The following is a 144,179-nucleotide window of genomic DNA, read 5'->3' as shown; positions in this document are numbered from 1 at the left end:
CAGTTCGGATGTCGTGTTCTTGTTCATTTGGTTAAAGAGATTGCCTGGTTGTGATATAGTTCCTCCCAAATCTAGCCATCCATGTACATTCGTCCGTGCATCTCTTTTTTCATTTTTTATTTGAGAAAACAATACAGAACACGGGCATCGTCCCCGCCCCGGTGTCGTGGCTCCGGCGTGAGCGCTCTCGGGTGGCACTCCCGCTCGATTATGGGTTTAGGGTCTTGCTGGAGATTCGTACCCGAGTAGAAACACGGGTATCACCGAACCCGAGAGGTTCGAACACGGGAAACTCAAGATCACGTCGTCGCCTTATCGACGCTGGCACTACAGAGAGAGACACGGCAGTTACCCAGGTTCAGGGCCCTCGGAGAGGTAAAACTCCTACGTCTTGCTTTGGTAGATGTATTGCAGGTCACAACGGAGAAAATGATCATACACATGTGTAGGGTTTGTGACCGCTCTGGATCATCCCCTCCTAAGCTAGCAAGGCTAGTCCTTATATAGGGGAGCCACTCCTCTTCCCCCGAAATATCTTGAGGGGGGAGGGCTGCCACATCTCCCAAACGAGGGCGGGAAGTGATGGGGATATGCCTTAAGGGGGGTGTGTTGCCAGTCCCACTCGCCATGAAGACGAAGGCCCAAGAAGGCTGCCAGTCGCCCAAGCGACTGGGTGACTGGGCCATGCAGCGACCGGGTGATTGGGCCCTGAAGCGAGTGGGCCGCAATCCCTAGAGGAAGATCTGTGCGATTGGAGAAGGGGATTACTTGCAAGAGGGGTGGAAAATCCCGGATTAGTAGCAACCGATATGATTCGGAGTTATCCTCATGTAACCCTAGATCGGCAGTGCCTATATAAACCCCCGAGCTAAACCCTAGAAATCACATCATCTGAGATCCAATCACCCCCTTGTAGCTCTTGGCGTAGCCGCCGACTAAGCCCCCCCATTGTAATTCTCCACTGAGTAATAGATCTAGCATGACGTAGGCCTTTTACTCTCCGGAGGGGCTGAACCTGGGTAAAACCTTGCGTCTTGTGCACCTCGTTCCGCAGATGGCTGAGTTCCCTTGCCCCCGCATCAACGAAGTGCTGCCCCCCGTAGCACCTGCCGTGGTCATATCCACGATAGTGGCGCCCAACGTGGGACATGGGACATCTGGCCTCCGAGCTGCGGCGAGGCCCTACTCGCCAATCCTCCGGCCAGTCGCCTCCGGCAGGATGATCGCCACGGGCAGCTTCTTCCACATCCAGCCGAGCTCCTATCGGCTGGCCTTGTCACCCCTCGCCCACGCGTGGATGGTGCCGGTCGGCACGGTCAACCTCTTCGTCGGGCTCGCCAGCGTCAGCGACCCCAACGAGGCTCGCCCCGGTCCGTCACACGACCCCTTCGCGCCTGGGCAACTCCTCACCGCCACTCTCCCCCTCTCCAACAACACACACGCCGAGGGAGAGTCGGCTTTGGAGGATGACGCCGATTCGGCGGCAGCGGTGTCCGTCGCTGGATCCATCACTGCTACGTCGGTGGAAGATTCCATCGGCCCGGTCTCCCACACGAGCGATTTCGAGGATGGCTCCGTCCCCTCCCTCTTCGACTCCGAGTTGGAGACCGACTCCACCGACGCCCCGCGCTACCAATACCCAATCGCCGTCTTCATGGCGGGAGGCGAAGAAGCACCTCCAAACGACGCCTTCTCCACGCCCCTCCCCGCAACCGCCAACGCGACCGAGATCGAGGCGCATCGGGCGGCCCTCGAAGAGCAGAGGAAAAAGGAGCTCGCCGAGCGGCAGATGTTCCGCCTTGAACAAGATGAGGTGAGAGCCGTGTCTCACTACCGTCAAGAGCGCAACCGCCTGCGCATGGAGCGCGCTCGAGCCCAGGGCTTCCCCAGCGCCTGCCTCAACTTCGACGATCCGGACGGTGAAGTCCGGGTCGCCCAGGTCCAGAATCACGGCGCCCCCGAGTCGAGTCGGGCCGCCGCCGGCAGAGTGGCGCACGGCGCGCCGCCACCTCCACCACCACCAACACCTCCTCCGCCCGAAGCTCCCCGCGCGGAGGTCGACGCTAACGGCCAACCTCTACACTCGTCGCCAGCTGACAACGTCGCGGCTGCACATGCCGTTCTTGCTAAACTCCCTGAAACGGGAGCCGACGCGATCCTCGTCCAGCACGCCAAGGCCCTAGTCGCCAAGGACCTGGAGCAGCAGCACGCCGCCGCCGATTCACAGGGGCGACTCTACTCACGATCGTCAGCCAGACGCGCCGCTTCATCAGCGGCGGTGAATCGCGCGGTCACTAATGTTAACACCTGCCCGCCACCGGCGCCACGCGCCGCTCATTCGACCAACCACCGAGTCGAGCCACACCCTCCGCGAGCGAATGTCGCTGCCAATGGGCAGCCAATTGACGCGCAACTCACATCATCAACGACAAAGAGTGGCGGGCGCGCAACCGCCTGAACGACCGCTACGCCGACTAACTCCCGCGCCAGAGCGCGTTCAACCGAGTCGGCCCAACACTTTGGCCCCATGATCAGAGGCGAGCCCTAACCTGTGGGGTTCAAGGGCCCACGCGACATGGAGAAGTACGACACCCATATCGACTCTATGGTATGGATTGACTCATACACAATGGCGATGGGCATCCAGGGTTATTCCGAGCTGCTCGCTGCACGCTACCTGCCGCTCATGATGGATGGGGTGAATCGTCACTGGTTCAACACCCTCACCCCGAACATCATCGACTCATGGGAGGAAGCTCGCACTGCCTTCATCCAGCACTTCGCCAACGCGTACACACGCGCCACTACCATCGAGGACATGGATCGTTGCGTCCAGGGACCACGCGAATGGACTCGCCGATGGGTGCAACGTTGGCAGGACATGTGGACAACCTCCAGCGGCATCAGCACGGACACATCGATCTACTGCTTTCGGTGATGTTGCCGATATGAGCCACTCGGCGCCAAGCTGCGTCGCCTCAGCAGAGACAACATCTCCATCGCCGAGCTATTCGACATCGCCCAGCGTTACGCTGATGAGGACCCTACGATCGAATCGGACGAAGAGTACGGGCAGCGGCGCAATCGCCACCTTACCCACACCGACACTCGCCGTAGCGACTACCGCTTCAACGCCCGGCCAAGCAACGGGAAGCGCCGCGCTGATGGCGGCAACACCGATTTCGTCTCCAATGCCGATTACGAGTAGCGCGACCCGAAGTCCTTCCACCGAGACAACCGCGCACCAAGGGAAGATCGCCCCCAGGGCAAGCGGTTTGACGCGCGAAGCCTGCTGGATGCACCATGCATCTACCATAGCAGAGAGGGCAAGCCCTCCAACCACACGACTGGTAACTGCTTCTCCATGAAGCAGATAGAGAAGGCCCGCCACGCCAAGGAAGGCAACGACGGCAACCAGAACAAGGATCACAGCAAGGACCAGGACCAGCACAAGGAAGATGGGTTCTGTCGCAGCGCCGGCTCGCTATACACCTTCACTGAGGTCGGCGATCTCCGCGACAAGAAAGTCCTCGCGCGGGCGGTGGTTGTGAACGCCGTCGTCATGGACGTCCCCTGCTGGCTCAACTGGTCCGAGCATAGCATCACGTGGAGCCGCGATGACCACGCACCGCGCATCGCGTATCCAGGGCGAGTGGCGCTAATCATCCGACCCAAGGTTGCTGACTACTGGCTACCCAAGACGCTGATGGACGGAGGAAGCTCCATCAACATCATGTATTACGACACCTTCCGGCGACTCGGATTACCCGACTCACGCCTCGAGCACACAAGCGTCACCTTCAATGGCATCGTCCCGGGACGGAAGGCCTTCCCAATCGGCAAGGTCACGCTACCGGTAACCTTCGGCACACCTGTGAACTACCGCACCGAGCGGATATCCTTCGAGGTGGTCAACTTCCGCAACCCATACCACTGCGTCCTCGGCCTCCAGACGTTCGCCAGGTTCATGGCCACGCCTCACTACGCCTACAACATGATGAAGATGCCCGGGCTGCGCGGCGTCATCACCATCCACGGCGACCCGGACCTAGCCGTGTAGTGCGAGGACAATGTCGCTAAGCTCTCCGACGCTGTCATCGCCGATGAACGCGACAACACCGTCGAGCTCGCTAAATACCCAGTCGACCGCAACGACCCCGCCATCTTCGAAAATCCGACTGAGCTCGACTCGTCCGCAGCAAATTTCAAGCCTACAACAGATACTCGACAAGTAGATCTAGTAGAAAATGACTCCAGTAGGCAGGTTACCATTGGGACGGGCCTGTCCGCCCAATAGGAAAGCACGCTCATCAAGTTCCTCCGTGAGAATCGAGATGTCTTTGCATGGAATCCTTCTGACGTGCCAGGTGTCCCGAGAGAACTTGCTGAGCACAAACTACACGTCGACCCCACCGCACGTCCTGTTAGGCAGGCGATGCGACCCATGGGGGAAGAGCGTCGGCGTGCAATCGCCGAAGAGGTGAACCGGCTATTCGCTGCCGGGTTCATCATCGAAATCAAGCACCCAAAATGGCTGGCAAACCCAGTCTTGGTGCTGAAGAAAAACAAGACGTGGCGAATGTGTATCGATTACACCAGCCTCAATCGCGCATGCCCCAAGGACCCATTCGTCCCACCGCGAATCGACCAGATCATCGATGCGGTAGCGGGGTCGGAGTCGCTGTGCTTCCTCGACGCATACTACGGGTACAATCAAATAAAGATGGCAGTAGAAGACCAGGAGAAAACAACATTCATCACGCCACTCGGCGCCTATTGCTACACAGCCATGACCTTCGGCCTCAGAAACGCCGGAGCCACCTACCAGCGGTGCATGAACAGCTGCCTGGAGAGCCAGATCGGTCGCAACGTCCATGTCTACATCGACGACATGGTGGTGAAGTCGACTCGGCAGGAAGACCTGGTCGCCGACCTCGCCAAAACATTTGCAAACCTGCGGCGCTACCAGATCAAACTCAACCCCCTGAAGTGCACCTTCGGGGTCCCGCACGGACAACTCCTCGGCTATGTCGTTTCCAAACGCGGCATCGAGCCCAACCCGGAAAACACTTCGGCGGTCATGCGAACCAAAATACCAACCTGCCTGCTCGACGCACAGAAACTCGCCGGGCGAGTCGCGGCACTCAGTCGCTTCATCCCCCGACTCGGCGACAAGGCCACGCCACTCTACCGTATATTGAAGAAATCGGACTCGTTCGAGTGGACGGACGAAGCACATAAGGCCCTGGAAGAACTCCAGAACGCCCTGAGAAACGCTCCTGTCCTCGCAGCCCCGCTCCCGCAAGAAACCATGCTGATGTACGTTGCCGCGTCAAATCGCGCAATAAGTGCGGTCATGGTCATCGAGCGCAAGGAAGAAGGAAAAGAGCAGCTCACTCAACGACCAGTCTACTACATCAGCGAGGCCCTGATCGAGTCGAAGCAGCGATACCCGCACTACCAAAAACTGGTATACGTAGTACTCAGGGCCCAGCGGCGACTGGCCCCCTACTTCCATGAGCATCCTATCAAGGTGGCCGCCTCAACGCCACTCGATGATATCATCCGCAACCGCGACGCAACCGGTCGGATCGCCAAGTGGGACGTTGAACTCGGCGTCCAGAACATCACGTACGAGTCACGCCATGCGGTCAAGTCTCAAGCGCTAGCCGACTTCCTCGCCGACTGAGAAGAAGCCCAGCAGCCGAGCTCCCCGACAGACCTCAAGCATTGGACTCTGCACTTCGACGGCTCCAAGAACTTCGAAGGAGAAGGGGCAGGGGTCGTTCTCACCTCGCCAAAAGGCGACGTCGTGAGATACGTCCTGCAGCTCCGATTCGAACCTTGCACCAATAACATGGCCGAGTACAAGGCACTGCTGCATGGCATGCACATCGCAATGGAAATGGGCGCAACACGCTTACGTTGCCTCGGCGACTCCGACCTCGTCGCCAGCCAAACATCCGGCACCTGCGACGCCACCGACGCCAATATGATAGCTTACAAGCGCGCGGTCGACAAGGACGGCGCCAGCTTCGCCGGCCACGTTGTCGAGTGGGTCGACAGGCGCAAGAACGAGGAGGCAGACGCTTTGGCCAGACTAGGGTCCAAGCGACTGCCACCTCCTCCAGGCGTCTTCCTCGACATCCTCACCCACTCGTCGGTACACGCGCCCCGAGAAATTGACATCGCCGAGCCGCCCGCACTCGACTCCACGCTAGTCGTCGTTGTCTCCGATGCTGCAGGATGGACAGAACCATATATGAACTTCCTCGAGCAGCAAGTCTTGCCGATGGATGAAGCTAAAGCGCGCATGGTCGTGCGCCGCTGCAAGTCCTTCACTATCATCAACAACGAGCTCTACAAGCGCAACATCTCCGGCGTGTTCGAGCGATGCGTAACCCCAGAGGAAGGTCACAAAATCCTGCGCGACATCCACGCAGGGGACTGCGGACATCACGCGGGCGCTCGCTCAATCGTGGCCAAAGCCCTTCGACACGGCTTCTATTGGCCTACGGCTCACGCCGACGCAGCCGACCTCGTTCACGCATGCGTCGGGTGCCAGAAAGTATGCGAGTCAATCGCACATGCCGGGCTCGGCACTAAAAACCATACCCCTCACTTGGCCATTCGCCGTCTAGGGCATGGACATGGTGGGGAAGTTCAAGACAGCCCCCGACAGGTACACTCACCTCCTCGCCGCCGCGGACAAGTTCACCAAATGGGTGGAAGCAAAGCCCATCAAAAAGTGCGACGGCAAAACGACCACCAAATTCCTACGGGAGTTGATCTACCGCTACGGATACCCTCATAGCATCATCACCGACAACGGCACGAATTTCGCCAAAGGGGGAATGGCCGATTTCTGCGAAGAAAACGGCATCCGACTCGACCTTGCTTCAGTCGCACACCCTGAGTCGAACGGGCAGGCAGAAAGGGCGAACCAGAGCATCCTCCACGGAAACAAACCACGACTGGTGGTACCCCTGGAACGAGCAGCCGGATGCTAGGCGGAAGAAAAACCTTCTGTACTTTGGGGCATCCGCACAACACCGAACAGATCGACCGGCTACACGCCCTTCTTCCTGGTGTATGGCGCTGAAGCTGTCATGCCCACTGACATCGCCCACGACTCACCACGAGTCGTCAACTACGCCGCAGAAGAAAACGAGCGTGCAAGGCAAGACGATGTCGGCCTCCTCGATGAGGCGCGAGATCTCGCACTCTCCAGGATGGCCATCTACCAGCAAGGCCTCTGACGCTACCACAGTCGCCGCGTCCGCAGTCGCTCCTTTCAAGAAGGCGACCTCGTCCTTCGGCTAATCTAGGACAAGAAAGGCATGCACAAGTTATCTCCCCCATGGGAAGGGCCATTCGCTATCAGCCGAGGCCTTGGCAACGACGCCTATTACCTCATCGATGCCCGCAAGGACGATGATGGCGAGCCTCTCACCAGGGAGGTTGAACGCCCTTGGAACATCAACCTCCTCCGGCGATTGTACACCTAATGGCATGTATGCGAAACATGAATATCAATAAAGTTTCCAGTCTCATAATTTCGCACTCGCCGCCCGCCCCTCGTGCAATGCACGAACATATCTCCCAAGTCGCGCAACAAGCAAAGTGCCAAAACTGGGAGACGTTCGCTTGTTGCTTCTTGTAGCGCAGTCCATATCAGCCAAGTAGCTCGGCTAAGAAGGATGTGGCGTGCTAGCCGATCGTGATACCAGAGTCGGACCAACCCACACTCCTTACGCCGTCAAGTGAAAACGGCGAATGGACCCTATGGCAGGGTCGCATGCTCGACCAGCCTCCCGGGCCTTAGCAACCGTCAATGCTACATTATACAACATACAATCGCCCTCCTCTACCTTAGGCAGGTGACCTGAACGGCTAAGTACTTCGACCAGGGACCCCGCAAAACGGACCCGCGGCTTGCCAAGGAAAGCACGCCAAATTAGGAACCCCTTTGGAGTCGCCACACGATTGGTCCCACGGGCCACGACGAGAGGCACGCTAAAAGATACAACGTCCAAATACACACCCATGAGGCTGCTACTCGCGCTATATGACTACGTACTACGACTGGGGACGCCCAGCTCGGCAAGGAAAACAGTCAAGCGGTAGCCTTCATCGGGGTTGCTTAAGCGACTGGCCCCTTCTGGTCATGTCGAATTGGCTAACAAAGCCAACACAACAAAACCCGCAAGATAATAGCATTGTCATTACAAAATACCCTAACCAAAAGTATATTCGAGCAATGTCTTATTAGAAGTTTCAGGAGGGCGCTCCCCCAACCGGACCGGAGCTACTTCGAAGAGCCAGCTTCATCCCCAACCACCGGCTCGGGGCCATCATCTCTGTACACGAACTTCGGCGTGTACTTGACGACGGGATACATCGACAAAGCACTGTTGGCAGCCACATGGAACAAGCGCTTGGCGGGGAAGTCCTTCGGCTTCCCTTCCACGTCAACGTCTCCCGGCGCCGTCTGGCTGGTGATGTGCGTCTCCAAGTCCGCAATCGCCAGCACGCGGTCGGCGAAGGGGCGGACCACATCCATCAGGAGAAGCACCTCTGCGACATCAAACTCGCCGATTTCGGATGGGAAGCCCGCCGTCACCTCATCCACGTCGAAGCCCTTGGAGTAGTGAGCAAGAACCAAGCTCAGAGCCATGGTGACGTCCACGCGACACAACGAGCGGCGCAGCCAGTCAACCACCATCGGCACATCGGCAATGGCACGGAAGACCGATTGCGCGTCTCGCGGGATCCGCTCACTTGGGCTGATATACAGGAGCACCGCCAATATATCCCCCGCGCATTTGATGATACGCGTGGTCGCCGTTTCCAGGCAGTCGCGAGGGGTCGCCGTCTCCACAAAGTCGCATGTGCGTTCACGAAAGAAAGAAGTCAGCACCCGCTTCACGTCCGCCGGCTCGCCACGCTCGGGGACTGGCCCCCAAGAGGGACTTGCCACGCTCGGGGACTGGCCCCCAAGATGGACTCGCCACGCTCGGGGACTGCCCCCCAAGAGGGACTCGCCACGCTCGGGGACTGGCCGCAAGATGGACTCGCCACGCTCGGGGACTAGCCCCCAAGATGGACTCGCCACTCTCGGGGACTGGCCCCCAAGATGGACCCGCCACGCTCGGGGACTGACCCTGTCAGGATCTCGATTGATCCATGACTTGCTCGATCGAAGAAGAGGAAGGAAGGGAGCACGCGGGGCTCTAAAGAAGAAAACAACAGTAGACAAAATAGGGTTTTGATTATTGCTTCATCCTCCCATCCACCCACTCACACCTTTATATCCAAGGCATGAGCTCAAGCATTGACGGTTTTACCCTTACAAGCGACAGGGATACAGATTTTAAAGCTAGGACAGAAAGGTAAACAACTGCGGAGTTAGTCTCGCCGTAGGATCTTTAGTTTAAATCTGGGCTTCATCCTGACCGTCGGTTCTTGTCGCTGAAACAGAACAGTTAACTGAAGAACCTTGGTGTTCGTCAGGTAAGAATCCTGACACCGCCCCCCTTAAGACAAGGCTTCAGGGCTTGAATCCTGGGAACGTGGCTTGGATGAAAGCTGCGTCTTCCCAGGTGGCTTCGTCTTCGGATAGGTTCTCCCAAAGTATGAGCCATTGCGGAACAGCAACGTCGTAGCCGCCCGCACTGCGTGGGACTTGCCGGCGTTCGAGAACAGCTTGCGGAGCAACCTTGATTTTTCCTGAAGCAGTATGACTGTCTACAACTGGCGCGTGGTTGACGAGGGAGGAAATCTCCGTGTGTAGCTTTTCGTTCCCCGGCAACGGCGCCAGAAAATAGCTAGATGTCTACTCACGCTTCTTTTCCTGTAGACAGTGTTGGGCCTCCAAGAGCAGAGGTTTGTAGAACAGCAGCAAGTTTTCCCTTAAGTGGATCACCCAAGGTTTATCGAACTCAGGGAGGAAGAGGTCAAAGATATCCCTCTCAAGCAACCCTGCAATCACGATACAAGAAGTCTCTTGTGTCCCCAACACACCCAATACACTTGTCAGGTTTATAGGTGCACTAGTTCGGCGAAGAGATAGTAAAATGCAAGTGGTATGAATGTATATGAGTATTAATAGCAATCTGAATAAAATATGGCAGCGAGTAAACATGCAGTAGAACAGTAAATAAACGGAGACTCGATGTTTGGAAACAAGGCCTAGGGATCATACTTTCACTAGTGGACACTCTCAACATTGATCACATAATAAAACCACTCTACATTCTCTTGTTGGATGATGAACACCACTAATTGTGTAGGGCTACAAGAGCACCTCAATGCCGGAGTTAACAAGCTCCACAACATTCGATGTTCATATTTAAATAACCTTAGAGTGCATGATAGACCAACGCAATTATACCAAGTACTAACATAGCATGCACACTGTCACCATCAAGCTATGAAAGGAGGAATATATCACATCAATACCATCATAGTAATAGTTAACTTCATAATCTACAAGAGATCACAATCATAAACTACGCCAAGTACTACATGATCCACACACTGTCACCATTACATCATGAAGGAGGAATAGAGTACTTTAATAACATCACTAGAGTAGCACATAGAATAGTGATACAAAGCTCATATGAATCTCAATCATGCAAGGCAGCTCATGAGATCATTGTATTGAAGTACATGGAGAGAGAGATTAACCACATAGCTACCGGTACAGCCCTTAGCCTCGAGGGAGAACTACTACCTCCTCATGGGAGACAGCAGCGGTGATGAAGATGGCGGTGGTGTCGATGGAGATGCCTTCCGGGGGCACTTCCCCGTCCCGGCGGCGTGCCGGACGGAGACTCATGTCCCCCAGATCTTGGCTTCGCGATGGCGGCGGCTGTGGAAGGTTTCTCGTACCGTGGCTTTTCCGTATCGAAGATTTAGGTCAGGGAGGCTTATATAGGCGAAGAGTCGGAGTCGGAGGGGCTACGGGGCAGCCACACAATAGGGGGGCGCGGCCCCCCTCTTGGCCGCGCCGCCACCACGTGTGGTGGCCCTGGGCCTCTCCTCTGGCCCCTCTTCGGTGCTCTGGAAGCTTCCTGAAATATAAGATCGTGGGCGTTGATTTCGTCCAATTCCGAGAATATTTCCTTACTAGGATTTCTGAAACAAAAAACAACAGAAAACAGGAACTGGCACTTTGGCATCTTGTCAATAGGTTAGTTCCAGAAAACGCATAAAATCATCATAAAGTGTGAACAAAACATGTAGGTATTGTCATAAAACAAGCATGGAACATCAGAAATTATAGATACGTTGGAGACGTATCAGCATCCCCAAGCTTAGTTCCTACTCGTCCTCGAGTAGGTAAACGATAACAAAGATAATTTCTGAAGTGACATGCTACCAACATAATCTTGATCATACTATTGTAAAGCATATGAGATGAATGCTGCGATTCAAGACAATTGTAAAGACAATGATTAAACAACTGAATCATATAACAAAGACTTTTCATGAATAGTACTTTCAAGACAAGCATCAATAAGTCTTGCATAAGAGTTAACTCATAAAGCAATAAATTCAAAGTAAAGGCATTGAAACAACACAAAGGAAGATTTAAGTTTCAGCGGTTGCTTTCAACTTTCAACATGCATATCTCATGGATAATTGTCAACATAAAGTAAAATAATAAGTGCAATAAGCAAGCATGTAAGAATCAATGCACAGTTGACACAAGTGTTTGCTTCTAAGATGGAAGGAAATAGGTAAACTGACTCAACATAAAGTAAAAGAAAGGCCCTTCGCAGAGGGAAGCATGGATTACTATTTTTGTGCTAGAGCTTTTATTTTGAAAACATAGAGAGAGCATAAAAGTAAAGTTTTGAGAGGTGTTTGTTGTTGTCAACGAATGGTAGTGGGCACTCTAACCCCCTTGCCAGACAGACTTTCAAAGAGCGGCTCCCATGAATTTTTTTATTTTTGAGTGGTACTCCTTCCAACCTTGCTTTCACAAACCATGGCTAACCGAATCCTCGGGTTCCTGCCAACAATCTCATACCATGAAGGAGTGCCTTTTATTTTAGTTTTATTTAGATGACATTCCTCCCCACCTTTGCTTTCTCAAGCCATGGCTAACCGAATCCTCGGGTGCCGTCCAACAATCACATACCATGGAGGAGTGTCTATTTGTAAAATTATGAAAGTTAATTAACTCGGGGCTGGGAACCCCATTGCCAGCTCTTTTTGCAAAATTATTGGATAAGCGGATGAAGCCACTAGTCCATTGGTGAAAGTTGCCCAACAAGATTGAAAGATAAACACCACATACTTCCTCATGAGCTATAAAACATTGACACAAATAAGAGGTAGTAACTTTTGAAGTGTTTAAAGATAGCACTCAAGCAATTTACTTTGGAATGGTGGAGAAATACCATGTAGTAGGTAGGTATGGTGGACACAAGTGGCATAGTGTTTGGCTCAAGGATTTGGATGCACGAGAAGTATTCCCTCTCAATACAAGGCTTAGGCTAGCAATGCTATTTGAAACAAACACAAGTATGAACCGGTACAGCAAAACTCACATAAAAGACATATTGCAAGCATTATAAGACTCTACACCGTCTTCCTTGTTGTTCGACCCTTACTAGAAAATATCTAGACCTTAGAGAGACCAATCATGCAAACCAAATTTTAGCAAGCTCTATGTATTTCTTCACTAATAGGTGCAAAGTATATGATGCAAGAGCTTAAACATGAGCACAACAATTGCCAAGTATCACATTATTCAAGATATTATACCAATTACCACATGTAGTATTTCCCGTTTCCAACCATATAACAGTTAACGAAGCAGTTTCAACCTTCGCCATGAACACTGTGAGTAAAGCTAAGGACATATTTGTCCATATGCAACAGCGGAGCGTGTCTCTCTCCCACACAAGCATTTATTCAGAGAATGAAAATAACAAAACGAAAATAAAAGCACACAGACGCTCCAAGTAAAGTACATAAGATGTGACCGAATAAAAATATAGTTTCAAGAGAAGAAACCTGATAAATTGTTGATGAAGAAGGGGATGCCTTGGGCATCCCCAAGCTTAGATGCTTGAGTCTTCTTGAAATATGCAGGGATGAACCACGGGGGCATCCCCAAGCTTAGAGCTTTCACTCTCCTTGATCATATTGTATCATCCTCCTCTCTTGACCCTTGAAAACTTCCTCCACACCAAACTCAAAACAAACTCATTAGAGGGTTAGTGCATAATCAAAAATTCACATGTTCAGAGGTGACACAATCATTCTTAACACTTCGGACATTGCACAAAGCTACTGGAAGTTAATGGAACAAAGAAATCCATCCAACACAGCAAAAGAGGCAATGCGAAATAAAAGGCAGAATCTGTCAAAACAGAACAGTCCGTAAAGACGAATTTTTTAGGTGCACCAGAATTGCTCGAATGAAAATGCTCAAATTGAATGAAAGTTGCGTACATATCTTAGGATCACACACGTAAATTGGCAGATTTTTCTGAGTTACCTACAGAGAACACTGCTCAAATTCGTGACAGCAAGAAATCTGTTTCTGCGCAGTAATCCAAATCTAGTATCAACCTTGCTATCAAAGACTTTACTTGGCACAACAATGAAATAAAATAAAGATAAGGAGAGGTTTCTACAGTAGTAACAACTTCCAAGACTCAAATATAAAACAAAATTTCTGTAGTAAAATAAACATATGGGTTATCTCCCAAGAAGTGCTTTCTTTATAGCCATTAAGATGGGCTCAGCAATTTCAATGATGCACTCGCAAGAAATAGTAGTTGAAGCAAAAGAGAGCATCAAAAAGCAAATTCAAAACAAATTTAAGCCTGACCCACTTCCTATGAAAAGGAATCTTGTAAATAAACAAATTCATGAAGCATAATGCAACAAGCATAGAAAGATAAAACAAGTGTAACTTCAAAAATTTCAGCATATAGAGAGGTGTTTTAGTAACATGAAAATTTCTACAACCATATTGTCCTCTCTCATAAAGATATTCAGTAGCATCATGAACAAACTCAACAATATAACTATCACATAAAGCATTCTTATCATGAGTCTCATGCATAAAATTATTACTACTCCCAACATAAGCATAGTCATTCTTATTAATTGTAGTGGGAGCAAATTCAACTAAGTAGCTATCATCAAATATAGGAGGCATAGTATCATCAAAGAAAATTTTCTCCTCAATGCTTGGGGGACTAAAAATATCATGCTCATCAAAACCAGCTTCCCCAAGCTTAGAATTTTCCATATCATTAGCAACAATGGTGTTCAAAGCGTTCATACTAATATCATTGCTACTAGCATGCAAATAAGATTCCATAGGTTTTTCAATTTTTGCAACACACCATTTATGTCTTAACTCAGGAAATAGATTAAAAAGCTCACAGTTGTTTTCCATTAAGCCTTACTAGTGTTTAACAAGAAACAAAAAGATGCAATTGCAGGATCTAAAGGAAATAGCTTCGAGCACTTACAACGGCGCCAGAAAATAACTTAGTTACCTGGGACCAGAGTGTGAGTGCCTTTTACCTTTACTCCCCGGCAACGGCGCCAGAAAATACTTGACTGTCTATAACTGGCGCGTGATTGACGAGGGAGGAAATCTCTATGTGTAGCTTTTCGTTCCCCGGCAACGGCTCCCGAAAATAGCTTGATGTCTACTCACGCTTCTTTCCTGTAGACAGTGTTGGGCCTCCAAGAGCAGAGGTTTGTAGAACATCAGCAAGTTTTCCCTTAAGTGGATCACCCAAGGTTTATCGAACTCAGGGAGGAAGAGGTCAAAGATATCCCTCTCAAGCAACCCTGCAATCACGATACAAGAAGTCTCTTGTGTCCCCAACACACCCAATACACTTGTCAGGTGTATAGGTGCACTAGTTCGGCGAAGAGATAGTAAAATGCAAGTGGTATGAATGTATATGAGTAGTATTAGAAATCTGAATAAAATATGGCAGCGAGTAAACATGCAGTAGAACAGTAAATAAACGGAGATTCGATGTTTGGAAACAAGGCCTAGGGATCATACTTTCACTAGTGGACACTCTCAACATTGATCACATAATAAAACCACTCCACACTCTCTTGTTGGATGATGAACACCACTAATTGTGTAGGGCTACAAGAGCACCTCAATGCCGGAGTTAACAAGCTCCACAACATTCGATGTTCATATTTAAATAACCTTAGAGTGCATGATAGACCAACGCAATTATACCAAGTACTAACATAGCATGCACACTTGTCACCATCAAGCTATGAAAGGAGGAATAGATCACATCAATACCATCATAGTAATAGTTAACTTCATAATCTACAAGAGATCACAATCATAAACTACGCCAAGTACTACATGATGCACACACTGTCACCATTACATCATGAAGGAAGAATAGAGTACTTTAATAACATCACTAGAGTAGCACATAGAATAGTGATACAAAGCTCATATGAATCTCAATCATGCAAGGCAGCTCATGAGATCATTGTATTGAAGTACATGGAGAGAGAGATTAACCACATAGCTACCGGTACAGCCCTTAGCCTCGAGGGAGATCTACTCCCTCCTCATGGGAGACAGCAGTGGTGATGAAGATGGCGGTGGTGTCGATGGAGATGCCTTCCGGGGGCACTTCTCCGTCCCGGCGGCGTGCCGAAACAGAGACTCCTGTCCCCCAGATCTTGGCTTCGCGATGGCGGCGGCTCTGGAAGGTTTCTCGTACCGTGGCTTATTCGTATCGAAGATTTAGGTCAGGGAGGCTTATATAGGTCAGCGAAGATTCGGAGTCGGAAGGGCCACGGGGGCTCCACACAATAGGGGGGCGCGGGCCCCCTCTTGGCCGCGCCGCCACCACGTGTGGTGGCCCTGGGCCTCCCCTCTGGTCCCTCTTCGGTGCTCTGGAAACTTCCTTGAAATATAAGATCGTGGGCGTTGATTTCGTCCAATTCCGAGAATATTTCCTTACTAGGATTTCTGAAACCAAAAACAACAGAAAACAGGAACTGGCACTTCGGCATCTTGTCAATAGGTTAGTTCCAGAAAATGCATCAAATCATCATAAAGTGTGAACAAAACATGTAGGTATTGTCATAAAACAAGCATGGAACATCAGAAATTATAGATACGTTGGAGACGTATCACAGTAACAGAGGGCAATTTGGGGTTGGGAATAGCTGACTTACCCAGGTGTTTTTTGAGCTGGTTGACATGGAAGACGTCGTGCATTTGATTTCCAGGGGGAAGGAGAAGCTTGTAAGCCACTTGACCAATCTTTTCCTGCACACGGAAGGGACCATACCACTTTGATGTCAGTTTGAGGGCATTGCGCAGTCCCAGAGCTGTTTCGCGGTATGGTTGCATTTTGAGGTAGACCATGTCACCCACTTGGAAGGTTCGTTCTGTGCGTTTCATGTCAGCATATTCCTTCATCCTGTTCTAAGCACGCAGAAGATTCTCCTGCAAGGTTTTCAGCATATGGTCCTTTTCTTGCACAGTTACTTGCATTGCTTCTGATACATTGCAAGGAAGAGCAATGTTGTGGAGCAAGGGAGGAGCATACTCATATAGCGCTTGGAAGAAAGACATTTTGATTGCTGTGTGATGGGAGCAATTGTACCACCTTTCTGCTGCTGGAAGCCACTTGCACCTTTTCTTGGGTTCTTGGAATGCCATGCAATGGAGGTACTGTTCGAGGCACTGATTGACACGTTCTGTTTGGCCATCAGTCTCTGGGTGGTGTGGTGAACTATATCTGAGTGCAATGTTGAAGGAGCCAAATATTTCTTTCCACAATGTGCTGGTAAATATGGTGTCTCTGTCACTAATTATGCTGGCCGGAGGTCCATGCAGTTTCACTATGTTATCCATGAAAATGTCAGCAATTTTCTGCACATTGTAGGGGTGTGCCAGAGGAATCAAGTGAGCGTATTTGGTGAGGCGATCCACCACTACCAGGATGACATTTTTGCCTTGTGACTTGGGCAATCCTTCAATGAAGTCCATGCTGATGTCTGTCCATTTCTGCTATGGAATAGGAAGAGGACTGAGGAGACCAGGGTATTGTACCTTTTCAGTTTATGATATTTGGCAAGTTGGGCATTCTGCTACTCTCTTAGCAACAAACTGCTTAAGTTGAGGCCAATAAAAGGGTTGTTGGATACGGTGGAGAGTAACTCGATGTCCAGAGTGACCACCATATGAAGAAGAGTGGAATGTTTGAAATATCTTGGACCTCAAGTCAGTTTTGCTGCCAATATAAATTCTACCTTTGTAGCGAATGATACCAGATTGCAGGGTGTAGTTTGGCTTGTGGTCAGCATTGATTGCAAGCTCCTGTAATAATTTGATAGCTGTGTCATCTGTAGTGTAGGAATCAGAGATTTCAGTTTGCCAAGTTGGAACAAGGACAGAGATCGCTTGGCATTGTTGCACAGGTTTTGGTACTTGCAAATCTTTGTCAGGTTCGTCAGGTTGAAACTGTCTGGAAAGGGCGTCTGCTACTGTGTTTTCCTTCCCTTTTTTGTATTCAATGGAATAATCAAAGTCCAACAATTTCAACATGAGCTTGTGCTGGATGACCTCGAGCAGCCGTTGACTTCCCAAGTATTGCAAGCTACGTTGGTCTGTTTTGATGATGACCTTGTTGCCCAAGAAATAATGTCGCCACTTGCGGAGAGCTTCCAAGATTGCTAATGCTTCTTTTTCATAGATGGACTGGGCACTGGTTCTAGGACCTAGAGATTTGCTGTAGAAGGCCAATGGTTTCTCTTGTTGCATGAGGACCGCTCCAATACCCGTGGCACATGCATCGGTCTCGAGAATGAAGGGCTTGGTAAAATCCGGTAAGCTGAGCAAGGGAGGCTTAGACATTACTGATTTTAGTGTGTCAAAAGCCTTTTGTTGATCAGTACCCCAATGGAAATTGTCCTTCTTGAGCACATTGTAGAGTGGATGGCATATGGTGGCATAACCTTGAATAAACCTTCTGTAGTAACAAGTCAGGCCCAAAAATCCTCTCAATTTTTTGATTGACTTGGGTATTTTCCATTGGACTATATCAGCAATTTTGGTGGGATCTGTGGCCACTCCTTCACCAAATATGATGTGGCCTAGGTACTCCACTTGCTTTTGTCCAAAAGAGCATTTGCTTAGCTTGACGTTGAGCTCATGATTCCTGAGGATGGTTAACACAATTGTCAAGTGCTGCCTGTGTTGCTCTTTTGTCTGACTGTATATGAGGATGTCGTCGAAGAACACTATAACAAATTTCCTGAGGTGTGGGGAGAAGATGTTGTTCATCAATTCCTGGAATGTTGCTGGGGCATTGCTCAAGCCAAAAGGCATCACTTTATACTCATAGTGGCCAAGGTGAGTTGAAAAGGCAGTCTTGTGTATGTCAGAAGGATTCATCCTAATTTGATGGTATCCTGACCGTAGGTCCAACTTGGAGAAAATTGTGCTCCATGCAATTCATCCAGTAAGTCCTCTATAACTGGTATGGGGAATTTGTTTTTGATAGTTATATCATTCAAACTCCTGTAGTCAACACAGAGGCGCAAAGATTTGTCTTTCTTCCTGACTAGAATGACAGGAGAAGAGAAAGGACTAGTGCTGGATTGAATCTCCTCATTTCGCAACATTTGCTTGATGATTGCTTCAATTGTGTCCTTTTGTCCATGGGACATTCTGTATGGCCTGATGTTGGGAGGTGTTGCACCAGCCACGAGGGGTATACTGTGGTGAACAGCTCTGTGAGGAGGCAGCCCATTTGGAGGAGAGAAAATGTCCTCAAATTCCTGAAGAATGAGAGCTAGTTCTGCTGGTAACTCTGTAGTGGAATTATCAGCATCCTTAGGAGGGAGTAAAATATACCCTGTGGCCCCCTGTTCGAATATTTTGGAGCATTCTTTAGCTCTGATCAGTAATTTCTTTTTATGTACCAAGTGATCAGAGAAGGTTTGTTGAATTCCTTTATTGCCCAGTGTCAAGGTTCTTCCAATGAAATCAAATGTCACTGGGTTGTGGATCTTGAACCAATTAACCCCCAGAATGATGTCGGCTCCTTGCAATTTCAGGATTCTGAAGTCTGCATGGAACAGTGTATTATTGATTCTGAAAGGCTGATTGATTGCCACTGCATCAGAGGTCAGGGTGCCTCCACCAGCAACTGTGACTGTTCTTTTGGGTGCAGGTCTTGTGGGAATATTGTGTTTGGGGGCAAACGAGTGATCTAGGAATGTGTTGGTGCTGCCAGTATCTGCCAAAGCAATGGCTTTTGCTCCTTTTAGTTGTAACAGCAGAGATATAGTTGATGCACTAGGGGATCCAGTATAAGCTGCAGCAGATATGTGCATCAGATATGTGCATCAGATTGTCAACAGGTTGGTGTTGAGCCTGTGGATCTGCTGCTGGAGGCTCTCTGTTGTCAGGTGGGTGGCCGTCTTCTTGTATACTTTCCCCATCACTGTCCTCCTCTGAATTCCCTTGCATCTGTAGTGCATTTAGTGCTCGTTGCATAGGTTGACACTTGTGTCCCATTGTCCAATTCTCGGGACAATACCAGCACTTCCTTGGTTCCCTTTGACGAACATTTGCTTCTCTGTTCCTGTTATACCTGTTAGGAATGTTCCTGGATGGCAGAGGTACGGCATTGTTTCCTGGCATGTATCTCCTGTTGGACGATAGGTAAGATTTTTCGTACTGTCTGGCATACCAATAAGCAGACAATAGCGAATCAGTTTTCTGGCATTGCACGGTATGTTTGATGTTGTCCTTAAGGCCACTGACGAATCTGTCGATGAAGAAGTCCTGGGGCAAGTATGATCGTCCTCTTTTCATCATTGTCATCCAGGTTTCATATGCATTGATGTAGCTGTCGACACTGGCAGTTTTTTTCAGGTGCTGGAGCTGGTCCATTGGATCCAGAGAGAGATTGTCCGGAAAACGCTCGATCAAAACTTGGCAGAGGCGTGACCACGACAGCTGCTGTAAATTAATGCCTGAACTGCTCAACCACGTCTTGGCCTGCCCTCTCACATGTTCCAGACCCCATCTTACTCGTTGATTCTCTGTAATTCCCACCAAAGAGAAGATATCTTCGCACTCCAAGATCCAAGCGCTGGGTTTTCTCCCTGAAAAGTTGGCAATTCCACATGCGGGGCTCGGATATTGGGTTCATTGTGATGGTGGTTTGTATTGTCGGTGGCTGGTTGTTGGAAGGTTTGGGTGGCTGGTGGCTGTGGTATTAGGGGTGGCATTGGGTAGAGGTAGTTGTAGGGTGGAGGAGGGGGGTAGTATGGTGGGTATGGGTAGTATGGGTTGGGTGGGTATGGATTTGGTGGGTACGGTGGCTGGGTGGATGGATAGTAGGAGTTTGGGCTGGTGTGTGGGATGGTAAATTGTGTGAGTTCGGTCTGGTGGGAAGAAGATGGAATGGAAGTGGTGATCGGAGGAGTAGTGGTAGTCACATGGGTAATTTGCCGAACATGAGATGGGCGTTGCATCTCTGGTGGATGGGGAAGCTGATCTGGTATAAATTTGCCGAAGTTTGGTGGGAAAGGTGGTGGTTTTGGGTTGGGTGGTGTGGAAACGGGAGTTGTTCCTTCGAGAATTGGGGAAAGGCTGGTATTTGGGAGAGGTGGCGGTGATGGAAAGGTGTGGTTTTGGCTTGACGATGTAGCAGCCGGCGCATGGAAGAAATTGGACTGCAGGTTAGCAACCATGGATGTGAGTTTGGCCATCTCACCTTGGAGGTTGTGGAAGGCTGCTTGGTGTCGATCGAGACGACGACCGATGGCGCGCACGTCGCGAGGAATGCGTTGGCGCTGTTGGGCGTCTTCATGCTTGTCATCCGTGGTCGTCGCTGCGCCATTGTTCCGGGCAGCACGCGCATCCCCATCCCTTGATGAGGACCGGGATCTGGTACTAGGTGGCATGGTGGATGGCGAGGGAAGGGAGGGTGGGACGAGCCGCCAGCGGGTAGGGAGGAGGGGGAGATGGACCAGATCGACGCTCTGATACCACCGTGTCAGGATCTCGATTGATCCATGACTTGCTCGATCGAAGAAGAGGAAGGAAGGGAGCACGCGAGGCTCAGATCTACTTCTACTTGCTAAAGAAGAAAACAACAGTAGATAAAATAGGGTTTTGATTATTGCTTGATCCTCCCATCCACCCCACTCACACCTTTATATCCAAGGCATGAGCTCAAGCATTGACGGTTTTACCCTTACAAGCGACAGGGATACAGATTTTAAAGCTAGGACAAAAAGGAAAACAACTGCGGAGCTAGTCTCGCCATAGGATCTTCAGTTTAAATCTGGGCTTCATCCTGACCATCGGTTCATGTCGCTGAAACTGAACAGTTAACTGAAGAACCTTGGTGTTCGTCAGGTAAGGATCCTGATAGACCCCCCAGATGGACTCGCCACACTTGGGGACTGGCCCCCAAGATGGACACGCCACGCTTGGGGACTGAGTAACAAAACCAATCCCCAGCTAAGAGGAAGAAAAACTTACCAAGCAGCTGCCGCGACATTTCCCGCACGAAGGCCTCAAAGCTGGTCTTCTCTTGCTGGATGGCGAGAATGGTGGCCGCTGACGCCTCCTTCTCCGCGGCAAGCTCCTTGGTGTGCTGCAGCTTTAGTGCTGCGAGCTCCTCCCGCACCGCTGCAGCCGCCGCTCGCGCACTGTCCCGGTCCTGTTGCGCGGCCGTACGCTTCGCCTGGTCATCGGCGATTACGTCCTCCAGCTCATGGCTCTTGCGCTCAAGAACCTTGGTCAAATCGGCGACCTCCGTCTTCACCTTCTTCGCAGTCGCCTCACCCGTCGTCGCACGAAAGTCAGCCTCCCGGTATAGAGATTCCTTGACGTACCCTTGATGAGCCTGGGCAAGTGCTTTCTCACGCACCTCTGCTACAGAAGAGGGACGACCATGAGCGTCAAAAATGCATTATTGCATCAAGAGGTTCGAGGAAATGAAACTCACTGCCTATGGCGATCAGCTGACGGTTCTTCTTCGCGGCCTCTTCCACCTGCGCCGTCAGTCGCTTCACCTCCGCCTACACACAAGCGAGACTCAGCATAATTCGCACGAATAGAAGGCCCGACTCGCCCCTACCGAACCAAGTCGACCCTCGGGGACTGGGGGGAACCGTGCTCACCGCATGGACGCCGCCAAGCGCCGCGTGCAGCTCGGCGAACGACAAGGACGCGAGCGGAAGTTCGTGAGGCTCAACCGCGCCATCCCTGCGCACCACCGCCGCCGCCGACGGCGCTTCCTCCACTGGCTCGTCACGCTCGGTGGGTCGAGCTGGGTCCCGAGCCGCTTTCGTTCGCCGCTCCTTCATCTTCGCCGGAGAGACCGTTCCTCCGGCGGCGGCTTGCTCCTCTTCCGTTGGAGAAGGGACGACCCGATGTTCGCCCCCCATGCCCTGGCCGGGCCTTCTTCGACCCGATGTCCACCCTCGCAGCTCCGGGCCCGCTCGCACCCACCGTCTCGGTGTCCGACCTCGCGGCGCCAGCGTCGCCCGCGCTTGCCGAGGCCGCGCCCCCAGCGACTGGACCCTTCGAGCTGGCGGTCGCGCCGCGGGCCTACCCGCAGTGTCGTTCTGCCCCAGAGACGACGCTATGTCCATGGTGTCAGGCGCCGCCTTCTTCATCTCGGTGGCCTTCTTCGCCTCAGCCGCCCTCGTTGCAGCCGCTCCAGTCGCAGCAGCGGGCTTCCTCAGCACCTTCGGTTTGGCCCTGTAAGGCGCCCCTATGAGCATTCCGGCGGCTTGGCAAGGAAATAAGGAGAATATGAATGGCAAAACTTACTTCACCGTCGGGAGCGTCTTCACGCCGGTGCCGACCCGCGCTCCTGTATCAAGCGCGGCCTTATGGGGTCGCCGAAGCTCGGTCGCGCCCTCCAAGATGGTTGGGCGCAGCCGCTTGGCACGAGGCGCTTCGGTCTCCCGGGCGGCCCCCTTTCCTTCCGGGGGCGAGGTCGTCTCTTCTCCCTCATCATCCTCCGGAGGACCATCCTCCGGCAGGCTTTGCGACGAGGAAGCCGCACCCCTCTTCGAACCACGAGGCATCCGGCCCTTGCCTCGGAATCCGATTCGGTGCGCTCCCCGTCGTCTTCGGCTTTGTCTTCCTTGGCCTCCTCACCCTCGGTCATCTCCGAAGGCTCCATCCCCGCAAGCGGGGGAAGGTGGTTGGCGATCTTCCGCCACCTCTAATCTCCAACCAAGAAAGCATGTCAGATAACCTTGCCGCCCTGGGCCGTCCATGGAAAAGCCACGAGAAGGACGATTTAATACCTGAGGCGACGGCTTGTCCTCGGAGAAAGGCTGCAACCCATCGTCGAGGGAAGTGAATGTGGCCGTGGTGACCTTGGTGAGTACCTTCCAGTACTCGTCCTCGCTCCAATCGACCGTCGTCGAGCGGGTGCAGTCGTTCTGCCCCCGGTACTCCCACATGTAATGGGCTCGGCTGCACAAAGGGATCATGCGACGAGCGAGCCAACGATTGTACATGTCGGCGGCCATCAGCCCATCGTCCTTCAGCCCCTGGATCGCCAGGCGCATCTCCTTCACCACCTCCTCCTGGTCGCGCGGCAGCCACCGGACGTTGAGGCGCCGAGGCGTGCTCGGCCCGGGCGAATACTGGGGAATGGGAACTTCCCCAGGCCGCGTGTGCTCCCAGGCGTAAAACCAGAAGCGGCGCCATTGCGATTGCGCCTTCTTGGGGAGCACCATGTCGATGAAGCTTTCCCCGGACTTCACCTGAAATGTGATCCCGCCATTCGGAATGAGCGAGGGATCGCTTTTGCTGACCCGGGTCACCCGCCCATGGAAGATCGATACCCACAATGGGAAATAGGGCGGGCAACCTAGGTAACACTCGCACAGCGCCACGAATAGCGCGATCTGCTAGACGCTATGCGGGCCAAGGTCGGAGATTTTGATACTGTAGAAGGCGAGGAGCTGGCGCAGGAAGTCAGAGGTAGGAAGCGCGAACCCACGATCGAGGAAGCTCATGAAGATCACGAACTCCCCTGGCCTCGGGCACGGCTCCACCTCGTTCGCCGCCGGCACTCTCCATCTCTCGTGCCTGAACTCCGGAATGATCCCTGCAGAGATGTACGGGAGGAGGGATTCTTTGGTGACCTTGGATTTGCCCCACCCTTTGGCCGCCATTGAAGAGCTCTAGCTCGGACGCGGAGAAGTGAAGGAAGGGGTGAAGTAGCTTGCGGGGAAGAAATGCAATGGAGTGATGAACCCTAGTTCCTGGAGCGGCCCTTTATATCGCTGCCCTCACCAAAATTAAGGAACAAGATCCACCCTTCAACGTCGCTCCGAAATTGCCGCCCCGAGATCAACGGCCGAGATTGGCGCCAGATTAGGCTAGGTAACTGTTAACTAGCCGTTAACGGTCACGTCAATTCCAACGGTCAACTGCATGCCAACGGCTCGCGCCTCGGTCAACGTGAAATCTAGCCGTTGGGCCCTCCACGTGTCTCCGTGGCGGACGTACGCTGACTGGCAAGCGACGACTGGCCAGCGCCGACTGTCACACGCTGACTGGCCAAATAACCTTTGGTGACTGAAGACTGGGACCAAGTCTGCGACTTCATTTCTGAGAGCCAGATGACGACTCACGTTGATCCATCACCGCGCCTCTTCAAGGCTCGTCTCGAATCCACGCTTCATCGCCATCGCGCTCGGGCACTACTGATGGGGATATGCCTTAAGGGGGGTGTGTCGCCAGTCCCACTCGCCATGAAGACGAAGGCCCAAGAAGGCTGCCAGTCGCCAAGCGACTGGGTGACTGGGCCCTGCAGCGACCAGGTGATTGGGCCCTGAAGCGACTGGGCCGCTATCCCTAGAGGAAGATCTATGCGATTGGAGAAGGAGATTACTTGCAAGAGGGGTGGCAAATCCCGGATTAGTAGCAACCGATATGATTCGGAGTTATCCTCATGTAACCCTAGATCGGGGGTGCCTATATAAACCCCCGAGCTAAACCCTAGAAGACACATCATCTGAGATCCAATCACCCCCTTGTAGCTCTTGGCGTAGCCGCCGACTGAGCCCCCCCATTGTAATTCTCCACTGAGTAATAGATCTAGCAGGACGTCGGCCTTTTACTCTCCGGAGGGGCTGAACCTGGGTAAAACCTTGCGTCTTGTGCACCTCGTTCCGCAGATGGCTGAGTTTCCTTCCCCCGCATCAACGAAGTGATGCCCCCCGTAGAACCTGCCGTGGTCATATCCACGATAGGAAGTGCCCTTGCCCTTTACAGGATGGACATAGTCCATGGTCGATTAAAGTGCCGGTCCATGCCAGGTGCTGAGGTCGTCGATGATGCCTCCGGTGGCCGTATGTGCCATCCACCCGAACTTGCACCAAAGTGGCAAGGACTGGGCCCTGGCGCTTTGGTCCTCGGCGAGCCCGCTTTAGCACCAAAGAGGCAATGGCGTCACGCCTCCTCGGGGCAGAGCTTTTGAGCTCAGCCATGTCGTGCACGGCGCCAGCCTGGTTTGTCTTGTAGTCTTCGGAGCCTGCTTTTCCTGTCCTTATTGCAGGTCCTACGAGGAGGGAATCCAATGCTCCCTTCCTTGATCTTATCGTCCCCAAAGGGGGCGCTTCCACTTGGGGAGGCTGGTGGCTAGGGGACCTCTGAGAGGGAGTTTCTCCCTGCGCATGTCTTCCGCTCCAACTTGGTGTCTCCAAGAGGGTTTTATACCTCGTGCAGCCTCACCCGGGAGTAGCCTCCGCAAGTGAATGTTTCCAAGTAGCCACTATGGGCCCAGCAACCATAGGTCCATGACACCCTAGTTGCCAGGGGTCCCATAGTAGCCCCCGGGCGCCTGTCCTGCACGTGTCCATTAGGAAGCGAAAGGGCAGGGACCCTTTCGTGGTTGGTCCCGGCCTGCGACCCGAGTCAGCGCACAACTCAAGCGGTTACCACTCGTGCTGCTGGTTACAGAGGAAGTGCGTCATCTGGACCGTTGGATCGGGAAGTGGGCTTCGTGGGAAGTGGTGCCACCTTGGGAAAGCCCTCGATAAATAGGGAGTTGTTCCTTGCTGTCGTCTAGCTCATCCCTGCTTGCTCAGCTTCCCAGACATTACTAGTTCCAGTTCTCCAGCCGCCTTCACTCCGTCCGCCGTAGCTTTTGTGCCTCCGTATATATGGCGATAGAGGGATCGTCTTCCGAGTTGGCCAGAGCTCCACCGCCTCCGCCCGCCAACCCGCTCTGGTGAAGTCGTGGATCACCGATGCAAGAGGCCTTCGGTCAGCTCGTTCGGCCGGCACTGGCACGAACAATGAGTGGGGTGCCACCAAGATATGGCCGGCTACCACGCGCTTCGGTGATCTTCTGGCCACGACGTACCCCCTCATCATCCACTGCGTCACCGCCCGGCTGGTCACGTTGTTCTCCCCCTTCTTCACCGCCATGTTGGAGCATTATCAGATTTCGGTGCTTCACCTTCATCCCAACAGTATCACCACCTTGGCGATCTTTGCCTTCTGGTGTGAAGCCTTTTTCGGCATCTTGCCGTCAATTGCCCTCTTCCTCTCCTTCTACTCCCTGCACCTCATCGGCCCGATGGAGTGTTCAGGGTGCCTCGTCTTCATCCCTGTTCCCGGTCGAGCCTTTGTCCCCATGAGCTGGTCGCAGTCATTTCTGCACTTTCGGAAGGACTAGCTCTACGTGAACATGGGAGAGAGGAGCCGCCACTACGACATCCCCACCGCTCTTCCGGCGTATGGGCGCAACTGGGAGAGCTATCCCTTCCCCTTCGATGGAATGGAGGCTCTGGAGGAGCGAATCTCTGACCTGGAGACAATGGGGCTGACAGGCGAGATGGTGGCCGCCGAGTTCCTGTTGCAGCGGGTCGCACCCTTGCAATGCCACTCCGCAGGTATGTCGGTGCTGAACAGTAGCAGCGCTTCGCTCCGTCTGGAACTTGCTGGGAGTGGAACAAGTGCCTTCTCTCCCGCCGATGGCCACCCCTCTCTACGACGTACCCGAAGCAGAGGATACCCTTGGGAGGATGCCCCACTTTGACCAGTGGGGGCCATGCCTGCCGGGTACGGAGAGAGACAACCCCTACCCCTTTTGCATGATTGGGGAGGAGGCCCTCAAGCTCGAATGTGAGGGGATTCACCATCTCCAGGCGAGCACGAATCCTCATGCTAGGAGGAATGCTCGCGTGTTCCTCTCCGTGTCTTCTTCGAAAGAGGGTCATGGTGTCAACCCCGCCGCCGTTCAGATCCCAAACAGCCCCACGCGAACCCAGCCTACTCCGTCTGCGGGGAGGCTTCCCATAGGTATATACAGATGGGCATTTGGTCCAGGTTGGTAAGGAAACCGGGACTAAAGGGGATCAGGGCCTCACACGGCCTGAAGCGCTCTGCTACAAACCGGGACCAAAGGTCCCAAACGAACCAGGACAAGAGGGTGGCGCCGCGCCGCGCCGATCGAACCGGGACCAATGCCACCCATTGGTCCCGGTTCATTTTAAAACCGGGACTAAAGCCCCCACGGGATTTGGACGTAAGCCTTGTTTTCTACTAGTTCCTTCTATGAATGGTTGCATGAAATGTAGCCCACCCTCCAAGTTGTGTCTTACACGGGAGAGCACAAATATAGTTCCTTCTACAAATGGTTGCATAGAAGGACAAGGAGAACACAAATATACTTTGATATTTTACTTGATTTAGTTGGGGAGGTATGATGGCGTGTAGTTGACGTGGGAGTCAGAGATCTTTGTGATGTACTTTTCTTCAGATCCCCGGCAACGGCGCCAGAAATTTGCTTGATGCGTGTGGTTGACACGTCCGTTGGGAACTCTAAGAGGAAGGTGTGATGCGCACAGCGGCAAGTTTCCCTCAGTAAGAAACCAAGGTTTAATCGAACCAGTAGGAGTCAAGAAGCACGTTGAAGGTTGATGGCGGCGGGATGTAGTGCGGCGCAACACTAGAGATTCTGGCGCCAACGTGGAACCTGCACAACACAACCAAAGTACTTTGCCCCAACGAAACAGTGAGGTTGTCAATCTCACCGGCTTACTGTAACAAAGGATTAACCGTATTGTGTGGAAGATGATTGTTTGCAGAAAACAGTAGAACAAGTATTGCAGTAGATTGTATTTCAGTATAGAGAATTGGACCGGGGTCCACAGTTCACTAAAGGTGTCTCTCCCATAAGATAAACAGCATGTTGGGTGAACAAATTACAGTTGGGCAATTGACAAATAAAGAGGGCATGACCATGCACATACATATTATGATGAGTATAGTGAGATTTAATTGGGCATTACGACAAAGTACATAGACCGCTATCCAAGCATGCATCTATGCCTAAAAAGTCCACCTTCGGGTTATCATCCGAACCCCTCCAGCATTAAGTTGCTAACAACGAGACAATTGCATTAAGTATTGCGCGTAATGTAATCAGTAACTACATCCTTGAACATAGCACCAATGTTTTATCCCTAGTGGCAACAACACATCCATAATCTTAGAGGTTTCTGTCACTCCCGCATTCACGGAGACATGAACCCACTATCGAGCATAAATACTCCCTCTTGGAGTTACAAGCATCTACTTGGCCAGAGCATCTACTAGTAACGGAGAGCATGCAAGATCATAAACAACACATAGACATAACTTTGATAATCAACATAACAAGTATTCTCTATTCATCGGATCCCAACAAACGCAACATATAGAATTACGAGATAGATGATCTTGATCATGTTAGGCAGCTCACAAGATCCGACAATGAAGCACAATGGGGAGAAGACAACCATCTAGCTACCGCTATGGACCCATAGTCCAGGGGTAGACTACTCACTCATCCCTCCGGAGGCGACCATGGCGGCGTAGAGTCCTCCGGGAGATGAATCCCCTCTCCGGCAGGGTGCCGGAGGCGATCTCCTGAATCCCCCGAGATGGGATCGGCGGCGGCGGCGTCTCAGTAAGGTTTTCCGTATCGTGGCTCTCAGTACTGGGGGTTTCGTGACGGAGGCTTTAAGTAGGCGGAAGGGCAGGTCAGGAGGCGGCACGAGGGGCCCACACCACAGGGCCGCGCGGCCAAGGGGGGGGGCCGCGCCGCCCTAGGGTGTGGCCACCTCGTGGCCCCACTTCGTCTCCTCTTCGGTCTTCTGGAAGCTTCGTGGCAAAATAGGACCCTGGGCGTTGATTTCGTCCAATTCCGAGAATATTTCGTTACTAGGATTTCGAAACCAAAAACAGCTAGAAACAAGAATCGGCACTTCGGCATCTTGTTAATAGGTTAGTTCCGTGAAAATGCACGAATATGACATAAAGTGTGCATAAAACATGTAGATAACATCAATAATGTGGCATGGAACATAAGAAATTATCGATACGTCGGAGACGTATCAGCATCCCCAAGCTTAGTTCTCGCTCATCCCGAGCGGGTAAAACGATAACACAGATAATTTCTGGAGTGACATGCCATCATAACCTTGATCATACTATTTGTAAAGCATATGTAGTGAATGCAGTGATCAAAACAATGTATATGACATGAGTAAACAAGTGAATCATATAGCCAAGACTTTTCATGAATAGTACTTCAAGACAAGCATCAATAAGTCTTGCATAAGAGTTAACTCATAAAGCAATAATTCAAAGTAAAGGCATTGAAGCAACACAAAGGAAGATTAAGTTTCAGCGGTTGCTTTCAACTTATAACATGTATATCTCATGGATATTGTCAACATAGAGTAATATAATAAGTGCAATATGGATGTAGGAATCAATGCACAGTTCACACAAGTGTTTGCTTCTTGAGGTGGAGAGAAATAGGTGAACTGACTCAACAATGAAAGTAAAAGAATGGTCCTCCATAGAGGAAAAGCATCGATTGCTATATTTGTGCTAGAGCTTTGATTTTGAAAACATGAAACAATTTTGTCAACGGTAGTAATAAAGCATATGTATCATGTAAATTATATCTTACAAGTTGCAAGCCTCATGCATAGTATACTAATAGTGCCCGCACCTTGTCCTAATTAGCTTGGACTACCGGATCATCGCAATGCACATGTTTTAACCAAGTGTCACAAAGGGGTACCTCTATGCCGCCTCGTACAAAGGTCTAAGGAGAAAGCTCGCATTGGATTTCTCGCTATTGATTATTCTCAACTTAGACATCCATACCGGGACAACATAGACAACGAGATAATGGACTCCTCTTTTATGCATAAGCATGTAACAACAATTAATAATTTTCTCATATGAGATTGAGGATATTGTCCAAAACTGAAACTTCCACCATGGATCATGGCTTTAGTTAGCGGCCCAATGTTCTTCTCTAACAATATGCATGCTTAACCATAAGGTGGTAGATCTCTCTTACTTCGGACAAGACGAACATGCATAGCAACTCACATGAAATTCAACAAAGAGTAGTTGATGGCGTCCCCGATGAACATGGTTATCGCACAACAAGCAACTTAATAAGAGATAAAGTGCATAAGTACATATTCAATACCACAATAGTTTTTAAGCTATTTGTCCCATGAGCTATATATTGCAAAGGTGAATGATGGAATTTTAAAGGTAGCACTCAAGCAATTTACTTTGGAATGGCGGAAAATACCATGTAGTAGGTAGGTATGGTGGACACAAATGGCATAGTGGTTGGCTCAAGTATTTTGGATGCATGAGAGGTATTCCCTCTCGATACAAGGTTTAGGCTAGCAAGGCTATTTGAAACAAACACAAGGATGAACCGGTGCAGCAAAACTCACATAAAAGACATATTGTAAACATTATAAGACTCTACACCATCTTCCTTGTTGTTCAAACTCAATACTAGAAATTATCTAGACCTTAGAGAAACCAAATATGCAAACCAAATTTTAGCATGCTCTATGTATTTCTTCATTAATGGGTGCAAAGCATATGATGCAAGAGCTTAAACATGAGCACAACAATTGCCAAGTATCACATTACCCAAGACATTATAGCAATTTACTACATGTATCATTTTCCAATTCCAACCATATAACAATTTAACGAAGAAGAAACTTCGCCATGAATACTATGAGTAGAAGCTAAGGACATACTTGTCCATATGCTACAGCGGAGCGTGTCTCTCTCCCATAAAGTGAATGCTAGGATCCATTTTATTCAAACAAAAAAAAAACAAAAACAAACCGACGCTCCAAGCAAAGTACATAAGATGTGATGGAATAAAAATATAGTTCCAGGGGAGGAACCTGATAATGTTGTCGATGAAGAAGGGGATGCCTTGGGCATCCCCAAGCTTAGACGCTTGAGTCTTCTTAGAATATGCAGGGGTGAACCACCGGGGCATCCCCAAGCTTAGAGCTTTCACTCTCCTTGATCATGTTGCATCATACTCCTCTCTTGATCCTTGAAAACTTCCTCCACACCAAACTTAGAACAACTCATTAGAGGGTTAGCGACAATAAAAATTAACATGTTCAGAGGTGACACAATCATTCTTAACACTTCTGGACATTGCATAAAGCTACTGGACATTAATGGATCAAAGAAATTCATCCAACATAGCAAAAGAGGCAATGCGAAATAAAAGGCAGAATCTGTCAAAACAGAACAGTTCGTATTGACGAATTTTATCGAGGCACCAGAATTGCTCAAATGAAAATGCTCAAATTGAATGAAAGTTGCGTACATATCTGAGGATCACTCACGTAAATTGGCATAATTGTCTGAGTTACCTACAGAGAAAACAGCCCAGACTCGTGACAGAAAAGAAATCTGTTTCTGCGCAGTAATCCAAATCTAGTATGAACTTTTCTATCAACGACTTTACTTGGCACAACAAAGCACTAAACTAAGATAAGGAGAGGTTGCTACAGTAGTAAACAACTTCCAAGACACAAAATAAAAACAAAGTACTGTAGGTAAAAACATGGGTTGTCTCCCATAAGCGCTTTTCTTTAACGCCTTTCAGCTAGGCGCAAAAAGTGTGTATCAAGTATTATCAAGAGACGAAGTGTCAACATCATAATTTGTTCTAATAATAGAATCAAAAGGTAACTTCATTCTATTTCTAGGGAAGTGCTCCATACCTTTCTTGAGAGGAAATTGATATTTAATATTACCTTCCCTCATATCAATGATAGCACCAACAGTTCGAAGAAAAGGTCTTCCCAGTATGATGGGACAAGATGCATTGCATTCAATATCCAAGACAACAAAATCAACGGGGACAAGGTTATTGTTAACGGTAATGCGAACATTATCAACTTTCCCCAAAGGTTTCTTTGTAGAATGATCAGCAAGATTAACATCCAAATAACAATTTTTCAGCGGTGGCAAGTCAAGCATATTATAAATTTTCTTAGGCATAACGAAATACTTGCACCAAGATCACATAAAGCATTACAATCAAAATCTTTAACCTTCATCTTAATGATGGGCTCCCAACCATCCTCTAGCTTTCTAGGAACAGAGGCTTCGCGCTCTAGTTTCTCTTCTCTAGCTTTTATGAGAGCATTTGTAATATGTTGCGTGAAAGCCAAATTTATAGCACTAGCATTAGGACTTTTAGCAAGTTTTTGCAAGAACTTTATCACTTCAGAGATGTGGCAATCATCAAAATTCAAACCATTATAATCTAAAGCAATGGGATCATCATCCCCAATGTTGGAAAAAATTTCAGCAGTTTTATCACGAGCGGTTTCAAGCAGTTTTAGCAATTTCAGGCAGTTTCTCGCGCTTTGCATTAGAAGTGGAAACATTGCTAACACCAATTCTTTTGTTATTAATAGTGAGGTGCAGCAACATGTGTAGCATTAGCATTGCTTGTGGTGGTAATAGTCCAAACTTTAGCTACATTCTTCTCTTTAGCTAGTTTTTCATTTTCTTCTCTATCCCACCTAGCACGCAGTTCAGCCATTAATCTTATATTCTCATTAATTCTAACTTGGATGGCATTTGCTGTAGTAACAATTTTATTTTCAATATCCCTATTAGGCATAACTTTCGATTTCAAAAGATCTACATCAGCAGCAAGACTATCGACTTTAGAAGCAAGTATATCAATTTTCCCAAGCTTTTCTTCAACAGATTTGTTAAAAGCAGTTTGTGTACTAATAAATTCTTTAAGCATGGCTTCAAGTCCAGGGGGTGAACTCCTATTATTGTTGTAAGAATTCCCATAAGAATTAGCATAACCGTTACCATTATTATAAGGATATGGCCTATAGTTGTTACTAGAATTGTTCTGGTAAGCATTGTTGTTGAAATTATTATTTTTAATGAAGTTTACATCAACATGTTCTTCTTGTGCAACCAATGAAGCTAACGGAACATTATTAGGATCAACATTAGTCCTATCATTCACAAGCATAGACATAATAGCATCAATCTTATCACTCAAGGAAGAGGTTTCTTCGACAGAATTTACCTTCTTACCTTGTGGAGCTCTTTCCGTGTGCCATTCAGAGTAATTGATCATCATATTATCAAGAAGCTTTGTTGCTTCACCAAGAGTGATGGACATAAAGGTACCTCCAGCAGCTGAATCCAATAAATTCCGTGAAGAAAAATTTAGTCCTGCATAGAAGGTTTGGATGATCATCCAAGTAGTCAGTCCATGGGTTGGGCAATTTTTAACCAGAGATTTCATTCTTTCCCATGCTTGTGCAACATGCTCAGTATCTAATTGTTTAAAATTCATTATGCTACTCCTCAAAGATATAATTTTAGCAGGGGGGATAATATCTACCAATAAAAGCATCCTTGCATTTAGTCCATGAATCAATACTATTCTTAGGCAGAGATAGCAACCAATCTTTAGCTCTTCCTCTTAATGAGAAAGGGAACAATTTTAATTTTATAATGTCACCATCTACATCTTTATACTTTTGCATCTCACACAATTCAACAAAATTATTAAGATGGGCAGCAAGCATCATCAGAACTAACACCGGAAAATTGCTCTCGCATAACAAGATTCAGTAAAGCAGGTTTAATTTCAAAGAATTCTGCTGTAGTAGCAGGTGGAGCAATAGGTGTACATAAGAAATCATTATTATTTTTGGTTGTGAAGTCACACAACTTAGTATTTTCAGGGGTAGCCATTTTAGCAACAGTAAATAAAGCAAACTAGATAAAGTAAATGCAAGTAACTAATTTTTTTTGTGTTTTTGATATAGCAAACAAGATAGCAAGTAAAGTAAAACTAGCAACTAATTTTTTTGTATTTTGATTTAGTGCAGCAAACAAAGTAGTAAATAAAACTAAGCAAGACAAAAACAAAGTAAAGAGATTGGGAAGTGGAGACTCCCCTTGCAGCGTGTCTTGATCTCCCCGGCAACGGCGCCAGAAATTTCGTTGATGGCGTGTAGTTGACGTGGGAGTCAGAGATCTTTGTGATGTACTTTTCTTCAGATCCCCGGCAACGGCGCCAGAAATTTGCTTGATGCGTGTGGTTGACACGTCCGTTGGGAACCCCAAGAGGAAGGTGTGATGCGCACAGCGGCAAGTTTCCTCGCAAGAAACCAAGGTTTAATCGAACCAGTAGGAGTCAAGAAGCACGTTGAAGGTTGATGGCGGCGGGATGTAGTGCGGCGCAACACCGGAGATTCCGGCGCCAACGTGGAACCTGCACAACACAACCAAAATACTTTGCCCCAACGAAACAGTGAGGTTGTCAATCTCACCGGCTTGCTGTAACAAAGGATTAACCGTATTGTGTGGAAGATGATTGTTTGCAGAAAACAGTAGAACAATTATTGCAGTAGATTGTATTTCAGTATAGAGAATTGGACCGGGGTCCACAGTTCACTAGAGGTGTCTCTCCCATAAGATAAACAGCATGTTGGGTGAACAAATTACAGTTGGGCAATTGACAAATAAAGAGGGCATGACCATGCACATACATATTATGATGAGTATAGTGAGATTTAATTGGGTATTACGACAAAGTACATAGACCGCTATCCAGCATGCATCTATGCCTAAAAAGTCCACCTCAGGTTATCATCCGAACCCCCTCCAGTATTAAGTTGCTAACAACAGACAATTGCATTAAGTATTGCGCGTAATGTAATCAGTAACTACATCCTTGAACATAGCACCAATGTTTTATCCCTAGTGGCAACAAGCACATCCATAATCTTAGAGGTTTCTGTCACTCCCCGCATTCACGGAGACATGAACCCACTATCGAGCATAAATACTCCCTCTTGGAGTTACAAGCATCTACTTGGCCAGAGCATCTACTAGTAACGGAGAGCATGCAAGATCATAAACAACACATAGACATAACTTTGATAATCAACATAACAAGTATTCTCTATTCATCGGATCCCAACAAACGCAACATATAGAATTACGGATAGATGATCTTGATCATGTTAGGCAGCTCACAAGATCCGACAATGAAGCACAATGGGGAGAAGACAACCATCTAGCTACTGATATGGACCCATAGTCCAGGGGTAGACTACTCACTCATCACTCCGGAGGCGACCATGGCGGCGTAGAGTCCTCCGGGAGATGAATCCCCTCTCCGGCAGGGTGCCGGAGGCGATCTCCTGAATCCCCCGAGATGGGATCGGCGGCGGCGGCGTCTCAGTAAGGTTTTCCGTATCGTGGCTCTCGGTACTGGGGGTTTCGCGACGGAGGCTTTAAGTAGGCGGAAGGGCAGGTCAGGAGGCGGCACGAGGGGCCCACACCACAGGGCCGCGCGGCCAAGGGGGGCGCGCCGCCTAGGGTGTGGCCACCTCGTGGCCCCACTTCGTCTCCTCTTCGGTCTTCCGGAAGCTTCGTGGCAAAATAGGACCCCGGGCGTTGATTTCGTCCAATTCCGAGAATATTTCGTTACTAGGATTTCGAAACCAAAAACAGCAGAAAACGAAGAATCGGCACTTCGGCATCTTGTTAATAGGTTAGTTCCAGAAAATGCACGAATATGGCATAAAGTGTGCATAAAACATGTAGATAACATCAATAATGTGGCATGGAACATAAGAAATTATCGATACATCGGAGACGTATCAAGGTAACACAAATATAGTTCCTTCTATTGTGTGTTACACTCCATTAATAAATTTATGGAGTTGATGAACCATTAGGTTTAGTTGATTTCAAATTTATGGAGTTTATGAGCACGAGTATAGTTCCTTCTTTGGTTGTGAGATGCATGATAATGTTCCAATTCAAATGGATGATGAACCTGTAGTTAATTAAACCTTGCTCATCTTCACTTCTCACATGCTCTAATGTCTTCATATTATAATTATCTATTCAAAATATGACTTCAACCTTCTAGATGGGATCCACTGAAGAAAATTTCTCCTATAAATGTTGAAACACTACCCTCTCAACCAGGCCATCTCAAAGGGGCAAACGAATCTGGTTCGTCCGTTCTACCCTGCACAGTAAAATCTTAGTCCCACTTTTCATCACAGCCGTTGGATGAGTCAAAATTTCCTCACATGTTGGTTTTCTTAGACAGTCCATGACGCGTGGGACCAGCTACTTGCGGGACCGGTAGTTTGAGACAGCCATGGGCTCTCGTTCGTGTGCACTTCGTATGCGCGTGAGGTCACAGGGTGAAAACCCTAGATCGGCCACCACTCCCCAATCGCAGGCCTCTGCTCCTCCTCCAATCCCCACCTGCTCCTCTCCTCTCCTCCCCCAATCCCGCTTGGCTGCCTCCTGCCTCCTCTCATCCAATCCGCCGCCTTCCTCCTTCTCGCGCGGCGGCGCGTCTGGAGGAACCGGCCTGAGAAGGAGCGGCCAGCCTGAGCGATGGAGGTGCCCGCAGGGGGTCACCACGGCTTGGGAGGCCGATTCGGGTGGTGGCGTTGGTGGCGGCGGGTGGAGGTGAGGCCGGAGCGGGCAGAGACGGGATCGCGCGGGGCGGATCCACGGCGGTGGCGACTGGTGGCGCCGGGCGCGGCCGGAGACGGGCCGGCGCGGGGTGGATCCGCTCCGGCGACGACGGGAGGCGACGGGCTCGTGCGGGGCGGATCCGTGGCGGTGGCGACTGGAGGTGCCGGGCGCGGTCGAAGACGGGTCGGCACGGGGCGGATCCGCTCCGGAAACGACCATAGGCGATGGGCACGGCCGGAGACGGGCCAACCGGAGGTGGAGGAGCAGCGAGGGGCGACGCTGGGACGGTGGTGGAGGAGGAGTGACGAGCGCGCCGGCCACTCGCCGGAGCACATCAGCATCTCGTCTCTCGTCAATATTACTTCCCCATGTGAGCTCTTTATTCTCGTTTTCCTCCCACTTTAATTCTTTTTCGCATGTCCATGATGGTGAATCTGCTCAGCCACTCATGGGTACATAGAAAATCATAGCCATCTCTTCCTCTCAGGACGGGGAGCTTCCCATGTACAACCTGCTCGCTCAGAACACCGTATTTTGTACAGATAGCCTATTACAGTTTTTAGTTTGTGGGGATTTCGGCAGTGGCCTGTTTTGATTTCTCCTCAAGCTCGCTTCTGTTAGGTATAAGAGAATAAATGAGGCCGATCATTACATAGTTGACAAATTTGTATACAGAGTCCGGTGTACAAAAAAAGGACTAGAAAGATCACAAATTACTATGAATATGATGGATTATATTTGCCTTTTTCACCCTTGGTAGATTAATAATAATTTTATGTAACAGAGGATTCACAGTAGTGTTATTATGTAGATTATATATGGAGAGACTCAGAGATGCGGATGTGTGGTTACATGATGACCTCAAGGCTTAAAAATGTGACTGAAATTACCAAAAAAATCAGGAATGGACATTCCTTTTTTACAATATCCCTGGTTTCACTGATAGCTATGATTACCTCAGGAGATGTTGGCTTTTCCTTAAGCGTATTCTTTTTTTACTTTAGAATGTATATCATATTTTTGCTATATATAATTTCCTAATGGGTAGTCATATCGCCTGAATGATTTTTTACTGTCCGGTTCCACCGTCAGAGATATATAAGATTATAACTTTGCATGCCCTTCTACAGGTTGATCTTCTCATTTGATTTTGCTTAGACATGGGCTTGCACTGTCTGGTTTTAGTTGCTAAAATGATGAGGGTCATTTTATACAGCTAGGTGAAATTTGATTTGTGACCTTTTCTGGATGCAGGTTAAGCTTGACACGGCCTGCCGAAGTTGCAAGTGGTGACTGGTGAGCAAGAGCAAAGTTGCTACCTCGCTTGAAGAGCTCTGACCTGTCACCGGGAGGCCTCATCCAAATTGCTACCCATCAACTTCGTTGGACTCGCCAAGGTAAAACCTCTTATATGTTCTCCATGAAATTACTATAGTGTAAAGGATATGATGATCCTAAGAAAATCACAACAGTACATACCATTATGTTCTTGCCGGAGCTTACTCTTTCCTTTGATGACACAATCAAGCATGTTTTGATAGCAGAGCGGGGCACCCCTCTCGGAAAATCTGAGGGTTATTAGGTCATTTGAGACCTGAATTATAAGCACGATCATGTATTTGTGACAATTATTAGAAGGAAATGGTCGAGGTACTAGATTATTTTCTTTTAGCTTGCATGGTTTGTTGAAGATCCGTATCATTTACTGATTCCAAATTTTAAGCAATGTTAGTACTGAGGCGAAGTTTTCTACCTGCAGAACTTGGATGTGAGGGTGCCCTGGTGTGGGAGGCGCCGCGGCCTCGGCAGACCGGACGGACTCCAATGTGGAAGGGAGCAAGAAGGAAGGGACAATTTTTTTCGGGTCGATTGTTGCTGTTTTGGGTTGGTTACCACATCAACTAGGTTGTGTTCTCCTTTAAGCTCTCGATCTCTTGACGGCGCTGCTGCTCCTGGTATTCCTATCTTCTCGATATTTATTATTTTGTTTCTTACTTTGTAGGCTTATTTGTGTTGCCTCAAACATGAGACTGCTGAGAGTGTTCCTAGGCTGAATATGGCTACTATTTGGGTGCCAGGTGACATGGTTTTAAATAGGGCATTAGATTTTGATTTGCTGTGAAGGACACAATTATTTGAGCACGGAAGGCAACAAAGGTGCATGATCTCATGAAGAGGGCATTCTTTTATGTGAGGTCAGGTCAGATCTGAATTGAATATGACTGATGAATGTTCATTTGACTTTTGCACATAATGGGTGTACAATTATTTATGTTAGGTGCATTCTCAAGCGTGTATTTGAGCAGTGACGATGATCTTGCCGATTCAGTCCGCTGGAGAGTCTAATACTAGGTGTTGTTGCTCTTGCAGGCTTGGTACAGACGTCTTGTCAGCCCTGCTGTCTGCGCTACTCAACTGAATGTCGGCGTGGACGCTGGCGCATTCCAGGGGGTGCATTTGAGCAGCGACAGTCATCTTGGCGATTTAGTACGCTGGTGATCTAATACTTGGATCATGCATGTCTCCACTTCTCGTTGTCTTTTAATGTTTTTTTATCTCTCTGAATCATCTAGCATAAACGAAAATCATGGTTTTGTAATTTGTAACGAAGAGATCTGTGACAAGTTGAGTAATGTATATGCAGGGGTCACAACCATTGCCGGGAGAAAGTCAGCGAGAAGTGGAGACATGCATGATCCAAGTGATGATGCATGAATGTTTACTAACGCTGAAATTTGCTATAGCAGCAGTAGATTGACAGAGAAAACCAAGCAATGCTGGAGATTCAGCTCCAGCCTGATGGACTGATATCAGGATGAAGCTGGTTTTCCTCTAGGTACATTCCACCTAAACCCTGCAATAGTACTTTTCACAAAAGAATATTGTTCTTATTTGAAGCCAAACACTGATAAACTCGTTGTTCATGAGGAGAAGTACCAATAAAACTGCCAATACTAATTTATTCAGTTTGAACTCTTACGAGCGTTGCCTTGCTTTTTTGCTACTGGTTTCTTTGGCTACATGCTTTGCGTTGCTTGAAGCCAGGTTTTAGCAATGGTGTCAACCTCCATTGAGCCGTTGCCGACCTCCACCGAGCAGTCGGCTGCTTCTCCTAGGGCCCCTGTCTCGGTCCTCTCCAACAAGGGTATATATCAAGAAGGTTGTTGGTGAAAGGGGCGAGTTCTCAGTAGACGAGTGCACCATGGGATGAAGGAGGTGAGAACCAGGGGCCTTTTGGCAATGGCATATGTATATCTCAGTTGGTTAGTAGTATCTAAAATTCTTAAATTCGTAGAACATTCTAATTGCTCTTAAATGAAGGTTGTGCAATTGCAATGTGTGATAAGTGCATATATGTAATATATAAATTGCTCTAAAATGAACGTTGTGCAATTTATTCATTTTCCCCTTTTTCACATCCGTATATTCTGGTTGTCTGTAACTAGCTTCTAATTGTTAGAAGCATGCATCTAATTATTCATTTCCTGCATCTTTCCTTGCATAACTAGCTTCATGTTAGAAGCATGCCCTGGTTGTCTGTAATTGCTATTTATTGATAGTTTATGCGTATTCCTGATTTCAGATAAACCTATTAGCCTGCTACGAGGTGAACGAAAGCTGCTTGGCACTCTCTGCTCATTTTATAGCCTACCAGCTAGGACGGACTGACCCTTTTGGCACATCTCTACAACTTAGTCATGTGTGTACATAGGATAGTTAAACAGCTACACGGGTGGTGACTTGCTTTGTATTTTTTTGCATCTGGTCATGTTTACCTCAACTATATGGTTATAATTAGAAGACTACTACTCTTCTAGACGTACATATATTTTCTAATTCACTACACAATGTTATTTAATTTCTAGATTTGTTGCGCATTCAAGGATGTGAATCTCCAGCTATATCTTTGGATGTCGATTATGTATTAGGTATAGATGATTGGGGCACATGTACCAATGCAATTGGAATTTTTAATGATTTGTCTTACTTGTCCGGATCGGATAAAAAAGTGACGGAGACATTGTATATATCTTTACTTTTATCAAGCCGATTAGTGTAATTTATGCCTCCTTATTAAGCACTGCTGCAGGATGTTTCACAGTGTTACGAGATTAATAACAGTTAACTTTTGCACTACTGCAGGATGCTCTTAAGCATGTATTCGTGAGTAGAGTGATGGATGTCAAGGACTTTCCTGTATGGATTCGGCTTTCGTATGTCTGTGCTTCTAATGGTCTGGTACTCATGGACGAGTTGTTGCAAGCTGTTACTGCGGTTGAAATTGTTGATCTTAGTCGGAACCGGTTTGCAAATGTGGATAATCTATGGAAATGTACAAAGATGCAAAATCTGGACCTTGGATTAATCATTTGCATTCTGTTTCATCCCTGAGTGAGGTAAACTTCCTGTCTAATTTAAGTTAAATTAAAAATAGTACAAGGTTGATTATCACTTGGTTCTGTCCCTGCTTAATTTGCTTACTGGTTCTGGATGGTTTTCTAGGATTTCTGATGAAGGGTTGTGTTAGTTGAGGATCCTTTGTTTTGTTGTTCAGGTGTGCCTTCGAGTCCATCAGGTATAGTTTCGCTCCACCTGCATTCTTTTCTTTCCTGTTGTCATGATGTCTTTCTTGGTTCCGTTTCCTTTGTTTATCACGATGCTCAAGTGCATCTGTTCATATTCCCGAATATTGCTGATTCTCTTTGTTACGATATATATTTTTGCTGCTAATGCACTCCACATGGATTCATGGGCATCCGTGGTCTTCTAGATGAAGGTGGATTTAGCCAATGCCCGAGAGTGGGGTATATCACAGAAAATAGGCAATCACAGGTGTAACAGATGAGAGGATAGTTGATACATGCTTGATCCCTTCTCCTCGTGTTCTAAAAGTATTATTTTAAAAATGTGGTAATACACAACTAGATCCAACTCCATTTTAATAACTAGAATGGGAAAATGGATTTAGCCAATGTCTGAGACATATATCTCGGAAAGTAGACCATCATAGAGTTTTCTCAGGGGGATATCTTTTTTGGTCATTTGATTGGCTATACATAGTACTTTTTCACCACCGCTTTCACTCCACCCAACGATGTGTTTGGCAAGTCGGTGATATGCTTGATATTTAGTATTTCATATTTGGAGGTAACAAAGTTAAGCTGATTCTAATATAAAACAGGAGAATCTCTCCTAAAACGAGGAGAATATATTGTGTAAAGCTAGCTGCAGAAGTGCATATCGTTTCGAGTTTGTTTTCCATTTGAGGTTGTAGGTGTGCCCAGCAGATGCTTGTAAAAGCAGGAGGGGAAACACTCGGTCACCGGAGCTGCCACCGAACCTCCATGTATGTCCACTGCAGCCTTCCCTATAATTTAGTTGATGTATTTTTGTGTACACCTTATTATGTTTTTGTGTGTTCGATCGCTTGCAGACTTCACACAAAAGGCTTTGGCTCATATTTTCTCTCTATTCTATTTGTTAGTTTGGCATAAGATTGTTCCAAGCATCAAAAGGATAAATTGCATATATTGGCATAAGATTCTATCTGTTAGTTTGGCATAAGATTTTTGGTCCCCGAGGACGCCGGATGGGCTGTCGTCGCTGGGCTGGAATTCCGCGGCGCTGTGCTGGGCGCGGTGTCCGACACTCACGACTTTGGGCGTGGGAGGTGGTTGCTCCAGTTATCGTCGTTTCTAAATCGCAGTTTGGGTTTCTAGATGTACTCTTTGACTCTTCCAAAATCACAGTTTGGGTTTGAGTTGTCAAGCTTAGAATTCATATTACTAGGATTAGGATTAACTGCATGGGAATAAGTGGTTGTGCTGATGACTTCTGTTATTGAGTCATAGGAAGGAATATGTTTTGTTATATGTTGGTATTTTACTTTGGTGTTTGACCAGAGAAGGGGATGGCTGGTAGCATTGTTGCATTATTTCAGTCAATATTTATTGCACACACATACTTTAAGTTTGAAATTCGAATGAGATAATTGAGAAGACTAATACGAGCAATCTTCGTTCTTTTCCGAGAACATCGTTATGGTCAAATTCCATTCGGACACTTTGTTTTTGTCTTCACTCGTTATTGGTAGAGATTTGTTTCCTGTAATGTTCTCTTTATTTTCCGAAGTTTCTTCAATTATTCCTAGCGATTACTTGAGTATGTTGCCAGTTTCGTACTTCGACTTTGTTAAATTATCCAGCGACCTCTCGTTCTATGGATTAAATATTGTGCTAGGTACATCCTCCAACCATGCTTCGGACTGACTTGTGTCTCAGCTTAGTATCCTTTCTTTTGTATGGCAATTCTATTACTGATAGTGCCTCCTATCTAAATTGCTTGACAAATATAGTTCTCTATAAAGAAAATAACCTGGTTATCTAAATTTGGATGCGCTTCGATCGGTGTTTAAGGAATTGTGTATTCGATACGTTCCTTTTTTTCCCTTTTCATGTTCGAAGTGTTAATTTCCTAAATGAATCAGTTACCTCAAATGGGATGCAAAGCTTCAATTAGTGCTAAAGGAACTGTGTGCTCCTCGACTGAAATTAGTCTTGAATATAATGATAGATGTCTCTAAACTTGATTCCTTATGGGTTCTACTATTCAGTTCTTATTTTTGCACTAGGTTTCGAGTGATTCCAGTAAGTTTCACTGCATGGTTTCAATTCACATTTGGTTGTTATTCTATAAGAACAAATTTGGCAAATTTTATTAGTCTCATATACTCCCTATAAAAAACATAAAGTTGTTATGCCACCAGGTATTTATTTTGTCATTAGCACTTTAGCAGATCATATGACTGGTATCTTGGCCGACAACAACCTGCACCGTGTTTTATGTCTAAAGAAAAGGAGACAAATGCAAGGAATTTCCATAGTTGGTTTAGAGGTCTTTCGTATATGTGATACCTTTATTTTCTTATTATCTTTGTAATTATTTACTTGTGGCAAGTTAAACCTGATGTAGTAATATTCAAATGGACATTTAATTTAGGTTCACGAGAAGTGAAATTGCATTTTTATGATGTTAACATCATAAAGTTACCTTACCTTAATTGGCAAAGTTTATATTTTGTTTTCTACCGGTATTGATGGCTTTCTAGCAGATTGCATTATTGGTATTTCTGAAATACATTTTTTAAGACTTCCTACTATTTCTCTAAATGTATTGTGTTAGGATTTTGAAATGACAATATATTGTCTTAGGATTCTGAAATATTTAATATGTTTTGTCCTTTATCAAGTGTTAGGTAAATCTTGTGGCGAGCAGCGGATGGTCGGATAGTCTGTGGCCGATGGTGTGGATGGCGTAGCGGAGGATTAGATGGGGTGGAGGGCATGGAGGGAGGTGTAGCACATCAAGGAGGGGTAGGGACATAGGTCAAGAGGAAGAGACCGGACCGTTAGCGCAAATCGGGATGGGATGAACGGTATTAGCTGAAAATAGTGGTGGAAATTATTTACGCACGGGAAACATTTGTAACAGTTCCTGTTTCCTGTGGTATCGGTTAAGGCGCTCAAAATCTTGAACCGAACTTTTCGCTGTCTTATACTCACAATAAGTAGAAACATTCTTCTTGGAATTAGTAACTATTCTTTTATGCTTCTTTTAGGATGTTACCTCTTTTAGTACAATAACCATGATTTTGTGTTGAAGCTTATGCAAAAACATAAAAGTTAAAAAAAGTGTAAAATCGTACTAAATTATCACATCTTGCTGTAGCACCTAATTAAATGGCATATCTATAAGATACTAAAGCAGTTAAATTATGGAGTAATTCTTAATACTAAAATATGCTAAAGATTATGGGTTAAATTCTGATTTGATTTTGCCTTTGCGCGATAGCGCAACGGGTCATCTAGTCCAATAGAAATAGACAATGATCCAAGCTCTGATAGTGATCCAAGCTATTTTAGTGGTTGAAGCACTGATGACTCCATGTCTGATTGTCATGACAATATGCTCTTCAGAGGTATGAACAAGATGGTTAGTTAAAGTTTTGTACTAATGTAGGCTTGCATTACATAACAATAAAATATCTCTTTGTTGCCAATAGTACCACTGGTAGGTGGGAGAATGGATTTTTATGAGCACTCAATGTTTGGAAATGTCATGTACTTGACACCAGATCAAGTAACGTTCCTTGAAGAGCACTACTACAACTTCCATCAAAGGAATTTCAGTACTATGTCTACAAGATGACCAAATCAACAATGGCAAAAAATAAATGCAAGCTGGTAAACATACAAAACCTATACCTTTATAAATCCGGTAACATAAAAAACTTGTAAATGATTAGAAACATTGTATGATTGACAGGATATTGGAAAGAAGTTCACATATACGTACCTGAAAAGGTACATAGACGATGCTGCAGACAATGCTACTACTATTGCTCTTGAGTACATAGATAATACTGCATGCTTCAATATCACCATGAAGATGGCAAAGAGAAAGGCAAAGAATGCAATGCTTGCAACTAGATGGTCAAATGTTATATGCAAACCTACGGCATCAAAGAAGAAGCTATTTGCCTGTTTGACACTGGTGGAAAAACAGGCTTCGGGTGAGCCCCATAAGTCGCGATGCTGCAGGATCCGCGACAAATGGTACCTTTAGTCGCGGTTCGGGAGGAGAACCGCGACCAAAGGCCTGGGCCCAGGGCGCTCGGTGGCCAGCCGGTGCACGTGGGGGTCTTTAGTCGCGGTTGGCCAGGCCAACCGCGACTAAAGGTGCCCGAAGGCCTTTAGTCGCGGTTGGCCAGGCCAACCGGGACTAAAGCCCCTCCCCTATATATACCCATCCAGCAGCCAACACTTAGCCATTTGGTGCCATTCTCTTCACAAGCTCACAAGTGGGTGTTAGGTTTGCTTTTGGTTCCTCTTATGCACATAAGGTGTTTGATGAAATGCCCCAAGAGCATGAAACAAACATGATATGAAGTGTTGGAGCCACACTTGAGCTTTCTCATTTATTTTTTCCTCCTCGATCGCGGTTAGCAACTTGAACCTTTGATGTGTCGTTGATAAAATGTGCATGTGTGTGTAGTTCATTGTTTAATTTATATTGTTTGTAGCTAGTTAGTTTAACAAATGCATGATGGTTAATTATATATTTTATATTATAATAATGCAGATGAATCGACAATGGATGTACGGTAACCGACTCTCCGGCGAGTTCAGTGCGGGTTTGAAAGATTTCCTCGTAGTGGCTAATGCGAACAAGCGGGAGGGTTTTGTTATCTGTCCATGTGTTAAATGTAAGAATCGAAGGGTTACTCTTCCTCAAGAGATGTTCACATGCACCTGCTTCGGCACGGTTTCATGCCAAGCTATAATTGTTGGACCAAGCATGGAGAAAGAGGGGTTATAATGGAAGAAGATGAAGAAGGGGATGATTTCATCGATGAAAGCTATCTTGCTCATTTCGGTGATACTTTCATGGAGGATGCTGAAGGTGAAGGGGAAGGTGAAGGGGAAGGTGAAGAAGAGGCACGTGATGATCCCGTTGATGATCTTGGTCGGACCATTGCTGATGCACGGAGACGCTGCGAAACTGAAAAAGAGAGGGAGAATTTGGATCGCATGTTAGAGGATCACAGGAAGGCGCTGTACCCCGGATGCGATGATGGTCCGAAAAAGCTGGGCTGCACACTCGGATTTGCCGAGATGGAAGGCACAGGCAGGTGTAGCTGACTCGGCATTTGAAAACTTGCTGAAAATGTTGAAGAATATGTTTCCAAAGAATAACGAGTTGCCCGCCACTACGTACGAAGCAAAGAAGGTTGTCTCGCCCTCTAGGTTTAGAGGTTCTGAAGATACATGCATGCATCAACGACCGCATCCTCTACCGCGGTGAATACGAGAATTTGAATGAATGCCCAGTATGCACCGCATTGCGTTATAAGATCGGAGGCGATGACCCCGGTGACGATGTTGAGGGCCGGAAACCCAGGAAGAGGGTTCCCGCCAAGGTGATGTGGTATGCTCCTATAATACCACGGTTGAAACGTCCGTTCGGGAACAAAGAGCATGCCAAGTTGTTGCGATGGCACAAAGAGGACCGTAAGTCGGACGGGGAGTTGAGACACCCCGCAGATGGAACGCAATGGAGAAAGATCGACGAGAGAGTTCAAAGATTTTGCAGCCGACGCAAGGAACATAAGATTTGGTCTAAGTACGGATGGCATGAATCCTTTTGGCGAGCAGAGCTCCAGCCATAGTACCCGGCCCGTGACTCTATGCATCTACAACCTTCCTCCTTGGTTGTGCATGAAGCGGAAGTTCATTATGATGCCGGTGCTCATCCAAGGTCCGAAGCAACCCGGCAACGACATCGATGTGTACCTAAGGCCATTAGTTGATGAACTTTTACAGCTGTGGGGCAGACCTGGTGTCCGTGTGTGGGATGAGCACAAAGAAGAGGAATTTGACCTACGAGCGTTGCTTTTCGTAACCATCAACGATTGGCCTCGCTCTTAGTAACCTTTCGGGACTGTCAAATAAGGGATACAATGCATGCACGCACCGCTTACATGAGACCGAAAGTGTACATTTGCCAAATTGTAAGAAGAACGTGTACCTTGGGCATCGTCGATTTCTTCCGAAAGGTCATCCGAGTAAGAAAGAAAGGCAAGCATTACAACGGCAAGGCAGATCACCGGCCGAAGCCTGCGGAACACACTGGTGCTGAGGTATTTGATATGGTCAAGGGTTTGAAAGTCATCTTTGGAAAGGGTCCTGGCGGACAATCGGTTCCGAAGGGAGCCGACGGGCACGTAGCCATGTGGAAGAAGAAATCTATATTCTGGGAGCTAGAATATTGGAAAGTCCTAGAAGTCCGCTCCGCAATCGACGTGATGCACGTTACGAAGAATATTTGCGTGAACATCCTAAGCTTCTTGGGCGTGTATGGGAAGTCAAATGATACAAAGGAAGCACGGCAGGACCAAGCAAAGTTTGAAAGACCCCGATGACCGGCATCCGGAACGGTTTCAAGGTCGTGCCGCCTACGCTCCGACCAAAGAAGAGAAGGTCATCTTTTTTGAATGCCCGAGCAGTATGAAGGTCCCGTCAGGATTCTCGTCCAATATAAAGGGAATAATAAACATGGCGGAGAAAAAGTTCCAAAACCTGAAGTCTCACGACCGCCACGTGATTATGACGCAATTGCTTCCGATTGCTTTGAGGGGCTCCTCGCCGGAAAATGTTCGACCGCCCATTGTGAAGCTATGTGCATTCCTCAATGCAATCTCTCGAAGGTAATCAATCCAGAAGTTCTACCACGGTTACGGAACGATGTGATCCAATGTCTTGTCGGTTTCGAGTTGGTGTTCCCGCCATCCTTCTTCAATATTATGACGCACCTCCTGGTTCACCTAGTCGATGAGATTTCCATTCTCGGTCCCGTATTTCTACACAATATGTTCCCCTTCGAGAGGTTCATGGGAGTATTAAAGAAATATGTTCGTAACCGTGCTAGGCCGTAAGGAAGCATCGCCAAGGGCTATGGAAATGAGGAGGTAATTGAGTTTTGTGTTGACTTTGTTCCCGACCTTAAGCCGATTGGTCTTCCTCAATCGCGGCACGAGGGGAGACTAAGTGGAAAAGGCACGATCGGAAGGAAATCAATGATATGTATGGACGGCCATTCTCTCGACCGAAGCACACCACACAGTTCTGACCAATTCCAGCTTGGTGGCTCCGTACTTTGAGAAACACAAGAATATTTTACGCTCGGACAACCCTGGGAAGCCGGAATCCTGGATTAGGAAGGCCCACATGGAGACTTTCGGCAGTTGGTTGAGAAAACATTTAATGAGTGACAATAAGGTTGTAGATCAGCTGTACATGTTGGCCAAGACACCATCTTCGACTATAACGACTTTCCAAGGGTACGAGATAAATGGGAATACATTTTACACGATCGCCCAAGATAAAAAGAGCACCAACCAAAACAGTGGTGTCCGCTTTGATGCAGCAACCGAGAATGGGCAAAAGGTCACATATTATGGTTACATAGAGGAGATATGGGAACTTGACTATGGACCCTCCTTTAGGGTCCCTTTGTTCCGGTGCAAATGGTTCAAGCTAACAGGAGGTGGGGTAAAGGTGGACCAGCAATACGGAATGACAATGGTGGATTTCAACAATCTTGGTTATCTTGACGAACCATTCGTCCTAGCGAAAGATGTCGCTCAGGTTTTCTATGTGAAGGACATGAGTAGCAAATCGAGGAAACGGAAAGATAAGAAAACGATCAGTACATCATGCGATGATCCAAAGCGCCACATTGTTCTTTCAGGGAAAAGAAACATCGTGGGAGTGGAGGACAAGACGGACATGTCGGAAGATTATAATATGTTTGCTGAAATTCCGCCCTTCAAAGTGAACACCGACCCAAGCATTAAGTTAAATGATGAGGATGCTCCATGGATACGGCACAATCGTAAGCAAGCGGGGACACAAGGGAAGAAATGATGTGTAATAATTTATTGTACCAAACTTTGTTGAATGAATCATGTGAATTATATTACCCGTGATGTGTTTGGTGTCCATTTTCGAATGATTCAATTGACTCGAGATAGCACTGATGATACATGAAATTTGGAGTGACTAAGTCATACTCCTTCATACAGGAAATTTGGAGTGACTAAGTCATACTCCTGCATACATGAAATTTGGAGTGATTTAGTCATACTCCTGCCTAGGCGTATAATATGCATACTCGTAGTCTTCATAGCCGCCGCCGTTGTACTGGTAGTCGTCGCCTTCTAAGTTGCCGGCGTCGTCGTCGCCGCCTGTCGTCGCCGTCGTCGGGCGGCGCTCGTGGCTCGAACCGAGGGTAGCGCAGGCGGGGGATATCGCCGGCCGTGATGTAGTCCATGACGCTCTGCGCGAGTCCGGCCGTACCACCATAGCCGACGGCCGGCCTCGTGGAAGTTTCCGGGAGGCGGACCGTCCTCCTCATACCCGGCGAGCGCCCTCTCACGCCGATTGATGAAGAAGGCGTCCCAAGTATGCTCGGTTATCGGGATGCCGGCGGGGATTCATCCGCTGCTCCGGCGTGAGGTCGAGGTAGTAGTGGTTCGTGATGGCCGCCCGGCGCGCAGCACTCGAGGGATGGGAGGGACCGGCACGCCGCCGGCGCTAGGCTCCAGCCCGGCGGGACGCGGTAGCCCGGTGGGCAAGGGTAGTTCGAGGCGCAAAGCTCCTCCACCTGCCGGTAGGTTAGAGTGGGTGCGGTGGAAGCCATGAGAGAGTGATGAGAGATTGTAGAGATGTGATGCTGGCCAAGCCGGGCTACCTATATGTAGTGACAAATGGCGGGAAAAATGGGAGCGGGAAGACAGGAGGCGGGAAGAAAGAGGCGGGGAGAAAGTGGCGGGAAACAATTGGCGGGAAGAAAGAGGCGGGAAGACAGGGAAGAAATGGCGGGAAGACGAGGAGGGAAGAGGGGGTCGGCGGAAAGAGGCGGGAAGAGGGGGCCAACGAACTTTTGAATTGAATTAGTTTTATTTTTATGAATTTTTGATAATTTGTATTTTTAAATTTTTGAATTGAATTAGTTTTATTTTTCTGAATTTTTTGATATATTATTTGTATTTTTAAGATTTTGAATTGAATTAGTTTTATTTTTATGAATTTTTTGATATATTATATGTATTTTAAACATTTTGAATTGAATTAGTTTTATTTTTATGAATTTTTTGATATATTATATGTATTTTTAACATATTGAATTGAATTAGTTTTATTTTTCTTAATTTTTTGATATATTATTTGTATTTTTAACATATTGAAATGAATTAGTTTTATTTTTCTGATTTTTTTGATATATAATTTGTATTTTTAAAATTTTGAATTGAATTAGTTTTATTTTTCTGATTTTTTTGATATATTATTTGTATTTTTCACATTTAGAAATGAATTCGTTTTATTTTTCTGAATTTGTTGATATATTATTTTGTATTTTTCACATTAAGAAATGAATTAGTTTTACTTTAGTATTTTACAAATGGAAATAATTTCGAAAAAAGGCCTTTAGTCGCGGTTGGCCTGGCCAACCGCGACTAAAGCTCATTTCCAGCGGGAACCGCAAAATGGGGCGAAAATTGGGCTTTAGTCGCGGTTGGGGACACCAACCGCGACTAAAGGGTGACCTTTAGTCGCGGTTGGTGTCCCCAACCGCGACTAAAGCCCTGTGAGTATAAATATCACCCTCGCCGCCTTCACTTCATCTTCTTCGCCATTTCTCTCGAAGACGCCGAAGGCCTGCCGCCGCGCCGATCGTCGCCGCATCTCCTCCCCTCGTCTCCTCCGCTGCCGACAGGCTGCCGCCGCCGAACACATCCGCCGCCGCCCCGTACGTGCTCTCTGCCGTCCGCGCGCGCATCCGTCGCGCCGTCGCCGTAGTCGCCTCCGGCCCGCGCGCGCGTCGTCGCATCCGTCGCGCCGCCGCCCGTGTACGTCGTCGCGTTGCGGCCGCGCCGCCCTCGCCCGCCGCCCGCGCTGCCGGCCCTCGCCCGCCGCCCGCACCTCCGCGCGCCGCCTAGCCCGCGCCGCGCGCCGTTACAGAGAGAGGAGATCGAGAGGGAGAGCGCGCGTGAGGGAGAGAAGGCCGGCCGGCCCTTTTTTTTGTTTTTGTTTTGTTTTTTTCATATGAACTCACAATTTGTTAATCAAAATTGACTTAAAATTTTGTAAACTTAAAAATTTGAAAACTTAAATTTTTGAAAAATGTAAAATTTCGAAAACTTAAAATAGTGCTAATTAAGTAACTTTAATTTAAAATAGTTCTATAATATATAGCTAGGGCACCGACCCGCGTGTATACGGAGGGGCGGCGGGGGGCGGCGCATCGCCGCCCCTCGCCGCCCCCTCCGTATATGTGCGGGGTTTTTTTTTGTTCGCAGCGAGGGGGCGGCGCCACCGCCACCGCCGCCCCCCTTTCGCCACCGCCACCGTGCCGGTCTCTCTCTCACCGTTCGTGCTCCTCGCCGCCCTCCTCCTCTCCCCTTCCCGCGCGCCGCCGGCCGGCCCTCTCTCTCTCACCGCGCACCCCTTTCGCCACCGCCACCCTTTCTCCACCGCCCCCCTTTCGCCACCGCCACCGCCCCCCTTCTTCACTTAATTAATTTGTTTTGACTACATGTTTTCAGGACTGACATATGGCGGACGATAGAGCTGACCCGATTCTGGACAACTATGATCCGGACGCTGAAGACCATATGTTCGGCATCATAAAAGGCGATATTCCATTTGTGCCGACCGGAGAAGAAGAAGATGATATCTCTTCTTATCTGAACCTTGAGGGTGAAGATGAAGGGCATGGTCAGCAAGATGGTGCCGAAGGAACGTCGATAAACGACGATCTTCAATTGGAAGTAGCAACCACCTCCGGCGCCGAGGTATATATATATACATATTGAGCGTCTGGTGATACAACTAACCGATTTGAATAAATGTGTGTGTACTAACGCGCGCGACTCTCTTTCTTATTTTAGCCCTCGGCCGGATCGTCGAAAAAATCGAGTACGTCGTCAAAGCGTGGCGCAACCAAGACGATGAAAGCAGGAGAAACATGCACCATCGATGTTGTCGACGAAGAAACCGGCAGGCCGCTGGAGCCCAGCAAGAACGCCACCAAGTTTGTCAGCCAATGCGGAGCCGTTGTTAGAGACAACGTCTCGATCACCCGCCAGGAGTGGAATGAGCCAAAGAAGGCACGTGTTGGTTTCACTTTTGTCGATAAGAGAGAAAAAAAGATTGCTTCAACAAGCTTATGGAACATTTCGTTCTACCTCCGGAATACCGCAAATACGATGAGGAGGGTAACAAGATTGCGGAAAACAAGAAGAGGCGCAAGCTAGTCAAACAGATTCGCTCTTTCTAGGATGGCCAACGCATTCCGGAAATACAAGCAAAATCTAGCCCATGACTTTGTCAACCAGGGCAAGACTCCGGATTTCAAAGGACAATATGAGAAACCGCAACATGATTGGCCAGAATTTGTGAAGCAAAAGAAATCGGAGCAGTTCCTTGAACTATCGAAAAAAAATAAGGAAAATGCGGCCAAGAAGGAGTACAATCATAAAATGGGGCCAGGAGGGTATCGCTTTTGGCAGCCTAAGTGGGAGAAGATGGAGAACGAGCTGAGGGCGCGAGGAATCCGTCCGAGGTACGGAGGGATGGGACCCAAGGGCCAAAAGCTGGTGGTACGGGCATGGGGGATCGCTGAACCCGGAGACGAGGGGAGTGTGTTTATCGGGGCAAAATAATTACACCCACCCAAAAGCTTATTGAGGCAATGAGGGAGGCTCAAGAGGGGAGGATCAGGTTCAACAGAGAGAACGACGCCCTGACAAAAGCCCTCGGGAATCCTGAACACGGAGGACGTATACGAGGCATGGGGCCCATTCCGTGGAAAATAGGGTTCCCCCGGAACGATGACCCGTACGGTTACAGAAGCCGTAAGAGAAAGATGGATCGGGATGCAGATGTTGTGGCGAAGTTGGTAACGGAAATGGATGTGATGAAGAAAACCGTGAGTGTACTAGTCGCCGAAAGAGATGCAGCTCGGGCGCAGCATGCTGAAGATCATCCAATGGATCTCGGAAGCCAGCGAGAGAAGAAGCAGCGTGGCTTCCACGGAGGCCTCACCGGGCCGGTGCACCGACGATAGAAATTACCGCACCGGAGCCTCCGGTGGTCGAAATTACTGCACCGGAGCCTCCTCGCTACCCCGTGGACGATATAAAGGAGATGAAAGCATGTCATCGGTATTATCCTATCGGGAACATGTCCATGAAGGTAGCCATCGGCAGTGCTTTACCACCTGGAGCACTCCACCACAACAACCCCATTCAAGATGGCTATGCTCGTGTGACGGTGGAGGAGATAGTCCAAGGGTTTGAGAACCCGGACATTGACATTGCTACACCCGAAGGGGTGAAAAGACTTGGAGATGTCAAGCGCCAGTTCATTCTATGGCGGAAGAAATTTATCAAGTTTCCAGGCGAGGCGCCAACAAGTCCACCCCCGTACGGTGGTGGTGGTGGCGGTGGCGGTGACGGTGGCGGTGGCGGTGGCGGTGACGGTGGCGGTGGCGGTGACGGTGGCGGTGGTGCTTCACCTAATACACCTCATTCACGTCAGCCCACGCCGCCGCCCCCGGTCCTCGTCCGGCGGGTGATCGGACACCGGTACCGCCCCCAATCCACCTCCGGCGAAGAAGCGGAAGCGGTCCCGGGTTATTAACCCGGACCCTTACGTACCTAAGAAAACAAAGGTACCGGAGGTATCATCGAAGCCTCTCCCCACGAGGCCTTGGGAAAGTAGTGCCGAGGAAGTCGAGGCGGGCGCGGCTGCTGATTTAGAGAAATGGAAGGCGAGCGTCAAGAGGAAAATAGAGGGCGAGCCCAAGCCAGTATATTCGACAAGGAAAAGCAATGGGCTAAGTCATTTTTGAACACACCGTCCCAAGCCGCGAAGAATCTGCTCGACGACTATTTACGTGAACTTCGTAGGCAAGCACTCGCGTTCAAGAACAGGAAAGAGTTGGCGGAGAAGAAAGCCGTGAAGGACGAGGCCGAGTCAAAATTAGAAAGGGGAAAGAAGTTGCCCAGCTCGGGGAACAAAGTAAACAATCGATCGCCCCGCTCATAGTGCAAGCCGCCGATCCGGATGCCCCCGATATCATAGCAGCTGCGGCAGCACATGGATTGACCGTAACGAGTGCCAGAGAACAAGCGGCCGAGTTAGGTATCACTCTTCGTGCACTGCTAGGCCTTGATGAGGCGCCAATGAAGGACGTAGTATTTACATATGTGAAGAATGGCCCTCTCGTCGAGCCTGCGCAGGAAGGGGATCTACCTCGACAAATGCTAGGTCTCGCTAAATTGGTACAAGGGTTACATAAAACATAAAAACGCCAAAGACTATATCTATGCGGAAGTTAGATATGAGCATCACTTCAAACATTACTGGGTACAAATTCCTCTGAGTGAATTGTTCCAGCTGTTCAATCTGCGCGACCTCGACAAATCTATCATCAGTTGCTACGTTCTGTAAGTGATTTATTAATTTCTACCCCATCTCGTTCATTGCCTGCACTGTCCTAACTATCTTGTTGTGTACGCTATTATGCAGAATGAAGAAGCGGGAAATGCGAATAAGGAACATCCATGATGTTGGGTTCATTGACCCACACATCGTTAATTCACATGTGTTAGAACACCACCCCGCCGACGTGGAGGATGACCTGTGGCGGTTTATTAGAAAACAGCAACAGAAAAGTGATATTCTATTTCCTTACCATTTTGGGTGAGTGTTTCTGTCTTGAGCACATTCTCTTTTGTTTACTCCATGCATGGTATGTGGCTAATCGATGAGTTATGCATGATCGTGCATGTATCGTGTCCGCAGGTTCCACTGGATTCTTATGGTAATTAAAGTTCAGACCTCCTCAGTTCTCGTCCACGACTCTCGAATATGGATCCGGCGCTTTGGGGCGACATGAGAAAAATGTTGCAAAAGTAATTATTTTCATTCATTTGCGCTCTATATCGATCGGCCTATTTCGTTCATCATTTCCTAATATCAAGTAACTAATTAATAACTCTCTTGCTTATTTAATTTTCTTTGCCTCGTAGGGTTTGGAGACGGTTCGTAGATACCAAGGTCGGTGAATTCAAAAAAGAGCTATCTTTTAAAATGGCGGTGCGGACGACTGGGGATACTCAGCCACCGGGGACCAATCTATGTGGATACTATGTTTGTGAGAGGATCCGGAGATACTGCAATGAGCGGGACCAGACGTGTGAGAACAACATCCTGAGGAATAACCTCCGGAAGACGCTTAGTCCAGAAGCTCGCTTCCGACCACTTCAAGAGGAACTAGCTGGATGGTTGGCGAGGGAAGTCATCGATCCTAGAGGAGAACACTATTACGATGACGTAGAACTTTATATGCACCAGAATTTGTAACTAACTTGTTCAAAATTGTATATGGTCATCCGATATTGAATATATATTGTATATGGTGATCCGATATTGAATATATATTGTATATTCCTCTTGAATTCTTTTTGGTTCTAATTTCAAATTTGTTTGAAATTGTACATTCATATGCATGTATGTATACAGTACCGTAGAATATGTGAAACTCCTTCAAAATTAAAACCCAAAAGAAATAAAACAATACAAATTAAAAAGAAACCAGATTTAGGGGGAGGGGGCTAAAACCCTAAACCCTGCGGAGGCCTTTAGTCGCGGTTGGCCGGAAGAACCGCGACTAAAGGTCCTCCGCCTGGCGCTCGCCTGCGGCCCACGTGGACGGGCCTTTAGTCGCGGTTCGTAAGGAACCGCGACTAAAGGGGGGGCCTTTAGTCGCGCTGCTTTGGTCGCGGTTGGGCCACCGCGACTAATGGCAGTTGCCAACCGCGACCAAAGCCCTTTTTTCCACCAGTGTGAGTTCTACATTACCAGGAAGGCTAAGCTTGGTCTGATGATTCACAACATGCCTGAGCACTTTGATTCATCTGAATCTGACATGTCTCCTTTGAGCCATCAGAGTAAGTGCTGAACTTTCCTGGAGTAGTATAATTTCATGTTATCTGTGGAATGTTAGTTATCTATGGACTGTTAGTTATCTATGGACTGTTAGTTATATCTAAACAGTTATCCTGAACTAGTAATTGCTGAACTATGTAGACTGTAATAGTTAGTAAGTAGTGAAGTATCTGTACTACAACTGATTTTGAGGTCTACCAGTGGGCATTCTACATGGACTGTAATATGTAGCTAAGTAGTAATCTGTGGACCTTTTATATGGTAAGTAATATGTGGTCTTTCTGAAATATGCTAGCAATTGTACAATTGAAGTGTTCAGCAAAATGCCTGGAAACAATTGTACACTTTCAGGTAAATGCCAGCAAAAGGAATTACCGGCACTTAACTATATGCCTGTAGTGATCATATTTTAAAGGCAATTGGAAAAAACGTCGTTAATACTATGCATTGCCGGCACTTTTGGAGAAATGCCACAAAAAACTGGAGGCATTTCGATAAAATGTCGGTAATACTAGGCATTGCCGGCACTTTTGAAGAAATGCCACGAAAAATACTGGCGGCATATCGATAAAATGCCTGTAATACTAGGCATTACCAGCACTTTTTGTAAAGTGCCAAGAAAGATATGGATATTAGTGGCACCGGTCAAGAAAGTGCCAGAAAAGAGTATAAATGGAGGCACATTTCAAAAGTGCCGGTAAGAAAGTGCCTGCAATTCTAGCACCTGATGTAGTTATCGAGCTGAACGTGGTCTTGATCTTCCTCTGCACGACGACGCGCCATGACTTCGCCGCACTTACGATGCTATCCCAGTCCGGCTGCACTGTCGACCTCCAGAGGCTGCTCCGCCGCTGCCCGTGCCTTGGCGTGCTCAGGCTAACCCAATCTGACTATGGGAAGGGTGAAGACATTGAGTTCTCTTCGGCTTCGCTGCAGGAGCTCGTCCTGCAGGGCGTTATTAATAGAGCCTGGATACACGGCATCAGCATCGCGGCCTAAGCGCTCGAGCGATTGACGGTGTCCTTCCAATTCCATGCCCCCGAGGAGCTCGGCGTCTCCATCATGTCGCCATGGTGGAGATCAAACTTATCGTGGCATTGCCAGTACATCGGCAGGAGCTGGCAGCTCCGATACAAACCAATATGACCCAAACAGATTTTCGCGTTGATCTCGATTAAACCTTGTCCCCCGACCTAACCCTCCCCCACGTGGCGGTGCCGCGCCACTCTGGGGAGCCCCTCCTCACCGGCTCTCCGGCCCTCTCTAGCGCCTTCCTCCCCTCGCCGTCGCTGGAGGTGTCACCGGGCAAAGCCCGCGCGGCATGGCGGCGGCAGGGGTTTCACCTGGTTGCGACCCTAGGGGTGGGGGAGGCGCTCTTGATCTCTTTTGTGGTGGTGGTGCGCGGCGTCGATGGCCGGAAGGCGAGGCGGCGGCGGCGGTGGCGTGGCCGGATCTTGGCCCTTGGGGCCTGGAGGCGGCCGTGTCTGCTGCGCCTTCTCCTCCACGCGACGGGCTGCTCCGCCCGCATCACATGGGAGCCGGGGCGGTGGCCCCGGGCATGGCGGCGGCGACCTCCTATCCGGAGGTGGATGGCCTCGTTGGGATCTGGGGTGGGGGATCTTGGGATCCCACACAGATCTCCGGCGGTGAAGATCCATTCAACGACGAGCTTAGGGTGACTGGGCAGCCGGTGAAAACCGCGCTTCGCTCCCAGTCTTGGCGGACGATTGCGGCCACTACTAGGGAAAAGCCTATAGGTGGAGGCAAGTGGTGCCGGCGCACCACCTTGGTCATGCGCCGGTGGAAAGGATTGCCGGCGCACCACTTTTCAGCCGCGCCGGCGATGAAGGACTACTGCCGGCGCACCTCGGGGAAAGACTCGCCGGCGCTATTTCCTGGCATGGCCCCGGCCGATTCGGGCCAGGCCCAAGAATCATTGCCGGCGCACCGGCCCAGTGGTGCGCCGGTGGAAAATTTGCTATTGCCGGCGCACCCCTGGGCCGGTGCGCCGGCAATGATTCTTGGGCCTGGCCCGGGGGTGATATAGCCGAAAGGGTATGTGCTGCCGGCGCACTAGCCCAGGGGTGCGCCGGCAGTAACCTGGGCAGTTATTTCTGCTCAACAACCACTCCCCCCACTACTACCACTCCACTCCTCCACACAAACCCGAGCCTTCTCCCAACCCAGCTCATTTTTGCCCATTTCTATCCCCAATTTCACCAATTTGACCAAACAAAATCATATTTTTTGAGCAAATCTTCCCTTCCTACATGCATCTCCCACATCCCCCTATGTAGATCTAGATCTACTATCCCGCATTGACCGCTCAATCTAGATCTAGATCTAGAAAGTCGGCTTCCATACGCCATTGTCGCGGCGCGTCGTCTCGATCTTATCGACGAATATATCAAACAAATAGGTGATTAATGAACAAATTAAGGAATGAAATCGATGTATGTTGGACATTTGAAGAAAAGCTCTCGTGTGTGGCATATATATATGTTGTGCTTGTGCTTGTGTGTGTGTTGGCGTTGAAAATGAGTTGCCAACGTTGCGCCGAAATGTTGATTCTTCAAGTTTCCGTTTCGGCACATTTACGGCGCTCCTATGTCCTACCGTGTAGGAAGGTCATGCCGAAATTTTCCGTGAAAACTACCGACGGATGCATGGTTCTAATGAATTATGTAATCTTACCATGCAGGCGATAATGGTTATCGAGATGAGTGAAAGCATCGTGATGAGATATCTGAAACACGCGATCATCGACATGTATGAAAATAACCGCACGGAGGTATTGTGTCCGTGCCGGAGATGCAAACGAGGGAAATGGTTTGACCCGTATTCAGGCAAATTGCAGGGGCACCTGCTCACTAATGGTTTCATGCATGGACACACTCAATGGATGAGTGATGATGGCGCGGAGGTCAATGGGGCGACGGCGGCAGGTGGTAAAAATGGCCGGCAAGAAGGAGGGCATCATGATATTGATGACGATGAAGAGTTTGTCGCACAGGACGATAACCTTGACGACGACAATAACCTTGACGACGACGACAATAACCTTGACGACGACGAAGAGGTGCCGCTAGCTTCAGTCGTGCGGGACCCTCATCTTCAAGATCTGCTTCTCGAAAAGACGAAAGGCGCCAAGCGGAAATCAAAGCTTGAGCAACTCGAGATAGACTCGAATACTCCGTTGTACGACTCAGGTCGCGGGTTGGGGGAGTCTCGCTTGAGAGTAGCTCTCGATGTGCTGCAGATGAAGGCGAAACACGGATGGACGGACACAAGCGTCGACGACATCCTGGAATACGTGAAAGATCTCCTTCCTGCCGGGAACACGTGTCATGGTAGTCTAGCCGAGGCCAAGAGAATCACGTGCCCTCTCGACTTACCCCACGAAAAGTATCACGCCTGCATCAACGACTGTATCATGTATCGCAAGGAGCACATGGACAAGATCAAATGTCCTGTGTGTGAAGCTGAACGGTACAAGAAAGGGAAGAAGAAAGCTCCTCGGAAAGTTGTGTGGTACTTCCCGCTCGCCCCCCGGCTTCAACGGTTCTACGCGGACCGCAAGGAAGCAAAGCTCATGCCCTGGCACGCAGAAAGAAAGGAGGCGGTGTTGAATGATAAAGAGCGGATTGAGCACCCGGTGCTGACGCACCCTTCGGATGCAAGCCAGTGGAAAGCATTAGACAATGAATTCGGAAGTTTTGGGGCAGATCCCAGAAACATCAGGTTGGGTGCGAGCACGGACGGATTCAATCCGTTCGGAAACCGAGCAGCACACATAGCACATGGCCCGTGTTTGTATGGATCTACAACCTCCCGCCCTGGCTGTGCATGAAGAGGAAGTACATACGGATGAGTATGCTAATTCAAGGGCCGACACAGCCAGGAAACGATATCAACATGTATCTCGAACTATTAAAGGAGGAGCTTGAAACGTTGTGGGCGGAGGAAGGGGTAGATACATGGGACGCCGTCGCGGAAGAATATTTCCCTTTGAGAGCCGCGTTGATCATGACGGTGCGGGACTACCTCGGATACGGTTACATTTCGTGCCGAGTGTGCCATGGACACAAGGCATGTGTCGGGTGCATGGAAGAGACGATGTTTTTGCAGCTTGGTAAGGATCCCGGCTCTTCGAAAACAGTTTACATGGGGCATCGAAGGTGGCTACGAGAAGACTGACCCGTGGAGAAAGCGTGGAGATCTGTTCGATGGTACAAATGAACCCCGAGGATCTCCACGTAAGAAGAGCGGCGAAGAGATCGATACATTACTGAAAGGTTGGAAGGAGTGCCCTGCGCCGGGAAAGATTCGTCAAAAGCCTGGAGAGAAGAAGAAGAAAAAGGAAACGACGCCGCTCATTGGTGTATGGAAAAGGAGGTCCGTGTTTTGGGACTTGCCGTCTTGGAAAATTCTCGATACACCTCACTGCCTTGATGTCATGCATATTACAAAGAACGTGTGCGAGAGCTTGCTTGGCACTCTTCTCAACATGCCGGACCGGACCAAAGATGGGCCGAAAGCAAGATAGGACCTGAAAGTTTTGGGCATCAGGGAAGAGCTTCAGATCCCGCCGGCCCAAGAGGGACGAGTCGGAGGAGGAGGCGGACGGCGGTCAGAAGCGCAAAAGGATTAAGCAGCCGGACTATTACTGTCCCCCTCCTCGCTTCACTTTTAGTCCGGCCGAGGTCGATCAATTTTTCAATTGCCTTGTAGGAGTCGAGTGCCCTTCGGTTACTCCGGGCTAATAAGCAGATACATGGACCCCAAGAAACGAAACTTCAGCGGCATGAAGTCTCATGACTGTCACGTGATGATGACGCAGATTCTTCCGGTTGCAATCCGAGGTATAATGGATGACCATGTCCGTGCAATGCTGACTGGGCTCTGTAACTTCTTCGACGTCATAACTCGGAAGTCGATAAGCGTGAAGAAACTCGCAAGGCTCCAGGAAGAGATCGTGGTGATCCTATGTGAGATGGAGATGTACTTCCCGCCTGCATTCTTTGATGTGATAGTCCATCTGTTGGTCCATATCATGGATGATATCGTCAGTCTAGGGCCGGCATTCTTACACAACATGATGCCATTTGAAAGAATGAATGGGGTCATTAAAGGATACGTTCGTAACAGGTCACATCCGGATGGAAGCATCGTACAGGGCTGGCTCACCGAAGAGTGCATCTCTTTCTGCACGAATTATCTAGACATCGAGGACCCTGTTGGTTTGCCTCAAAACAAGCACCTCTGCAGGTTCGAGGGAGTAGGCCACAAAAATGGAAGGAAGGAACTGCACGTGCACATGTGTGGTCGGAGTTCCGACTTTGACAGGGCCAACTTAGTAGCGCTACAACACATTGACTTGATCGATCCTTGGTTGAAAGAGCACAAAACCATGATAGAGAACAGTGGCAAGCCGATGATGACGGAAGCAGAAATATACGGAGAGCACAACTCCTCTTTCGCGCGCTGGTTCAAAGACCACATTGATGCTAATCCCCCACCAATGGATTCCGACAAGGATAAACTAGTATTGGCCTTGTCACATGGCCCCGCGCCCAACATCATGACTTACCAAGCGTACGATATCAACGGGTACACATTCTACACGGAAGAAAAAGACAAGAACAGTGTTTACCGGAACTCGGGGGTAACGATGGATTCTGGACGGGTGACGTAAAGACTAGATACTACGGAAGAATCGAGGAAATCTGGGAGCTTAGCTACGGCTGGGGAGAAAGTGCCGATGTTCCGTATCGGATGGGCTAAGAGCGTCGGAAAAGAAGACCGGTATTTCACCACCATGTTTCTACCCGAAGCCAACAAATCAAAGTCCACGAACGCCACCGCGCAGAATGAGCCATGGGTACTGGCAGAACACGTGCACCAATGCTTCTTCATAACCGACCCATCCAGGCCTAGCCGTGTTATCGTGAGGAGGCAAGAGGACCATCGTCGGAATGGATGGAGTCGCCAACGAGGAAGACTTCGAAGGACAAGTCGGAGACCCAATGATGGAAGAATCCGAGGACGAAGACACAACATACACCACAAGAAGAAGCAGGACCACGCTACCGAGGTCAGGTCGACCCTTCAAAAGAAGAAGTCACGACACGGGGCTAAATTATTCAACGACGAGCAAGAAAAGCAAGAAGAAAGCGAAACACTCTTCTCAATCGATGATGTAAAACTTTATTTGCAATGTATAACTCATATTTTGTGTAATTCATAACTACTCATATTGTCATGGCCAATATTTTATGTATGACTAATTAATATTGTGTTGGTCAATATTTTATGCATGCATATATTTTGTGAAACACTCTTCATGTTTTTTACATAACTCATGCATATTGCTTTGTTATTATCTTGAAAAGTTAAGAAAAAACAGTATACAGTAAAGAGAAAAGAAATAAATAAATAAAAATAGTATAGGATTTTGTAATGCAAATGTATACTGCTAAACATGTCCCAGGTTTAGCTGTGCCAGGGTTATTGCCGGCGCACCACGTCCTTGCTTCGCCGGGGGTATACTTGTCCCCGGCGAACGTGTGACCTCGTGCACCGGCAATAACCCTGGCACAGCTATAACCTGGACTTAACCGTTTTTCTTCCTTTCCTTCTCCCCTGCCACATCTCGATCCCCCCTCTCTGCGCACATCGAGCACCGCCGGCCGGAGCTCTGCCGCCACCCTAACCGTTCCATCGTCCCCTCGCCTTAACCGCTCCGCCGCCGCCCATCCCCACAACCTTCCCGCACCCGTGCCCATCGCCAAAGCCGAAGCAACTCACCGCTGCCACTCGGGGGAGCAGGAGGGCGCCGCCGCACATCGAGGAGGGGGAGGCCGCCGCACATCAAGGAGCAGGAGGCGCCACCGTTGGAGAAGAAGTCGCCAGCCACGGTGAGCTTCCCTCTCCCCTTCCCTCCCCCTTCCCTCCCCCTTCCCTCTCTCCTTCTGTTAGGGTTCTTCCTCGTAGGTTGCTAGGGTTCTTCCCTCTGATTCTTGCATTAGTATATTGAGGGATTGGATAGCCTAAAGCTGAATTAGTGCAAGTCAATATGATCCCTTGGATTTCTGCTTGGTTACCTTTGGTTAACATTGCAAGAAATGCAAGAAATGCAAATTTTAGCAATTCTCTGGTTTAAAATGAATGATAAAACTGCTATTAGGGTTCATTGCGGTGTTCATTGGTTCAATGCAAATGAAAATGTAGTAATTTTTAAATGAACCATATTGCAATTTCCTTGTTCAAATTGGAAATAGGGTTCTCTGGTTTGAATTTGTTCAACCCTAAACCAATTGGTTCTCTGGTTTGAATTTTTGAATGCTAAAAATTGGTTTCAAATTCTAGCAGTAGGTTTCAATTTTTCATTATAAGTTATACATAAAATTTTGAATGCTAGCAGTAGGTTTCATTTAATTGATTTAGTTAAATGCTAAAAATTGTTCTCTTGTTTTGGTGATATAGAAATAACTAAATGAAAAAATGTAAATAGCTAGTATTAGTTGGTTTAGTTGATAAAATTTGTTCTCTGGTTGGAAATTGTTACAGAATGCTAAAAATGTGTTCTCTGGTTTGAATTTGTTAGTTGAAAAATCCTAAAATGCTATTTCTGTGGAAGAATGTTAGTTCTTGATTAAATGTTAGTTCTCTGGTTTAAAAATGCCCAGGAAATTGATGCTCAGATGCTTGAAATTGATGCTCAGTTGGTATACAAAAGTAGAGAAATATATTTGCTTACAAATGCCTAATGCCCAGGAAAATGGTTCATTGCGGTGTTCATTGGTTCAATGCAAATGAAAATGTAGTAATTTTTAAATGAACCATATTGCAATTTCCTTGTTCAAATTGGAAATAGGGTTCTCTGGTTTGAATTTGTTCAACCCTAAACCAATTGGTTCTCTGGTTTGAATTTTTGAATGCTAAAAATTGGTTTCAAATTCTAGCAGTAGGTTTCAATTTTTCATTATAAGTTATACATAAAATTTTGAATGCTAGCAGTAGGGTTTTTTGGTTATGCTACTGCCAATTCATATAAATTAAAGTAACAATTAAGCTCTCTGGTTTGAAACTAAACCAATTTTAAAATGAAATGCAAGATGCAATGCTTATGCTACTACCATATATATATATAATGCTCATGCTTATGCTACTGCAATCAAGTTGAAAATGAACTTTATATATGTTGGTTTAGTTGGTTTAGATGAAATGCAAATGAAGTAGCTAGCTAGGTTCATGTTTCTTAGGTATGTTCATAATAATATGATGGTTCTCCGGTTAAAATAATTTAGTAGGTTTAGTTAATAAAATTTGCTAGCAGTACATGGTTCATTTAAATGAAATGAACACTAGTTGGCAGTAGCAAATGCTACTACTGGTTTAGCTACTGGTTTACTTAATTTAAGAAGAACAAGTGCTATGTTCATTCTCTGGTTCATTTAAAATTGTGTTTTTGCAAATATATGATGTGCTGTTGCAAATGGACAGTAGCTAGCTAGGTTCATTTAGTTGATTTATAATTGGAGCTTTCTGATAATCCACAAGCTCTGTTTGGCACTGTTTTAATTATGTAGCCAGAGAGTAGCATGGTGTTGATGTAAAATGGTTATGGTTTTTATTTTAGTGTTTGAATTCTGGTTTGAATCCAGGGTTTGAATCCAGAACTAGGCACTAGGCAGTATGTTAGTTTTTCATTATGTTTAATTTTCTAAACTCTGCATTATTTAGATGTTTGGTATGATAGTAGCAACTACAGAAATAAATAAAGAAAAAGACAGTAGTTGGAAATGTTGAGATGGATATGTTGTCTCTGGTTGTATTTGTTATACTAAATGCTTCTGGTTTGCTTCTGGTTGAGATGGAAATGTTGTCTCTGGTTGCTATGTTCACTCTCTGATGCTGTCAAGTGTTCACAAATGAGAAATGACACATGTTGTTGCTATGTTCACTCTCTGATGCTGGTTGGAAAAGAAATGAAAATGAAAAATGTATCATATATGTGAATTGCATTTCTGTTACAGGGATTGAGTTGCTATTGAGTGCCGGAATGTCGATTCATTTCCGTTCCGGCAATTCTAGCACTCGGCATGACCAATTTTTAGCAAAGGTCATGCCGAATTTTTCCGTGAATTCTAACTCTTTTTCATCTTCTATTAGTGCAAGCCACCATGTCGTCTCAAGAAGAGTTAGAGGAGCACTACAATAGGCACTTCTTTAGGACGGAGGAGGATGCCGAGGCCGCTGGTGTTGGCGGCGACGAGGACCATGAGATGGAGGATGCCGCTGGGGGTAGTGCCGACGAGCCGAGCGGCAACGAGGCAAGCGCCGCCGCCGGGGGTAGTACCTACGAGCCTAGCGGCGATGAGGCAACCGGCGACGATCCTAGCGGCGCCGCTAGGAGTAGTGGCACCGGGACAAGTGGAGCCAAGAGGCCGCGGAAGGCAAGGCACCAAAACACGGTCGGCACCGGCAGAGACACGATCACGAGAGGTGGACCCCGCCGGTGGTTTGCCGGTGGAGCCTAAGGATGTTGCCAAGGGGTACGGCAACCAACCGGCATGTATCCTCCGAGAGGTCGTCAATCTCAACGAGACGGACCTCCGAGCTGAGAGCAAAGCGCCTTTGCGAGCCCGGCTCATTGCGAGGTTGCACGCACGATACAAGTTCCTAGGCGACTACGCCTCCGGTCATCAAACCAACAACATTGTGAACTCACAAGCCCTCCTGAAGTTCACCAAACACCTCAGCAGCTATAAGTACATGGTGCGGAAGCTGATTGCTGAGGGCAAAGGTTTCGAAGAGGTCCACTCCGCCTTTCCGCATGTCACCCGGGCGGACTTTGATGCTTTTGTGGCCAATGAAGAGCTACAAGCAACCAAGAATCGCAAGTTGTGGGGGAAGGAAATGCGGGAGCTTAACATTGGCAACCACAACCTTTGGAGCCGTGGGTACGAGGGAAAGGAGCCCTATTGGGCGAAGGAGGACGAGGCGTATGTAAATGCCGGCATTGAGAACCCCTGGCTCAAGTACAAGGACCCGCTTGAAAGAAGATTCATCAGGTCCCGGTACCATAAGAAGAAACTAACCGGGGAACTTGTCACGGACCCGAAGGTCGTAACCGACATAATTTGGTTCACGAACGACCGAGAAGGTCTGGCGTTGGAGAAAAAACTGGTAAGCAATTTACCGGTTTTATTAGATCAAGTATCGTTCATATAATAGTAGCAACATTTCTAAATGGTTCGCGTTTCTTCCGCGAGGAAGAAGAAAGACAAAGACTTTCTCAAGGCTCCCAAGGTGACGAAGGCTCCTCGTCCCGAGGCGTCGACGGGCAGGGTAGCTCGGGACAAGCCTCTCGTACGGGCGCTAAACATCGTTAATGAGCATTCACCGACGAGAAGGCCGCATAGAGGCCGTGTGGCTGGCGCCGGTACAGGCTACAAGCATGGTCACTATGGCTTGTCGTCTGCGGCCGATAAAAATGCGCGTAATGAGAGGAAGCAGCGGGAGGCGGAGGAAATGAGGGAGTCAATCCTAGCCCAAGTCCAAGCTGGTTTGGTACCGCAACTGGTACCGCAACTCAAAGGTACACTCGTACCTGAAGTCAAAGCTGAAGTCGCCGCTGGAGTCGAAGCAGATTTCAACGCTCTACAAGCGTGGTATGAGGGTGGCAAACAAGGCCCCCCCCGAAAATGCAAGTGGTTAGCTTCAACGGCAGCAACTCGATGGTGCCGCCGTCCGCCGGCAATGACAATGTTATAATGGAGACTCCTCCGGCCGCCGGCAATGTCGCTGGTGCTAGGGATTCACCGTCCATGCCGGGTAGCAGCCCCTCCGTCACTTGCACGCCCGCCGCCGCATGTGCTGGCCCGTCGACATTAGCCGAGCTCAACGCCCTCACGGTAATTAACTAATGTGTACATCAAGTTAATATATTAGTTTCGTCATCCTTGCCCTCTCTCTAACGCCATACACATGTTCTCGCGAGGCGCTCTCGACGCCATGCACCTTTTTGATGAGAGTAAACGACGAACTCAAAGACGTCGCGAGGGGTCCATCATTCGGCCCCTGGATAAGAAGTGGCACACACGAGATATGGCGAATGACGTTTACCGGGTTGAAGTGGATCGGGCGTTACCGGGCTATGAGGATTTGTTTCCTCCTAATCAACCGCATGGTGCCGATGACGATAGCCCGTTGAATCTGGCCTCCTCGAAGGGTTGGGTACTGCTATGGCCGAAGACCCTAATTCGGATCAACACCTACTCGGGGTCGACGGCAAGCAAAGACAAGCACCTTGCGGCGCCACATGTCAGCGTCCCTCCACGACAGCCAGCGGCGCCCGTGGTCATCGCCCCACCAGAACGGCCAGCTGCGCCAGAGGTCAGCGCCCCACCACAACAGCCAGCTGCGCCAGAGGCCGAGGAATACGAACGTGACAACTTCCAATGGGATATTCCTACGTCTTCACAAGTTGTCCATGAGGATGCGCCGGGCTTGAAATATGTGTGCTCCAAGAAGCTGTTCGATTCTCAAGAAACGAGCTGAGGAGGAAAATCCTGAGGAGGTCGCCACCGCCGCCGTCAAAAATATGTTGAGCCCAAACACACTCCGTGCTACGGCCACTACGGCGATGGAGGGTCCATCGGTACAACCCAAGAAGAGGAAGAGGCAAAATAAGAAGGACGCCCAAGACAAGGCGGCGGCGGCAAATCCAAGGACAAGGTCCCACTCCTTGACAAGTTGCCAAACAATTGGCGACCTCTGCATCACTTGGGTCAACCGATGCTGCCGGAGCATGTCGTGAAGAAACTCACCCCGGATATGAGGAGCTTGCATGAGGACTGTCTTGCATTTGGAGAACCTTCTTCTCAAATCAAAAGATCCTGGTTACCCTCTCTTCGTGGCGAAGGTGCCAAGTGGCATGAACTTCATCGAGAAGTACCCCGCGGACTTGTGCTTCATCCGGTTCAACGACATCTTCAGCATCTATCGCATGCAAGCGCTCCACTTTAGTGTGGTTCGCCTAGTTGCTCTTAGCTTGTCTTCCCAGATTGTTAAGGAGGGGACGCCGACCATCGCGATAATGGACCCCTTCTATATGCGGGAGAGCATCATACGCAACCACAGGGATCGCGCGATTGCCACCCGGCAGGTCGAGGATTTCATGCTGGCGAACATTAAGAAGGGCGCCATTCTCATCCCTTACTTCCCCGAGTAAGTAATCACTCGCTAGTCCCCCATCACCATTCTATCCTATATCTCCATTTGCATTTCCAAAGGTTAATCCGTGTGTTTTCCGCAGAGACAAGTTCTGCACCCTCATCGTCGTGCACCCGCAACACTCGCATGCGGTCTATCTCGACTCGGGTAGGGACCGCAAGAAAGACTACTCCCACATCAGGGCCCTTCTCAATGATGCTCTCACCGGCTTCGCCAACAAGGCAGAGCCCCCTCAAAGTAGAGAGGAAATCCCGAGGAGGCTTGGTCTTAACCCACACAACCAACTTCCCCTGCCTCGGGCGATCGACGCCCGACAATGGGATGGACGCGTGGTACGCCATCCTTCGGATGCAGGAGTACATAAAGTACGCGAGATGACATGTTGCTGCCGGAGAATCTCAGAAACAGGTTTGCAAACATGGCGGATGTCCCTGATAGAGAGATTAGAAAGAAGCTGGGGTCGCATCCGGCGGTTCATTTGCACGATAATCCTGCAGGATGTCAACAATAGGTACGGCGAGTTCTTCTACGGCTATGGTCTACCACCTAATGACGAGATAGACCTCCGCTTGGAGATGTCGCGTGATGAGAGGCCGTTCAACTCGCTTGAGGGCTGCCGTCCATTCCCCCTAGGCGTACAACTCTGATCCTACGACGGGAACACTTGCTAAAGCTTGAACGATATGTCCTTGAACTTCCGTGCTTGTAATAATTGCTATATATTCCCATAGAATCGACTAGTTGCTTTTATTTAGTTGTATGAATGTGCATGTGAACATGTGTACTGTAGTTTCATTTACTTTGCTATATATTTCAAGATTATGGCGTACATAGCTTAATAATTATTTGCATTTACTCGACCACTACTTGCCTCGTATTTGGAGTTCGCCGATGATTAGAATGTTCGGTCAATCGTACACTCGGGGGTGGAGCCAGTGAGCCTTGGTGCGACGGCCACAAGTATCAATCTATTGTGCATCCTACCTAGCCTCACTGACTCCATCCCTGGATGTTAATATTTGTTTCGACCAACAAAGTATGAGGCACGCTATTTAATTCGTACTACTTGTCTTCTATTTGAGTTCGCACTTCTTAATTGCATTGGCCGATGATTAAAATGTTCGGTCACTTGTACACTCCGGGGTGGGGCCGGTGAGGCTTGGTGTGATGGCCACAAATATCAATCTATTGTGCATCCTACCTAGCCTCACTGACCCCATCCCTGTATGTTATTATTTATTTCGACCAACAAAGTATGAGGCACATGCTATTTAGTTCATACTACTTGTCTCTTATTTGAGTTGGCACTTGTTCATTGCATTGGTACTAACGTTTTACTTGTCTTGTGAATGGAGATGCCGACGACATATGTCGTGTACAAGGGGAGGGTTCCTGGAGTCTACGACGGCTGGGAGGACTGTCGGAGACAGGTGCACCGTTTCGGCGGCAACGGCTACAAGGGATACCCCACTAGGGTGGAGGCGGAAGGAAGATACGCCCGTTATCTAGCGGGAGAGATGAGGGACATGAGGAGGAACCGGATGAAGACCATGGCCTTCGTGATGATGGTCATGACCATGTTGGTCATGTTCTATGTGATTCTAGTTTAGGTTAGGACCTACATTGTGAGGTGTATGACGATACTTGTGACGACTATGTACCAAGACTTCTAACTTTGTGAAACTTCGTCGTTCGGTGTTGCATATGCACATGTGTTGTATGAATCAACACATTCCGAAACGAGACTTGCGTATTTGTGTACTGATACCGAAATGAAACTTGGCTCTCTATGTGCTTCTCATATTGCATGTAATACTGTATAAATATGAACTGCGTTGTAAATATATACTGCTGTCAAATATGTATTGTAATATGCTGGAAAAAAGCTGGAAAAAAGAATTTTCGAATTAATTGCCGGCGCACCTAAATGACATACTGCCGGCGCACGTGGCATGCGCCAGTGCTGGAAGCACTACTGCCGGCGCACCTGATTGTGCGCCGGTGGAATATATCTTTGCCGGCGAAGCTTGGGTGGTGCGCCGGCAGTAGCTGACATATCGCCGGCGCACTACCTGGTGCGCCGGCAGTGTCCATTTATCACCGGCGCGTTCGCACCGGCGGGCTCGTGGTGCGCCGGCAATGGGCATTTTAGGTGCGCCGGCAATGGGCCTTTTCCTAGTAGTGGGCGTCGCTTGGCGTCGTTACCTTGTCGAAGTCATCGTCTTTGCTTGTCTCGTCACTACACTCGGCGAGTTGGTGAGGTGCGGCTGCTGATGAAAATCGTGGTCCCACCCTGGTCATGTTATGCGATGGCGACGTTACGCGTCATTACCTTATTGAAGGCATCGTCGTCGCAACCTACATCTACCCACTCGTGCTGCTCTGGGGGAAACCCTAGATCTGGGTCTACCGGTTCGGACGATGGCGGCGCTACCTGTGTCGTTCTACTTCTTGGGGCATCGTTTTTGGAGCAGCTGCTCGATGTTGGCGGATGTTGGTGGAGTTGTATTCATCTACCACATTGATGGCGCTAAGTCTCGGTGGCATGGTGCTGCAGGGTATCGATGACGGATGCGGGATGATGTATGCTTGCAGGATGGTGGAGCCGTCTGGCGTCATGGTGGCATCGACGACAGGACTTGCAAGGTTAATGCGATGATCTCTCTGGAAGATGGGGCCGAGGAAGATGGCGGTAGCAACTTCTATAGCGTGTGTGTTGGTATGCGCTGAGAGTCTGCTTGACTGGATGTGCTTCTCACCTGCTATTGGGTGGCTTGGGAATGCATTTGGTTTTTTGGATGATGTGAGTTGGTGTTTTGTCACCCCTTCATCCCTCTGTAGGTTTAGTGAGGTGGTTTCAAGTTTAATCTTTTGTATTGCCCTTGTAAGGTGTTGTGAATAATCTAATAAAAAAGCCGTGTGCATCCATTGGATGCAGAAGCTGGTTTCCCCATTTCAAAAAAAAAAAACCTTGTACTAGGTTTTGTTGTGTGTTGTCTACATTTGAAGGGTCCAAGACCGAACTTCATTAAGATAACAAAAAGGAGTACATAGTAGGAGGTACAAAGTCAGCTGAGGTAGCCGAAAAGGTCAAAAACAAAAGCGAAAGAAGACTACTGGTTCTCTTAAAACCCCAAAAAAGGGTTCACTACAGCCTCAGCCACCCCTACTTGTACTAGGTTTTGTTGTGTGTTGTCTAAATTGATCAACACGGCGTCCTCACGTAGTGCACCGAAATGCCAAGGCCGCACAGTACCACGAGCGAGAACCGAGATGACAGGGTGTGGCCCTCAACTATTCTGATACACGAAGAGCTACGACCAGCTTGACAACAAGCAGCCCGCTTCCAAATGATAAGTGCGCCTCCTGCAAGATGATGTTCACAGTTCACCCAGGTACATCACACGAGATCAAGAAACATATGAATCAATTTGGCTATGGTTTCACACCTCTTGTTCTCTGTCCTCCTACGTTTACCGATTGCTGGGTGCAGGCTGGTGGTGTCATGGTGCTGCCAAAAGATCTCTCTTGGATCTCTGCACACTTGGATTCTGCTGTACGTGCCCAATGAGCACTTCAGTAAAGGGTAAAGAAAATGGATTGATCTTTATTTAGGGATTGCGATGGATTGATCTTTTTGTGTGTATCCGCATAAACTAGCTTAATTAACTTGTGCTGACCACCGCAGCAACTTCAGGACACTCTGATTAGACATTGTTTCGAACAAGAGCACCAAGAATAGACAATAGGAAGAAGAGGTAACTAACATGCAGAACAATGTCCAACTCAGATACCGTCCACATGAGTTACCATGTAAATTATTACGCGGTATTGCTCAAATAATACCCGAAATATGTAGTCAAGGCAAATGCATTAGAAGTTGCGGACAAGTAGTTGCATGGAGGATAGCTGGTGAAGAACTAAATGTTTTCTTATTATTCCGCGGCAAGGCGCGGGTATTTTGCTAGTCTTTTGTTTTACTTTAATTTTGCTCATGTGCAACATTATATATTGCTGCCGCAACAGCCTCATCTAGTATCCTCAATTGGGACGACGGCAGTTCAGCCGGACCTCACCGTCCTGGACCGCCATGTTTCCCAGCTTGATCATCGCCATGGCGAATTCTGCAGCGAATCTATCTGCGTTGGCGGCGTACTCCCGGACGAGTGCGTCAGTGGTCCCGTGGCTGCCGCTGCTGCCGAGCAGCTCTTGATCCGTCCGGAGAAGAACTTGGCCAGTGATGACGTCGTTGAAGAAGCCGTTGTCGAACTTGTCCGGTTTCTGCAACTCAAGGGGCGCGAGGTTGTCGTCGCCGCCGACGAACGGGCAGACCTTGGCGCGGAGCTGTGCAGCGTAGGTCATGTTGATCTTGGTGTCTTTGTAGACATGTTCCCGAAAGTTGGAGCAGTGCGCCATTCCTACGCTGTGAGCACCGGAGAGAGCGACGAGATCCCGGGCGTTGAGCCCCTTCTTGCTGAAGGAGTGGAGTAGTTGGGGAAGTCGCGAAGTAGGGCTTGGCAAACTATCTTCTGCCGCTGCCTTGGTCGTCATGAGAGCATCCCGGCGTCCTAGCAGCACCGGCCAGGACGGCCCTCCAAGCTGCATGCAATGATCGAGGAGATGTTAATCACCCAGACAGACCTAGAGACAGGAACCAAATGAGTAGTTTTTTTCTACCAAAGGGCGGGTTTGGCAGAAATGACGCACATTCATCTAATATAGTAAACCTCCTTATATTAGTATCCTTAGCTTGACATTCCTTATAATACCATTTTTATTTTATTTCATAGACTCATTTGTGGACAAACAATCGATCCGTGCATGTAGATCAGAAAATCGGATCAAAACTTCATTCTAGAGAAAATAAACTGTTATGAGTGGTGACGTGCATGCAGATCCCACTCCATTCATTAAAAAAAGTGAACTTATTTGTATCTCAAAATGAAGCAGCAACAGTCATGTAAAATGAACACGCCTATAAAAAATGGGAGTAGGATGGGTTTAATTTCTTTATAATTAAGATGCATGTAAAACCCATGTAGTATAAGACTATCTCGCAGGATAAAGATGTTGTTCTTCAGTGTTTTGGACCACAACTGCTTACACACCTTGAAACGCAGTAGGTCTTAAGTCCAGATGTATACAGCAACGCCTCACAACACATGTTCAAGGTGTACGTAGAATAGGAAGGGGGCGATCGAGTCGTATACTATATGGTAAGTATCATTAGAATATCAAATTGTGATGTGGCATGATTGCACTTATCATAGTAGCAATTAGAATCAATTTTCTATTGTGATTTTCTTACCCAACGATTTATCCGAAATACTATTAGCCCTATATAGACTAGTAAATTGCACGGTAAAAGGACTCAGAGGAGGCAGATATATTAGTTGGGCGACTGGCAACGTACGAAACAGAGTAGCTAGCTAGGTTTACCAGGTTAACAGCGTCACGGGCGGCGAGGGCGACGATGTCGGCGCAGGAGACGGTCGCCTTGCAGGAAGCCTCCACCTCCGCCTTGATGGCGTCGATGACTTCGTATCCGCGCAGTGAGTTGGCGTTGGGCGCCGCGCTCTTTTCGCCGGTGAAGTTTGCGGTGTCGTCAAGAAGGATGGACGCGTCGCACCCCTGCGCACACGACGGCCCGACGGACAACTCAGAATAAGGACGCAACCGGGGCATGTCGTGGTGACCGATTTAGGTGCTTAGCGACTTACTTGGACGAAACAGTCGTGGAAGAAGAGTCGGAGGAGAGAGGCGCCCATGCGTGCTTCCTTCTTCACGGCTTGCGCGACGCCGCGGCGCACGGCAGGCTGCAGTCCGGGGCAGGTGGCGTCGTAGAAAGAAGGCGAGAGCGTCCCAGTCCCGTCTGCGGCGACGAAAGCGGCCGCCACAAGTGCCACTGCGGCGAGGCGAAGTAAGAGCTCCATCGCTAGAGTGACAAACTTTTTTTTGGACGAACTAGTGTTAGTGACTAGTGGGAGAACTGACCTGGAAGAGCCCCGGCGCGCACGTTGGTTTATATAGACGCGCAACCAGCTGGGTGCCCACGTTGTAACTTGTAAGCACCTAGGTGCCATACGAGGATGCAAAATTATTCGATTGCGAATTCACTGCTTCTGATTCTGATCGTGACGATGTGGAGGCACCTACACAGTTTGCGATCGTATGTATCCGTGCTGCCGGCCGGCATCTCCGTTCTGTGGTGTGTACTTTTTTTTATAGATCTTGCCCAGAATAACGGCGAGGAAGCGTGATGGAGAACCTGCCCCGCCGGTCCGGTTTGGCAAATGACAATAATGCTGATGGAGCTTATACAGAACTGAACACGCAATTCCTCATCCGGTTGTGGTGGCCGGTAGGGCGATGGCCACTACTTCTCCTACTTTTCAAAGTGACTAATTCTAGAGTTATTCTCGGTTAGGTGATGTTATCGTAGTTGCAACAGACAACTTATACTGACATGAAACTATGAAATAAATCTAACTGCGCGAAGCATTTTTTTTTTGTAGCAACCCATATACAAGTAGTAGCAGCTGCAACCTCATGTACAACTAGGAGAATCTCACTTGTATCAGGGCTAGCATTATCTCCTATCTGACTCTGCAAACAACTTAAGCCGTTGAACTCGAGAACGTTGATATTTGGGATTAAGACTAAAACGGTGTCATTAAAATCCTATGGGTACTCATTTCCCGCCACAAAAAAAAAAATCCCGCACCGCGCTGCATACATGATGTTTTAGAAGAGACTAGTGTCTTTGATAAGTAGAGAAGGGGTGGAAGCCGATCCGACCTAGGGGCCGTCGCCCATCCACCTATCCAATCTAACTAGCACATTGTCTGCACCTTCTCGTTTGTTGTTCCCTCTTAAGTCATAACTTTTGTACCCCAGGTCCGTAAAGATGACAGTCTGCAAGACATGTACGGCATGTGGTTCAGATCATGGCAAACCAGCAGACGCACGGCAAAATACAGAATTCCTGTAGTGACTGAACGCTTTCATCTGCGCCGGACTTCTCGGATTGCCACCTAGCCGTTGAGAATGATTTTCGATTTTGTTGTAATCTCCGGCGCACAGCAAAGGCATATGGTCGCGTTCACACAAGTATTTGACGGCATCCCAAGTTCTGCTTTGCAACTCCGTCTGTTGCTCACCATAAATACTATACTAAATCTCTATAATTCGCCATCTATTGTGATTTTGCCATCCATTCTGCTATCACCGATATGGCTCTACTGAAAGTTAAAACCTGTCAGAGTCAGGTGTCAGTGTTGTGACATAGTACTGACACCTTATTTCTCCTGACGTACACCGATGTACCGCCCGTCCAAAAAAATCCAGCCATTCTAGGTCAATCCGGAGTTTGCAGTATAACCTGGCGGATGCCCAGACCAATGGGAAGCTGGGACTCTACGTCAGTAGGACATCAGTAGTAAGTTTACAGACTAACCACAACAAGGAGACATGAAAAAACACTCTAACTTTATTACAATATTACCGATTAATCACAACAAGTAGAACACAATCAGTTTAACAATCTTCATAATCTAGCTTCCCTTGCTCCTCCTCCCAAGTTGTGCCTAAACCATCTACTTTGATGCACACTTTGTTGTTCTAACCAAATGAAGTTCTTCTAAAAATGTCACGCCCCTATTGCAAAATTCTCATCTCCCTCTGTAGGAGATAACATCAACGATGATTGAATGCATACAGTTGTCGATTAAGATGCGGTACACAAAAGGTCCGGTGATGTAATGGTTGGGCACCCGTGCCATCACTTCGACCTCCGTGATTTCCGTGCAAACCACCTGTGCCCTATTTCTGTCGAGGCTCTTGACAATCTAGTGGCCGACCGACTCCTTGGTGGTTATAGGGAGACTGTAGAATGTTAGAGCAATTCCAATAGTATAGCCAACTGCTGGCTATTACAAGATGCCATATTTTAAATGGGATTTCCACCGACGTACCTAGTGACGGGCGTCATTTACGAAAAAAAATCGACTGAAAGCTAGAAATAAGCCTGGTTTTCAAGTAAGTCATCAATCGGTTACAGCGAGGGGTGGCTTGCCCTCAAAACTCGTCCGTCTTGTGTCTAGATACCCGACGCCAACATTTGAATCATATTATTGCATGATTCGTTGTCTCAATAGAGTTTCATCGAAATGTATTTAGGCGGTATGGTCAGTTCGATCGCAGACAAGGCCCTTGAGAAGGTTACTCTCATCCCCCTAGCTCTCAGCCCTCTATAGTACTCGGTCGCCTTCCTCTCTCGTCCGGGCCGATCCGAAGTCACTCCGCCGGAATAGCCGGCCGGAGGCGGTGGAGGTGAAGCGCCGGGGTAGTTTAGGTGTAGATCTGTAGGTTTTGTAGTGTTTGTGGCAGTTTGCCACCGTTTTGGGCGGATGCCCCGTAGAGGAGCCGGTGGCCTGGGTCCTCGCCGCTGGATCCCGACCAAGTTAGGGTTGCTGATGGTGGTGGCCTCTCTGCCCCGGTGGTCGGAGGGAGATGCGGCGGCAAGCAGCGCCGTCTCCTTCAATAAGTCTGCGGCGGCAGGCTCTTTTCCATCCCTCATCCGCAGTCAAGACGGAGATCTCCAGGTCGGCCGTGGAGGCGAGGTGGGGAATCTTCTCGGATCTGCAAGGTATGCTACTGCATCCCTCCTGACCGGCCTTGGTGGCGAGGAGGAGCGGAGGCGTGGTGTGCTATTTTTGGATCGAGGCGGAAGATCATGTCTTCTCCGTCGACGCGGCTCGTGGTTGGCGGTTGCTAGTCAGCATCTCCTTCTTCCTTGCCATGGTGGCCAGAAGAGGGGCGGCGGCGATGCACTGGCGAACCCGGCTCGTTGATTTCTGCAGGTAGGGTGCTACGGAGATGCTGTTCTAGCTCTCCATCGAGCGACACACGCGGCGTCTTCCAGCGACGCCGTGATCCTTGGCCAGCAAGGCGGCCCATCTGCTACCTCCAAGACGGAGGCCCTTCTGTGCTCTGTTCCTCGGAGCTCGACGCTTCTCCACCAACAAGTGGTTCGTCCCCGGAGGAGGAGGAGCGGCCAGCGGATCAGCAGCTTCGCCGGAAGTATGCTTTTGAGAAACTTGGCATCGCATCTCGACGGCAACGTCTCGAGGTTGCTGGCGAATGGTGGCGGAGGCGTCCAGGGACCCGATTGCTTTCTTAATTTCTGTCTCAGGGTGCTAGTTGTAAAATCTGGAGGGTCTTTCTTCAAATTCTGGTTTCTCTGTACAATATATGCCATAGGACCTCCTTGTAATTTGTACCTGCCACGTGTGATCTAATGAAATCTCTGGGGCCTTCTAGGTCCTTATCTTGTTCAACAAAAAAAAAAAGAGAAGGTTACGCTCACCCCGTGTGGAAGGACCTCACGCCGCGTCACGTGGTGCAGCACCTGCTCAGTTGGTTAGGAAAAAAAAGGATTGTTCATATGGAGGCGGTATTTTGGCTCTCATGTGCATAAGAATCTATTATGAAAAAATACATAAAATATAAAGTTTAAAATATAAATATAATCTGATTTTCTCGTGTGTATATCCCCATATTCTATGTTATGACACAAGTTTTAGAAAGAAAAAAAATTATGTGGCCTATGTAAAATGAAAAAAAATGCCCAGTGAATAGTAATGTTGGAGCATCGAAATTATCTTTTTTCACACGGGACACAAAAAAAGTTCTTTTGTCTGGAAAACTTGTTTGAGAACATGTAGTGTCCTGATGTATATATGTGAACTTTCTGATCTTTTAAGCATTTTAAAATATGTTTTTAAACTATAGGTTCATATACATCTGGGAGGCGAATTGGATTTTGGGTTGCCAATAGAGTATTGACGAGAAAAAAAACAGTCAAATCCTGGTGCTAAATCCAGCTGTGGTGTTATGTCGACGGGCGCTAACTGTATCGGCTTGCCTCTTAGCTAGGCAATGCCTTGAAACAAATGAAGAAGAACAAGACATCCAAAATTGGGCAATAGGCATCGTCATACTCCATATCTCATCTTGCCTTGTCTTGGAGGATCACCCACAGTCCCACACATACGTTGCTGCCGGTGGTTGGTAGAGACAACGAAGGGACAACATACATACACCGATACACGGCGATGGCATGCTCTTCATTTTCCTCGATCTGTGTGATTGATAGTGTAGCAATGTTTTTGTGGCAACGACATTTATAGAATTTCTCCGCTACTAAAAACGTATTACCAAGAAATTGTACTCCATCCGTTAGTGGAATTGCGTGATGAAGTTTTTCAATGCGCACTTGATAAATATCCTTGATCATATCGGTAGGAAATCAGTACACCTATGTACTACTATCATTTTTCTGATACGCAACAAAGAGTTCGTTTGCGGGGAAGATATGCTAAGAAGGTTATCCGTGTGTACTTTTGTATAGAATCTTAGAAAATAGTAAGAAGGGGTTGGCAGCTCAGAATGTGACGCCGATGAAGCGTGATGGAGAACCTTGCCCGGCCGGTCCGGTTTGGCAAAAGACCATGCGATGGAGGTTGTACAGAACTGAAGCAGGCAATTCCTCATCCGGTTGTGTTGGTAGGGCGATGGGCACTACTTTCCTACTTTCAAGAGTGACTATTTCTAGAACTATTCTTGGTTAGATGATATAATAATCTATCTTACCAGCAATTTATATTGTAACTTATAACTAACAGAAACCATGAAATAAGCCTAACTGTTCAAGTGTAACCCATATATATATATCTACTAGTGGGCAAGCGCGCTTCGCTTCGCCGCGCCGCTTACATTGCGTTTTAGCATTGTGCGATATGTATAGCAATTTTATCGATGTAACACATTCAATTTTTTGTGATGCTAATAATGTCACCCATGAATCAAATGAGTGGCCTCGCCACACCAGCTGCAACTTGTGTTGATACTGGCAATTGGCTGGGGCGAAGGGTTTTCCTTTTTTTCATTTACTAGTACAAATGCCCGTGCGTTGCTACGGATCTTTAAATTTTATTTCTCAATGCACATATATAATTCATAACTCACTATGAAAATTCAAAACACAGCGAAACGATGAAAATGGTAGGCCACTATTTTTTCTCATAACATGTCAATACAATACATGCAAAACTTCACATGTTTGAAAAAAACCACAATATACTCCACAAACCAATAAGATTCTATCCCGTTTAAAGCATATTTCGACAACTCATATAATTGATATTATTTAAATATGAAATAAATACTCTACCAATACATTTGTATTAATAAGTATGTCTACTCATTAATACTCGATAGATATTTGTACACCTAGTATATTGATTCACAAAATCGTTAACATGACATGGGGTCAGTATCTATCCAAGGTGGCATCATTACAGAGAAGGTTCATCGAAGCCATCAGGACACCAAATGAATCCGGGTAACAATCCATCCAAGGTCTAGATATTCAGTAAAGCATCAACTCCTTGACTTTCGAGATAACAATCAACAAATGTTTCCCAAACACAATGAACAAAACCCAAATTCTCTGCAGATAGTTTCTCACCTTTAGCTTCACCTTATAAGTCAGGAAGTGAAAAGTCATTCAATCATTGATCAGTTGGATAAATCCTAGGAAAAATGAAACATACGCAGTAGTGATAGAAAGTACTCTGTTGGATAGGGTCATATTAACAATGGACAATTCAATGAGCTGCAATCGTGATATAAGAGCTGCGCATGGACATACATCATATTACTAATACTACAGAGTAGTTGAGAGCCAGCAGCACAGAGTCGATCCACAACAATCACAGGAGTGCTCAGTCCATGTTGTCTGCTGTCCCAAGATGAAGGCCGACAAACACTAAATTTTTGGTCCTCAAAAATTGTACTAATCTTCAGTTTCATGGCCACCATGATCCCAATTCCCAAGCATGTTGGCATTGCAGATTAGCCAACAGCGCATGATTTGCGCAGATGAAAGAGGATACTAATGATGTATTGTGTTAGGACTGAAATCAGTCACAGTTGGCGACATGCTCCGTGCCTCCTTCTGGGAGTCTTCATGGCTCCTTGCGCATCCCCTGCGCTTAGCTTTCCCCGCGCTATTTAAGCACTCCAAGAGAAAGAACCGAGCTGTCAAAACAGACTTATTGGACAACACTTGGATAAAAAATCTTGGGCACAACCTCATTAATGCATGCAATCTCTCCCTTATTCATGGCGTCTTGCTGATGCCAAATGTCTAGTAGCTCCCTTCAGAGAACCTTTGTGAGGTCCTCTGTCTTTGTATACTTTTACTTACCACACTTCGTGGTCTTGTATTTCCCTCTGCTTAATATACAAAAGACAGCCAAGCTAGATCTTTCAAAAAAAGATTTCTTGGATGCCTGGATTGACTCATTGTGTGTCGATCTTGAACACGTCATGCATCCGTTCCAGTGGTTTCAGGCACTGGAATTTCCTTCCCCGACGTGCCCCACATCGCCGTTTCTGAATCCCCAAATTGGTTTGTGCTACATGCCATCTGCTCCGACGCCCCGCGTCCAATTATGTAGGGTTCTTCAGCACGACGTGAAGGGAGTCCCTGACGCAACAATGTTCAGTTCCGGCTGCCCTACTGCCGACAGGTTGTCAACATCGTAGGCCAGCAGCCCAGCTTTGGTGACACGTAAGTGTAGGCTGGGGTAAGCGGGCAGAAGTACTCCCACTTGGCCAGGTTGTGGTAAACCTGCACCATCCTCTCCACTCATGTGTCTGGGTTTTCTATTCCGCTTTCTGCACGAGATAAATCATAAAACTGAGACATGGTACTATGGTACGCACAAAGGTAAATAAATGCATTATAATATACGTGAGAATCGGTGATCCCCTAAAGATGTTTCCATGGAAGCTGATGCATATTTGAAGGCAAGATTCAACACATATGCTTTTGAAACACCTATGATATATTTTCCATGGTAACTATCATGGCTTGAGACAGTTTTAAGCATCCATATAAGGACGTCCAAGCAGAAACACTTACCAGCTGTTGTTCAATGTCCCATGAACAGAAGTAGTTCAAAGCGAGAGATTAGGATTAGTTTGGTGTAGTATTCATAAAATTTTAGAATGTTGGCAGCAGTAGTTAGAAGGTAGTGTGCATAGAACAAAGACTCCAAATATTGACAGTCTTGGCAAAGCAAAGAAAATTGTTTTAATCTAGGTTCAGCTATAATTCAAACAGAAGGTCTAAAAGCAGAGCAGAGTCAGACTGACCTGAAACAAAAGAAGCAGCCCCCATAGGCCTACAGGTGCAGCAGCAAGAAGATTGTCTGCATATCCAAATGCACCAGCTATCCATGAAGATTGTCTGCATATCCAAATGCACCAGCTAACCGTGCATTTTGACAATAGTGGACCATTTAGAGATATTACTCTGCTAACAGATACCATATCTTCTTTACTTGATGTTAAAGTCCATGCCAAGAGACCAATCGTAATCGATAGTCAGGGTTATTAACAACTGTTCCTTTGTTGGTCTTTGTCTTTCTCCCAAACAGCGAACAAGGATGGAAGTCACCAGATTAATGAAAATAGGCGATTGAAACAACGATTCACGTTACCACCAGAAGTTTGTGAACCAACCACATGTACTACTTCTGGACTGAGACTGATCTATGCCAAGTTCCATCACTTCCGGTTTAACCCAAGAGTTGAGGTCAAATAAAACTATCCATTCTCAACATCAATCACTGGAACATCTAACCATTCTCAACAGATGCCGCCAAACTTCCATCCTTGGAAGCTAATAAAACATTGGCTCTACCAAATACATCACAAACTTCACCATAGGACTTCTCTTTCATGAGTTTTAATCGCCAGATACCCGTTCAGGAGTCCAAAGCTCTGACTCAAATTGGTGGCATGAGGCTTCCTAGCAGATGCACCATCTGTCTTCCATAACTCATATGTACCAGGTGTTTGACTACTGAAGATGCCCGATATCCTGGCTCCTAGGATTCCTTTGCATAACGACATGCTGGTTCAGAACTCTGAATTTATTGTCACCTCCGTTCACCTCCGTTCATCCCAAACAAAAACCAAAATATGATCAGATCCAGATCTGACGTGCTCCTCGACCATCTTCCAGGCACAGCCGAACCTGAAATCTAGCTGCAGATTAGCTGGATTCATATTTGTTCAGAGCAGAGAAGAACGAACAGGGCACGTCCCAGTGGCATGTCGTTGCACTGACCTGAGTTGGGCATCGAGGAAGTGCTCCTCCGGGTACCAGCTCTCCCTTGGCCTGGAGAGCCTTCCTCACCTTCCATCTGGCCGCCCCTCTCTCCCCAGCACGGGCACGGGCGGGGATCTGCTGGACGGGGGGCTAAGAATAACAAGCCGGTGGCACCCCCTCTAGGTCCTCTCCCCAGTGGCACCACCACATCCTCCCACCTCCAACAGCGACGACCCTTCTTCCCCTCTCCTTCGCGACTGACCTGAACACGATCCCGCCATTGACGCGATGCAGGTGGCGTCAGGATTTGGCCCAGGCTCCTCCGCCTCTTCTTTGACACGTTAGGGCATCAGACGGTGCAAGGGTGCCCGGGGCCCGGGGGAGACCATGCCGGCCATGGCGGCGCCAAAACCCTAGGCGTCCGGTCGGATCGACTTTTTTTTAGGGGTGGCCTGGTGGGAGCATAGAGTAGGGGACAAGGGACAAACGATGGGAGGCTGGCAGTTTTAGTTGGGCCTGGCCCATATGGGCGCGTGCGGGAGTACGACGAGGACAACCAAAAGTTTGACATATCGCTGTCTGGGGAGAGTATGATATTGACTATTCGTATAGCTTACAAAGATAGTGAGTAGTGATATTACGACGATACAAAGAAGAGAGCGATGTGGTAGTACAGAAAATCTATACTACACCATATTTGTTACCAGAGAAAGGACAGTACATTATTTTGATAATTTAAGTAGTTTATGCATAGGGAAAAGGCAGTAAGTTAAGGTATAACTATGTACTGATTTGTGCAGGAGTACGTCACGGTCCAGTTATTGCATCAGCGTAATACATCCTAGAGGAAAAATCTGCATATTTGTTCCTTCGACCTGCACATAAGTATGACTTCTTACTATAGAGAAGAAAAGGTAAACATTGCAACGACAATAGAAAGCTGAACAATGCAACTCAGAGAAATATTTGATTTCTTATGAACATAATATAATTTAGGGTGCAAGGAGAAGAAAAGCGGGATAGAGAAGGAAACAAAATGAAGTAAGAAGAAGACCCAATTAATGGTTAGACCTGCGATAATACTCCCTCTGTGGTTGTATCCTTGCAGTAATAATCATCATCAATTGGACTCCGCGAAAGAACTTAAAAGTGACAATTATCAATCATGTATCTGCACATTGCTATATTACAGTATGTACCCAGTCGGACTCTGAACAGAGCAGATCAAATTCATCATCCGCCTGTATTAATTAAGAGACAACGCTATTCTCCGCCTCCTCAGCATAATTAATCCAGACCTTTGTGCATGAGGTCAAGATATCATTACCTATTATATAAACAAAAATATCATTACGTAGTAAGAACCTTTGTTACCTACATGACTACATCTCAATTATCATCTCAAATACTCACTTGAGGGCATTGTCCCGTTGGTCAACTGAATTGTCTGATTAGATCACTTCACTTCATCAACAAGTAATCTGCATATTTGTTCCTTTGACCTACACAAAAGTGAATAAACACTTGAAAAGCACATGGGAACCTCACATGATTTAGAAGCCTGACCTAATGCATTGTCCACCACCTACAAGCTACAATAAATCACAAGTCTGAAATAAGGACATGTCCATTACCTCACAGAAAAGCATGTATCCATGTTGGGTTTCGAGTTGGTGTTGCAGACGTTTCTGTGAGAGAGAGTAGAGAGGCTGGTGCGTGTTGGGAGGGGTGGCCCGGCAAGGATGGGTAGAACGGCAGGGAGATCCGACCCCCTCCTCTCCCGCCTGACCATATCGTCGACCGCTCCTGCGCCGGTGCCGTGCTTGACGACGAGAGCCGCCACCTGCTGCGAGGAACTCGAGCGGCAGCTAGAGTCGTGGCCGCCCTGGTCAAGGAAGAGACCTTCCTGCTAGGCGAAGCGAGGGAAGGGGAGCGCGAGGAGATGGGAAGGTGAGAGGCGGCAGAGCACACGGGGACGGGGCGGCTACGACAGGCGAATGGAACGAGGGTATGAGTTTCTCTGGACTTGGTAGGAGATTTTGGTGCGGCCCAGGTAGGCGATTGCGCGGAAGCGGCCCAGCTGCGGAACGGGAGCACGACCACGACCAAAATTTTGACGTACTGAGAGGTGGGCTGGCCCAGCTGCGGAACGGGAGCACGACGACGACCAAAATTTTGACGTACTGAGAGGTGGGCTGGCCCAGCTGCGGAACGGGAGCACGACGACGACCAAAATTTTGACGTACTGAGAGGTGGGCTGGCCCAGCTGCTGAACCGGAGCACGACGACGACCAAAATTTTGACGTACTGAGAGGTGGGCAGAATAAGGAACATGTTACTCCTTTTTAAGTAGTGTAGATGAGAGGTGGGCTGGCCCAGCTGCTGAACCGGAGCACGACGACGACCAAAATTTTGACGTACTGAGAGGTGGGCAGAATAAGGAACATGTTACTCCTTTTTAAGTAGTGTAGATGTAGATAGCCCATATTCGGAAATTCAATTCGGCTCCCGGGTGCGTATGCTCCCTATACCGAAAAATTATATTTCGAGTTGTCGAAAAATTTTGACAAAAAATTCTACATGTACATCTCCATAATATATGTGCATTCCTCAAGTTTCAGGAAAAATCAATATTTTTTGTGGTCTATGTAAAAAAGAGAAAATTTACCTTGTAAAAAACATTATTTTTAGCACTGAGTTTTGTCTTTTTTACACACGTCACATGACAAGTCCATTTTTTATGAAACAACTTTGTGAGCGCGTAGCACGTGAAAATATAAGTGCGAATTTTTTGTTTCAATTTTTTTGAAATTTAAAATATGTGTAAGATGAATTTTAAAATAAAAGGAGCATATGCTCCCATGTTCCAAAACACCACTCATCTTATGGTACTATAGACCATGATCCTTGCAAGATAGACCAATATATATATATTTCGGTCAAAAAAAATACCATGCCCTTTACCTTACAAGTCCACTACAACAGACGCTTCTGTTAAGTAGTCTATACTGTTGTACAAATATGTATATACGTGTATTGTACCTTGTACTGATCCTTATATATAGTGGAAAGACGTGAGGGCTGTTCACCTCACGCAAAACCCTCGCGAACCCCTCTCCGCGTCGCGCGAGCAATCGATCTGATCGGAGCCTGCCTCCGCTCCGCAGTCGCCGCGAGCCCCTCTCTCGGCGGCATCGTCATGACAACGCCCGCGCTCACGACGACGGACCTCGGCGCCCTCACCTCTTCATCGACAGCCTCAACCCCTGCCGCGATCTCGCTCTCCGTCCCCGTCCGTCTCGATCACGGCAACTTCCTGCTGTGGAAGGGCCTCCTCTTGCTCAACCTCTCTGGCGCCGATCTCCATGGTCATCTCAATGGGACCAAGGCCGCGCCGGAAAAGGAGATCACCACGGGGGAGGGAGATAAGGCGGTGACCATCCCCAACTCCGCCTACCACTACTGGTGGACTCGGGATCAGAAGGTTCTGGGATTTCTTCTCGGAGCCATGGAGCCATCCATCTCGTGCCAGTTGATCGGCTGCAAGACGGCAGCCGCGGCGTGGACATCCGTTCACGCCATGTTCGGCGCCCACAGCCGCGCAAATGTTCGGAACATCCGACGTCAACTCCAGAGCCTGCGGAAGGAGGACCGATCCGCAGCTGAATACATGCACATGATGAAGTCACTGGCGGACTCCATGGCCTCCGCTGGATCGCCCATCTCCGACGACGAACTCGTCGATTACATCATCACCGGACTTGGCTCCGCGTACAACAGCATCGCGGCATCGCTCACTGCCGGTAACAAGTCTGTGCCCTACATTGATTTCTATGCTCACATCCTCTCCTTCGAGGCACTCCAGGCGCAGCAGGCCCAAGTTGAAGGATGGACCTCGTCGGCCAACGCCGCCTCCAGACCCGCACCTCCTGCCGACCATCGCCCTCGCGCGCCAGACTACAACTACGCACCTCCCGCTCAGGGTGCATATCGCCCCAACGGTGGGGGCAACCCGTATGGTGGTGGCGGTGGCAACCCCTACGGGGGTACAACCCTTACACGGGCAACAACCCCTATGGGGGCAACAACGCCTATGGAGGCGGCAACACCTTCGACAACCGTGGAGGCGGGAACGACGGCGGTGGCCGCAACGGTCGCCGCGGTGGTCGCGGCGGAGGTGGACGCAACGGAGGAGGAGGACGCCAGCGCTGGCGCCCATGCTGTGATTATTGCGGCTATTGGGGGCACCTTGCTCCCCATTGCCGTCGTGCTGCGGAGGACCAGCGCTCCGGCAACACCTTCAACAACCAGCGCTCCGGCATACCAACGTCAACTAGTGGTGGCGTGAATCACCATTGGCATCTGGACAACGGCGCCACAGACCACCTAACGAGTGAACTTGAGCGCCTCCAGTTTTACGAACGATATGGTGGCAAAGATCAAGTGCAAGTGGCTAATGGCTCAGGTTTGTCAATTTCGCATATTTGCTATTCGAATCTAGCTCGTTCAGCACTTCATCTTAAAAACATTCTTCATGTTCCTCACATTAGCAAAAATCTCCTTTGCATTGTTCGCCTTGTTTCCGATAATGACGTGTTCGTTGAATTTCATCGTCATGCTTTCTTTGTAAAGGACAAGGCCACGAGGAGAGTCGTCCTTCAAGGTAGAAGTCATGGAGGGCTCTATCCTATTCCATTCACCAAAGCGACGTTCGCCTCCACTCGTCATGCCTCCGCTAGTGTCAAGGTCACCCCATCACAGTGGCACGAACGTCTCGGTCATCCATCAAATAATGTGGTTCGATCTATCATTAGAACAAATGAACTTCCCTGTTCATCGTCAGACAATTTCTCTCTTGTGTGTGATGCTTGTCAGCATGCTAAAAGTCATCAGTTGCCTTATTCTTTGTCATCTCATGTTACTACTATGCCTCTTGAGTTGATACACACTGATGTTTGGGGTCCAGTAAGTGCTTCTTCGGGGGGTTACAAATATTATGTTAGCTTTGTCGATGACTATTCCCGTTTCTGCTGGATTTATCTTCTTAAAAATAAGTCTGATGTTGAGCAGATTTTTTATGCTTTCCAGGCTCATGTTGAGCGTCTTTTGAATGCCAAAATTAAAGTTGTTCAATCTGATTGGGGAGGTGAGTACCATCGCCTTCACCAGTATTTTCAGCGCACGGGGATCTCACACCATGTTTCCTGCCCACACACATCTCAGCAGAACGGTATTGCGGAGCGTAAACACCGTCACCTAGTAGAAACAGGTCTTGCCCTGCTCGCTCATTCTTCACTTCCTCTCCACTATTGGGATGAAGCGTTCCTTACGGCGTGCTACCTTATAAATCGTATGCCTACACCCATTCTTAAGAATGAGACGCCCATGTTCCGACTCCTCCAGGTTCAGCCCAACTATTCTTCTCTTCGTATCTTTGGATGCGCATGTTGGCCGAGTCTCCGCAAATACAACTCCCATAAACTAGATTTTCGATCTAGGATGTGTGTCTTTCCCGGGTACAGCCCGATGCACAAGGGGTATAAGTGCTTGGATAAATCGACGGGGTGTATCTATATTTCTTGTGATGTAGCGTTTGATGAGACGGTGTTTCCTTTTGCTACACCCGGAGTTTCTGTTGATGTTTCCACTTTAGAACAATCCATTATGTTCCCTTCCGATGAACCGGTTACGAGTACGCCAATGCGAAATTATGACCTCACCTTTTTGTCCACTAATGCTCCTGTTTCAGATGTCCTTTGTCCTCAAGTGCTAGGTCCTGCAGACGACGCCGCTCCTGCGTCGCCGATCGCCGTCTCGCCAGCACCACTGATTGACGTGCATGGCACGGCCATGCAGGGCACGCCGCGTGCGGCCTCTGTCTCGCCTACGTCTGGGGCCAGCCCAGGGCCTGCTGCCCCCAGCTCGGCTCCCATCACCCATGCATCGCCGATGCCATCAGGGCAGTCCGTGCCGCCTACTGTCGATACATCGGCCGCGGCACCATCGGCTGCCCCTTCCACTGACTCCACGCACGCTATGGTGATACGCGCGAGATCGCACTAGGACGGAGAAGGTTTACACCGATGGGACGGTTTGTTATGACCCACGTCGACGAGCGTTCTTTGCTGCACCATCATCTCATCGGGAAGCGTTGGAGGAGCCTGCCTAGTCTGCGGCCATGGCAGACGAGTTCGCTACGCTCACACAGACCGGCACATGGAAATTGGTTCCACGCCCTCCTGGCGTTAATATTGTTGGCAGCAAATGGATTTTTAAAACTAAACACCGCCCTGATGGTAGCATTGATAAACACAAGGCTCGTTTGGTCGCGCGAGGTTTCACCCAGCAGCATGGAATCGACTATGGTGACACATTCAGTCCGGTTGTGAAGCCTGCGACAATCCGTCTTGTGCTCTCCCTTGTAGTGTCTCGCGGCTGGAGTCTTCGTCATGTTGATGTTAGCAATGCCTTCCTTCATGGTTTTTTGAGTGAAGATGTTTATATGCAGTAGCCCCCAGGTTTTGAGGATGCGAGATATCCTTCACATGTATGCAAGCTCCAGCGGTCCATTTATGGTCTGAAGCAGTTGACATAGGCATCCCAAATGGGCCTGCCGAAGATAGTACCCGGGGTTTACTGAAGGCCCACTACCCGAAGAATAAGAAGATTCGGAAGCCCAAGATGTATTTAAGGAAAGATAGAGTTGTAATAGGAAGTGTTACTTGTAATCTTGCGGGATGAGTTAGAAATCTTCCCGGACTATGTAACTTGTACTACACGAATCCCTCGGCTCCGCCTCCTATATAAGGGGGAGTCGAGGGACACAGAGATCATCGAATCATTGTTTACAAACCCTAGTTTTCATAATCGTCGAGTACTGTTCGGCTGAAACCTTCGAGATCTACTTGCCCTCTACTTCCAACTAAACCCTAGCCTACAATCCATAGGCATTGACAAGTTGATACCTTGTCAATTGGCGCCGTCTGTGGGAACTAGAGGCGTAAGGATCTGATCTCGATGGCACATTCAAGATCTTCGACATCATCAACCGCAAGCAACGCAATGGATCGAGGTAAACAGATCGCTGCTGGTCCTGTCGATTTTGTTCCTCACCCACCCTCCCGTTTGGATGCATATGCGTATCTGGCGGAGCCTATGGAGATGACGTTCGGAAGGTTTCGCTTTCGCGTCGAGAAGGAAGGATCGTATCGTGTCGAAGCTCCGATTTCGTCGGGATCGTCGGCGGTCGATTCCGATTTTTTCAAGCTATACATCGTCAACCGAATCAGGAGAAGAAGAAACTTCGTCGACACGCTACGTCAGCACCAGGGCAAGAGAGAAACTCGCCAAGATCTTCAGTGACATGTCGTTTGAGTCATCTGCGGACTCATATATAAGCGATGACTCAAGCAGTGTCGACAGTTACAACTTCATCGACAAATCTATTACAGTGGGCAAGGTCTTCATCAATCTCAACGATGGTGTCACCAAACCCAACATAGATCTGAATACAAAATATCATCAGATTTATGCCATTGAAGATCAAGAGGAAACATCTGAGGCTTTCGACGATCTGGGAAATCCATACGTCGATCCCTCCGATCTGCGACGAGGCCTGGGCAATAAATACGTCGGGCCACAGCCGCGAGATAGAGTTCAACTTTCGCAAGCAGCGTGGGATAGAGCCGCGAGAGCTATGAACGGTTCAGAACCAATGGCTACCACGGCCACACCAGAGGAATTGCAAGCATATCAATATAGGCTCGCACGAGCTGCCAGAGAATTGGAAAAACAGACAGCTGAGTTAAACAGGAGAAAGGAGGCAGCTTCTGCATCCAGCAGGAGAAGGGCAGATCTAAGTCGACAATCTAGAACTTCGGGTGATAGCCACAGGGAGGCGCGGAATAGAGGAAGATCAAGGTTGCAACATATACCCGAGGCAGAAAGAGAGCACTTGATCCAAAACCTCGACATGTCCTTTATGTCGATAGATACAAGAGGAAACATCATCCCTAAGACACCAGAGGCTGGGTATATGGCGACACAAGCTTTTATCCTCGCATCTAAACCACCTCCAGGAGATCCAAGGGAAACACTATAAAATATGGCGATAGCAGGAGTTGGAGCTATGGGGACAGCGTTTGTATCAACGCCTCCCGAAGGAGCGGCAAGGCAAAATAGTCCACGACCTGCAGCAGCAACAGCGGCAGCCCCTGAAGGACCAAACGGAGCAAGAGACACGGCAGCACAAGCAAGGGTCGATAGAGCGCGGCAAAGCAGAAGGGAACATCGGCAATCCCCGGAGCTTAACGACGAAGATATGTGCGGCTTGCCATGCTTCACGAGGAGAGTCCGAAAAACTCGAGTCCCTTCAGGATTCAAGTTACCCGACAATTTCAAGAAATTCGACGGCCTTCAAGATCCAGAGGATTGGCTAGTTGATTAACTCGAGACAGTAAAGCTCACAGGAGGAACCGGAGCAACGGCTATGCAAAGCATCCAGGTGCATCCGAGTGGAGCCGCACGATCTTGGATAAAGAAACTTACCCCAGGATCCATCGACGGTCGGGAAAGCTTCGAGGATGTGTTCGTCAAGAACTTCCGGTCCACATGCAAGAAACCTGCGTCGTTGGAGGAGTTGAGAGCATGTCGACAAAAGCCGGACGAGCCAATGAGAAAATACATCCAAAGGTGGAACATCATCAAAAACTCGGCAGAAAATATATCTGACGAGAGAGCGATAGATGCGTTTGTCGCAGGAATCAGGCGTGGATATTTCGTCGAGGACTTGGGAAGGACCAACCCAAAGACAGTATCCGCGTTAATGGAAATAGCAAACAGATGGGCAGATGCAGAAGATGCTGTCCACAACAAACGGCATAGGTCGCCAGAGGAGGACCGTGATCGAAATTATCAACCGAGGCGACGATTTCCTCGGCAGTACCCGAACTATGACGCTCCAGGACAAATTTCGGCAGGTTTTCGGGCAAACACAGGAGGAAACAACAGAGATGATTATCGGAGAAGCGGTGAGCAGCGAGGCGATAACGGGGACGATTCTCGCAACAACGAGGCAAAATAGCGGGCCTAGGTTCCCGAGGCCTTTTGTTTCCCCGAAGAAATGATGAATGGGCCGTGTCGGATGCATTTTTCCTCGACGACAGCGGAAAAAGACAGTCGGGGCACTACGAGAAAGACTTTCGCAATTTCCGGGCAATGCTAAGGTATGCGAGAACACGCTAACGCTCGGGCAGCACGAGAGAAATCCTCGAGAACCCCAGGAGCGAGATTCACTTGCCACCACCTCCCGCGATTACAGAAGACAATCGACATCAGCTCAGAATAGCGGCAGCACCTCCACCACCACCTTATGTTGATCCTAACTCTAACGGAGCAGTGTCGATGATTCAGAAGGGAAGGCCATCCAATAGAGCTCAGAAAGTAATCTCACGACAGGTGTTTATGGCAGAAAAAATGCCTCCACCAACTGTCGAGTATCTTAATTGGTCAGGGCAAGATATTGGCTTCACCATAGCAGATCATCCGTAGCAAGTTCCTCGACCAGGGCAGTCAGCACTTATTTTGCCAGCAGTTATTGCGGGATTTGATGTCTCTCGAGTGTTCATAGACGGCGGCAGCAGCTTAAACCTTATGTATGCAGATACATTGAGGAAGATGAACATATCCTTAGCAAACTTGAAGCCAACAGACACAAGGTTCCACGGTATCACACCGGAGAAACCAAGTTATCCATTGGGGAAGATCAATCTCGACGTTCAGTTTGGAACCCGAGAGAATTATAGAATCGAGAGGCTGGAATTTGAAGTCGTGGATTTTCCGTCGCAATACCACGCTCTGTTGGGACGACCAGCATATGCTAGATTTATGGCGGTGCCACATTACACATACCTGTTGTGGAGGTTGCCTGGACCAAAGGGACCAATCACAGTCAAGGGAAGCTTCGCCTTAGCCAATAAGTGCAATAAGGATTTTCACCGGATATCAGAAACTTTCGGGATGCAAGCGGAGTATCTGGCGTCAAGGAGTATGACTGACTACGATGTACTGCCAGACGTTGGAAGGCCAAACAAAGAATCAACTTTCAATACCGAGAAAAATTCCAAGGAGGTGCAAATTCACCCGACAGACCCGAAAAAGACGACGTCCATCGCAAACGACATGGACCTCGCATAGGAAAGCGTGCTCGTCGAGTTCCTCCGTGAGAACTGGAAAATCTTTGCATGGTGTCCAGCCGACATGCCAGGAGTACCCAGGGAACTTGCCGAGCACCACCTAAACTTGGATCCATTAGCGAGACCAAACAAACAACCCTTGCGGCGTTTTTCGGAACCAAACCGCAAGGCCATGCTGTCAGAAATCGATCGACTACGAGAAGCTGGTTTTATCAAAGAGATATTTACAGAAGCCACATGGGTAGCAAATCCTGTGTTGGTGCCGAAGAAAAACACTAAGGTCCTTCGCATGTGCGTCGACTTTACGTGTCTCAATAAACATTGTCCAAAGGATCACTTTCCCCTCCCGAGGATCGATCAAATTATCGACTCCACGGCTGGATGTGAACGTCTTTCCTTCCTGGACGCATATTCTAGTTATAACCAGATCGGATTGAAAGAAGAAGATGAAGTAAAGACAGCGTTTATTACACCTTACGGCGTGTTTTGCTACAAAACAATGCCCTTTGGCCTAAAAAATGCGGGAGCAACATATCAGAGGATGATGCAGAAGTGTTTGGCAACACAGATTGGGAAAAACGTGCAAGTATACATCGACGATGTCGTCATAACGTCAAAAAAGGGGGCAACGCTGATCGAGGATCTCAAGGAAACCTTCGACAACCTTGACAAATTCTGCCTCAAACTGAACCCGACGAAGTGTTCTTTTGGCGTCCCAGCAGGAAAATTTCTGGGGTTTCTAGTTTCAGCAAGAGGGATTGAAGCAAATCCCGATAAAATACAAGCTATCGTAACAATGAGGAAGCCAACAAAGTTGAAAGAAATACAGCAGCTAACTGGGCGAGTCGCAGCTTTGAGCAGATTCGTCGCCAGGCTGGGAGAAAAAACGTTACCATTTTACGCTCTAATAAAGCAAGGAGATAAATTCCAGTGGAACGAAGAGGCCGACAGGGCTTTCGAGGATTTAAAGCGCACAATCTCGACACCACCAATCTTGGTGGCGCCGAAGGAAAAGGAACCTCTCCTGCTGTATATTGCAGCCACACCCCAAGTGGTTAGCACGGTGTTAGTTGTTGAAAGAGAAGAAGAAGGAAAACTCCATGGAGTGCAGAGGCTAGTATATTTCATCAGTGAAGTTCTGTCGCCTTCCAAACAGCGGTACCCGCAGTACCAAAAACTAGCATATGGAGTTATTGCAACGGCAAGGAAGTTGCGCCACTATTTTTCGGCACACCCGATAATAGTAGTCAACGAAGCACCTCTTTCAAATATACTGAACAATCCAGAAGCTACAGGGCGTGTCTCCCTTTGGGGAATAGAACTTTCCCCTCGGGACATCACGTATGAAAAAAGAAAAGCAATCAAGTCGCAAGTTCTGCCAGATTTCATCGCAGAGTGGATGGAGATGCAAAACACAGGACCCCCAGATTTGTCGAGAACCTGGACCATGAACTTCGATGGGTCCAAGAGAGTAGAAGGAGCTGGCGCATGAGTAGTACTTATATCACCTGAAGGCGACAAGTTGAAATACGTCCTTCGGATGACGTTCCCTAACGCATCTAACAATGAAGCAGAATACGAAGCCCTCATACACGGGATGAAGATGGCGAAAGCTTGCGGTGCAACTCGACTAAAAATCTTTGGCGACTCACAATTGGTGGCTCAGCAAGTTATGAACCAATGTGATGCAGTCAATGATAGCATGATGGCATACAAGGAGGTGTACAATGAGCTCGAGAAGCTGTTTGATGGATGCGAGGTAAATCACATCGATAGATTGAGCAATGATGAAGCCGACGTTCTCGCAAACATCGGGTCGCGGTGCCTCCCAATCCCGCCAGGAGTATTTTGGGAAGAAATAGCGGAGAGATCCACGAAGCCAAAAAAGGTGCAGAAAAAAGCAAAAGAAGAGAAAACTTCGGCACCCCTCAAAGAAACCACGGAGGATGAAGAGGACCAAGAGCTTGTGATGATGGTACAAATTCCGTGGATGCAAGCATATATATCATACATCTTCAGGAAAGAAATACCCGACGATCCAGTTGAAGCAAGGCGAGTTATTCGACGATCCAAAGCTTTCACAGTGATCAAAGGGGAATTATACAAGCGAAGTATTTCAGGCGTCCTGCAAAGGTGTGTCACACCCGAAGAAGGAAGAATAATTCTGAAGGATGTACACGAAGGAATATGTGGCCACCACGCAAGTAGTCGAGCTATTGCAGCCAAGGTTTTTCGAGCAGGATTCTATTGGCTGACAGCAATCGAGGATGCCAAGGAAATAGTAAGAACTTGCGACGCGTGTCAAAGATTCGCCGCCAAACCTCACTCTCCAGCGGCAGAATTAACACCAATACCATTGTCGTGGCCCTTTGCCCAATGGGGACTTGATATGGTGGGCAAGTCGTACAAAGCTTCGCCAGGAGGATATGAGTACTTGTTGGTTGCTGTCGACAAATTCACCAAGTGGATAGAAGCAAAGCCGATAAACTCACCAGATGCAGCATCAGCAATAAAATTCGTGAAGGGCATCGTTTTTCGATTTGGAGTACCTCATAGCATCGTCACAGACAATGGCAGCAACTTTACGTCAAAAGAGTTCAAGGCGTACTGTGCAGAGGTAGGCATCAAATTGCACTTCGCGTCAGTTGCACATCCTCAAACCAATGGTCAAGTCGAGAAAGCCAATGGCATCATCTGCAATGGCATCAAGAAACGCCTATTAGGACCATTGGAAAAAGCTCGACATACCTGGCCAGAAGAACTACCAAGTGTGTTATGGAGCATCCGAACAACACCAAATACATCGACACAGGAGACCCCGTTTTTCCTCGTCCATGGAGCAGAGGCAGTACTGCCAATAGAAATAGAGCACGACTCCCCCAGAGTCACAGAGTATAATGAAGAAGCTTCCAGGAAAGCATTGGAAGATGACGTCGACGCACTCGACGAAGCTCGAGACGAAGTATTATCAAGGGTAACCAAATATCAGCAGGACCTGAAAAATTACCACAGTCGACGTTTGAGACCAAGATCTTTTCAAGTCGGAGACTTAGTTTTGCGACTCAATCAAGAGCGCACTGAAAAACTCGAGTCGCCATGGTTGGGACCTTACGTTGTCACAGAAGTCATCGACGGAGGCGCATACAGGATCAAGGACAAGAAGACGGGGGTTCCCGAGAAAAACCCCTGGAACGTAGCACAGCTCAGGCGGTTCTACGCCTAGAGTCGAAATATAGTCCTCTTCTGTAAAAATACAATGTACTGAAACGCCCGCGAGTTTTCAGACGCACTCTTTTCCTTTTCGGGGCACCGAGTGGGGCCGGAAAGGTTTTTAATGAGGCGGGCTCACGGTGCTGCAATATAATAAAGATAGTGGAGATATATTTCTTATTCTTCGACACGCTCGGGGGCTCAACGCCTTCAAGTCTCAAAATACGTACAATATAGACTTACCAAAATATTTCGCCTTGGTACATTAAATACCTCGCCAAATATAAGAAGCCAACAAATTATAAATATAGTGTACACGTCAAAAATGCTTTTGCTTTGGTCCAAGAAACCTCGCAACAAAAATATAGAACTTCGACATTAAGACACTCGGAGGCTCGCAACCTATTCGGTGAAAAAATAAAGATATCTTCTTACGAGAAGATGAAAAATCTTCGAGATGAAAAAAAAGTACAAACTCTAGCCAGAGGGCTCGGGGGCTCCAACAATATAAAACAATCTACAATATACAACAAATTTCTTCGGAAATACAGACGTAATGTTGTTCAATATAGTACAAATCAGTCAAAGCCTAAGATACTATCTATGGACAAGCCTCTGGTTGTTTTATGCTCAGCATAGGACCCCTTGACGAAGAATTCTGAGTCCATCCGAAGAAGCTCATCTATCATCGACTCAGCCACAGGAGTTACCATCTCATTGATTGAGTCAATATCATTCTTTCGCCGCGATTTCTTGGCCAGGCAATCAGCAACAATCTTCGTCAGGTCTAATTTTGGATGGCAAATATTTATCATAATCATGGCGAACCTTGCTCCAGCAGTCAATTGAGCTCGCACAAAATTATGAATGCGGGGAGCATCTCTGAAAACCTCCAGCAATTCAGGAAGAGTCTTGGGAATTTCATTCCGAGGAAACAGAGTTTTGTAAACAAGGGTTAATGTTGTCGTGCAAAAATTGAGAAATTCGCGCACTTGGCAAGCACGATCTTGAAACCTGACAATTTGATGGGTTCGTTCAGGGGAGGCCCAGAATAAACAGCCATGGTTAAGGGAAAGATTGACGAGAAGATTTGTTCTCTCGTTCACTCTTCGATCTTCGGCGGCAGCATCAAGAACTGAGCCTATTAAGCGACAAGGCAAGAAATTTGAAGGGGGGCACAGTAAAATAAAGAGGAGGCATTGCGAGGTTGGAAAAACATACCTAACATATCAGTGCTAGCCTCCAGCATTAGTTCGAGCATGCTATTTTCTCGGGTAGTGGCTCCTTTTGCTTCCAATACAGCAGTATCCTTGGCAGCCATAGCCTCTTTGGCTTGTTGGAGAGCAAGTTTTTCTTGTTCGGATGCTCTCCGAGATTGTTCCATCATCGCAAGAGTTTGTTTCTTCATGGATTGAAGTTCGTTGTCGAAGTTCTTGCAAATCTTCGACGAATGTTTGCTTGAAGAACCTTCGAGGGGGTTATCATTGATTAGCATTTTCTTCGAGAAGGACGAAGCGGGAGAAGCATCGACGGAGCAAGGATTGGTCGAATAGTTGTCAAATATTAACTTGGAAAAGAAAGCGCCAGGATCAATGATAGTGCCAGAGGGAATTTCATTAATTTCTAGAAATATTTACATAGGCATTACAAAAGAAGTTTCTCCTAAAGGACTACCAGGATAATTGTCGCCACAGCTAAATTGGCGACAAGAGGAAAAGAAACAGAGAAAGAAAAAACAAAGAGGCATGCAACTAGACCTCTGGCCTCGATGAGCTAGGAGTTGAAGCTGGTTTGATCCCGAGATAGGCCAAGATTTTCTTCGTGTTGGGCTTGGCTGCCTTAATCAACGACCTCCATCTTGACTGCTCTATCTGATCGGTGTCGCCAACCTTCATCCAATCAACAGTTTGTTGGCTGTCAGCGACCAGGGCAACAGTGCTCTCGACAGCAATCTTCATGTTTTCCTGGCGCATCTTCAGTCCAAGGTCCTCTGATGAATTGAAGCTCTGGGCAAGGGCAAGGAAAGTCTTAGGCTCCTCTTTCTTCGGGAAGAAGTAGGGGAACAGCATCGACAGTCCCGCATCAGCATTCGCCACGCCTTCACGAATTTCGGATCCATGAAGTTCCAGATAAGAAAGTGCGTCAAGGAGAGGATCATTGTCGGGATTCTCCAGATCAAACTCTTGGTTTGTTTGGCCTGCCACAGGAAATAAACGTTGGTCAAAAACAAGAAACAGCAGGTCCACTAAAAAATAGAAGGGATCGATAATATTACCTTGAATGCGTCGACTTTGCGATTTCAGGCGCTTGAGAATCCCCTGCTCACGAGCAGCCTGTGCGGCTTTGTGCTCGTTTAGAGCAGTTTCAGCATCTTCAAGTTTCTTCTGCAGTTCCTCGACACTAGCAGCCTTTGCTTTGGCTTCATCAGCCTCTGCATTGGCTTCGCTAGCAACAAGTTCGGCTTTCTTGCGGGCCGCTTCACTTTGCTCCAGTTTTTGAGCAAGTGCGTCGGCACGTTTGTTGGCCTCTGCAAGTTTTCTGTCGAAATAAAAAAGAAAAAAGAAAGGTCAAAAAAGTTGCGGCAAATGACAGGAGCAAGAAGTCAAAAACAACGACAGCAAAAAAGTTATTACCTTCGGTTCTGCTGGCATACTCACGGTACCCAATGAATTGGGAGCCGATGCGGATAAGCTCTTTGATCATGGGCTGACAAAGAAGAACAAAGAAAGAGAAACATCGGTATGAAAAAAGAGTGAAGGCATGAAAAAACAAAATAGAGGAAATATAGATATCGGCAAGAAAATTAAAAAACTTACATCATCCAAGAGTAGAGTTGAAGAGCTACCCAATTGAGGGGCAGGCTCAATGATCGTTTCAATCCTTGTCCTTTTTGGTGAAGGAGCAAGGGGGCTTGATGGCGGAGTAGTGGTGACGACGTTTCGTTGAGGAGGCGAGGATTCTTCTCCTTCAACTAACGTATCCGAGGCAAGTACAGTATGTGACGTGCTCGTCCGAGGAGCCACGTCAACAGTTGGTACTTCTTCCTCATCATCGCTGTGATTAAAAATCGACAGCATAAAAAATAAGACAAGATAAACATTTCGAGTACAGAAATAAGGAGAAATAAGAATGACTTACGAGCTGACGAGGGATTCAAGATAAGGATCGTAAGCTGCCTTCTGATGTGAAGGATCAACTTCTTCGGCTTTGGAAGTGCCGGAATCTTCGACATCATTCCTCTTCCTTTTGCCTTTCGGGGAGACAGCGGGAGGAGGAGATTGTGCCGACGCAGTGCCTTCGGAAGAACCCGCAGATTTTCGAGAATCTACGGGTTCATTCACAAAAGATGGGGCTTCTTGATTGTCATCAGTGACAATCGCCCTTTCTTCGACTTCTCCACCTTCAGGGAGAGGAGGAAGCGAGACAAGGTCTGGATGATTCTGTGCCAAATAAATAAGGAGAGACGTCAGAAAAGGAGTTACAAAATAGTTAGCAAAGCAACAACAAGACAATAGCCAAAGATTACCTGGGGGAGTGGATTGGCGGCGCTGAATGGTTTTACACGACAAGAAGCAGGGACAGGATCTTTTTTGCTGAGAGATGAGATTTTTCGGACAAGCTTTTCCAAGTCTTTGACCTCCAAATCCACCGACAGCCGATCTACATCCTCGTTGCCAGCATATCTCCATAGAGGATATTTGCGAGCCTGAAGCGGCTGCACTCTAGTCCTAAGAAAGTATGCAGTAATTTGGATACCCGATAACTCCTTGCCGCGAGTATTTTGCAACTCGTGGATGCGAGCCATCAAGGCTTCTGTCGACGCCCGTTCTTCTTCGGTGGCTTCCGCGTCCCAGGAGCGGCGGCGAAAAATTTTCTCGGCACCATCAAAAGGAGGGATGTTGTCCTCCGCACATCCATGGTTTTCCTCCTGAATGTACAACCACTTCTTGCGCCATCCTTGAACTGAGTCAGGAAGCTTGACGTCGAAGTAGTCGACAGTGGGCCGAACAGAATCACAACGCCGCCTATATTATAGGCGACATTGGGCGAGCCATTACGGCGGCAGAAGAAAATGCGCTTCCAAAGCGCCCAGTTAGGCTGGACGCCAAGGAAGGCCTCGCACAGAGTGATGAAAATAGAAATATGGAGGATTGAATTTGGCGTAAGGTGGTGGAGTTGCAAACCGTAGATAAAAAGAAGTCCACGGAGAAAAGGATGAATGGGGGCGGAAAGACCGCGGATGAGGTGGTCGACAAAACTTACCCGGTACCCCATTGGAGGGGTTGGGTAGCTTTCCTCACTGGGGAAGCGCAATGCCTGGGGTTTCTTGCTGATCCTCAGCTTCCTCAGCATGTTAATGTCCTGAGCGGAAATCTTCGATCTTTCCCACTCCGCCGTTCCAAGATCCACGACAGCCATGGAGGACTCCGGCGTGCTATGCCTTGTCAAGGACGAGGTGGCATCAACAATGGCGCAGGATTCACAGCAGGGAGGCAAAGAGCTTAGGAAGCTGTGGATTGTAGGAGAAATTTGCAGCTGAGAGAAGGAAGACGGCGCGGGCGGAAGTGTCCAAGGAGGAAGAAGATGAATTTATATAGGGGTGCGGTGAAACGACGAACCGTTGGATAAGGAAAATGTGTGATAGATGATAGCCACGTGGCATCAAGGGTAAAAAAGTCATTCAACGTCGCGGAAGTTACGGTGCGTACGCCAGAAAAAGCGGAGGACTTGTGTCCCCCACTTGCATGACGTGTAAAGATAGTGGATTAATTGGGCCCGCATGGCGGTGAGAAAAGGCCTGTCGCAAATTTTTGACAGGCAATCGTGGCTATCGTCAGCAACAACGTCATCTTGACAGAAGGAAAAATTCGACTCAACAGCTTCATAAAAGGCGACACGGAAAAATAATGATTGAGCCTTTGATCAAATACAAGTTTCTGATCAAATGCTCGGGGGCTACTTTGGAAAAAAGAAAAAGATCTAGAAAGACAAAATAGAAATGGCGTGAGCCTATGACCAAATACAAATATTTGTTCATAGCCTCGGGGGCTACTCCCATCGGGAGCGCTGTTCGCGCACCCGAGAAATTATAAAACTCCAGGAGAAAAAAGGAAATATGTCGGCATAAGGCGTGGAGCCTACACCCAAGTACAAGTCCTTGGTTGTAGCTTCGGGGGCTACTCCCATCGGGAACGCTGTTCGCGTGCCCGATGAAATTATAAAAGAAAGAAAGAAAGAGAAAAAAGAAAGATAGAAGAGTAAAAGAGTATATTTCGAGTTATAACTAACTCTACATATACTCCCATCGGGAGAGCAATATAAGTCATCTTTGACTCGATAAAATGTGCCATTCCAACAGCCGAAAAAGCACTCGACAATATATTCTCAGAACGCCAAAGTTGCGATCAATTTCTGAATGCCGCAAATTTGCGAAGGTAAGACCCCAGATCCGTTCTGCTGGGCGTGGCATCGCCGAAGACTGCGCTCCGCTACTTTTATCCGTATCAACAGATACGAAGAAAAATCCTAACGGACGCGTTAGGTACCCGATAAATTTTACTGGGACTCGACAGAATGGTAAGACCTTAAGCGGCGCCTGTCGAAGTTTACACCAGTATCCCGAGATCATGTCCGGGGACGTGATCTTGAAGTAGGTTTTTACGGATTGCCACGAGAGCAGTTAACTAGTACCTGATCCGTCAGATGAACTAGCCCCAACTACCATTATCCCTGTACAATATAGAATTTTATGTGAAGAAATATAGAAAAGTTGAAGCTGTCGAATAAAAATAAACAGTGGAGATTTTCCCTGACTCTACGATTCAAGCAAAATCTCGGGGGCTACCGACATAGGCATCCCAAATGGGCCTGCCGAAGATAGTACCCGGGGTTTACTGAAGGCCCACTACCCGAAGAATAAGAAGATTCGGAAGCCCAAGATGTATTTAAGGAAAGATAGAGTTGTAATAGGAAGTGTTATTTGTAATCTTGCGGGATGAGTTAGAAACCTTCCCGGACTATGTAACTTGTACTACACGAATCCCTCGGCTCCGCCTCCTATATAAGGGGAGTCGAGGGACACGAAGATCATCGAATCATTGTTTACAAACCCTAGTTTTCATAATCGTCGAGTACTTTTCGGCTGAAACCTTCGAGATCTACTTGCCCTCTACTTCCAACTAAACCCTAGCCTACAATCCATAGGCATTGACAAGTTGATACCTTGTCAGCAGTCGCCACGTGCCTGGTATGCTCGTTTGAGTCAGCGTCTGTATGAGCTTGGTTTTTCGGCGTCTAAGGCCGACACATCTCTGTTTTTTTCTCTCGTGATGGCGTTGAGATTTACATGCTGGTTTATGTTGACGATATTGTCATTTCTGACTCTACCTCTGAGGTGGTGGATCGCTTGGTACATGATCTTGCTGCTGCGTTTCCCATTAAGGATATGGGTAAGCTGGATTACTTTCTCGGATTGGAAGCATCTTACAATTCCGGGGGCATGACATTGACTCAGCGGAAGTATGCTCTTGACCTTCTTCATCGAGTCAATATGGAGAATTGTAATTCAGCTCCCACTCCTCTGATGACATCATAGAGGTTAGCCCGTGATACATGTGCTGCTCTTAGTGCTGACGATGCTTTCAGGTACCGCAGTGTTGTGGAAGGCTTGCAGTATTTGACCCTGACTCGCCCAGATATTTCATTTGCTGTGAATAAGGTGTGTCAGTATCTCTCTCAACCCACTGTAGCTCATTGGGAAGCCGTGAAGCGAATTTTGCGATATGTCAAAGGGACTCTCCAAGTTGGCTTGCAGATTCGGAGATCTTCATCATCCGTCATTAGTATCTTTACTGATGCAAATTGGGCTAGCTGTGTGGATGATCGCCGTAGCACGAGCGGTTTCGCCTTGTTTGTTTGTCCGAACATTATTTCGTGGAGTTCGAAGAAACAGCCAGCAGTTTCGAGGTCCAACACCAAGGCTGAGTACAAAGCCTTGGCAATGGTGCTGCTGAAGCATTGTGGGTTGATTCTCCTCTTAAAGAGCTTGGTGTAACTCAGCAACTTCCTCCCATATTATGGTGCAATAATCTTGGGGCTACATACCTGACGGCTAATCCAGTTTTCCATGCTCGCATGAAACACATTGGCCTATTGGATGTCAGTTTTATTTCCACTAATGATCAGCTGGCTGATGTGTTTACTAAACCGGCCACAAGACAGATGCTAGACAGATTTAAGAACAATCTTAACCTAGTTAGTAGAGGTTTAGGTTGAGGGGGAGTGTTAAGTAGTCTAGCCTGTTGTACAAATATGTATATACATGTATTGTACCTTGTACTGATCCTTATATATAGTGGAAATACGTGAGGGCTGTTCACCTCACGCAAAACCCTAAAATCATATTTTTATATGCTTCCAGACAAGCTCAACTCTAGCTAGTTACTGAAATTTAGAACTTCGCAGGTGTTGCTTGGGGTAATTTTATTGAAACACATCACAACAAATACTGGTATATACTAATTGGCACACATCCAAGTAAATGAGCAATACATTGTACTCTATTTAGCCTTCGATAAAAGCAAGGCCTCCGTGCCTTTTCTCTGAAAAATGAGCAATATAGTAGTCAACCTTCATTAAGTCCATACCTTCTAAAATAACCATAAGCTCCACAAGTTACAATTAACTAATCTTATTTTTTTGCAATAATATGTTTGGCAATCTCAATATAAATTTGTGATTCATCACCATATACAGAGATACATAGAAGGTGAGAATAATACATCAATTATTCTCTAATAATAATTCATCATTATACCATTACACTTCACAGATTAAACACATATATAAGGTAGGTGAACATCAGTAGCAGAACCTGAGTAAGATGCGATGAACAATTAGATTTACCATAGCACAATGCTTCAACAGCTCGGTAATCTTGATTTAGTATGACTCATAACCTGAGACAGTAGCATGCACGTTATAGGTGCCCAGATTCTGGTTTATCAAAAAAAAAAAGGTAATTAGTTTGCACCAAAAAACATGTGCAATTACCTGAACCTAAAGAAGTAACAACAATAAGAACCATGCTATGGCTACAAACAAGGAACCATCAGATGTTCAGTCTGCAGTGAAGCATATATGAGCAGGTGGATTCAGAATCTAATTACTCAAAGAAAGAACTTATAGACAGGTCTATCATCTATTATGTGGATTGTACAGCTAATGGCGTATGATCTGAATGTGAGTATGGAGTAAAATTTTAAAATATTAACATGTGTCGTAACTTAGCAACTCTTTATTTGAATCATAAGTCCAGAGAAAAAAATCAATTAATGTTTAGATAGGAAATCCTCTAAAGAGGAACAACCTCACGACATTTGGTGCATGCATTTTTACCAGAAGATCACTAATTAAATTTCCAGCGCCACATCTAAAGGTTCATCAACCTGCAAAAGAAGATGTCAACACCTTTGGTCTCATTGCTGCAAGATACCACATAAAGTATAAGAAACCAGCGCAAAATAATAATTGTTTGGACTATGCAAGCGGTAAAAAAAATGTCAATTTTTTTACGGGATTAGTAAACATGTCACACATTTAGATATCCTATATATTCACATATGCCTCTGGACCAACGCCAATGGTTTGGGCATGCCTTAACTGGAGTAGTTTCAGGTTAAACATTTGTAATGTTGTTAGTTGACAGTAAAATTGCCACTATTTTACTTCCTTCATGCAGCTCATTATTCTTTCACTTGTAAGTTCCATTGCTCTGAAACTGTTTAAGCTTCTAAAAATCTAGGATAAAAATGACGAAAAAATGTTTTCAAGGTAAGCTTTCGCTAGTAGCAGGCCAACAAAACCACCATATTTGCCTGTACCTCTCCAACAAGATGCTAGCAACGTGGAACAGTTGGCCAGTATTCCCAATTGCAGCTTAATAGTATAATATTACATATATATAGGATGAAATTGTTTGAAAGAAGCAATAATACATATAGATCTGAGGTTATTAATTTATTATAGATAATGCAGATTGAGAGCTTTGGACCTGCAATGCCAGCTAGCATTATCTTCCTGATTGAAAGCCTTGAGTTTTAAAAGTGCGGCAAGGCATCTTTTAGTTTAAAGTAGAAGTTTAAAAAATCCATCACCATGATCTCCAATAAGATGCATAATATCCTAACATATTTAGGCAGTCGGTATAACTGAAAGAAAAACTAATGCTCAATATAAAATTTAGATGAAGAATGAGTTCTTTCTCTGTGTTCAGAAAGAACATGCACTCCTTACTTTGAAAAGCTAACATGAAATAGATAAACCCTAACTGGTTGATCTCAAACATGAATATGAACGCTGGCAGCGGCAGTTCGCTTATCTGGCTAGCACATCATGCCATTGTCCTTTATTTGTCTAGTCTAGACCTGCAGCCAATAGAATGGCCGGAACATATTTTTAAAAGCTAATCTAATTCTTCTCATAAAAATAGTAGCTAGATAAGGATTGTAATCCTTCACGTTACCATTGTCATACTACTAAATTAGAGAAGTTCGTTAGTAAAGTGGCAGATGGCAAATACCATATTTGATCTTGGTCAGGTATATAAGAGAGTGCATATGGAATCTGATAATACTGTAAGTGTGACTAAAGTATACGGCGATTCATTTCAGTAATAATGGCAGGGGCTATGACTGACTAGTTTCATTAGTAAAACAACAGATTGCAAATAACATATTTTATCTTGGTCAGATATATAAGAGGAAATATATGGAATCTGATAATCCAGTAAGCGTGAAAAAAGTATACCACAATTCATTTCAGTAACAGTGACAGGAGCACTGGCAGGGTAGGTTACCAAGCAGCAAATTGGTCAACAAATGGACCATGAAAGCTGTTATGGTCGGCATCTCCTATTCCAGGAATGGGCCCAAATAGTGGGCCAAATTAGGGGCTTAGCCTAGTTATTCTCTTATATAAACAGATGTAATCAGATTTTTACGATCAAGCAATAATCAATCTCATTATTGCCAACTCCCAGAGGAGTCGGCCTTCTCTTGCCCACGCCGCCTCTAGCCCTAGCCGCCGCCTTCCCCAGCTCTCGCGACGGCGCCCTACCGCCGGCGCCGCCTCTCTCTCTCGCTCACAGCACTTCCACCCTTACAACCTACGCCCCGTCCTGGTAGAACCCTAGCCTCTACCAATTTGGTATCAGATTCCTCGGTTCCGATCATGTCGTCGGGCCAACCCTCCGCCACCATCGCTGCCACCTCCGAGACGCCGCCGGCCTCCACCTCCACCGCCACCGCGCACGTGGCGTCGGGCGCAGAGCCACCCCCCGTCCTCTCTCCGGCGGAATTATCTGCGGCCGTCCGCGACCTCACCATGGTGATCGCCAATATGCGAACGTTTCTGCAGGTGACGCACGGGCTGCCGGCCGCCGTGTCCGCTCCACCACCACCGCCGCCACCCCCGCCCGCGCCACACGCGCCGCCTCCACCGTCCCCGGCCGCGAACCAGGGCGTCCCCATCACCAACATCAAGTGGCCTGTGTCGCCGTCGCAGCAGCCCTCATGGGTGGACGCGCCGGTCTTCACACCTGCCCCTGCCCAGCCGACCGTGCCTCCACCGGCGGCGTACGCTGCGGCCTCCCCCTTCGGTGGTTTCAGCGGCTATGGCGGTCCTCGGGCGGGGGAAGCGCTGTCTACTCGCCCCCTACCGCACTGGCCACGACCTTCGTCGCCGCGCCGGCCGCTCAATAGCCACCGCGCTACACCAAGTTGGAGTTCACCACCTATGATGGCGCCACCGACCCCCTCAACTGGCTCAACCAGTGCGAGCAATTCTTTAGGGGACAGCGGACATTGGCGTCCGACCGCACATGGATCGCTTCCTATCACCTCCGCGGAGCCGCCCAGACATGGTACTACGCCCTCGAGCAAGACGAGGGCTGGATGCCGCCATGGGAGCGCTTCCGTGACCTATGCCTCCTCCGGTTCGGACCCCCGGTACGCGGGAGTCGCCTCGCCGAGCTGGGGCGCCTACAGTTCACCTCGTCGGTGCAGGACTTCGCCGATCGCTTCTAGTCATTGGCGTGCCATGCCACCGGCGAGCTCTTCGTGGGCGGCCTTCCTGACCACATCCGGGTAGACGTGGAGATGCGCGAGCCGCAGGACCTACAGACCGCCATGTACTACGCCCGGGCGTACGAGCAGCGCACCCTCGCCATCCAGCAGTCCATCCAGGCCAGGGGAGCTCGCCCTCCGCCACGCCCTGCCCAGACGGCCCCGGCGCGCCCAGCGCTACCGGCTGCCGCGACGACCCCTGCAGCGCCAACACGTCCCTTCCGTCACCTACGACGGCCGAGCAGCTCGAGCGGCGCCGCAAGGGCCTATGCTTCAACTGCGACGAGCAGTACGCACCGGGTCACACGTGCGCTCGCCTATTCTATTTGGAGACGGTCGATGACGAGGACGGCGAGCCACTTACCCCGGAGCTTGACGCCGGGGCCACTTCCGAGCTAGGCGCCACGACCTATGGGTCGGTCGATGCGAAGGCTTTCGTCGTCTCCCTCTACGCGTTGGCAGGCATCAAGACGGCGAAGACCATGCTCCTGCCGGTGACGATCAACGGGGAGCGCCTCACAGCGTTGGTTGACACGGGTTCAACGCACAACTTCCTGGCCGGCGACGCCATGCGCCGACTCGCACTACAGCCGTCAGGAGACGAGCACTTCAGCGTCACCATCGCCAATGGGGACCGCCTAGCCTGCCAGGGCGTGGCTCGGCAGGTGCCCATCACCATCGGCGACGAGCACTTCTCCGTGGACTGCGTCGGCATCAACTTGGGCTGCTGCGATTTCATCCTCAGCATCGACTTCCTGTCCACCCTCAGGCCCATCCTTTGGGATTTCGAGGCGCTGTCCCTCATCTTCTGGTGCGCGGGCAGCCGCCGCGTCCAGTGGAGGGGCCTTGGCAGCTCCGGGCCATCGGCGCCCCAGCTGGCGCTAATGATTGCCGCCCTCGACGAGACGCCTCCGCTCTTGGACGACCTTCTGCAGCAGCATAGCGACATCTTCACCGAGCCACAGGGCCTACCTCCGGCGCGGGCCTGCGATCACCGCATCCACCTGCTGCCGGGTACGCCGCCTGTCGCAGTACGGCCGTACCGCTACCCCCAGCTGCAGAAGGACGAGCTCGAGCGCCAGGTGGCGGTCATGCTGGCCCAGGGCATCATCCGGATTTCGACATCACCCTTCTCGGTGCCGGTGCTCTTGGAGCGCAAGTCCGACGGCATGTGGCATTTCTGCATCGACTACCGCGCGCTCAACGTCGTGACGTCCAAGGACAAGTTCCCCATCCCGGTCGTGGACGAGCTCTTGGACGAGCTACACGGGGCGCGTTTCTTTACCAAGCTCGACTTGCACTCGGGCTACCACCAGGTGCGGATGCATCCGGATGATGTTCCGAAGACGGCATTCTGCACGGCCACTTCGAGTTCCTGGTGATGCCGTTCGGCCTCTCCAATGCGTCGGCAACATTCCAGGCTTTGATGAATGACGTGCTTAGTCCCTACTTACGCCGTTTTGTGCTTGTTTTCTTTGATGATATTCTCATCTACAGTGCATCGTGGGCAGAGCATCTACAGCATGTCGCCATTGTCTTCAACGAGCTTTGAGCGCATCGTCTCCACCTAAAGTGCTCGAAGTGCTCGTTCGGCACGACCTCCGTCGCGTACTTGGGACACATCATCACGGCGGAGGGCGTCGCGATGGATGCTGACAGGGTCCCGTCCATCGCCGCATGGCCAACGCCGCAGTCACCACGGGCCTTCGCGGCTTCTTGGGGCTCGCGGGCTACTACCGGAAGTACATCCGGGATTTTGGCCTCATCGCCGCGCCTCTGACCCGCCTCCTGCGCCGCGACGCCTTCTCCTGGGACGCGGAGGGAACGGAGGCCTTACAGGCACTTCAGCGGGTGCTCACGACGGGGCCCGTGCTCCAGATGCCGGACTTCGACCTGCCCTTCGTCGTGGATTGCGACGCCTCCGGCATCGGGTTCGGCGCCGTCCTCCATCAAGGGGAGGGGCCGCTGGCCTTCTTCAGCCGGCCGTTCGCCACTCGCCATCTCAAGCTCGCGGCATACGAGCGCGAGCTCATTGGGCTGGTTCAGGTCGTGCGCCATTGGCGGGCCTACTTGTGGGGGCGCACCTTCCGGGTTCGCACGAATCATTACAGCCTGAAGTTCTTTCTTGATCAGCGCCTCTCCACCGTTCCGCAGCACTAGTGGATCAGCAAGCTCTTCGGGTTCGACTTCACCGTCGAGTACCGTCCGGGCCGCCTCAACACGGTCGCCGATGCGCTCTCTCGCCGCGACACGGAGGAGCTTGCGGACTCCCTCGACGGCAGCGGCATGGTCATGTGCATCCGCTCGGGGCCGTCGTTCGCCTTCATCGACGACATCCGCCGGGCCACGGTGGGCGCCGCAAATGCTCAGGCGCTGCGCCAGCGCCTCGACGCGGGTGAGCTAGCCGCGCCCTGGCACCTGGCCGAGGGGCTGCTTCTCCACGGCCGCCGCATCTTCGTGCCCGATCTGGACGACCTTCGACAGCAAGCCCTGCTTCTCGCGCACTCGGCAGGCCACGAGGGTGTGCAAAAGACGCTCAAGCGTCTCCGTGATGACTTCTACATTCCTGGGGATGGTGCGCTGGTCCGTGACTTGGTGGGGTCGTGTGTGACGTGCCAGTGGAACAAGACGGAGACGTTACGACCGACGGGGCTGCTTCAGCCGCTGGACGTTCCCTCGCAGGTGTGGGCGGATATTTCCATGGACTTCATCGAGGGCCACATCCGTACACAGCCGCGTCCGTGGCGCGGGCTTTCTTCGACGGCATCGTGCGCCTCCATGGGTTCCCGTCATCCATTGTCAGCGACCGGGATCCCGTGTTCACGGGGCATGTGCGGCATGATCTCTTTCGATTTCAAAAGATCAACATCAGCAGCAAGACTATCGACTTTAGAAGCAAGTATATCAATTTTCCCAAGCTTTTCTTCAAAAAATTTGTTAAAAGCAGTTTGTGTACTAATAAATTCTTTAAGCATGGCTTCAAGTCCAGGGGGTGTATTCCTATTATTGTTGTAAGAATTCCCATAAGAATTACCATAACCGTTACCATTATTATAAGGATATGGCCTATAGTTGTTACTAGAATCCGCAGACAGACGGCCAGTCCGAGGTGGTTAACAAGATTATTGCCATGTACGTGTGTTGTGTTACAGGGATCGTCCGCGCGCTTGGGTGGATTGGTTGGCATGGGCGGAGTACAGCTACAACACCTCCTATCACTTCGCCCTGCATGTCACCCCCTTTGAGGTGGTCTATGGGCGCCCACCACCGAGGATGCTGCCGTATGAGTCGGGTTCGGCACGTTCGGAGACCGCGGGCGACTTGCTACGGACACGTGATGAGACTCTGGCTGAGGCGCGCTAGCGTCTTCTCCAGGCACAGCAGCTGGCGCGGAAGTATTACGATGCTCATCATCGCGACGCTGAGTTCGCCGTGGGCGATTGGGTCTAGTTGCGCCTGCTTCACAGGACGGCGCAGTCGCTGGATCCGCGTGCCAGGCGCAAGTTGGGGCTCGCTATGCTGGGCCCTTTCGCATGCTAGAGCGTGTCGGCACGCTAGCCTACCGCTTGGAGCTGCCGGAGGGTTCACGCATCCACGACGTCTTCCATGTGAGCTTGCTGAAGGCTCACAAGGGAGATCCTCCGGCCGAGGCGCCGGCACTTCCTCCTCATGATGATGGTCGCATGCTTCCGGCTCCTGAGAAGGTGTTGAAGGCACAGCTGCTTAGGGGCGCTTGGCATATACTGGTGCAGTGGGCTGGACTGCCCTCTGAGGACGCTACATGTGAGAAGCTTGAGGAGTTCCAGCAACACTTTCCTGATGTTCAGCTCGAGGATGAGCTGTTTGAGAAGGTGGGGAGAGATGTTATGGTCGGCATCTCCTATTCCAGGAAGAGGCCCAAATAGTGGGCCAAATTAGGGGCTTAGCCCAGTTATTCTCTTATATATAAACAGATGTAATCAGACTTTTACGATCAAGCAATAATCAATCTCATTATTGCCAACTCCTAGAGGAGTCGGCCTTCTCTTGCCCACGCCGCCTCCAGCCCACGCCGCCGCCTTCCCCAGCTCTCGCGACGGCGCCCTGCCGCACCGTCTCTCTCTCTCTCTCTCTCTCTCTCTCTCTCTCTCTCTCTCTCTCTCTCCCTCCCCTACCCTCCCTCCCCCTCCCCCTCCCTCTCCCTCTCCCTCTCCCTCTCTCTCTCTCTCTCTCTCTCTCTCTCTCTCTCTCTCTCTCTCTCTCTCTCTCTCAGCACTTCCACCCCTTACAACCTACGCCCCCGTCCTGGTACAACCCTAGCCTCTACCAAAAACCCACACAAGTTCAGAACTGCAAATGCAGTACATACATGTGTGTGTAAACTCATGCAGTGGTGCCTAAGTATATTTGAATTAGTGCAGTCCATCAATGATCTATACATTCTACTTGTATTTAACGCATACATGGTGATCATGGTGTCCCAAGTTTTAGATAAGCATATAACTGATGATCTAAAGGAACTTGAGTTTACCACCCATTGATCCATTCAACTGTTGAAAAGAACAGACTAAATTTATTATGCAGTGCTAAGAAAAGGCATAATCTTCTTCTCCTAGAAAATTTGAAATCAGGTTCAATATGGAAATTTAAGTTCTTTCAAGAACACACCAAACTCTTAAGTCTTAAGGAGATGAATCAGATTAATATAGGTTTAAGATTGGATTCTTACCAAATACTACTCTGTATATCAAGAAATTTCAGATCATGCATGCGATATATTGGTGAGCTTGTTCTTGGCAGCTTAGCCGGCGTCTCGTTGGCATTGCGTCGCTGTCATATCTAAGGCTGTACGTACGGGCCGAGTTTTGGCTCGGCCCAAGCTTTTCGCAGCTCGGCCCGCGGAAGAGGCAGATCGAGCCGAGCCCACTTTACTGGACCGCCACGGGCTTTTGGCTCGCCAGGCTCGGCTCGGTCCAGCCCGAAAGCTCGCCAATTTTTTTTTTGCAAATTCACGCGAAGGCAAAAGGAGAGAGAGTGGGCTGATTTCTGCCCCATGAGCAGAACGAACGAAGGGGTAGGTCACGAACTGCTCCTCAATCCTCACATCCCTTCGTTCTCCAAGCACAGACCCGCACATAGCCTCCCGCGCCGCCACCGGCGAGGAAGAAGGCCAGCGCCCGCGCCGAATCCAGCGAGGAAGAGAACCTGCCGTCCTTGCCGTCGCCCCCGACGTCCACCGTCCTTGCCGTAGCCATCCAACGCGCCCCCGGCCATGCTCAAGCTCCCCCAAGCCAATATGGCAGACACTCGGAAGCTCCCCCATGCCATGGCGTTCTTGGTCACGGTTCTTAGAGCACTGATTTCATCCCCAAGTTCTCTTTGTCACCACTGCATCGATGATCCACCAGCTGCGCATCCAGGATTTCACCATCTTCATCCCTTGCCACTTTGGGCCCACTTGCCAGTGACTCAAGATGTTTGGCTCGCGAGCCAGCCCAAGCCAGCTCGAGTTTTCGCATAGCTCAAGCCGAGCTCATTTTTCCAACTCGAGAGAGAAACGAGCCAGCTCGAGCCGAGCTGCTTTAGAGCGAGCTAAAGACTGGCTCGCACCGAGCCCAGCTCGAGCTGGCTCGTGTCCACCCCATATCTGTGCACAAAGGCCTCGGCAAACTCCACGACCTCTCTCCAGCTTATTCCGTAGATTCTTTGGCACCTGAAATCGTTTGTCTATTTAAGTTTCTGGATAAGCCCTTTGTATCTCCTCGTCATCTCCAAATCTGAGGTAAACAAAGGACATAATAAACTCAGATAGGTGAGAACAAAAAGAGTACATCAGGAATGGCATTACATTCAGCCAATCTGGATGTGGAGAGGAATGATGAATCAAGGCGCATTTGACGCATGGGGATGACACACAAACATGCCACATATAGCCAATACGATCTCCTCCTCATCTTACAGGAGCCAGCGCGAACATCTCCTAGACCATTAGGCCACCGGTGCAGCCACAGAAGGATGCGGGTGATGGAGACGGGCGACGCGGGTGCAGTACACCGACCTGGCATCTCGGCCTTCAGCCATCTGCTGCACCAGAGGAGCGAGAGGAGGCGGGGAGCGAAGCCAGCGCAACAACGGGGAAAGCATCAGTTAAGATCTCATGCAAGTGGCCGCCGTGGAGGAGTAAATGAGGTAGAGAGTGAAGGTGAGAGTGTCGTGGGGCGTGCAGCGGCCGGACCTCGCCGGAATGCCGCTGTCAATTGGTGAGGGCAGCGCCGCTGCATCACCGCTAAGAGGGAGGAAGAAGGGCAGGAAGGCAAAGCTAGGGTTCATCGCCCATAACAAATAAGAAGAAACGAAAATCACCGGCTTGCCGGTGCCTCCATGGTAAGCTCGAGGAGGGGAAGAAGCCAAGGCAAGCGGAATCGCCGGAATTGAGCGGAGACGATCCGGTGGGAAAAAAATCGCCGCGATAGCCGGAACCGAGAGGAGAAGATCTAGTCACATATCCAAGACATCTTAACCGTACATCACATATCCTACGGTAAAGCGTTTTCGGAGCGGACCATTGTCCGTCGCCCGCACCTGCGCTAAATCTGAACGAGCGAGAGGGGCGTCCCATTTTTTTACGGAACCGTCGCCATCTCTGCCAAACCGTCTCCCACTCGCGAGCCCCCTGCGCTTCCCTGTCCGCCACCGCGGGAGTCTGCCGGACGCCGCCGCTGCTGCGCGATCCCGCCTCCGAGTAGGTCGCCGCGCGAGCCGGTTTCTGATTACGTCGCCGCCGCCACGAGATCCTGCCCGCTGCCGCCGCCGCGCGAGCCCGCCTTCGACGGGAGGGGCTTATCTTGCCTCAGACGTCGTCGCTTCAGCCCATATACACTCCATAGATCGCGCCATACCAATCTGGATTAGTCGATTTACAATGGGGATCATATATGCTCCTCCGGTCGGAGATGGAGGTGTTGGCCCGCCGAGCCACCGCAGTCTCCGACCGCCTGCCTCGGTGGTGCTGCCTCGGTGGTGCTCTCTCAGCACTTCCACCCCTTACAACCTACGCCCCCGTCCTGGTACAACCCTAGCCTCTACCAAAAACCCACACAAGTTCAGAACTGCAAATGCAGTACATACATGTGTGTGTAAACTCATGCAGTGGTGCCTAAGTATATTTGAATTAGTGCAGTCCATCAATGATCTATACATTCTACTTGTATTTAACGCATACATGGTGATCATGGTGTCCCAAGTTTTAGATAAGCATATAACTGATGATCTAAAGGAACTTGAGTTTACCACCCATTGATCCATTCAACTGTTGAAAAGAACAGACTAAATTTATTATGCAGTGCTAAGAAAAGGCATAATCTTCTTCTCCTAGAAAATTTGAAATCAGGTTCAATATGGAAATTTAAGTTCTTTCAAGAACACACCAAACTCTTAAGTCTTAAGGAGATGAATCAGATTAATATAGGTTTAAGATTGGATTCTTACCAAATACTACTCTGTATATCAAGAAATTTCAGATCATGCATGCGATATATTGGTGAGCTTGTTCTTGGCAGCTTAGCCGGCGTCTCGTTGGCATTGCGTCGCTGTCATATCTAAGGCTGTACGTACGGGCCGAGTTTTGGCTCGGCCCAAGCTTTTCGCAGCTCGGCCCGCGGAAGAGGCAGATCGAGCCGAGCCCACTTTACTTGGACCGCCACGGGCTTTTGGCTCGCCAGGCTCGGCTCGGTCCAGCCCGAAAGCTCGCCAATTTTTTTTTTGCAAATTCACGCGAAGGCAAAAGGAGAGAGAGTGGGCTGATTTCTGCCCCATGAGCAGAACGAACGAAGGGGTAGGTCACGAACTGCTCCTCAATCCTCACATCCCTTCGTTCTCCAAGCACGGACCCGCACATAGCCTCCCGCGCCGCCACCGGCGAGGAAGAAGGCCAGCGCCCGCGCCGAATCCAGCGAGGAAGAGAACCTGCCGTCCTTGCCGTCGCCCCCGACGTCCACCGTCCTTGCCGTAGCCATCCAACGCGCCCCCGGCCATGCTCAAGCTCCCCCAAGCCAATATGGCAGACACTCGGAAGCTCCCCCATGCCATGGCGTTCTTGGTCACGGTTCTTAGAGCACTGATTTCATCCCCAAGTTCTCTTTGTCACCACCGCATCGATGATCCACCAGCTGCGCATCCAGGATTTCACCATCTTCATCCCTTGCCACTTTGGGCCCACTTGCCGGTGACTCAAGATGTTTGGCTCGCGAGCCAGCCCAAGCCAGCTCGAGTTTTCGCATAGCTCAAGCCGAGCTCATTTTTCCAACTCGAGAGAGAAAGAGCCAGCTCGAGCCGAGCTGCTTTAGAGCGAGCTAAAGACTGGCTCGCACCGAGCCCAGCTCGAGCTGGCTCGTGTCCACCCCATATCTGTGCACAAAGGCCTCGGCAAACTCCACGACCTCTCTCCAGCTTATTCCGTAGATTCTTTGGCACCTGAAATCGTTTGTCTATTTAAGTTTCTGGATAAGCCCTTTGTATCTCCTCGTCATCTCCAAATCTGAGGTAAACAAAGGACATAATAAACTCAGATAGGTGAGAACAAAAAGAGTACATCAGGAATGGCATTACATTCAGCCAATCTGGATGTGGAGAGGAATGATGAATCAAGGCGCATTTGACGCATGGGGATGACACACAAACATGCCACATATAGCCAATACGATCTCCTCCTCATCTTACAGGAGCCAGCGCGAACATCTCCTAGACCATTAGGCCACCGGTGCAGCCACGTAAGGATGCGGGTGATGGAGACGGGCGACGCGGGTGCAGATACACCGACCCGGCATCTCGGCCTTCAGCCATCTGCTGCACCGACGAGGAGCAGAGGAGGCGGGGAGCGAAGCCAGCGCAACAACGGGGAAAGCATCGGTTAAGATCTCATGCAAGTGGCCGCCGTGGAGGAGTAAATGAGGTAGAGAGTGAAGGTGAGAGTGTCGTGGGGCGTGCAGCGGCCGGACCTCGCCGGAATGCCGCTGTCAATTGGTGAGGGCAGCGCCGCTGCATCACCGCTAAGAGGGAGGAAGAAGGGCAGGAAGGCAAAGCTAGGGTTCATCGCCCATAACAAATAAGAAGAAACGAAAATCACCGGCTTGCCGGTGCCTCCATGGTAAGCTCGAGGAGGGGAAGAAGCCAAGGCAAGCAGAATCGCCGGAATTGAGCGGAGACGATCCGGTGGGAAAAAATCGCCGCGATAGCCGGAACCGAGAGGAGAAGATCTAGTCACATATCCAAGACATCTTAACCGTACATCACATATCCTACGGTAAAGCGTTTTCGGAGCGGACCATTGTCCGTCGCCCGCACCTGCGCTAAATCTGAACGAGCGAGAGGGGCGTCCCATTTTTTTACGGAACCGTCGCCATCTCTGCCAAACCGTCTCCCACTCGCGAGCCCCCGCGCTTCCCTGTCCGCCACCGCGGGAGTCCGCCGGACGCCGCCGGCTGCTGCGCGATCCCGCCTCCGAGTAGGTCGCCGCGCGAGCCGGTTTCGATTACGTCGCCGCCGCCACGAGATCCTGCCCGCTGCCACCGCCGCGCGAGCCCGCCTTCGACGGGAGGGGCTTATCTTGCCTCAGACGTCGTCGCTTCAGCCCATATACACTCCATAGATCACGCCATACCAATCTGGATTAGTCGATTTACAATGGGGATCATATATGCTCCTCCGGTCGGAGATGGAGGTGTTGGCCCGCCGAGCCACCGCAGTCTCCGACCGCCTGCCTCGGTGGTGCTGCCTCGGTGGTGCTCTCTCAGCACTTCCACCCCTTACAACCTACGCCCCGTCCTGGTACAACCCTAGCCTCTACCAAAAACCCACACAAGTTCAGAACTGCAAATGCAGTACATACATGTGTGTGTAAACTCATGCAGTGGTGCCTAAGTATATTTGAATTAGTGCAGTCCATCAATGATCTATACATTCTACTTGTATTTAACGCATACATGGTGATCATGGTGTCCCAAGTTTTAGATAAGCATATAACTGATGATCTAAAGGAACTTGAGTTTACCACCCATTGATCCATTCAACTGTTGAAAAGAACAGACTAAATTTATTATGCAGTGCTAAGAAAAGGCATAATCTTCTTCTCCTAGAAAATTTGAAATCAGGTTCAATATGGAAATTTAAGTTCTTTCAAGAACACACCAAACTCTTAAGTCTTAAGGAGATGAATCAGATTAATATAGGTTTAAGATTGGATTCTTACCAAATACTACTCTGTATATCAAGAAATTTCAGATCATGCATGCGATATATTGGTGAGCTTGTTCTTGGCAGCTTAGCCGGCGTCTCGTTGGCATTGCGTCGCTGTCATATCTAAGGCTGTACGTACGGGCCGAGTTTTGGCTCGGCCCAAGCTTTTCGCAGCTCGGCCCGCGGAAGAGGCAGATCGAGCCGAGCCCACTTTACTGGACCGCCACGGGCTTTTGGCTCGCCAGGCTCGGCTCGGTCCAGCCCGAAAGCTCGCCAATTTCTTTTTTGCAAATTCACGCGAAGGCAAAAGGAGAGAGAGTGGGCTGATTTCTGCCCCATGAGCAGAACGAACGAAGGGGTAGGTCACGAACTGCTCCTCAATCCTCACATCCCTTCGTTCTCCAAGCACAGACCCGCACATAGCCTCCCGCGCCGCCACCGGCGAGGAAGAAGGCCAGCGCCCGCGCCGAATCCAGCGAGGAAGAGAACCTGCCGTCCTTGCCGTCGCCCCGACGTCCACCGTCCTTGCCGTAGCCATCCAACGCGCCCCCGGCCATGCTCAAGCTCCCCCAAGCCAATATGGCAGACACTCGGAAGCTCCCCCATGCCATGGCGTTCTTGGTCACGGTTCTTAGAGCACTGATTTCATCCCCAAGTTCTCTTTGTCACCACTGCATCGATGATCCACCAGCTGCGCATCCAGGATTTCACCATCTTCATCCCTTGCCACTTTGGGCCCACTTGCCAGTGACTCAAGATGTTTGGCTCGCGAGCCAGCCCAAGCCAGCTCGAGTTTTCGCATAGCTCGGAGCTCATTTTTCCAACTCGAGAGAGAAAAGAGCCAGCTCGAGCCGAGCTGCTTTAGAGCGAGCTAAAGACTGGCTCGCACCGAGCCCAGCTCGAGCTGGCTCGTGTCCACCCCATATCTGTGCACAAAGGCCTCGGCAAACTCCACGACCTCTCTCCAGCTTATTCCGTAGATTCTTTGGCACCTGAAATCGTTTGTCTATTTAAGTTTCTGGATAAGCCCTTTGTATCTCCTCGTCATCTCCAAATCTGAGGTAAACAAAGGACATAATAAACTCAGATAGGTGAGAACAAAAAGAGTACATCAGGAATGGCATTACATTCAGCCAATCTGGATGTGGAGAGGAATGATGAATCAAGGCGCATTTGACGCATGGGGATGACACACAAACATGCCACATATAGCCAATACGATCTCCTCCTCATCTTACAGGAGCCAGCGCGAACATCTCCTAGACCATTAGGCCACCGGTGCAGCCACAGAAGGATGCGGGTGATGGAGACGGGCGACGCGGGTGCAGTACACCGACCCGGCATCTCGGCCTTCAGCCATCTGCTGCACCGGAGGAGCGAGAGGAGGCGGGGAGCGAAGCCAGCGCAACAACGGGGAAAGCATCGGTTAAGATCTCATGCAAGTGGCCGCCGTGGAGGAGTAAATGAGGTAGAGAGTGAAGGTGAGAGTGTCGTGGGGCGTGCAGCGGCCGGACCTCGCCGGAATGCCGCTGTCAATTGGTGAGGGCAGCGCCGCTGCATCACCGCTAAGAGGGAGGAAGAAGGGCAGGAAGGCAAAGCTAGGGTTCATCGCCCATAACAAATAAGAAGAAACGAAAATCACCGGCTTGCCGGTGCCTCCATGGTAAGCTCGAGGAGGGGAAGAAGCCAAGGCAAGCGGAATCGCCGGAATTGAGCGGAGACGATCCGGTGGGAAAAAATCGCCGCGATAGCCGGAACCGAGAGGAGAAGATCTAGTCACATATCCAAGACATCTTAACCGTACATCACATATCCTACGGTAAAGCGTTTTCGGAGCGGACCATTGTCCGTCGCCCGCACCTGCGCTAAATCTGAACGAGCGAGAGGGGCGTCCCATTTTTTTACGGAACCGTCGCCATCTCTGCCAAACCGTCTCCCACTCGCGAGCCCCCCGCGCTTCCCTGTCCGCCACCGCGGGAGTCTGCCAGACGTCGCCGCTGCTGCGCGATCCCGCCTCCGAGTAGGTCGCCGCGCGAGCCGGTTTCTGATTACGTCGCCGCCGCCATGAGATCCTGCCCGCTGCCGCCGCCGCGCGAGCCCGCCTTCGACGGGAGGGGCTTATCTTGCCTCAGACGTCGTCGCTTCAGCCCATATACACTCCATAGATCGCGCCATACCAATCTGGATTAGTCGATTTACAATGGGGATCATATATGCTCCTCCGGTCGGAGATGGAGGTGTTGGCCCGCCGAGCCACCGCAGTCTCCGACCGCCTGCCTCGGTGGTGCTGCCTCGGTGGTGCTCTCTCAGCACTTCCACCCCTTACAACCTACGCCCCGTCCTGGTACAACCCTAGCCTCTACCAAAAACCCACACAAGTTCAGAACTGCAAATGCAGTACATACATGTGTGTGTAAACTCATGCAGTGGTGCCTAAGTATATTTGAATTAGTGCAGTCCATCAATGATCTATACATTCTACTTGTATTTAACGCATACATGGTGATCATGGTGTCCCAAGTTTTAGATAAGCATATAACTGATGATCTAAAGGAACTTGAGTTTACCACCCATTGATCCATTCAACTGTTGAAAAGAACAGACTAAATTTATTATGCAGTGCTAAGAAAAGGCATAATCTTCTTCTCCTAGAAAATTTGAAATCAGGTTCAATATGGAAATTTAAGTTCTTTCAAGAACACACCAAATTCTTAAGTCTTAAGGAGATGAATCAGATTAATATAGGTTTAAGATTGGATTCTTACCAAATACTACTCTGTATATCAAGAAATTTCAGATCATGCATGCGATATATTGGTGAGCTTGTTCTTGGCAGCTTAGCCGGCGTCTCGTTGGCATTGCGTCGCTGTCATATCTAAGGCTGTACGTACGGGCCGAGTTTTTGGCTCGGCCCAAGCTTTTCGCAGCTCGGCCCGCGGAAGAGGCAGATCGAGCCGAGCCCACTTTACTGGACCGCCACGGGCTTTTGGCTCGCCAGGCTCGGCTCGGTCCAGCCCGAAAGCTCGCCAATTTTTTTTTTGCAAATTCACGCGAAGGCAAAAGGAGAGAGAGTGGGCTGATTTCTGCCCCATGAGCAGAACGAACGAAGGGGTAGGTCACGAACTGCTCCTCAATCCTCACATCCCTTCGTTCTCCAAGCACGAGACCCGCACATAGCCTCCCGCGCCGCCACCGGCGAGGAAGAAGGCCAGCGCCCGCGCCGAATCCAGCGAGGAAGAGAACCTGCCGTCCTTGCCGTCGCCCCCGACGTCCACCGTCCTTGCCGTAGCCATCCAACGCGCCCCCGGCCATGCTCAAGCTCCCCCAAGCCAATATGGCAGACACTCGGAAGCTCCCCCATGCCATGGCGTTCTTGGTCACGGTTCTTAGAGCACTGATTTCATCCCCAAGTTCTCTTTGTCACCACTGCATCGATGATCCACCAGCTGCGCATCCAGGATTTCACCATCTTCATCCCTTGCCACTTTGGGCCCACTTGCCGGTGACTCAAGATGTTTGGCTCGCGAGCCAGCCCAAGCCAGCTCGAGTTTTCGCATAGCTCAAGCCGAGCTCATTTTTCCAACTCGAGAGAGAAACGAGCCAGCTCGAGCCGAGCTGCTTTAGAGCGAGCTAAAGACTGGCTCGCACCGAGCCCAGCTCGAGCTGGCTCGTGTCCACCCCATATCTGTGCACAAAGGCCTCGGCAAACTCCACGACCTCTCTCCAGCTTATTCCGTAGATTCTTTGGCACCTGAAATCGTTTGTCTATTTAAGTTTCTGGATAAGCCCTTTGTATCTCCTCGTCATCTCCAAATCTGAGGTAAACAAAGGACATAATAAACTCAGATAGGTGAGAACAAAAGAGTACATCAGGAATGGCATTACATTCAGCCAATCTGGATGTGGAGAGGAATGATGAATCAAGGCGCATTTGACGCATGGGGATGACACACAAACATGCCACATATAGCCAATACGATCTCCTCCTCATCTTACAGGAGCCAGCGCGAACATCTCCTAGACCATTAGGCCACCGGTGCAGCCACAGAAGGATGCGGGTGATGGAGACGGGCGACGCGGGTGCAGTACACCGACCTGGCATCTCGGCCTTCAGCCATCTGCTGCACCAGTCACCAGAGGAGCAGAGGAGGCGGGGAGCGAAGCCAGCGCAACAACGGGGAAAGCATCAGTTAAGATCTCATGCAAGTGGCCGCCGTGGAGGAGTAAATGAGGTAGAGAGTGAAGGTGAGAGTGTCGTGGGGCGTGCAGCGGCCGGACCTCGCCGGAATGCCGCTGTCAATTGGTGAGGGCAGCGCCGCTGCATCACCGCTAAGAGGGAGGAAGAAGGGCAGGAAGGCAAAGCTAGGGTTCATCGCCCATAACAAATAAGAAGAAACGAAAATCACCGGCTTGCCGGTGCCTCCATGGTAAGCTCGAGGAGGGGAAGAAGCCAAGGCAAGCGGAATCGCCGGAATTGAGCGAGAGACGATCCGGTGGGAAAAAATCGCCGCGATAGCCGGAACCGAGAGGAGAAGATCTAGTCACATATCCAAGACATCTTAACCGTACATCACATATCCTACGGTAAAGCGTTTTCGGAGCGGACCATTGTCCGTCGCCCGCACCTGCGCTAAATCTGAACGAGCGAGAGGGGCGTCCCATTTTTTTACGGAACCGTCGCCATCTCTGCCAAACCGTCTCCCACTCGCGAGCCCCCCGCGCTTCCCTGTCCGCCACCGCGGGAGTCTGCCGGACGCCGCCGCTGCTGCGTGATCCCGCCTCCGAGTAGGTCGCCGCGCGAGCCGGTTTCTGATTACGTCGCCGCCGCCACGAGATCCTGCCCGCTGCCGCCGCCGCGCGAGCCCGCCTTCGACGGGAGGGGCTTATCTTGCCTCAGACGTCGTCGCTTCAGCCCATATACACTCCATAGATCGCGCCATACCAATCTGGATTAGTCGATTTACAATGGGGATCATATATGCTCCTCCGGTCGGAGATGGAGGTGTTGGCCCGCCGAGCCACCGCAGTCTCCGACCGCCTGCCTCGGTGGTGCTGCCTCGGTGGTGCTCTCTCAGCACTTCCACCCCTTACAACCTACGCCCCGTCCTGGTACAACCCTAGCCTCTACCAAAAACCCACACAAGTTCAGAACTGCAAATGCAGTACATACATGTGTGTGTAAACTCATGCAGTGGTGCCTAAGTATATTTGAATTAGTGCAGTCCATCAATGATCTATACATTCTACTTGTATTTAACGCATACATGGTGATCATGGTGTCCCAAGTTTTAGATAAGCATATAACTGATGATCTAAAGGAACTTGAGTTTACCACCCATTGATCCATTCAACTGTTGAAAAGAACAGACTAAATTTATTATGCAGTGCTAAGAAAAGGCATAATCTTCTTCTCCTAGAAAATTTGAAATCAGGTTCAATATGGAAATTTAAGTTCTTTCAAGAACACACCAAACTCTTAAGTCTTAAGGAGATGAATCAGATTAATATAGGTTTAAGATTGGATTCTTACCAAATACTACTCTGTATATCAAGAAATTTCAGATCATGCATGCGATATATTGGTGAGCTTGTTCTTGGCAGCTTAGCCGGCGTCTCGTTGGCATTGCGTCGCTGTCATATCTAAGGCTGTACGTACGGGCCGAGTTTTGGCTCGGCCCAAGCTTTTCGCAGCTCGGCCCGCGGAAGAGGCAGATCGAGCCGAGCCCACTTTACTGGACCGCCACGGGCTTTTGGCTCGCCAGGCTCGGCTCGGTCCAGCCCGAAAGCTCGCCAATTTTTTTTTTGCAAATTCACGCGAAGGCAAAAGGAGAGAGAGTGGGCTGATTTCTGCCCCATGAGCAGAACGAACGAAGGGGTAGGTCACGAACTGCTCCTCAATCCTCACATCCCTTCGTTCTCCAAGCACGAGACCCGCACATAGCCTCCCGCGCCGCCACCGGCGAGGAAGAAGGCCAGCGCCCGCGCCGAATCCAGCGAGGAAGAGAACCTGCCGTCCTTGCCGTCGCCCCCGACGTCCACCATCCTTGCCGTAGCCATCCAACGCGCCCCCGGCCATGCTCAAGCTCCCCCAAGCCAATATGGCAGACACTCGGAAGCTCCCCCATGCCATGGCGTTCTTGGTCACGGTTCTTAGAGCACTGATTTCATCCCCAAGTTCTCTTTGTCACCACTGCATCGACGATCCACCAGCTGCGCATCCAGGATTTCACCATCTTCATCCCTTGCCACTTTGGGCCCACTTGCCAGTGACTCAAGATGTTTGGCTCGCGAGCCAGCCCAAGCCAGCTCGAGTTTTCGCATAGCTCAAGCCGAGCTCATTTTTCCAACTCGAGAGAGAAACGAGCCAGCTCGAGCCGAGCTGCTTTAGAGCGAGCTAAAGACTGGCTCGCACCGAGCCCAGCTCGAGCTGGCTCGTGTCCACCCCATATCTGTGCACAAAGGCCTCGGCAAACTCCACGACCTCTCTCCAGCTTATTCCGTAGATTCTTTGGCACCTGAAATCGTTTGTCTATTTAAGTTTCTGGATAAGCCCTTTGTATCTCCTCGTCATCTCCAAATCTGAGGTAAACAAAGGACATAATAAACTCAGATAGGTGAGAACAAAAAGAGTACATCAGGAATGGCATTACATTCAGCCAATCTGGATGTGGAGAGGAATGATGAATCAAGGCGCATTTGACGCATGGGGATGACACACAAACATGCCACATATAGCCAATACGATCTCCTCCTCATCTTACAGGAGCCAGCGCGAACATCTCCTAGACCATTAGGCCACCGGTGCAGCCACAGAAGGATGCGGGTGATGGAGACGGGCGACGCGGGTGCAGTACACCGACCTGGCATCTCGGCCTTCAGCCATCTGCTGCACCAGAGGAGCAGAGGAGGCGGGGAGCGAAGCCAGCGCAACAACGGGGAAAGCATCAGTTAAGATCTCATGCAAGTGGCCGCCGTGGAGGAGTAAATGAGGTAGAGAGTGAAGGTGAGAGTGTCGTGGGGCGTGCAGCGGCCGGACCTCGCCGGAATGCCGCTGTCAATTGGTGAGGGCAGCGCCGCTGCATCACCGCTAAGAGGGAGGAAGAAGGGCAGGAAGGCAAAGCTAGGGTTCATCGCCCATAACAAATAAGAAGAAACGAAAATCACCGGCTTGCCGGTGCCTCCATGGTAAGCTCGAGGAGGGGAAGAAGCCAAGGCAAGCAGAATCGCCGGAATTGAGCGGAGACGATCCGGTGGGAAAAAATCGCCGCGATAGCCGGAACCGAGAGGAGAAGATCTAGTCACATATCCAAGACATCTTAACCGTACATCACATATCCTACGGTAAAGCGTTTTCGGAGCGGACCATTGTCCGTAGCCCGCACCTGCGCTAAATCTGAACGAGCGAGAGGGGCGTCCCATTTTTTTACGGAACCGTCGCCATCTCTGCCAAACCGTCTCCCACTCGCGAGCCCCCCGCGCTTCCCTGTCCGTCACCGCGGGAGTCTGCCGGACGCCGCCGCTGCTGCGCGATCCCGCCTCCGAGTAGGTCGCCGCGCGAGCCGGTTTCTGATTACGTCGCCGCCGCCACGAGATCCTGCCCGCTGCCGCCGCCGCGCGAGCCCGCCTTCGACGGGAGGGGCTTATCTTGCCTCAGACGTCGTCGCTTCAGCCCATATACACTCCATAGATCGCGCCATACCAATCTGGATTAGTCGATTTACAATGGGGATCATATATGCTCCTCCGGTCGGAGATGGAGGTGTTGGCCCGCCGAGCCACCGCAGTCTCCGACCGCCTGCCTCGGTGGTGCTGCCGCCGCAGAGATGGAGGCTTTGGCCCGCCGCAGCCTCCGGTAACGCCAGCCTTGGGTAATCTGCCTCCTCCTCCTTTATCAAGGATATCCGCCGCCACTGGCCGAGATCGGCCGCCATCTTCATTGCCCCCTCCTCATGCGGACGTGCCAACTAAATCGACATCCCCGCAAGGTCGATCTCATTTTCTTCATTCTGCAAGGCATACGTTGTGTTTGTACTGAAATTATGTTGGAGAATCGAGGCTAAAATTGTGTTGTTAGCTGAGTGCGATTCAAGAAGAATGCTAGCACCGTTCATGATCTGAACACAAGGCATACGAAGTGGCCTTAGTAATAATTTTTTGTTGTTAGCTGTCTGAATGTACACATGTATAATATTCGATTTCAGCAATTCGTTGGCTCTACAGAAGAGAAGAGCACGGGACATGTATTCCTCTGAATGGACAGTTAAGTGTTGTTCATATTTTCCTAATGAACTATATAAAGAAAGGAACAATGTGCAAGATATATTCCTTCCAATATAATTTTGTCTTGTGGTGTTTATACAATTGCATTTTTTTCCAGTCGAGAGATCCTCAATTTTTGTATAGGTTTATACGAGTCTTGGGTGAAAATAATCTTATTTTGAAGATTTGTTTCCATCATCAGCCTTTGTTTGCTTTCCCAATCATCGAAGTGAAATGTCTGTCTTGTAGGTTGCCTGGCAGGACTGCCCAACTTACTTAGTTATGCTCGACTATGTCAGTGTTCTTCATACCTTCACTAAATTCTGACTTCCCTTTATCTGTGCCCTTACTCACACACGTTCTGAAAAGATATTCCCTTGGGTCAATCATGCTATACCAAACTCAGTTGCATATTGGAAATTAGAACAGATGAAATATACCTTTCATTTGTTTTTTCCTGCAATGGCTCTTGACTGCCAGTTTTTAATGGTACAGGAGGTGAGAAGACATTGAAACAAAAAAGGTTAAAATTTAAAGGTGCTATAATCAAGGCAGAGTAAGAGATGTCGATTATGCCTCTTAAGGTATCCCTCTTTGCCTGTCGGGGGGTGCGCGAGAAGTGCCATATCTGTAGTAGGTGTATACATGTTGTATGCTTCTGATGTTTTACGGCTTGAATTTCTCTCGATTGATAAGTTACATTTATCAGTTTAATTTTATACCAAGATATGACTGCAAACTTTTTTGATTACTAGAAAGTTAGGTGTTGTTCTATATCTTTATGATTTACAAATTATTACATCGGAAACTGTTATCACTTGTATGCATTGCACGTCCACGATTACTTCTCCCAGAAAGAAGTTTTCGATCTCCTGCTCCAAGACTCGCCCAAACCACCGCCTGCCCGCCGTCCCGTCTTCTTCCCACATCGCCAGCTTCCCCTCGCCCTGCACTCAAGCCTTTCCCGCCGTCCTGCACGCTGCCCTGCTACGCATCCGGCGACTCTCCGCTTCCAGATCGCCCCCTCAGTAATATTGGTACATGCTGAAGCAGTGAAAACAAGGGTCTTATCTATTTATTGCTCATGATTTACACTTGCTTGTTTTGATGCATCTTGCTACTGCTTCGAGGTTATGAATCCTCAATTGTAGGAGTATTGTTTTGAAGAAGCGGGAATATCTTCCTTGTCTGCATTGTGACCTGCTAGCCTGCTATAAGTGAAGCACAATTCAAGAGTAAGGTATCTAACCAGGTTTCAGTTTAATTTAATTTTCCAGGACAAACTGATAGGTCAGTCTTCCAAGAGTAAGGCTACTCAGATTATTATACCCTTTCAGTTTTTCAAGTTAATGCAATCATCGCAATAAGTAAGTTGGAATTATTGTCATCTAATTGATAGTTTTGTGCACTTTCCTTGATATGATCTTTGGGATTTTTTTGATCGACAAAACCAGAGTGTTTTGGCATTTACTTGGCCTATGTTCTTTACTTCAAATTCACCATTCAATAGAGGTTCATGTATCTTAGACGAGGAGATATCCAGCAGATCAAAGTCCAGGAATCTTTCTGCCAAATCAAAAGCAGAGACCAAGGATGATTTCTCCTCAGTTCAGCTAAATAATGACACCTCAATAAAGAGAGGTAAGAAATGCAGGACTAGACAATGGTTCTGCTGCTTTGACTTGGTTTGAACACGCTTCCATCATCCTTCTTACTGTATACAATGGTGATTTTGAATCTCATACGCATAGATCGCCCCTTGATGTTGGATTGCACGCCATCGCCCACCACCCACCGGCGCTTCCGGTTTGAGGAGTTTTGGCTGCGCATGGACGGCTTCCACGACGTCGTCTCCGAGGCCTGGCTGTCCGTCCACGACGCCGACCCCTTCCGCCGGCTCTGGCTAAGGCTGCAAGCAACCGCTAGGAGGCTCACTAGCTGGAGCGCTCGCACCGTCGGCAGCGTCCGCGACAAGATGGCCATATGCCGAGAGCTCATCTCGAAATTCGACAAGGCAAGGGAGGACCGGCGGCTCTCCGCGGATGAGAACAGGCTGCACAAGGACATGAAGATCGCCTATCTGGGCCTCGCCTCGCTCGAGCGCACGATCGCCAGGCAACACTCACGGCTTGCCTCCCTCCAGGACGGGGACGCCAACACCGCCTACTTCCACCAGCACTGCTCCTACCGCCGCCAGAAGAACAAGATACGCAGCATCAGCGCCGGAGGCCACTTCCTGACAGACCATGCGGACATGGCCGAAGCTGCCTTCACGCACTTCGATGACCTGCTCGGCACTGAGGCCACCCGCGACCTCACCCTCGAGATGCAGCACCTGATCACGCCCTCCGAAGCTCTCTCTGACCTCGACGCCCCGTTCGGTGAAGAGGAGATTTGGAACACCATCAAGCGCCTTCCTGCGCGGAAAGCCCCTGGCCCCGATGGCTTCACCGCCGAGTTTCTGCGGGCATGTTGGGGCACGGTGAAGGAGGACTTCGTCGAGGCTTTCGCGCAGCTCCACGCACTCCGTGCCCGTGGCTTTCACAGGCTAAACCAAGCGCTGCTCACCCTGCTCCCCCTGCTCCCCAAAAAGCCCGATGCCACCACCCTTGGCGACTACAGGCCCATCAGTTTGATCCACCTCGTGGCCAAGCTCTTCGCCAAGATGCTGTCCCTCCGCCTCGCCCCCAAATTGGACGACCTGGTGAGCAAGAACCAAAATGCCTTCATCCCGGGGCGCAGCTTGCACGACAACTTCGTTCTTGCTCGCCAATCTGCGCGGCTGCTTCACCAGCTCAAAGAACCCAGGGTACTGCTGAAACTAGACCTCGCACGCGCCTTCGACTCCATCTCATGGCCTTTCCTCTTCGAGGTGTTGCGTCGCTACGGGTTCAGCGACAGGTTTCTTGATTGGTTAGCCATCCTGCTCAGCTCTGCTAGCACCCGTGTGCTGATCAACGGAGAGCCCGGCCCACCTATATGGCATCGACGCGGACTGCGCCAGGGCGATCCTCTGTCCCTGCAGCTCTTCGTGCTCGCTGTCGACGTGCTCGGCCGCCTGATCAGCCACGCTGCGACACTCGGCATCCTCCAGCAGCTACACCCTCGTCGCCATGTCCCCGTCATGTCCCTCTACGCGGACGACGTGGCGCTCTTCTGCCGCCCATCCCGCAGCGACACCACCGCCATCCGTGAGCTCTTACACCTCTTCGGACAGGCCTCTGGCCTCCACGTCAACTACGGCAAGAGTTCGGCGGCCCTCATCAACTGCGCCAACGACGACATAGCCACAGTTGCCACGGGCCTGGGATGCCCCGTTGTGGAGTTGCCCATCACCTACCTGGGCATTCCCCTCACCATCAGACGCCCCACGAGAGCTCAGATGCAGCCCGTGATCGACCGTGTTGCGGCCAAGCTCCCCACCTGGAAGGCGCATCTGATGGACAAGGCCGGGCGGCTGGAACTGATAAGGTCTATGCTCAGTGCGATCCCCATCCACCAGCTCCTCGTCTATGCCCCGGACAAGAAGACATTGAACCTCATCGAGAAGATACAGCGAGGTTTCCTCTAGGCCGGGCGCAAGGAGGCCCATGGTGGCAACTGACACGTCAACTGGGGCCACGTTTGTCGCCCCATCGACCGTGGCGGCCTCGGCGTCCTAAACCTAGACAAGGCTGGCATCGCTCTTCGCCTCCGCTGGCTTTGGTTCAGTCGAACAGATCCAAGCAGAGCCTGGCAGGGCCTTGACCTGCAATTCTCGGCCGTAGAACGCGCGCTGTTCTTCGCCTCGACGACCATGGTCCTCGGCGACGGGCGCACGATGCTATTCTGGGAAGACCGCTGGCTGGGCCGACGCTCCATCAGCGAGATTGCTCCCCACCTGTACGCGTGCATCCCCAAGCGCAGACGCCGCATCAGGACGATCCTGGATGGCATGCGTGACCACTCCTGGGCGCGCGACATTCACGGCTCGATTGGGATCCCAGAGATTGGCGAATACCTCCTGCTTTGGCGACAGCTTGAGCCCGTGGAGCTGTCCAACCAGGCCGATACTCTCACTTGGAAGTGGAGCGACACCGGAACCTACTCCGCCAAGTCCTGTTACAACACCATGTTCCAAGGATCAACCCTCTGCGGCGCTTGGAAGCTCACCTGGCGCACCTGGGCCCCTCAGCGCGTCAAGTTCTTCCATTGGTTAGCTAACCTGGACCGATGCTGGACAGCCGCACGCCTACAACGCCGGGGACTCTAACACCACCCGCGCTGCCTCCTTTGTGATCAGGAGATGGAGTCCATGCAGCACCTCCTGACAGGATGCTGCTTCTCCCAGCAGGTTTGGTTCGAGGTCTTGGCCTGGCTGCGCGCCACCTGCAACCCCCAGAACGTGGTGACTCGCTCCAGACTTGGTGGCACAGGGCACGTCGGACCTCCCCTTCTCTCAGCCACAAGGGCCTGGCCTCCATTACCCTGCTCATCCCTTGGATGCTATGGAAGCACCGCAACGATTGCGTGTTCAATGGAGTCCAACCCTCCATCAGCACCGTCGTCAACAACATCAAGGAGGAGGCCGCTCTATGGGCAAGGGCTGGAGCGCAGGGGCTAGCTACGCCTGATCCTTCCCAGACCTGGGATGTACACTAGTTTTTTCTCCTTTTTTGTTCCTTCCGTGCTGTTTCGCCTCTTTGGGGGCATGTAACCGCAAACCTTCTACCTATCCAATGAAATGAAACGCAAAGGCTTTTTGCGTTTTCTCGAAAAAAGAAAAAAAAATTGATTCTGCTGCACATTAGATACCTTATTCTTGCCAATATGATGATAGAGTCTGAAGTGAATTCCTTTGATGGATAAGAGTCCAAGCCGAAACACTTTTGATACCTTCTTAAGTCTTATATATTTTCCTTTTCCTTCCTCTCTGGAACTCATCCTTAATTACTTGAAGAATTATTGAACAACATCAGTACTCAAGTTTTCCTCAAGCGTATTAAACCATATACAAGAATAAGGAATCATCATTTCACAGGTGAGCATTGGCTTGTGTAAATCATATTAGTATAAATTTATAATGTTGCACCTTCAAGAAATCATCACCGAATAAATAGATGTTATAACGTTGCTTAGTTGTTATTTTGTAAAATATTTTTGTAACTAATTTAATGCATACTTTAATATGATCAGAAATTCAATGTGAAGACATGCTCCTCACATGGTTGGGCATGAGACACATTTTAAGTGACTTTTTAAAGAAACTTGCTAAAGAGAAATAGATTCAAAACAAAAATGTTTTATTATAATTATAATCCGCGGTGGAGGATCGCTACGTCCTGCTGGCAATCCACTATATGAATACATGTGTACAAGGGGCGCCATAGGCGGCAAAGGCGATAGCCGGAACCGAGAGGAGAAGATCTAGTGGAAAGAAAATCACCCCGATCGTCAACCCCCAAAGAAGGCAGATGCGATCGACAATGATAAGACTATTGTTTTAGTGGGATTATTGGGTATTAGCTGAATGCCCGTGCGTTGCTACGAGTTAACTTGCATCAAATTCTTTTAGTCATAGAGAATATCATAATATCATAAATTAATTAATCTTTACCCTCTGGATATCATACAAAGTGAGGGGTAACTATGACATCTCCCGTCGTTCTGGATTATCTTCCCGTCCTTCCCTGGTAACAACTCCTCGAAATCCTCCCTCGCCACAAGCGAGGGAATCAACATGGTCGGGTTGCCGTTTCTGTAGCACGAGATGTTGCAGAGAAGACACATCAGAGTTCCTGATCTCACTGGTGGAAAAAGGGTCTTTGGTCGCGGTTCGCAACTGCCATTAGTCGCGGTTGCGCAACCGCGACCAAATTAGCGCGACTAAAGGCCCCCCTTTAGTCGCGGTTGCTTACGAACCGCGACTAAAGGCCCGTCCACGTGGGCGCCAGGCGACCGTCGGGGCGGAGGACCTTTAGTCGCGGTTCTTCTGGCCAACCGCGACTAAAGGCCGCCGCAGGATTAGGGTTTTAGGCCCCCCCTAAACCTGCCCCCCCCCTAAACATGTTTTCTGTTTAATTTGTATTGTTTTATTACTTTTGTGCTTTATTGTAATTTTGAAGGAGTTTCACATATTCTACGGTACTACATATTTACATGCATATGAATGTACAATTTCAAACAAATTTGAAATTAGAACCAAAAAGAATTCAAGAGGAATATACAATATATATTCAATATCATCGGATGACCATATACAAGTTTGAACAAGTTTCCATACATAATTTAATGCATGTATAGTTCTACGTCCTCGCAATGGTGTTCTCCTTTAGGATCGATGACTTTCCTCCTGAACCATCCAGCTAGTTCCTCTTGAAGTGGTCGGAAGCGAGCTTCTAGACTAAGCATTATCCGGAGGTTATTCCTCTGAGCATTGAGATCACTCGGAACGCGCTCAGAGGTGTATCTCCGGATCATCTCACAGACATAGTATCCGCACAGATTGGTTCCCGGTGGCTGAATATCGCCACCATTCTTAGCCTTTGACCGCATGAAATGTAGCTCTTTTTTGAATTCACCGACCTTTGTATCTGAGAACCGTCTCCAAACCCTACGAGGCAAAGAAAATTAAATGAACAAGAGAGTTATTAGTTAATTACTTGAAGCTTAATTAGGAAATGAACGAAATAGGCCGATCGATATAGAGCGCAAATGAATGAAAACAATTACTTTTGAATCATTTGTCTCATGTCGGCCCAAAGCGCCTTATCCATATTCAGAGAGTCGTGGACGAGACATTCTGATTTGTCAACTTTAATTACTAGCAGAATCCAGTGGAACCTGCGGACACGATACATGCACAGTACGTCATGCATAACTCATCGATTAGCCGGCCACATACCATGCATGGAGTAAACAAAAGAGAATGTGCTCAAGACATAAACACTCACCCAAAATGGTAAGAAAATAGAATATCACTTTTGAGTTCCTGCTTATCAAGAAACCGCCATAGGTCTTCCTCCACATCGGCGGGGTGATGCTGTAACGTATATCCATTAACGATGTGTGGGTCAATGAACCCAACATCATGGATGTTCCTTACTCTGCATTCCTTAATCTTCAATCTGCAATAATAGCGGACACAACAATATAGTTAGGACATATATATATATATATATATATAGTGCAGGCAATATGAACGAGATGGGGTAGAAATAAATCACTTACAGAACGTAGCAACTGATGATAGATTTGTCGAGCTCGCACAGATTGAAAAGCTAGAACAATTCACTCAGATGAATTTGTACAGAGTAATGTTTGAAGTGATGCTCATATCCAACTTCCGCATAAATATAATCTTTGGCGTTTTTATTTTTTATGTAACCCTTGTACCAGTTCGCAGACCTTTCATTTGTGGAGGTAGATCCTCTTCCTGCGCAGGCTCGACGAGAGGCCCATTCTTCACATATGTAAGTACTACCTCCTTCACTGGCGCCTCATCAAGGCCTAACAGTTCACGAAGAGTAATACCTAAGTTGGCCGCTTGTTCTCCGGCACTCGTTACGAGTCAATCCCTGTGCTGCCGCAGCTTCTATGATATCGGGGGCATCCGGACCGGCGGCTGTCACTATAAGCGGGGCAATCGATTGTTTACTTTGTTCCCCGAGCTGGGCAACTCGTTTCCCGCTTTGTGCACTTTGTAATTCCGCTTTCTCGGCCTCCTCTTTCTTCTCCTTGAACATGCATGCCTGCTTCTTTAGTTCACGTGCATAGTCGTCAGGCAGATTCTTCGCGGCTTGGGACGGTGTGTTCAAAAATGACTTAGCCCACTTCTTTTGCTCATCAGAAAATACTGTCTTGGGCTCGGGCTCTCTTTTCTTCTTGCAGTCCACCTTCCATTTCTCATATTCAGCAGTCGCGGCCGCCTCGACTTCCTCGGCACTACGTTCCCAAGGCCTCGTGGGGAGAGGCTTCAGTGATGGCTCCGGTACCTTTGTTATCTTAGGTACATAAGGGTCCGGGTTAATAATCCAGGACTGCTTCTTCGCTTCTTCGCCGGAGGTGGATTGGGGGGCGGCGTCTGCTTACCCGCCCGGGGCGGACTAGGGGCGGCGGCTGCTTACCCGCCGGAGGTGAATTGGGGGCGGCGTCGGCTGACGTGGAAGGAGGTGTAGGTGAAGCACCACCACCACCACCGCCACCGCCACCACCACCACCACCGTAGGGGGTGGACTTGTTGGCGCCTCGCCCGGAAACTTGATAAACTTCTTCCGCCATAGAATGAACCGGCGCTTGACATCTCCAAGTCTTGTCGCCCCTTCAGGTGTAGCAATGTCAATGTCCGGGTCCTCAAACCCTTGGACTATGTCCTCCACCGTGACACGAGCATAGCCATCTTGAATGGGGTTGTTGTGGTGGAGTGCTCCAGGTGGTAAAGCACTGCCGATGGCTACCTTCATGGACATGTTCCCGATAGGATAATACAGATGACATGCTTTCATCTCCTTTATAACATCCACGGGGTAGCGAGGAGGCTCCGGTGCAGTAATTTCGATCGTCGGTGCACCAGCCGGTGGGGCCTCCGTGGAAGCCATGCTGCTTCTCCGCTGCTGGCTTCCGAGATCCAATGGATGATCTTCATGCTGCGCCCGGGCTGCATCTCTTTCGGCTACTAGTACACTCACGGTTTTCTTCATCACATCCATTTCCGATGCCAACCGCGCCACAACATCTGCTTCCCGATCCATCTTTCTCTTACGGCTTCTGTAACCGTACGGGTCATCATTCTAGGGGAACCCTACTTTCCACGGAATGTGCCCCATGCCTCGTACACGTCCTCCGTGTTCGGGATTCCCGAGGGCTTTTGTTAGGGCGTCGTTCTCTCTCGTTGAACTTGATCCTCCCCTCTTGAGCATCCCTCATTGCCTCAATAAGCTTTTGGGTGGGTTTAATTATTTTGCCCTGGTAAACACACTCCCCTGTCTCCGGGTTCAGCGATCCCCCATGCCCGTACCACCAGCTTTTGGCCCTTGGGTCACATCCCTCCGTACCTGGACGGATTCCTCGCGCCCTCAGCTCGTTCTCCATCTTCTCCCACCTAGGCACCCAAAGGCGATACCCTCCTGGCCCCATAATATGATTGTACTCCTTCTTAGCCGCATTTTCCTTATTTTTTTCGATATTTGAAGGAACTGCTCCGATTTCTTTTGCTTCACAAATTCTGGCCAATCATGTTGCGGTTTCTCATATTGTCCTTTGAAATCCGGAGTCTTGTTCTGCTTGACAAAGTCATGGGCTAGATTTTGCTTGTATTTCCGGAATGCGTCGGACATCTTATGAAGAGCGAACTATTTGACTAGCCTCCTCCTCTCCTTGTTTTCCTCAATCTTGTTACCCTCCTCATCGTATTTGTGGTATTCCGGAGGTAGAACGAAATGTTCCATAAGCTTGTTGGAGCAATCTTTTTTTGTTCTCTTATCGACAAAAGTGAAACCAAGACGTGCCTTCTTTGGCTGATTCCACTCCTGGACGGTGATCGAGACGTTGTCTCTAACAACGGCTCCGCATTGGCTGATAAACTTGGTGGCGTTCTTGCGGGGCTCCAGCGGCCTGCCGGTTGCTTCCTCGACAACCTCGATGGTGCATGTTTCTCCTGGTTTCATCGTCTTGGTTGCGCCACGCTTTGACGACGTACTCGATTGTTTCGACGATCCGGCCGAGGGCTAAAATAAGAAAGAGAGTCGCGCGCGTTAGTACACACATATTTATTCAAATCAGTTAGTTTGTATCACCAGAGGCTCAATGTATATATATACCTCGGCGCCGGAGGTGGTTGCTACTTCCAATTGAAGATATTCGTTTATCGACGTTTCTTCGGCATCATCTTGCTGACGGCGCCCTTCATCTTCACCCTCAAGGTTCAGATAAGAAGAGATATCATCTTCTTCTTGTCCGGTCGGCACATATAGAATATCGCCGTTTATGATGCCGAAAATATGGTCTTCAGCGTCTGGATCATAGTTCTCCATAATCGGGTCAGCTCTATCGTCCGCCATATGTCAGTCCTGAAAACATGTAGTCAATGTGTATATTCATTATCACATCTCTTCTACATATAAAGAGAGAGGGCGACGAGGGAGGCGAGAGGGGGGACGCAGTGACCGCGTGACCGAGAGACCGGTGGCGGTGGCGAAAGGGCGGTGGCGAAAGGGCGGTGGCGGTGCCGAGGACACATAACCCTCGCCGCCCCCTCTCGATCCCAAAAAAAACACCGCGCGTATACGGAGGGGGCGACGAGCGCTTCCCCCTCCGTATACGCTTTAAGGGACGCGACCGGAGATGCTCCGTATACAACTAGTTAGGGCAATAATTGGGATCTTTCCGGTAATCGTGAAAACAAGACGCTCTGCAATGGCGGCGGCACGGCGAGGGCGAGGTCTTTGGCGAGAGCTAGCGAGGCGGCGGCGAGGGCGAGGTCGATCTTTGGCCGGCGCGCGCGGCGGGGCGAGGTCTTTGGCCCGCGCGCGCGGTCTTTGGCGAGAGCGAGAGGCAGCGGCGCGGCGAGGGACATACGGCGGCGCGCGAGGGTGGCGATCCTCTCTCTCGTAAAAAAAACCCGCGCGTATACGGAGGGGGCGGCGAGGGCCTCGCCGCCCCCTCCGTATACACGCGGGGCCGGTGCGTTTACAAAATTAGCACTATTTTAAGCTTTCAAAATTTTAAGTTTTCAAAATTTTAAGTTTTCAAATTGTTAAGTTTATAAAATTTTAAGTCAATTTTGTATAACAAATTAAATTATTTGTGAGGGCCACCGGTCAATTTTGTTTAATTTTAAGTCAATTTTGTTCAACAAATTTTGTTTAACAAATTTTAAGGCAATTTTGTTTAACAAATTTTAAGGCAATTTTGTTTAATTTTAAGTCAATTTTGTTTAATAAATTTTAATGCAATTTTGTTTAAGTAAAAACAAAAACAAAAAAAGGCCGTCGCGGGCCGGCCGTCTCTCCGGCCTTCTCGCCTCTCCCTCTCCTCTCTGTCACGGCCGCGGCGGTGCGGGCGGCGGGCGAGGGCGACGCGGGCGACGGGCGAGGGCGCGGCGCGGGCGACATGTTTTGGGCGGCGAGGGCGGCGGGCAAGGGCGGCGGCCGCGCGCGCGCGAAGTGGCGGATCGAAGCAGATGAGTACGTGTACTGGCGCGGCGACGGGGCGACGGCGAGCGACGGGGCGTTGGCGACGGGGCGACGGCGAGCGCGGCGCTCTCGGGCAGCCTAACGGCGACGAGGGCGACGACGAGGGCGGCGCGGCTGCAGGCGGAGAAAGAAGCAGAGTGGCGCGGCGGAGAAGAAGAGTGGCGCGTCGATTCGCGCCTCGGTATTTGTAGGACCCCCTTTAGTCGCGGTTGGGGTCGCCAACCGCGACTAAAGGTACCCCTTTAGTCGCGGTTGGCGACCCCAACCGCGACTAAAGGCTTTTTTCGCCGGGTTTTTAGTTCCCGCGCGCACAGACCTTTAGTCGCGGTTGGCGAGGCCAACCACGACTAAAGGTATTTTTCGAATTACTTTTTGTTTTTCAAAATGTTAAAAATACAGAAAAACTCAGAAAAATAAAACTAATTCATTTCAAAATATTGAAAATACATATAATATATCAATAAATTCAGAAAAATAAAACTAATTCATTTCATAAATCATAAAATACAAATAATATATCAAAAAATTCAGAAAAATAAAACTAATTCAATTCAAAATTTTAAAAATACAAATAATATAACAAAAAACTCATAAAAATAAAACTAATTCAGTTCAAAATTTTAAAAATACAAATAATACATCAAAAAATTCAGAAAAATAAAACTAATTCAATTCAAAATCTAAAAAATACAAATAATATATCAAAAAATTCAGAAAAATAAAACTAATTCAATTCAAAACTTTAAAAATACAAATAATATATCAAAAAATTCATAAAAACAAAACTAATTCAATTCAAAATTTTAAAAATACAAATAATACATCAATAAATTCAGAAAAATAAAACTAATTCAATTCAAAATCTTAAAAATACAAATAATATATCAAAAAATTCAGAAAAATAAAACTAATTCAATTCAAAATTTTAAAAATACAAATTATCAAAAAATTCATAAAAATAAAACTAATTCAATTCAAAATTTCTTCCCGGCCGCCTATGTCTTCTCGTTGGCCCCCTCTTCCCGCCTCTGTCTTTCCGCCGACCCCCTCTTCCCGCCATTTCTTCCCTGTCTTCCCGCCTCTTTCTTCCCGCCAATTTCTTCCCGCCTCTTTCTTCCCGCCACTTTCTTCCCGCCTCCTGTCTTCCCGCTCCCATTTTTCCCGCCATTTGTCACTCCATATATGTAGCCCGGCTTGGCCAGCATTATCACATCTCTACAATCTCTCATCACTCTCTCATGGCTTCCACCGCACCCACTCTAACCTACCGGCGGGTGGAGGAGCTTTGCGCCTCGAACTACCCTTGCCCACCGGGCTACCGCGTCCCCGCCGGGCTGGATCCTAAGCGCCGGCGGCGTGCCGGTCCCTCCCATCCCTCGGAGTACTGCGCGCCGGGCGGCCATCACGAACCACTACTACCTCGACCTCACGCCGGAGCAGCGGATGAATCCCCGCCGGCATCCCGATAACCAGCATACTTGGGACGCCTTCTTCATCAATCGGCGTGAGAGGGCGCTCGCCGGGTATGAGGAGGACGGTCCGCCTCCCGGGAACTTCCACGAGGCCGGCCGTCGGCTATGGTGGTACGGCCGGACTGCGCGAGCGTCATGGACTACATCACGGCCGGCGATATCCCCGCCTGCGCTACCCTCGGTTCGAGCCACGAGCGCCGCCCGACGACGGCGACGACGAGCAGCGACGACGACGGCGACAACTTAGAAGGCGACGACTACCGGTACAACGGCGGCGGCTATGAAGACTACGAGTATGCATATTATACGCCTAGGCGGGAGTATGATCGAATCACTCCAAATTTCATGTATCATCAGTGCTATCTCGAGTCAATTGAATCATTCGAAAATGGACACCAAACACATCACGGGTAATATAATTCACATGATCCATTCAACAAAGTTTGGTACAATAAATTATTACACATCATTTCTTCCCTTGTGTCCCTGCTTGCTTACGATTCTGCCGTATCCATGGAGCATCCTCATCATTTAACTTAATGCTTGGGTCGGTGTTCACTTTGAAGGGCGGAATTTCAGCAAACATATTATAATCTTCTGACTTGTATGTCTTGTCCTCCACTCCCACGATGTTTCTTTTCCCTGAAAGAACAATGTGGCGCTTTGGATCATCGCATGATGTACTGATCGTTTTCTTATCTTTCCGTTTCCTCGGTTTGCTACTCATGTCCTTCACATAGAAAACCTGAGCGACATCTTTCGTTAGGACGAATGGTTCGTCAAGGTAACCAAGATTGTTGAAATCCACCATTGTCATTCCGTATTGCTGGTCCACCTTTACCCCACCTCCTGTTAGCTTGAACCATTTGCACCGGAACAAAGGGACCCTAAAGGAGGGTCCATAGTCAAGTTCCCATATCTCCTCTATGAAACCATAATATGTGACCTTTTGCCCATTCTCGGTTGCTGCATCAAAGCGGACACCACTTGTTTTGGTTGGTGCTCTTTTTATCTTGGGCGATCGTGTAAAATGTATTCCCATTTATCTCGTACCCTTGGAAAGTCGTTATAGTCGAAGATGGTGTCTTGGCCAACATGTACAGCTGATCTACAACATGATCGTCATTCATTAAATGTTTTCTCAACCAAGCTGCCGAAAGTCTCCATGTGGGCCTTCCTAATCCGGGATTCAGGCTTCCCAGGGTTGTCCGAGCGTAAAATATTCTTGTGTTTCTCAAAGTACGGAGCCACCAAGCTGGAATTGTTCAGAACTGTGTGGTGTGCTTCAGTCAGAGAATGGCCGTCCGTACATATCGTTGATTTCCTTCCGATCGTGCCTTTTCCACTTAGTCTCCCCTCGTGCCGCGATCGAGGAAGACCAATCGGCTTAAGGTCAGGAACAAAGTCAACACAAAACTCAATTACCTCCTCATTTCCATAGCCCTTGGCGATGCTTCCTTCCGGCCTAGCACGGTTACGAACATATTTCTTTAATATTCCCATGAACCTCTCGAAGGGGAACATATTGTGTAGAAATACGGGACCGAGAATGGAAATCTCATCGACTAGGTGAACCAGGAGGTGCGTCATAATATTGAAGAAGGATGGCGGGAACACCAACTCGAAACTGACAAGACATTGGATCACATCGTTATGTAACCGTGGTAGAACTTCTGGATTGATTACCTTCCGAGAGATTGCATTGAGGAATGCACATAGCTTCACAATGGCTACTCGAACATTTTCCGGCAGGAGCCCCTCAAAGCAATCAGAAGCAATTGCGTCATAATCACGTGGCGGTCGTGAGACTTCAGGTTTTGGAACTTTTTCTCCGCCATGTTTATTATTCCCTTTATATTGGACGAGAATCCAGACGGGACCTTCATACTGCTCAGGCATTCAAAAAAGATGACCTTCTCTTCTTTGGTCAGAGCGTAGCTGGCACGACCTTGAAACCGTTCCGGATGCCGGTCATCAGGGTCTTTCAAACGTTGCTGGTCCTGCCGTGCTTCCTTTGTATCATTTGTCTTCCCATGCACGCCCAAGAAGCTTAGGAGGTTCACGCAAATATTCTTCGTAACGTGCATCACGTCGATTGCAGAGCGGACTTCTAGGACTTTCCAATATTCTAGCTCCCAGAATATAGATTTCTTCTTCCACATGGCTGCGTGCCCGTCCGCTCCCTTCGGAACTGATTGTCCGCCAGGACCCTTTCCAAAGATGACTTTCAAATCCTTGACCATATCAAATACCTCAGCACCAGTGTGTTCCGCAGGCTTCGGCCGGTGATCTGCCTTGCCGTTGTAATGCTTGCCTTTCTTTCTTACTGGATGAATTTTTGGAAGAAATCGACGATGCCCAAGGTACACGTTCTTCTTACAATTTGGCAAATGTACACTTTCAGTCTCATGTAAGCAGTGCGTGCATGCATTGTATCCCTTATTTGACAGTCCCGAAAGGTTACTAAGAGCAGGCCAATCGTTGATGGTTACGAAAAGCAACGCTCGTAGGTCAAATTCCTCTTCTTTGTGCTCATCCCACACACGGACACCAGGTCTGCCCCACAGCTGTAAAAGTTCATCAACTAATGGCCTTAGGTACACATCGATGTCGTTGCCGGGTTGCTTCGGACCTTGGATGAGCACCGGCATCATAATGAACTCCCGCTTCATGCACAACCAAGGAGGAAGGTTGTAGATGCATAGAGTCACGGGCCAGGTGCTATGGCTGGAGCTCTGCTCGCCAAAAGGATTCATGCCATCCGTACTTAGACCAAATCTTATGTTCCTTGCGTCGGCTGCAAAATCTTTGAACTCTCTGTCGATCTTTCTCCATTGCGTTCCATCTGCGGGGTGTCTCAACTCCCCGTCCGACTTACGGTCCTCTTTGTGCCATCGCAACAACTTGGCATGCTCTTTGTTCCTGAACAGACGTTTCAACCGTGGTATTATAGAAGCATACCACATCACCTTGGCGGGAACCCTCTTCCTGGGTTTATGGCCCTCAACATCGTCACCAGGGTCATCGCCTCTGATCTTATAACGCAATGCAGTGCATACCGGGCATTCATCAAATTCTCGTATTCACCGCGGTAGAGGATGCAGTCGTTGATGCATGCATGTATCTTCAGAACCTGTAAACCTAGAGGGCAGACAACCTTCTTTGTTTCGTACGTACTGACGGGCAACTCGTTATTCTTTGGAAACATATTCTTCAACATTTTCAGCAAGTTTTCAAATGCCGAGTCAGCTACACCTGCTCGTGCCTTCCATTTCAGCAAATCCGAGTGTGCAGCCCAGCTTTTTCAGACCATCATCGCATCCGGGGTACAGCGCCTTTACGTGATCCTCTAACATGCGATCCAAATTCTCCCTCTCCTTTTCAGTTTCGCAGCGTCTCCGTGCATCAGCAATGGTCCGACCAAGATCATCAACGGGATCATCACGTGCCTCTTCTTCACCTTCCCCTTCACCTTCCCCTTCACCTTCAGCATCCTCCATGAAAGTATCACCGAAATGAGCAAGATAGCTTTCATCGATGAAATCATCCCCTTCTTCATCTTCTTCCATCATAACCCCTCTTTCTCCATGCTTGGTCCAACAATTATAGCTTGGCATAAAACCGTGCCGAAGCAGGTGCATGTGAACATCTCTTGAGGAAGAGTAACCCTTCTGATTCTTACAGTTCACACATGGACAAATAACAAAACCCCCTGCTTGTTCGCATTAGCCACTACGAGGAAATCTTTCAAACCCGTAGTGAACTCGCCGGAGAGTCGGTTACCGTACATCCATTGCCGATTCATCTGCATTATTATAATATAAAATATATAATTAACCATCATGCATTTGTTAAACTAACTAGCTACAAACAATATAAATTAAACAATGAACTACACACATGCATATTTTATCAATGACACATGAAAGGTTCAAGTTGCTAACCGCGATCGAGGAGGAAAAAATAAATAAGGAAGCTCAAGTGTGGCTCCAACACTTCATATCATGTTTGTTTCATGCTCTTGGGGCATTTTATCAAACACCTTGTGTGCATAAGAGGAACCAAAAGCAAACCTACACCCCCTTGTGAAGCTTGTGAAGAGAAGTGGCACCAAATGGCTAAGTGCTGTGAGCTGAGGCTCTTTTATAGGGATGGGCCTTTAGTCCCGGTTGGCCTGGCCAACCGCGACTAAAGGCCTTCGGGCACCTTTAGTCGCGGTTGGCCAGGCCAACCGCGACTAAAGCCCCCCCACGTGCACCAGCTGGCCACCGAGCGCCCTGGGCCCAGGCCTTTGGTCACGGTTCGCCTCCCGAACCGCGACTAAAGGTCCCATTAGTCGCGGTTCCTATAGCTTCGCGACTTATGGGGCTGGACGGAAGCCTGTTTTTCTACCAGTGTCTCTAGTATGTTAGGGTCAATCAAACATTATTTTATTTGTTTTAGGTATAAAAACTGCATGAGTTAACCTTCTAAAAAATATCTAATTACTAAAAGGGACTGGTTGGCACAACAACCTTGTAAAAGTACAATGATAGAAGTATCATCTTGAATACTTGATGATAGACACTTTGATACATAATAGCGTGAACATAGTATTGATAATTGTTGCAATTATAGGACACATCACTAAATCATTTGCAATGTTAATATCTTGAAAGGGGGCAAACTAGTGTAAAAATACCTCGAGTAAATCATCTGCAATATTGTTTTAGTACTCGCTCTGTAGCAATTTCTACGATATGTACTCATCATAGGAGCGCAACAGCACACCAAGGACTCCAGCTAGCTACTCAGTGCCATGCAGCGATCGCTACTAATTCAGCTCGTATACATAGAACGGGTAGTCTTTCTGGTGCATCGTGCTGCCCCTCAGTCGATGCAATCTGAAATCCAGCGCATTGCCCTTAAACTGTACTAATTAACAACGACCATGGTGACCAGCGACGTGACCGTCGTGCTCTCCAGCGTGCTTCCTCAAAGAAACCTGCTGACTGCCGGCGCCCACACCACCGCTTCCTCTTCAAGATCAACCACCTCCCGCGATGGCCACGATCGCTGCTGCCGCACGCCCTTGTTGTGCGAGCAGGAGCGCTGCAGATTACTTCACTGGATTGAGGAAACCGGATCGATCACGACTTAATGCACGGATCGATCACGATTGCAGGACTCGGGACGATGGACGTCTCAACTATGTACATCGCGACGTACCAAACATGATCACATTAATCTCCGATTGATAGCGGAATAATGTGGGCCGGTCCTATCGGGGGTTTTTTTTTTTTTTGCTGGACAACAATTTTATTCACATACCAAGGCTACGGACGAAGGCAGCTCCGATCGAAGGACGATCTTTTTGACGTAAACCCACGCCGGCTGATGAAGTAGCTCTCCCTCACAATATTCCTTCCGATCGAAGGTCTCAGCTCCTGACGACGCGAAACCAAAGAAAGTCACAAGAGTTCAGGGTCCTCACGACACGCACGGAGATCTGGTTTTTTATTTGCGGGTTTTCCAACGGACGAAGCGTGCTGCCCTGCTCAATCGAAGAGCCAGTTTTATTGACCAAGGAAGCGGAAGGAAAGGAAGAGCTTAGATTTGGGCTCGCTGGGAAAATGGTCCTCCCGAGGCAGCGTGGCACAAGCTGA

At 48.9% G+C, this 144,179-nt stretch overlaps 1 protein-coding gene across 1 annotated transcript; it reads right to left on the bottom strand.

Annotated features, from left to right (window-relative positions):
* Positions 1-72,750: 72,750 nt before the first annotated feature.
* LOC124670390 (peroxidase P7-like) lies at positions 72,751-74,642 on the bottom strand. Its single transcript, XM_047206900.1, has 3 exons — positions 74,430-74,642; positions 74,149-74,340; positions 72,751-73,308 (listed from the first exon to the last, which is right to left on the bottom strand). Exons 1-3 carry the CDS (start codon positions 74,640-74,642, stop codon positions 72,751-72,753), a joined length of 963 nt encoding a protein of 320 aa, XP_047062856.1.
* Positions 74,643-144,179: the final 69,537 nt, after the last annotated feature.

The sequence above is a fragment of the Lolium rigidum genome, chromosome 7 (assembly GCF_022539505.1).
Source record: "Lolium rigidum isolate FL_2022 chromosome 7, APGP_CSIRO_Lrig_0.1, whole genome shotgun sequence".
NCBI lineage: Eukaryota > Viridiplantae > Streptophyta > Magnoliopsida > Poales > Poaceae > Lolium > Lolium rigidum.
This window is presented reverse-complemented; position numbering and strand designations above follow the sequence as displayed.

Coding starts and splice junctions, on each gene's coding strand:
- LOC124670390 (XM_047206900.1), bottom strand. CDS start 74,642: ATGGAGCTCTTACTTCGCCTCGCCGCAGTGGCACTTGTGGCGGCCGCT. Junction 74,341..74,429: donor TCCACGACTGTTTCGTCCAA/GTAAGTCGCTAA, acceptor TCGTGTGCGCAG/GGGTGCGACGCGTCCATCCT. Junction 73,309..74,148: donor CCCGTGACGCTGTTAACCTG/GTAAACCTAGCT, acceptor CATTGCATGCAG/CTTGGAGGGCCGTCCTGGCC.